Here is a 140,087-nt window from a genome sequence, read left to right as displayed (position 1 = left end):
GTGGGAAAAATCAAATTATATAAATAATACTGATAATCCTTAATAAGGTTTCATCCTCAACCTCAATTATAAATTTAGCTACTCATAATAATTAAAATAAAACACAAGAATAAAATACTAAACATTAAACTAGACAAATAAAATAGAGAAAGAATTAGTCACAATACTAGAGAAAAGCCACACAGAGGAAGCCACATGCGGCACTGCCTCTTGCTCCAATTTTCTATTTTGCACAAATCAATTTATTTAATTCCATTTTCCTACAAAAGACAAATTCACACAATAACATTCAATTAAGCATAAAATTCATTATTCAGCATTATTCCAAAACCAAATGTAAAATGCATGAATTAACTTAAAATAAGTATGATAATACTTTCTAATAATGATATAAATATGCAAAATTAAGTTATTATTAATTCACATTACAAGTAATTGAGCAAAAGCTCTCAGTACTCTCTCTCCAAAAAAATTCCATAGGTTCGTTCTAGTATTTATTAAAAAGTGTAGCATATATTTGTCAAATACTCCTATATGCTAGTGATTCTTGAGAGTTTGTTAAGTCTTTATATATGCTAGTGATTCTTGAGAGTTAATTAAATATTTTTTTTATCCCTTTTGTTATCTGGATGTTTTAACTTTTAATCCATTAATTAATTCTTTGGTTCTATAAATATTGGTTGAAGTTCTCAACAATGGCAATTGAGTTTGCAGTAAACAAAAAGTTCACAAAAGTAATTATTGAAGGGGATGCAACGAAGTTATGGACGAATCGAGTTGTGTAAGCTTCTAAATTATCAGTCGGCAAAGCAAACTAAACTAAAGAGCTAACAACTAAAACAAGATTAGGATATTTTGACCAAAGCCATAGTTTTTACTTTTTAGCATTGTTTTAATACTATGCATTTTGTCGGTCGAATCAATTTGCGAGGAACATATCTAATACTGCATAACTGTATGGTTCTTCAATGGACAGTGGACAGAACAAAATTTTTTCTCAATGAGCTGAGGTGTCATTCTTCCAAAGATCAAAATAAAATAAAATAAGATACTTAAACGGATCACAGACTCAAAATAAAAGTATTTCTGAAAAGAAAAAAGTTTTTAAAAAGAAACTCTTTCAACTTCTCATATATATTTTTATTAGGTGTGGGTTTTGAAAATCTATCGGTTGGATTACATGTTCTTTATATTCTTAACGTGTATGTCAAATTTCGTTCAAATCAGTTGTTATTCACTATTCATCAATAAACTTTTTTTTTATATATAATTTTAGCCCATAAAACTTGAAATTTAAATATTTGATTAATGATATAACAATTGATTTTTGATTTTTTTGAAATTTTACAAACATAAAGTATATAATAACAACATATAATTCAACAATTAAATTTTTAAAATTCATAATCAATAAAATGAAATAATAAGAGTTTAAAGTATTTTTATGTAAAATGAATTTTATATTGTACCTAACTTTCTCACTCAATAAGTAATGTATAGCGTTGCCTTTACGATATCACCATTGCCCAATATCAAGGACATTGTGCTTTAGATCACGTTGGGAATTAAATTTTCTTAGTAGGGCCATGAGAATCGAGAATATTCCATTCATATCCTACTAAATAGGGTAAAAATAATAGGAAACAATAATTTTCCATTTTTGGAGACTTCTGCCAACTAAACAAAGGTTGCTTCGCAGTCCGCACACTCTAATAAACTTTCCCAACAAAGAATAATAAGCCAAATGAGACCTTGACCCACAAGACTTGAAAATAAGATACAAAAATGCATTAGGTTAAAGAGTTGATGTCTGGGACGACAGCCTATATTTGATTGTTACTACCTACCTAAAATTTTATGGACTTAAGACTAGAATCTTCTAAGTTCTTAGGATAATTTTATATATTCATTTTAAAATTAGTAGATTAGATTATGTTATTGAAAGTTTAAAAACGTGTACAAAACACCTTTGAACGTTTAGACCCCCAAAAAACAACTTAACCAACTCAAGCAATATGTCAAACAACTAGTGTGCGGAAACTTAACACATGCTATAATATGAAATTGGTTATAAACTATCTAAGCCATAACAAAATAAAACCACAGCAGATAATGTAAAGGCAGAGATAGAGAGGAAGGAAGATGCAAACACACAGACAACACGCGATGTGTTATCGAAGAGGAAACCGAAGTCCTCGGCGAAAAACCTCTCCGCCGCCCTCCAAGCGGTAATCAATCCACTAGAAAATACAGTTGGGATACAAGGACAGCAATAGACCCTCCAAGCCTAATCTACCCAGTGCACCTAAGCCCTCCAAGCTTCTTGCTCCAACGAGGTTGCGCCGAACCTTTTTCTTTTCTAGCTTCCCGGATTCCGCTACTAGACCATAGCATCAACCAATGAAGATTGGCTCCTTCCTAACTGCTTCCCAGAACTCCAAACAACTGTCTCACAGAGATGATAATGATGAGAACCAGGTTTGGTATAATGCCTCTCAAGGTTTTGACAATGGAGAGGAAGAGAGTAAGGGAATTTGAAGAGACTCTAAGGTATAGATTGTGGGTGAAGCAATCTGGTTTTTCTTTAGGGTTTCTCTCTCAAAATTCTCTCTGGAAGCTCTCTTTCAATCGTGGGTTAAAGGGGTATTTATACTGGAGTGGGAGAGGAATGTGAAACGTCAGGTTTTGGCAAAACAGGGGTGGCTCGCGGCTTGACCTCGCGGCTTGACCAAGTCGCGAGATCCAGTCGCGAGATAACCGTATGGCCAGTTGTCCTGTAGTGCTCCAGCTAGCATGACTGTTCATCTTCCAGCATGCTTGGCACGTGTGCTGCTTCTGGCGGCTTGCAGCCGCGAGTCCACCCGCGAGTCCCAGCCGCGACACTCTGTTTTCTTGCACACTCTTGAGCAATCTTCACTCTATCTCACTCACTACCCTTACAACAAACCCACCTAAATACAGGGTTACTAAATGCTGAATTACAAGCAAATTTGGCACGGAATAAAGCCAATTAGATGGTTGAATAAATTCAACCTTACAATCTCCTCCTTTGGCTATTCCGTGACAAAATCCTAAAACAGACTCTAGACTTAACATGTGAGTTGGGAACAGTTGAACAAAACTCACTCACACCTAACTCTAGAAGCTGTGAAGCACTTGAATCATATGAGCATAAAACTCCTGAAACACAACAATACACCATGATCATTGTAAGCAGAAAATTATAAATGCATATGAAACAGGCAATATGTGATCAAGCAAAGATGGAGTTAATAAACAAACCATGGCTTGATCAACCAAGTGAACACCACAAGGTAGTGATCACAGTACTTATTCACACTTGGAATGAACACACGGACATACAAGTTAACAAGCACAAGGCAAGACACTTGTATGCTCAACACTCAACCAATGCATAGCACACAAGGCATATGCATCTAGGAACAATCCTACAAGGGCACAAGAGTGACAGTACAAAAACCAAAATGCAGAACATTTAGATTAAAGTACTGATTTCAACATAGCATAAAGGCTGCACTTAAGCAAGGTACATACCATAAAGCCTACAAACTATGCATAAAACATTAACCCTAAAAGCTTACAAAAGCACATGGGTACAAACCAGTAACTTCCTGAATAACATCATCAAAATATATTAAAGTTTAAACCAAGAGTATATGAAATGAGTTAGAAACAGCTATACACCAAAACACAGTGTATCAAAACCATAAAAACACTAAAAATACCCAACAAACATAAACCTAAAACCATAAGTTTAGAAGATAAGACTAAAACCAAAAGTATGACAAAAGTATGTGTGTACTCCCCCTATCACTATGCACACTTCCATTTGAACTTTTCTCCCCCTTACTGAATGCTCTCCCCCTTTTTGTCACGAATAGCTAAAGACTCTCGTCCAACTTCCGTTGAATCTCATCTAGCTGATTCTCCATAGTCTCGAGGCACATTTGGACATGGTTGTTTGTGGAGTAGAGAAGTGCCACAAGCTCATCAACGCGTTTCTGAATATGCTCAAGTACACTGCCGACTCTGTCAGTATGAGGAGCAGTTTGTGTTTGCGGAATACCAGCCGGTGAAGCTTCAGGAACACCACGTGATGCAGATGTGGTATGTGCAGGTGTCTCTGAGTTAGGGGCAGATGGAGTAACCGGAGAGATGTGAGCACTTCTTGGTGATTTAGAGGAGTGACTTCTGCTCGCTTGAAGAGTGAACAAGGAAATGGGACGTTGACGAGTCAACATTTTACCATCTGCAGGAGGAATAATGCCTGCACGAAGAATGAGTTTCATGACGAGACTGCAAAATGGAATAATTCCTCGAGCTGCAGATCGACACGCGGTCTTCCTCAAGTTGTAGTAGATGTGAGCACATATATCAATGGGGGCTCCTGTAATGAGGTCACATAGAAATAGAGCTCTCCCAAGATTGATGAATGTAGTGTTGGACAGTGGGTAGAGATTGGTGAACATGATCAACTTCAGTGTGGTCAGCTCAGGTACAAACTTTGCGGTGCTGATGGAAGTTCCTGCACTGGATACCTCATGATCGTGTCCTAGGATTTGTAAAATTTCTCCAACCTCTGGATTTCGTTCATCATAGGGAGTTAAATTCACATTCTGAGGTCTGGTGATGCTGAGAAGATCTGCGATGGAGTCTGGGGTAACACTAAACTCTGTTCCTCTGACCCAGAAAATGAGGTGAGGTCCAAGATCAGTTGCATTGGAGAAGCATTCTTTGACCAGCTCATCCATTGGATCATCAAAGTTCCCGAACAAGTTTGCCCAATCTCGATTCTCAAAGATTCGAGGGATAAAAGTGGTCCCTAAAGTGTTGAACTCTACCACCCGTTCCACTATAGTGGTTGACTTGTCAAACACATTTGAGTAGGCGTGTGAGTTAAGCGGAAGTCTGAACCTATCCTTATTGGGATCTTGAGATGCCTGAGATGATAGACGAGTCCTTTTAGCAACTGGTGTTGCTGGTTCGTCAGCAATAATGTCTTTACCCCTGGAAGATCGACGAGACATCTGCAAGAGAACAGGCCAACAGAAAAGAACCAAACAACAATACCCCACAAGATGATTGTCAACAAGGTTCAGTGTAAATAATATTTCAATATATAACCACAAACTGAAGATAGTGCAGACCCAACCAAAACTTCCAACAATACACAGAAGCACAAACGAATACGTGCATCAAACTTGGTGATAGTGCACCAAGACATAGGTAGACAACACAACAGACAAAACTGTCATTGAGACAGGTTAACATGACCATGATATGCAATAAGATATAGCATTTGAACATTTAGAGCAGATAACATAATTCACTCCATCAGAGACATGAACAAAGGGGAAAATATTTCAACATGAAGAAACCAAACATCCACACTGGAGCACGTGGTTGAGAGACATACATTATGTTATCATAACAACTCAGTGACCAAAACCAAACACCAACAACAATACTCAAGCAAGTGTAATGAGTAAGTCAAATAGACACCAAACCCATTTTAGAAAAGATTCTCAGATTCAATAATAGGCAAAAATCAGAACAATGAAAAACACATTGTGACTGCTCAGCATGAAAACAGGAGAGAACAATATCAAACACGACACTCCATACCCATTACACAAAGAGATAAGTATAACAAATACAATACCAGTCCAAACAGTAACAGAAATATGCAGGAAAAAGAAAATGAGATTGAGAAAGCAAAACCCATACCTTTTCTTGATGATTTGGATAAGAAATGAAGCACCAATGAGGTTCGAAAAATGGATTCACGAAGTGTTTGGAAGGAAAAACAGTTTAAAGAGAAGATGAACAGTTACAAAAGTTCGAGGGAAAACTGAAAAAGGTTTAAAAACTGCTCCTGTTTCTGCAAAACACGCGATTTTCGCGACTTGATTAAGTCGCCACACAGTCGCCAGCTCAAGCCGCCAAAGCACTCAAGAACAAAATTTTGAAAAAATTTTCTAAGTGTTTTTCGCGACTGGAAGGTCTACCCGCGAGTGAGTCGCGAGCTAAGCCGCGAAAATCTCTGAGTGAACCTCACGACTGGACCTTCCATTCGCGAACAAGTCGCCAAAAGTGACCAGCGAAGATGCGACTGAGGCTCGCGACTTGACATACCCGCGACTGAGCCGCCAAAACAAGGCAAAACTGTATTTTTGAAATTTTCAGATTTTTCAAACAAAATACTTTCCAAAAACACCTAAAACACTCAAAAATCTTTTTGTGCTTGAATTAACAAAGATTGAGCATGTGAAAACATATTTTAACAAGTACAATCACACAAATGAATATGGCATTTATTGAACATAAACTTGTGTGTTGTGTGTGGATATCAACAATGAGATAGTCCTTTGTCTAATGTGAAGCTTCAATGATCAATTCAACCAAGGCATACACAATTAGCACTAGATCATGTGACCCATCTCAATTATAGAAATATGTATATATGACCTCCCACACAATTTGATAATCATAACTTGGAGCTTTTCATTTGACTCTACTTTCAATCATACCATTTGATCTTTTTGATCTTTTGAGGCAATCATCTCTCATTGTGAGAGAGATATATAACATTTCTCTTTGAAGAACAGGCCTTTGGCCTTTTTGAATGAACATACACTTTTAATATAAGGTCGCTTACCCTTTTTCCTAGTCAAATACTAGAATGTGCGACAGGCTTTTGCAGCTCAATATCTCTTTTCATTTGGAGATTTACATTTAGTGAGCTCTTTTTAGCAAAACAAAAATAAAAAGTGGGAAGATATATAGACACAAGTCTATGCATGTCTCAAGATCAACATAACCATTCACTAATCATTCATGACAAGTTTGAAGATCTATTTACAACAATCACATAGATTTCAAGATTTTTCCCACAGTGATATGAGTGCATGAAAACAAGCAATGCTCGAAAATGCACAAAGCCATTAGCACAAAGGTACAAGGCAAAACAAGTTTTGAGACAAAACTCAACAAAGTCAATCAAGCTTTTTGATTTTCTAATTTTTATGTGATTTTTGGATTTTTGACACAAGAAACAAAAAGATTGATAAAACAAAATTAAGAAATATTCACAAGAAGACAAGCAAACAACCAACATCAAAAATAGCAAAACAAATCAAACAAGCATTGTCGCAAAGCATAGGACGTATTAATGCATGGACATGTTGTAATGCTTATGCATGAGTACCCTTATTCACCCGCACGTCACTTGCGTTTGGGGTGATTTCCTTATAGGATTGGGTACGGGCTTTCAAACCTTCGTGAGAAGCTTTCCAAGTAGTTGGTGAATGCACCAATCATCTTCATCACGTTCATCATTCCGGGATCTCCATTTTGACCTCTAAATTGATCACCTGCCCAAATTCTTCTATCATTTCTGGGTCCTCCTGACCTTTGAGGAGTTGCACTGTTCTTTGCTCTCAGCTTTTGGCAATTTGGTCGAGTGTGCCCTTCAAGTCCGCAATAGTGGCACACATACGTTCCTCTAGGACCTCTTTGTGGTCGTGGACGTGACTTGGCACGAGATTCAGACCTGCCCACAGACTGATTACGATGATTCAGCATCCGTTGGTCCACCACATTCTTCTTCTCCTCCTCCTCGAGCTTCACACCAGTAAGGTCAGCTACAACTGGATCTTTGGCCTTTACAAACTTCACTTCTTTAGTGACATTTCCAGATGAACTACTTCCTCCGGTATATCCCAGTCCGGATTTGTCTGAAAAGCTCTTTTGAGATAATATAACATCATCTAGCTTCTTGGTGGTGACCCTCTCTATTTTAGCATTTGCTTGCACAACCTCATTCTCAAGAAATCTCACTTTAGTGTAAGCTTCGGACAACTCACCATTCAGTGTTTCTATCTCACATTTGGCCTCCCTATATCGAATTAGGAGACTTTTGTAGTCCTCCTCAGCCTTCTTCATTTTTCTTACAGCAGCCTTGGCCACCCTTGTGTACTCACCCGACTTCTCCAAGAGTGAGTTATAATTCTCTTGAAGATTTGTTGTGCTTTCATTTTCTTCAGCATCTGATTCTTCAACAATTCCTAGTGATTCATCATCACTATGTACTCCAAGGTCTTGTACAAGCAGATTTAACTCATCCGAAGACTTAACATGAGCAATAGTCATAAAAGCTGAATAGTTCCCCTCTCCATCACAGCTCTCTTCAGATTCTGAGTCAGATGAATCTGAGTCACTCAAGGTCGTGGCATACACTTTACCTTTCGATTTCAAATAATTCGGACATTCCTTCTTAAAATGTCCATGCCCGTTGCATTCAAAACAAGTGACACCTTGTGTGGGTTGGGATTTTTTTCATCTTTCTTTTTGAAATCCCTCTTCTCCCTTCTAGAACTTTGAAATTTTCTCTTATCATCAAATTTGCCATTATTTTTGAATTTCAAAAACTTTCTGAAATTTTTAACAAGATAGGCTACATCTTTGTCAACCACATCTTCTCCCGATGAGTCTTGATCTTCCACCTTCTCATTAATGGTCTTTAGAGCAAGGGATTTACTCTTCCGTTGATTGGGCAGCGACATCTCATAAGTCTGCAGAGAACCAACCAGCTCCTGTACTTTGATGTCGTCAAGATCCTTGCTCTCTTCAATGGCTGTCACTTTAGCACGAAAACTTTCCGGCAATGATCGAAGGATCTTCCTTACAATCTTTGAGTCCTCCGTTTTCTCCCCCAAGTTAAACTTACTGACAACCACCTCATTTAGCTTCCCATAGAAAGAGTCAAAAGACTCATCCTCACTCATTTTAAGCTCCTCAAACTGAGTGGTCAGCATTTGTAACTTGGTGTCTTTCACTTTCTTCGTGCCTTCATACGTGGTTTCCAGAATCTCCCATGCTTCTTTGGCAATGGTAATGTGAGAAATCCTGTGAAATTCATCTGGAGACACACCACAGAAAATAGCATTGAGTGCTTTACTGTTAGCATTAGACGCAGCAAGTGCTGCCTTATCCCATGTGGATTTGGTTGCCTCAGGTTTTGTCCAACCAATCTCAACAGCATCCCAAACGGATTCATCAATAGAACATAGAAAAGCTCTCATACGAACCTTCCAAAAGGCATAATTACTACCATCAAAATATGGAGGTGCATTTAGGGATTGAGACCTATCCATCTCAAAAGGGAGTCAAGGATCACACAATGATAATGAAACCAACAGCAGTGTACCCGCTCTGATACCAATTGAAAGTTCAAAAACGTGTACAAAACACCTTTGAACGTTTAGACCCCCAAAAAACAACTTAACCAACTCAAGCAATATGTCAAACAACTAGTGTGCGGAAACTTAACACATGCTATAATATGAAATTGGTTATAAACTATCTAAGCCATAACAAAATAAAACCACAGCAGATAATGTAAAGGCAGAGATAGAGAGGAAGGAAGATGCAAACACACAGACAACACGCGATGTGTTATCGAAGAGGAAACCGAAGTCCTCGGCAAAAAACCTCTTCGCCGCCCTCCAAGCGGTAATCAATCCACTAGAAAATACAGTTGGGATACAAGGACAGCAATAGACCCTCCAAGCCTAATCTACCCAGTGCACCTAAGCCCTCCAAGCTTCTTGCTCCAACGAGGTTGCGCCGAACTTTTTTCTTTTCTAGCTTCCCGGATTCCGCTACTAGACCATAGCATCAACCAATGAAGATTGGCTCCTTCCTAACTGCTTCCCAGAACTCCAAACAACTGTCTCACAGAGATGATAATGATGAGAACCAGGTTTGGTATAATGCCTCTCAAGGTTTTGACAATGGAGAGGAAGAGAGTAAGGGAATTTGAAGAGACTCTAAGGTATAGATTGTGGGTGAAGCAATCTGGTTTTTCTTTAGGGTTTCTCTCTCAAAATTCTCTCTGGAAGCTCTCTTTCAATCGTGGGTTAAAGGGGTATTTACACTGGAGTGGGAGAGGAATGTGAAACGTCAGGTTTTGGCAAAACAGGGGTGGCTCGCGGCTTGACCAAGTCGCGAGATCCAGTCGCGAGATAACCGTATGGCCAGTTGTCCTGTAGTGCTCCAGCTAGCATGACTGTTCATCTTCCAGCATGCTTGGCACGTGTGCTGTTTCTGGCGGCTTGTAGCCGCGAGTCCACCCGCGAGTCCCAGCCGCGACACTCTGTTTTCTTGCACACTCTTGAGCAATCTTCACTCTATCTCACTCACTACTCTTACAACAAACCCACCTAAATACAGGGTTACTAAATGCTGAATTACAAGCAAATTTGGCACGGAATAAAGCCAATTAGATGGTTGAATAAATTCAACCTTACAGTTATTATTATGGGTAAATTTCATAAACCTATCCTGCGGTTTGTGATAATATCAACTAGGTCCAAAACATTTTAAAACCCATCAATTTGGTCCTCAAAAGACAACTTTGTCCCTAACAGCCAAATATCGTTACTTTCATTTTCTCTTCTTCCTCTCTCTTTTCTGTCTTGTTCCTTTCCCCTTATTCTCCCTGTTCTCTGAGCTCTCTTTCTCAAAAACTCTCTCTAACCTTAGGCTAATTGTTTAGCAAATCTTGCTAGAAACTAGAAATCAATTTTATTTTAGTGGTTATAATCCCTAGCAGCTAAACACTGTTACTTTTGATAGGCTAAAAATGTATTGACCCATTTGGTAAATTAATCAATTAATTATCCAATTTAATTAATTAAGTCAATTTAACATGTAATAGTGTGGTAGCATAAACAAATCACTAAATAACTAAGTGCAGCAGAAAATAAGTTTGACACAGGTGATTTGTTTACAAATGGGAAAAACCACCAAGGCAAAATCTCACCGGGTGAATTTAAGGTCACCACTTCTGAGAATCTACTATTATCAAAACAAGCGGTTACAAGTAAAAGGAATCCTAGTACCTAATATCAACTTATAGTTGAACTCTTACTCCAATACCTAATTGGACTTGTATTGTAGCGACAATCTCTCTTTTCAATGCACGAATCCCAATATGTGACTAACCAATGATGCACGAATCCCAGTACGTGACTAACACACTAACTTGAGGAAGATTATTGGTTGCAAAGTTCTTCAATTTATCAATAGTGAAGATCAAGAAGCTCCTTGGTCATAAAACCTTTGAAGTAAAGACGCAGTAGCTTCTAACAGAGAGTATGATGAACTATGGCAATTTCTGTCTCCGGTCACACAATGCATGTAACAACAGTTGCAACCCTTGCATCACTCGTGATAGCTTTTAAAATAGTCCTTATATATGTCTAGGGTTGTGAGAAAAAAAAAACCCTACACAAATACTCAAGGATATTCGTGTAATCAGATCTAGAATTTCTGATTTTGTAATTCTCAACAGATACAGCTTATGTTGAGCTTCAACAGTAATTATTGATAGAAAGGATTCTGTCGAGCTTCAATGAACAACACTTCCTTCACTTGTTTCTTGGTTAGACTTGCATGGCTTCAATACTAAATTTGAACACTTGTTTCTTGAAGTACTAAACCCATCTTAGATTTACCCAATTACAAGTAAAGTGCGTTTTGTCAAAGGATTAACCAATTACATCAAATATGTACCTCACAATCTCCCCTTTTGGTAATCCATGACAAAACCACAACAAACAAATGAATCATGAGAGAAGTCTTAAAACACTAGATTGATAACCACTTGTTGAATTACAAAAACAAATCTAACTTTAACACAAATTCTTAAAAAACTTTGCAAGAAAAGTGTTCATGGCATGGTATATTTTCACAACCTGTCTTTCTAAAACACTTAAACAAAACTTATCAAGGCATCATGTGTGAAACAGAAATAAAAATTGCATTCATAAAGAAACATGTGTATAAAAAGAGAAAAGAAACAACATATGGAGAGATAGGTGAAGAAACATATAAATGAGAAAAGATAAGTACAATGTATGTCAATAAATGGTCACAAGACCAGTATATAAGAGGCTAATGTAAAAGAAAAGAAAAGTACATAAGAACCTCACTACATCCCTCAAGATCTATAAACACTCCCCCTAAAAAAAAAGTCCTATACTAACTTCCCCCCTAAGTACAAGACTACTCTCATCCCAAAACTACTTCCATTTTTTGTCACGAATGACAAAGGGCAAGTCACTGAGAGGTCATCACCCCATCATCACTGGAAGAGTTAGCATCCTCATCATCATCACCATCATCATCTGCTGAAGCCTCTGGAGAAGGAGATGGAGAGGGAGTGAAACCACCAAGATGAGCCTGTCGTCATGCTATACAATTGACATAGGTGTTCACCTAACACATCTCATCGATGAGAGAGTCAAGGCAAGCATCCATATGCTGAAATTGCACCATGATGGCCTCCAAGGTCACATTAGCTATCAAAGAAGAAGGAGTAGAGGTGGAAGGAGCCGAAGAAGAAGGAGTTGCAGGATTTGCATGATCTGTCGTCTCCGTCCGTGGCCGCTTTGGTTAGAACTGGGCCTCGCTCAGCCGAACAGAACCGACGCTGATGGCACCCATGGTGGTGAAATAAGGAGAATTAGGAATGGGGATGGAAAAATGGCGAAGGATCCACGTGATAGCTAAAGGAAAGATGAGCTTATCACGGGTCATCGTATCCTAATATACATCGATGACAGATGTAATGAAGTGAGAGGGGAAGTCTATAGAGAGGTTCTCAAGAAGAGACAAAAGAAAACGAACACGAGGCTCTGTGATAGAGTTATAGTGAGGTAATGGAGTAAGAGTAAATGTCATCACCATATTTAGGAACCTCAGACCTTTTGCAAAGCCCGAGCATGGGGTATTTTGCTTCCCACCCCATATGGAAGGTGTCTCACAAAAGTGAGACAGAAGCTTGTCATTGGACACAGTTCGAAGACGCTCATAATTGGGGTAGTCATGATGCGCTACCCGTGAAACATGTAGTACCTCAGATATAAAATCTAGGGTAACTACGATATGTGTACCTTGAAATGTAGTGGCAAACCAAGGTACAGAGGTATCAATATCGTGTATATTTGAGTATAACTCTTGTATAAACACGATGGGACACCTTAAGGGACTCTCAAGTAGAGATTCCCAACCTTGAGTCCGAATGACGGCAGGGAAAGGAGTGTCGGAAAAGTCCGACAAAATAACATGGTGCTTCGGATGAACGCCACATTTCTGAAAGTTCTCCAAGAAGTCCTTTCAAACCTTCTTATCACAGAACTGAACAAGAGGGGGAATAGAATCAGAAGAAGAAGACCTGGAACCAAGAGGGTTCCGAGTCGGAGTGGATTTACGCACTTTGGTTGTTATGCGCAGTCTATCCGAGAGAGAGAGAGAGAGAGAGAGAGAGAGAGAGAGAGAGAGAGAGAACAGAACATAATCATAACACAGAAACAAAGAAATAAAATAGAAAGGAAAGATGTATGCATGAACATGTGATGTGCAAAATTTAAATCGCATCATGGGTAAAAACCCAATCCAAACCTACCGGTACACATTCAACAATAATCAAATATACATATAAATGCATGAAACATTGGTGAAATGCAATGAGAATGCAATGCATGAACGTATAACATTAAATCAACAACACCCAACCCAACAATTTCACAAAAATCTTTAAAAACCCCAAAAATTTTCAAAACCCCAAAACCTAGGTTAAAAATGCATGAATGCATGAAAAATGAGAGGATTAGAACACTTACGAAGTGTTTGAGGCTTGATCTATGCCAAAAAAAGAGTGGGTGAGGAGATTTGAGTGAGAAAAGAGTGTTTGGGGCGAGAGAGAGAGCAGTTTTTGTCGAGAGAGAGAAGTGAGAAATGATTTCTGATTCACGCTAAGCCTTTAAATAGAAATTGTAGCTCGATGGATCGAGATATCTGTTGAGCACTAAATCTCGACATAAATGAATCTATCGAGGTATTGTTGAGGATTTGTCAACGGCAAAAACACCTCGACGGATCAAGAATCTGTTGAGAATCTATCGGCCAGACAGAAGGTAGCTCAATGGATTGAAGAAGCTGTCGAGAATTTATCGAGAAGAAACCCAGAAATCTCGATGGATCGAGATTCCGTTAAGATTTTTCGAGACAAGGAGAAAGAAAGGCTCGATAAAAGGGAATATGTCGAGGATTTGTCGAGAAGCTATCGAGCTTGAAGAAAATGAGTTTTTCAAAGAAGGAAAAAACTCATAGAAATGAATGCAACAAGCAAACTATTCAAACATAGATCAAATCAACATATTAAGCTCCTAAAACATCTTTCAACATATATGCAAAGCATTCAAAGATCCAAAACACACACACACACACACTAAACAAGTCTAACCAATTTTATATTTCAAAAACAAGTTAAGACAGTTTAGTGAGCATATATTAACACATGTATTCCTTGTGATGGCCAAATCACATTGTACCTGCAAATGTATTAAAAGTAGTAAAGAATTTGCGTGTTGTGTGTAAAAATATAGCAAGAGTGCATAAGTGTCTCATATTATGACGATTTGAGATATGAGAAAATCAAATACACTCACACATAATCATAACTGCTTGATGGGGACTATTACCTTCGAGGTACATCCTATAACTCCCACATCTCCTAGAAACACGCTTGCAATCATATTTAAAAACATTTTGATTCTTTTTGCTTTTGTATTCTTTGCATATTTTTCTTTCGAGCATAGTATGTGTGGGGCTAGTGAATTCGTGGCCTAGGCCCATTCTACATGGGGGCCTAGGGCTTAGGGCCCGAGCCGAGGAGAGCCATTTCTGAGGACGTCCTCCTGCTCGGCACCTCACAAAATGCCTGAAGAAAGGGGGAAACTGAGTTCAGGGGCAGGGTAAAGGAAAAAGCTGCCAACATCATAATACCAAACCCTGTATCTGACAAGTCCATACTCTAAACCATACCCTTTAACTTTCCCAACGACCCCAAAACCATAGGGGTATGGGTTGACAGGACAGATCTGCACCCCAGAAAAATGAGACTGACACGTGAACTCGAAGAGAAAAAACAAAGACGAGTATAAAAAGAAAGACCCCTTAGAGAGGGGAGGGAGGGTCTCTCCCCCGGTAAAATGGAGAAAGAAAATGATATAAGGGTCCTAGGACAACGTCCGAGGACTGGAGTCCCATAATCCGTACCAATGGAGGGCTTAGCTAGTCAAGCCAGGCCCGCCCATATAAGAATTTCCATAGACGCCACGATCAAACCGTTCACCTGTGCCCAATGTTATGCCTTTCAAGCCCACTCTCTACAAATCATATTGTTGGGATCCTTTGCATACGAGCCCAACGTCACTCTTGGGCCGTTAAACAAATCGTGTCCCTACAGTATGCATGGGCATAAAAGAGAGAGAAGAAGAAGAACCCAATTATGTAAGCTTAAATATCACAATTTTGCTATGCCGAAGCACATAAATGTTCTACATGATTGGCAGGCTTTAGTGGTGAGATGGTTATTTATGCCTTTCTCTTAGGATTTTCTAGTCAATTCCGTCAAAAAGAGTGATATGAGTGTTAATATATAAAAGATTACATAATCGTACTTATCACAAACACGAGCCACAAAGCTCACTTGCTTAGTTTTGCATTGAGATGCTCATCTAAGTTACAAAAGATACAATGTTTAAAAAACTTTGTTTCAAAAGCCATCTAAGGTACACAAGTACCAATATACATATGCACACACTGTTTTTTTATTTTTCTTATTTTTCAATTTTTCAATTTTTTATTTTTTATTTTTATGAAAAGAAAAAATAAGTAAAAATTGAAAAACAACCAAACAAAACCATAAAGAAACACACAAAGTATAAAACTAGATTGACTCAAAACAAGAAAGCAAAACAAACAAGTAATGCATAACCATAAGGGGAGAGAGAGAAAAAATGACTAAATCACTTTGAGCCTTTTTCCTTCCACACTTTGGAAGAACATTTCTTTTGTGCGAACCTTTGATCTAGAGGTGAGGGAGAAGAATGGAAACCGTTCAAGTTTGAAAGGAACACAAGGGTCTTAAGAAGATCTCCAAGAGGAGTAAAAGAGGATGGAAACTGATTCTGGTTTTCGAATGAGACCATGTTGGTTGCTTTATTGAGTGGCTAACCTCTTGTAACAATTTGGACGAGTATGCCCTGAAACTCCATAGTGATGACAGAAATGCGACTTCTTTTGTTGAGACTTTTTGTTGTTTCCCATTTTAGTCCTAGGGTTTTTAGCCTCTTTCTTTTTAACCTTAGAGAGTGCTCCTAGAATAGATTTGTTATTGTCTAAGTTCTCACTAGCTATTTCAGTTTTAGCTTCATCATTTTTAGAATTAACATTATCAGCAGGTGAGATAAACATAGTTGTACTAGATGAGGCAATATTAGGAGAAGAGAAATCATACCCCAAACCGGTTTTATCAAGAAGGCTCACATAATAGGAGGGAGGAACCTCAAGTTAGTTATTTATGTAAAGAAAAATATTGGTTGAGTAATTGGTAGAATCCTAAGTAATTCAACTATCTAATTCTCTTACTCACTCAAATTGTTAGTTTTTTCAAGGGAACTAGTCCTCCAATGATTCTTCGAGGGAATCAACCTCCAAGTTAGTCTCAATGAGAACTAAGCAAATGCATTCTTATTTTTTAATTCTTCTTATTACAATCATCTCAATCTTATACTAGTTACTGTATTACTATTAGTAGTAACTAACTAACTAACCACAAAGTACACATATTACAACTCAACACTCCAACTAACAATGTACAATACTTTGATGCTTGTTCTAACTAACTTTGTACAAGTACCAACTGCACACAATTATAACAGCTGTGATGTCTTGTACTAAAGTCCTAACATTACTCTCCCCTTTTAAAGAACCTTGCCCACAAGGTGAGGGTAGTGTTGCTGTAGCTTGTGTAGTAGCTCCCAAGTAGCATCATCTTGTGAAGAGCCTTCCCAATGCACTAGAACTTTAGTAGCCTACCTGTGCTTCCTTAACTGAACTGGTCTTTGCTGCAAAATTGCAATTGGTTCAGGAGATAAGTGACCTTGGGAATCCACTGGTGGCAATGTAGGAATAGGATTGATGTGCTGACCAAGCTTGGCCTTTAAGCATGATATGTGAAAAACTGGGTGAATGCCTGAAGTTGGGGGTAAGTCAAACATATAAGCAACATGGCCAATCTTCTACAAAACTTGGAAAAGTCCAAAAAACTTAGGTGCCAATTTCCCAACCTTCCTTAATCGAATGAACTGTTGTTTGAAGGGCTACAGCCTTCGGAAAACCCAATCCCCCACCTCAAAGTGTCTCTCCACTCTATGATTATTAACCTGGAGTTTCATTCTGTCTTGAGCAGCAACCAAATTAGTCTTGAGAAGACTCAAAATCTGCTGTCTAGTTTGTAAATACTCCTCAACAACAGCTGCCTTCGTAAGACCAGGAATGTAATTCAAAAGTTTGGGTGGTTGAAACCCATAAAGAGCTTCAAAGGGAGTTAGTTTAGTAGCTGTATGATAGTTGGTATTAAGCCAAAACTCAGCTAGAGGTAACCACTCCACCCATTGCTTTGGTTTGTCTCTTGCAAAGGCTCTTAGACACTGCTCAAGGCTTTTATTGACCACCTTTGTCTGACCATCAGATTGAGGGTGATAGGCAGATGACATGGCCAATTCAACCCCTTGCAATCTAAATAATTCCTCCCAGAACTTAGAAGTAAAGATATGATCTCCATCACTATATAGAATAAAGAAGCAACCTTGGCTGCTATATAGGGATGGGACAAAGGTATGAAATGAACAAACTTAGTAAGTTTGTCTACCACTACAAGCACAACATCATGTTTTTGAGATTTAGGTAATCCCTCAACAAAATCCATACTGATAGAGGTCCAGGGTGTATAAGGAATAGCCAAGGGTTGTAAAAACCAGCTGGGTTACTGGTTTCATGCTTGATTCTCTGACATATATCACAACTTTTAATATAGTCCTTTAAATCATGTTTCATTCCCCACCAAAACCAATCCCTTTGGCTCTATGAAATGTTTTCAAATAGCTCGAGTGCCTTAAAGGACTATCATGCACCATGCTCAACACTTTAGACTTCAAACTGTAGTTTCTTCCCAGATAAATTCTGCCCTTGTAAAGCAACAAGCCATTCTGCAAACTAAACTTGCCAGTAGCTTCAAAACTACCAACAATGGACTGCAAAATCTGTTGTACCTCTGCATTTCCTTGATAACTAGCCTTAAGCTCTTCGATCCAAGTAGGATTAGGAAAGGAAATGAGAAATAAACTGCTGTTGGTATCACCCTGAAAGTCAATACAAAACAAATTGCTAACTGCCTCTGAAAGTTCTTGTTGTTCAGCAAGTTCCTCACTCCCAGTTTTTCTAGACAAGGCATCAACTACAACATTTTCCTTCCCTTTCTTATAGTCAATAGCAAAAGAGTAACCTAGTAACTTAGTGATCCATTTCTGTTGCATAGGCGTTCCAATTCTTTGCTCCAACAAATGTTTCAAACTCTGATGGTTGGTTTTAATCATAAATGGTTTTCCCAATAGGTATGGTCTCCACTTCTTCACTACTGTAGCCAAAGCAAGTAACTCATTTTCATAAGTGGACAAATGAATGCTCTTGCCTTTCAAGGCTTGACTATGGAAAGCAATTGGTCGACTCGCTTGTATTAACACAGCTCCAATACCATAGCTTGAGGCATCACATTCCACCAAGAAAGGTTGAGAAAAATCTAGTAAGGCAAGGACTGGAGGATAAGAAACAACCTCTTTAAGATTATGGAATGCCAAGTTAGCCTTTTCATTCCACTCAAATGCATCCTTCTTGAGTAAATCAGTAAGTGGGGCAGCAATAATACCATAATTTCTAATAAATCTATATATATCTAAAAGCTGAAGCGTAGCATTTATTGTTGCTACGCTCCAGTTGAGCCACATCATCGTCCACCTCATTATCATTTTCTTTCCAATTTTCCTATAATTGTTTTTAACATTTACTTTTTATTTTATTTTAATATTTACACTTTTTCCACACTTTCTCCACCCTTACCTTTTCATCTCCCCACTACCTTCTACTACCTTCTATATAAATATTATTCTTCTTCTTTTCATCTCCCCACTACCCTCCACATAAATATTTTCTTCTTCTTTCTCTTCATTTTCCTTTATTTTGTCTCTTCTTATTCACATTCTTTTACTATAAATTTGTAACTATCTATTCCATTCTATGCATGGTTTTCTCTCACAAAAAAGAGGTTCTCTCTTTCTCTCTCAATTTTTCGATGAATTTTTTTATACATTCTTCTATTTATGCCAAATTACTAATCTTTGGGAATGCTTTTTTTTTTTTTTTTTCTACACTAGAATCATTATGCTCATTTTCTCATTTAATTTAATCGGGTAGTTTTCCAGAATTCAAAAAAAGGTTCTCTCTCTTTCTCTCTCAATTTTTCGATGAATTTTTTATACATTCTTCTATTTATGCCAAATTACTAATCTTTGGGATTTTTTTTTTCTACACTAGAATCATTATTCTTATTTTCTCCTTAATTTGATTGGGTAGTTTGTTGGAATTCAAGTAAAACCAGATAATAAGGAATTTTATGGCATTGGAGAACGCCTGGATATATACTAGCCAAAAGTTGAAAGTCAGCAAATTAGTGGAGCTATGATTAAGCTTTAAACGGGATTGATGGTATTGCCAATGTTCTTTAATTAGCATCCTTATTTCTATTTCTCTATATATGTTTCCTAGAATTAGTATTAGTCTCATTTTTATTTTCTCTATTATATTCTAGGTAGACCAAAAGTTCATTAAAACTCCACATTGGTTAATGCCATTTAGATTTGTTTTTTAAATTGTTTTTTTCTCTTTAATTGTTAAATGTTATCCTATTTTTGTTCTTTCTTATAACTCAAATTAATGTTGATGGTTTTTTTTTTTGGTTAGTTAAGGTTGATGGTTCTTTCTTATAGAGGAAAGAAGAAATTGAAAACAATTGAATTCCATATAAACCTGTACCTAAAGGGGACAAGAGTCTTTGTTTATTTGATTAGAGACAATATATTAAAGGGGCATATCCTTTGGTCATTGCATTGCATTTCTTAGAGGTTAAAAGATAAAGCTTGTCATTATAGGAAAACATTTGGGGTGGATATCATTTTAATATATTTTTTTGTGTATTTCATTAATATTTTTTAAGGTGAACCATATTCTTCTAATTTTGTTGTAGTGTGTTACATTTGCTTAATATACAACTCATCTCTTATGGAATAAGGAAATTACCATAATAATAAAAAATCATCACAAAATTACAAGGTTAACTTAACTAAAATTAAAATAAAACTAAAGAAATAAAAAATAGATTTTATAATAATTTATTAGTCAAAAAATTGGTAGGCATATTCAAATTCCTATTTCCAAGAACAACTAAGTATTAATCCAAACCAAATTTCAATGAAAATTATAAAAGGGAAAGAAAAGACTTTCTAATGGGAAATTAAAAAAACACAATACTAAAACACATATTAAAAAAAAAAACCATCAATCTTAATTAGAGTTATAAGAAAGAATAAAAATATTGTATATGCAATTGTTCTCTTTATTGGTATTTATTGTTATATATTTTATTTTTACTTTTTTTTCTTCTCATCTTATGTTATTCAACAGTTAAATTCAGTCACATCTATATATATATATATATATATAATAATTAAACATGGAATATTTTATTTAAATTTAAATCAATAAAATTATCCTTAAAAAATTGTACTTTTTTTTTTTCATCTACACTTTGTCCAAGCTTTTTCCTTACCTTTAACTTTTCATTTCCCCACTAACTTCTACCTTAATATCACTATTCGTCTCCCCACATCTTCCATATCATTAAATTATTTATATTTTAATTTCTCTCCTTTTTTTATTTAAAAAAATTAAAATTTTACTTAAATTCAATAAATAAAAGTGTCCTCATAAAGTGGAGTAATACTAGGGACACACTCATTCTCAAACCCAATACATCAAAGAAAAAATATAATACAAAACAAATGCCAATTGGGAAACACTAAATTAAAAAAAAAAAATAATAATAATAACAAGGATATCAAACCAAATATAATATAAAGAAACGAATAGTTATGGATATGCTAACTTAAGGGTAGCAAAATTAAATGAAAAAAAAAAAAAAAAAACTACAATGCGTATTTAATGCAATAAAATAATCATCAAGTTTTGGAAAACAATAGGTTGCCTATAGAGAGAGAGAGAGAGAGATGGTAAAGAAAAAAAAAATCAAATGTCAATTAGTAACTATTAATTGGAAAACAAAGAGGTTGTAAGGAGAAGTAAAAATAAAAAATAAATATGACCAATATGAAGAATATTAAAAACTTTACAGTGCAATAAAATCAACTGTTACATTCACTTAAAAAATTGAATCAATAATCAATAATTAAACACAATCATAGCAATATATTTAAACTTAAAACTAATCAAACTCTAATTCATAACTAAAAGGAGATGTTCTCATGTAATAATAGAAATTACATAAGAAATGAAATTATGATAATAGTAAAAAAAGTTATAAATGAAATTATGAAAAAAAGTGATAAAACTAATTAGCTACTACCATTATGAAGTAGTAGTCTATGATTTTGCACATCTAAAGAAGTGGAATATATAGAGTTTACTTAAGATATATGTAAATATTGAAATTAAAAAAAAGATATGTAAAGATTAAGAAAATGTATATTCTATAAATAAATAAAAAGGTATATGTAAGGTTTTTATTAACTTAGAAGAAAATGAAAAATCAATTATTAACAACAACAACAACAACAACAACAACAACAACAACAATAATAATAATAATATAGAGGTAATTACATTCTTCTTTCTTGAGGTTTGAAGAAATGACACTCTACCTCAAACTTGATAGGAAAAAATATTTTCACCCTTTACATTTATTTGACCAAACTTTGTTAAATTAATATTAAAATATTGTGTACTAACTTGCATGTGCTTAAGGTAGGTTCCAAAATTAACCTTAATTTTAAAATTAAATTCTCTTATTTTAAAATTTTAAATTAAAGTGTATTTCAAAATATTAAGTAATGTCTTTTCCTTTTCTTTTCCCAATGAGTTATGGAGAGATTTGTCATTTCAAATGTTTTGGTATTTTATAAATTTGTATTTTAATTCTAAAATTATGAGTAATGTCTTTACTAACTGTGGAGCCCAATAATTTGTGGCCCTGACCCATTTATTCATTAGGGCCCAAGGCCCGAGCCGAGGAAGGTTATGGCCCAGGATCGGTAACTCAAGTACAAAATAATCTTGGGACACAGCCGAGGACGATTCAGTCCTCGGCATGTCCGAGGTCTCACTGGAAGGAAGGGCAAAAACGGTATAGAAACAGTTTGGAAAAAATCTAAAATATCTAGGTCAATAGAGAAGGATACGCTGGAAAGTATAACGACCAGGGAAAGCTGCCCTTACTGCCATTCAATACTTTGCACTTGACAGAGGCATACTCTTCAGCTTTTACAACCACCCCCAACCACTCTGGATATGGGCTGATGGGACAAGTATAAGTCTTGAAAAAGTCGATCCTACATGTGGACGAAGGATAAGGAACACAGGCGAGTATAAAAGGAAAAACAAGCAATCCAGAGAGGTGGCTGGGAAAAATGGCCAAAAACCAGAGCCTCCCAGCCCGCCTCCAAGAGAGAGATTCCTGGGGCGAACACGATTTAACTATGTATGAACACCACGACAAACCCGCCGTCTGGTGACTAAGGCCTAGCCTTTCAAATCCACGCTCTATAAATGATGTTGTTTGGGCCTTTTTACATGCGAACCTGACATTATTATGGGTCGTTACAAATCGTGTCCTCACACTAACCATGATTAAACATTTATAAACAGATTCTTAAATAAAGTTAAAATATTTTGTTATTAATATAAACAGAATGGGAGAGTGTTATTACTTATTACCCCAAATATATTTAATAAGATCACCCTAAAAAAAAAAATTATCTCGCGCAATGCGCGGGTCTGCGGCTAGTTTTCTATAATATCCAGTTAGACCAAGGAAACCCCTCGAGGACTTCACAGTCTTAGGAATTGGCCAATCTAACATAGCTGCTGTCTTCTTAGAATCTGCTTGCACCCTTTTTCCAGAAATAATATGCTCTAAGTACTCAACTTTAGAACATGCAAAAGCACATTTGCTTCTTTTGGCAAAAAGCTTATTGTCTAGTAAGGCTTGTAAGACAATTTTGAGATGCAATACACGGGAACTCAGATCAGGACTATATACTAGTATGTCATCAAAAAACACCAGTACAAATTTCCTAAGAAATGGTTTGAACACATCATTCATGAGAGATAAAAATGTGGAAGGAGCATTAATCAACCCAAAGGGCATAACTAAGAACTCATAATGGCCTTCATGGGTTCTAAAGGTTGTTTTCTCAATATCCTCTTCCTTTATTCGAATTTGATGATAACCAAATCTCAAGTCCAACTTAGAAAATACGCAAGCACCACTCAGTTCATCCAGTAGCTCATCCACCACAGGAAGTGGAAACTTATCCTTCACTGTATCTTTATGGAGAGCTCTATAGTCCACACACATTCGCCAACTACCATATGCTTTCCTTACTAATAAAACAGGAGATGCAAATGAACTTTGGCTATTTATAATAGAACCAAATTTAAGCAAGTCTCTAACAATATTCTCAATTTCTGAATTCTGATAAAAAGGGTACCTGTATGGCCTTTGACATATTGGTTGGGTTCCTGGCTTGAGAACAATCTGGTGCTCATGTCCTCTACATGGTGGAAAGCATTTTGGTTCCTCAAAAACTATAGCAAATTCCTCCAGCAAAGGCTGCACCTCTAGTGGAAAAAGTTGTTGTGCAGATGGTACTTATGGCTGTTGTGACACAATTTGCAGAAACAACCCTTTTTGATCTGATTGTTTAAGAAACTGCTCTCCATCTTGTATTACTGAACTTGTGGACTTGATACCTTGCAACCACACCTTCATACCTTGATACATGAATTCCATCTCCAATTCTTTGAAGTCCCAACTGATGAGACCAAGTGTACTTAGCCATTAGGTGCTTAAAACCACATCATAACCCCCCCCCCCCCCCCAATGTTAATACACACAGATCCACCAAGAAATCTTTGCCTTGCATTTTGATCAACAAATCCTTACATTCACCTTTAGTTCTAATCAAATCTCCATTAGCCACCCTAACCTCCAAAATCCTTGTAGTGTCCATAGCCAATTGCAAAGTTCTAACCAACACAAAATCAAGAAAATTATGAGAACTTCCAGTATCCAAAAGTATGACAACCCAATGCCCATTAATCTGACCCAAAACCCTCATAGTCCCTGGTGAAGGGTTGCCCAACAGAGCATATAAAGTGATATCAGCTTGATCTAATTGAAATTCTGTATTATCCTCCACTTCCACAACTTCAACTTCATGGACCTCTTGCACTTCTTATATCATGAACAATTTAAGACCTTTACAATTCTGCCTTGGCTGCCATTTCTCATCACAGTAGTAACAAATACCCTTTTTTCTTCTTTCTTCCATCTGACTTGGAGTAATCTTTTGACTAGGGACCCTTATTTTAGTCTCAACCTTATTGTTATACTTGTTTAGTGCTTGTTCTTGCCAATTAACCCTGCCAGACTCAAAAAATGGCTTATACATCTTACAAGTGGACAAATACTCTTCTTGAATTTTAGCTAACCCAAAAGCAGCACTTAAAGTTCTTGGATTTTGCATTCTCACTGCTAATCTAACCTCATCCTTAAACCACTCAAAAAACAATTGATCTTGTGAGACTCGGGTAGATTTTTGATTCTATAGCTTATTTCAAATTGGCTCTTGTAGGCAAACACAATTGTAGTGTGCCTCAATTTGGTCAAAGTTTCCATGGGATCATCATATGATGAAGGTCCAAATCTAACTTGAATGGCCCTAACAAAAGTCTCCCAAGAATCCAAAGATCTTTCACAATCTTGAAACCAAACTAATGCCTCATCATCAAGATGATAAGAAGCATTCAAGATTTTTTCTTCCTCAGGTATTTCATAGTAACGAAAAAATTGCACTGCTCTAAAGATCCAAGCAAAAGGATCACCTCCACTAAATCTAGGAAATTCTAACTTGATGGACCTAGGAATTAAAGCACCTACCTCAAGTCGTGGATGATGTATTGGCTGTTGCAGCACCTCATTTTCAAGAAGATGATTTTCTTGATGATAAACTGGACCTTCTTGTTGTTTAACTTGTTGCTGCATTGTTGGTAATCTTTCTTCAATCATAGCTTGCATTCCTCTAAAATTGTTATCTAGTTGTTCCAATCTTCCTCTGAAATTGCTATCCAGTTGTTCCAATCTTCTTGAAATAATTTCCATGGTAGAAGCATGATCATCCAATCTCTATTGTTCTAGCAAAATAGAGTCACTCAAAAGAGAATATTTAGTTTCCTGCACCATAGTTGAACTGGCTTTAATACCAAATGGTAGAATCCTTAGTAATTCAACTCTCTAATTCTCTTACTCACTCAATATGGTAGTTCTTCGAGGGAACTATTCCTCCAATGATTCTTCGAGGGAATCAACCTCCAAGCTAGTCTCAATAAGAATTAAGCAAATGCATTTTTTTTTTAATTCTTCTTATTACAATCATCTTAGTCTTATACTAGTTATTGTATTACTGTTAGTAGTAACTAACTAACTAACCACAAAGTACACATATTACAGCTCAACACTATAACAATGTACAATACTTTGATGCTTGTTCTAACTAACTTTGTACAAGTACCTACTGCACACAATTATAACAACTGTGATGTCTTGTACTGAAGTCCTAATAGTAAATTTTTTTGTGTTTAGCCCTTTAAGTTGCATACTTCAGTGGTGGGGAAGATTGGGTATTTATACCTGTGAATCCCCCCATGTTTCTTAGCTCAAGTGCATCATCGCTCAGTTTGCCAAACTGGGACGCGTGCTCATACGAGCTATGGGAATTGCCTCTGAGGGAGTAGGCCACATCCCATTCAATGCGAAGTGAAGTTGCTGGGGGTGCAATTAATACGAGTGACCGTACTTGACTATCTGGTCCACCTTTTGAGGAGAACTTCTAAAATCGATTTTTTTGGTGGCAAGTAGATGATGAATTGTAGGTGCGAGATCAATCATTCGATACAACAAGGTAGGTTTACATATAAACTTCTTGTTGTCATTCCGACCTATTGGCTTCATTAGAGCACTCACAGTAGTGGTGCTATATTGCTATATTTTAGCTCCTCAAACCCCAAAATCATACTCACAGCAGTGGAGCTAAATCTATAATTTTTAGCTCCATTGCTACAGTGCACATCTATCTATAGATGTGCACTGTTCATGAGAGCTAAAAAAAATATATATATATATATATATTATTTTATTGAATTTCTCTCTCCTCTTCCATTAAAAAAATATTTTCTCTTTCTTTCTTTTTCACTCTCTCTCCGGCTTCTCTTCTTTCTTCCTCTTTCCTTCTCTTTTTTTTTTCTTCCTCATCGACTCTTTGCTGCCCGTGCCTCTCTACTCAATCCGTTGCTCCTCTCTACTCAATCCTTCTCTACTCAGTCCTCACACTTCGTTTCTGCCCGTTGCCGCCGACCAAGCCCCAGCCCAGCGCCGACCACTCTTTGCGTTCTCCACAACTCCACCCCCTCTCTCTTTGCTATCTCATGCCCAGCATCGACGTGGGTCTCTATCTTGCATTTTCTCTCTCTAGATCTCCACCTCAAAGGCCGAACCTTCGAGCTCCACCCTCTCTCTGCTATCTCATGCCCAGCGCTGATGTGGGTTTGGGTTTGTGTTTGTGTTTTCCGATCTGTTGTCGGCAGTGGGCTTGTGTTTGTGTTTGTGGCAGTGGGCTTGTGTTTTCCGATGTGGTTGTTGTGGGGGCGGCGGTGAAGATAGAGTGAAAGAGAAAGAAAGACAAAGCTGAAGTAGAAAAATAAAAATGCAAGTGAAGATAGAGTGAAGATAAAGAGGAGTATACGTGTGTGGAGGAGAAAAAAAAATGTGTATTTGGATGAAAATAATGGGAAAAATAAAATAAAGAATAATAAGAAATTAAAATTAAGAAATGTTACCACAATATTTTTGCAATAAATTTTAAGTGATAGGTTATTATTATATTGGTGTGAAAAAAATAATTTTTTTGATGGTGGCGGTTGCGGTGGTGGTGGCGGTTGTGGTGGCGGTGGTGGTAGTGATAGTGGTGGTGGTAGTGGCTGTGATTGTTGTTTATTGTAGAAAATATATTATTCTATCATGTGGCAGCGGTGGGAGAGTTGGCGGCGGTGGAAGAGTCGGTGGCAGCGACGGTGGCGACGGTAGTGGCGGCGGTGGTAGCGGCGGTAGTGGCAGCGGTAGTGATTGCGGTGGCGGTGGAAGAGTCGATGGCAGCGGTGGCGGCGGTAGTGACAGCGGTAGCGGTTGCGGATGGTTATGATTGTTGTTTATTGTAGTAGATATATTATTTTATTGTAGGAGATATATTATTTTATTGTGTTGAAAGCTAAAATAGATCCACTGCTGCAGCATGTGTGTAGGTAAAATAGATAAAGTAACTTTTATCACCGGCTAGAATTTTATCACCCATTCTTGAAGGTTGGGAGGAAGCCACAGTTGACAAACTCATCAAGAAAGATTCAAGGACTTGGGATGATGATGTTATCGATGGCCTTTTTGTTCCGGAGGAAGCTGCCATCATTAAATCAATCCTGCTCTCAAGATTCCCTACTGAAGACAAACTGTTTTGGCCATGGACTCAAACAGGGAAGTACAGCTACAAATCTAGTTACAGATTTTTAAAGTATGAAGATGAAGTTTCAGGGGCGACGGATGCACTAGCAGAGGACAGAAATTTCTGGCGCAACATTTGGGATTTGCGTGTTCCAAATAAGATAAAAATTTTCTGTGGAGAGCATGTCGTGAGGTAGTCCCAACAAAAGCTAACTTGAAGCGACGCCACATTATGGAGAACGGCAGGTGCGAGCGTTGTATGATGGAGGATGAAACCGCATTACATGCATTGTGGTCTTGCAGCAAGAATAGGGCTGCCTGGACGTCATCAGAGTGGAATGGTTGCCAGAACATAAGCCCGATAAACTTTAAGGAGCTATTATCGTGGATATTTAAAAATCATGGCAATCCGGAGCTTTTTGCGATGGTGATGTGGAGCTTATGGAACCAAAGGAATCAAGTTCGGCTCAACAAGCCTTGCTGCCCATCGGACCTGATTGAAGCACAGGCGAAGGAAAAATTGGAGGAATTCATGGCTACAATCCCAGACAAACCAGCAACCTTACCTCAACAGAGAACGAACTGGAAACCACCTGATGCGAGAAGTTTCAAAATAAATTTTGACGGCGCAATCTTCAAGTAGGAAAATAAGAACGGGATTGGGGTGGTTATTCGTGATCACATAGGGGCTGTTATGGCCTCTCTTGCTCAAACCGTTGCACCTGCTATGCAGCCCATTGAGATTGAAGCAGTAGCAGCTGCTCAGGCGCAGGAGTTTGGAGAGGAAATTGGCATAACAGAGGTTGTACTTGAAGGTGACTCAGAGCTGATTATGAACTCACGTAAAGGAGGAGGACACTCTATAGCTTCAGTGGAGCCATTACTGCATGATGCCATGGTTTTCTCTAGTCGTTATGCAAAATTGCTATACTCTCATTGTAGAAGAGATGGCAATTGATTAGCACATAGTCTAGCAAGACATTCTATTAATGTCTCAAGCTATGTAGTTTGGATGGAGGGAGTCCCCGATCCACTATACACAGTTGTTCAACAAGATGTAGCCAATTTGGCAAGCTAATTTCAATAAAGTATCAATTTGTTTTCTCAAAAAAAAAAAAAAAAAAAAAAAAAAAAGTAACTTTTGGTGGAGCTAAAAAGCTAAATTTTTAGCTCCACTGCTATGGATGCTCTTATGCTCTTCAATGTCATTCTGACCCAATAAAAAAGCTTTTTAATAACTTTACGGTGAAATTGCCATAGAACTTAGAGGATCTTAATTCGACCCTAGGGGTTTGTTTGTTGTTTATGTGCTTATTTGAAGAGTGTTGAGAAAAAAATTAGGGTATTTATTTAGCTTATCAAATTTTATTATGTATCTCTTTTAAAGCTTAATTTTTTTAAATGTATAGCTATACTTCTACCCAACTTAATTATTAAGCCCAATAAACCAATGACAATAAATTATTCGAATGAGTTGATACTAGAGGATGAAATTAATCAACTGCCTCCTCTTTAGTCAAAGCAAATTAGCAAATCAATTATCTCATCAGTTAAGTGTGCATTTGAATGAGTTTATTTTCATCAATTTATTTTGACCATTATGTAAAAATATAGTTACATTTTGAAAAAAAAAAAAAAAAAAATTCTTTAAAAGATTATACATTCTTTTTTGAGGTGAAAATAAACATTCCCCAAGCTTGGAGTTATCAATAAATAGAACTCATCTTATGTTTATTCCACCAAACAATATTGTTCTAAAATTTTTATCTTTAAAAAAAAAAAAAAAAAAAAAAAAAAAAAAAAACACCAAACCCTAACCTGTTATGACTTACTCATGAGTGAAAAAAAAATTTTGAGTAGTTTTTCAAACATAAAAATCCATAACATTTTTCACAATAATTGAGTTGATAAGTTTTTTTTGGTTGTTCACCTTTGACATCATTTTTTTTATCTATCACAAACAATTTACCACATCAACACAACATATATAAAAAATAAAAAAAAAATAAAAAAAATTGTGTTTAGAGACTTTCTTGATTTTTTATTTCTTAATTTTATAAAGTTCTGATTGAAAATTCTCTCTAATATAAACATGTACATGCAAGCAGAAAGATAGATACGCCTGTTGAAAAAGGGTTGTCTAGCATACCATCCCATCAACACATAGGAATTGCCACGTAAAGAATGATGCAATATTATGTTTTGGATTATATTTATTCGAGTAATACACAATATTTTTCAAAAATATTTTTCATGACAAATGAGTTTGATAATTAAGTTTTTATTGTGTCCCATTATGGGTATTGGTAACATCATTTTATCACTTAGGGCATGTTTGGTAGACTATAATAGGCACTGTAATGTAATAGTTATTTCTATGATTTAGCTATTCAATAATTTGGTTATGTTTTTATTACAGGAAATAGTCATTCCTTATAAATAGTTTTTCTTTAAAATGAGGAATAACTATTTCTCTCTAAAAGGGTTGTAATAACTATTCCTTAGTAGATACAATAATTTATAATATTAATATATTTCCAAATAAATAAATTTTTCATATTCACCTAACAATTATGGAAATAAAAAATCATCAAAAAATAACTCATCTCTCTAAAATTTAAAATATATTATTTTCTAGGAAATATATTTGTATGAATGAGATATTTCCTAAAATAGATCATAAATTTTATTCTAATGTTACAACTTACAACCAAACTAATGAATAAGTTTAGTTATTCCATTATAACACATTTTATTACTGGTAATAAAGATTATCATTCTTGTTGTAATTCACATTCAGTGTACCAAACTTACCCTTATTATTAATTAACAATTTACGGTATTGGTAACTGTAAAATCTTTTGTAAATTTTTGCTGGCCGAAAGTTATTGTATTTATTCACATTATGGGCTGTTCCTGTGGGGGGCAGCCTGAAATGACTCATGTGGCTTGCATTAGATTGCACAAAGTTCACATTGTCATATCTGTTATCATTTCATGATGTATCCATTCTTGCAATCACAATCACAATGTCATACCATGTTAAAATCAGTAGCTTTACCCAATGAAGATGTATGGTCGATATTCAACTCAATTATAGAACATTCATATTATGTGAAATACGCGAATAAGAAAAAAGTGATATAAGAAACACACAAAATAAATAAATAAATAAATATATATATATATATATATATATAAAATGTACAATTGTAGATAGAATAGATTGTGATTAGTAACCTCATTTTCACATAGATTCACTATTAATATTAGTCACAATATAACAAATCAATTGTTATAAAAATAATTGTGAAATTAATAAAAGTACAATGGTGTTTTGAATATAACACATCAATTATGCAAAGAGAGCAAGGATAAAGGAATTGTGCAAATTTATATTGATACTATTTATTTTGCATTTAGATTTTTATTCTTTTTTTACGTATCACAATAATGAAGGAAGACAATTGTTGGTTGTTTTTGTGTGTGTGAAGAAAGAGAAACAATTTAAAAAATCAAGAAAATTTGATATTTTAATAAAATGTAGTGTAAAATAGATAATCTTATGTGAGGTGTTTTGAAAAGTGAGTATGTAACATAGAAAATGTAGGTTCTTATACTAAAATATTTTTCTTCTTCACCCAAATTGTTATTTAATTATATTGTCTTTGAATTTACCCTGCTCCTTGTGGTTCAACCTTAGTGCTCCGAGAATTATATTGCTACGATCTCCTGCACTTGGGAGTGAGCAAGCAGGTGCTTACCTGGTTCCACCTCAGCATCAACAGTCCCAAAACAGGCAGTAGCACCGTGGACTCCCCCAACTTTACATGGTTACAAGATCAATTTCGACGGAGCAATTTTTGAACAAGAAAACATAGCTGGTTTGGGAGTAGTTATACAAACCATGATGGAATGGTGATGGCTTCACTGTCTGAGATTATTTCGCTGCCATCAACAGTCATTGAAGTGGAAACTCTAGCAGCATGGCGGGCAGTGGAGTTCGCTCTAGAATTGGGATTTGATAACATCTTCCTCGAGGGTGATTTTGAAGTCTTAATCAAGCTCTTGAACAGTAGCAGCAGGTCTTTAGCGCCTTTTGGGCACATCAGAAACAATATTCTTTTTCTTGCTTCACGCTTCTCATGTTTTAATGTTGCACATGTCCAACGACAATATAATAAGGTTGCTCATTCGCTAGAAGAGCAATCTTTTCATCCCCTTTGCCCGTCTGGATGGAAGATGTTCCACCAAACCTTTTAACTGTAATTCAGGTTGATTTAAATAGTCCCTTAATAATAGGTAGCAATTTGTTTCTCAAAAAAAAAAAAAAAATAGTAATAGGTTAATAAATAATTACCAAAAATTTTAGGTAGACAGTCAATAGAAAGCATAATCACTGTTGGTCACTCAACTAAAAAAGAAAAGAAAATAGTTCTCAGACATCATCAATTTCCAAAAAACTGATGTCAAAGATATATGGTTCTAGATTATCGGAACCAGACGCTACCTTAAAGCCAAAAAGGTCTATATATATATCCTCGGATTCTGCACTTAGGATAGGATAACTGGAATTCAATGCCTTTTCTTTATCCAGTTGGAGCACAATAATGAGGCATATGCTGCTGCCTTCATCAATGTCACACGATTTACTGCATTCTCTACCTACGACTCATGAATGCAAAAATCATAATGCTCCGCGACATGACTAAACTGTGAGACCTAATTTTTGTTCCAACTAACCATAAAAAGGTTGGTCTCCATGAAGTTTGCCTACCAAGTAATAGAGGCTTACTTAACTTCTTATTCTTTTTCTTCTTCTTTTTTTATTTTTTTTTATTTTTTTATTTTTATTTTTTATTTTTTAGAGGTAGTTTCAACCTATGATGTCATGTCCATTTTTAATGATTATTCTTTATTATCAGAGAAAAACACTAATAATCATGACATTAATTGGTTTTTGGTTGTTTTCAGTATATGTAGAAATTGAACCGTAGATTTATTATTTGATAACAAAATTTTTTACCAATTGAGCTAATTGGAGTTCTTATAGACTTAACTTTTTTGTTGAGAAGAAGAGGCTTACTTAACTTGTACAATACAAACATAAGAAGTTTAGCAGTCAAAAGTTTTGGACAGCAATATCGGATATCTCCTTCTATATACTTATTCCTAGGTATATAATATAATTCAAACTTGGGAGACTTTTTAATTGAATACCTCCTGTTTGGTTGGAGTAAAATACATGAGCTCACATTCATCAAAATATGACACTAGAGCACATGTGCAAGCAATTTTTAGATAGATAAATTGTTAACCTCTAGATAATCAAAATATGACATAGTCTAGTGCACCATAATCTGCCCATATTTGGCTTCATTTATTTTACCATACATTAACGCAATTCACAGTGATGACCTGCATGGAGCGCAATGAGCAAAATAAAAAACTCAAAATGGGTCATTCCTAGGATAAACAGTGATACTCATATTGCCTAATGTGATAATTTGGCTCTTAGCTACAAATACAATAGCTGAAAATTTCCAATTAAAGATGAAATGATGCTGACAGACACAGTACACTGAGTCCGATGATAGTGACAATGGGATAAGTGTCGTACGAAAATTCTATCTCTATACTACCATAGAGAAAGCAAACCACTATTGACCATAAACATAGCATTATCTTTTTGAGCCGAACCTTATTCATGGGATTGTTGTCTCCATTTTCTGTGTATCCTGTGCAAGCACAGGCACTCAATAGTGGAAAAAAAGAAAGAAAATAAAGATCGATGTAATTATCAATTTGAAAGTTTGGATTGCCCAGTTCCAGTGCGCTTCCACGCGGATACTAAGCCGAAAAGAAATACCAAGAGATTTGCCGACGGTGCCTAGTTAGAACCGTATTTCATTTTCATTGGTCAACATTTGGATAAGCTATTGAGAGCCGACAACCTTTTCCACACCACATGGATGACTTTTTTTTTGATGGAATACATGGATGACTTATATCTAGGCATTATCGTATTTAATGTACAAAACCTTGAAGTGAATGATGGACATTAGGGCTGTTTGGATTTTCAGTTTCCATTACACATAATTCTGTTTTCATCGCCCATAACTCAAAATTGGTGGGTCCCACAGCTAAGTAGTGTGTTTGGATGTATTTTCAGTTTTTGTTTCTATCATTCAATTATCTAATTTTTAAGTGATGAGTTATGAAAACTGAAAACAAATTTTAGGTGTTTTCAATTTCCGAAACTCAATTTCCATGGCATTTTCGTAATTAAAGACACATGCATGAGACCCACTGTCAGTGCAAAGTCACACCATCCCACCTTTTGATACTACTTGCAATGGCTCTCTTCATCAATGGGAACCAGATCACTCCTCCATCTTCATACCACCATCTTTTTTTCTTTTTTTTTTGGTAAACTATACCACCATCTCCATACCACCACCAATCGGAGTTTAGACCCACCATCTTTTTTTTTTTCTTTTTTTCTTTTTTTGTGGTAAACTATACCACCATCTTCATACCACCACTGATCGGAGCTCAGACCCACCATCTTCTCCATCCTTCTTGACTCCACCATTGGCACCATCATCTCAGTCTCAGACCCATTAATCTCCAAAATCAAGAAACAAACTTTTCAATTCAAACAATCTCCAAAATCTCTGACCCACTACTCTGTTTTTCTCTCTCTTTCAATCTCATATTTCACATCAATGGCGTCACTCGTCGCTCGTCGATCCGGCTTTGTCGCTCATCAATGGCATTGCTCATCACTCGTTGGCTTTTTCAAATTTTTCATTCAAAATCTCAATTCGGCTTTGTTGCTCATTGATCCAAAGAGAGAGAGAGAGAGAGAGAGAGAGAGAGAGAGAGAGAGAGAGATCTATGAAAAATCACACTAGGCGCAACCTTCATCAAGCTCAGAATAGTCACACTAGGTGCAACCTTGGAGTTTTTTAGTAAAAAAAATAAAAAATACATTAATTTGATAATATACTCACATGGGTTTAGGTTTGCATTTTGGGAGAGTAACAGGGCTGAAGGGGTGAAGGGGAAATGAGAAGTGAAGAAAATGGTGGGGAATGAGGGTGAGGCGGGTAGTCCATGACCAAGTGCTCAAGTATGGGTCCCACAAAAAGTAGAAAAAATTGAGTGATGAGAAGCTGAAAAATATGTGCCAAACGGGTGGGGTATAGAAAATTGGGGTATTTTATGTGATGAGTGATGAGTGTCGAGTGATGAAAATTGAGTGAGGAGTGATGAGTAATTGTTTTCAAAAAACCAAATAGACCCTAGACAGTCTCAAACTCTCATCTCATGTTTTTTTTTTTTTTTGGATAGTTACAATCAGGGACTTGACACCTCATGATTCTTTAGAGAGGTTAATTCATTTGCAGCAATTCTAATTGCATAATTGTCCTCGAAAAATCTTTCACCCAATTTCCTTGAGAATCTTAAATTAGCTCACCAACTCTTGCTGGACCCAGGTTTTCAAGTGATGATCTATCTTTATTAACATTAAGCATGAACCATCTTTCATTCGGCCTTAATCACATAAATGAATATTGATAATTTGTTCTGCCATTCAAAGGTTTGATGAAATAATAATAGAACTATACTCTATTACCCTTCTGAAACAAATTTCAGGAAGATTGCAATGATTCCTGAATGGAAAATAAATTCCAAATTCCCATATAAAAAAATATTGGCCAGGGAAAAGAAAATGATGATTAAGTTTTGCAAGGACCGAATGGACCAAAATGGACCGAATAGACCAAAGTAGACTGAAATGACCGAAATGGATTGAAGTAGACCGAAATGGACCGAATTAGACCAAAATGGACTTTCATGAACAACTCTGCCACAGATAACTGCTTAACGTCTACAGGTTTTTCTCTTTAAATTATCTCTGTTTATGTTTTGATGAAATGGTTTTTTTTTTTTTTTTTTTTTTTTGGTTGGGTATTAATAATGTGTGTGCTGATGTCTGTGTAGAAGGACAATAAGTACATTGCTTCTATCATATGAACAAACACATAGGCCAGCTCAAGGCCTAGGCTTTAGGTCCCGTTACAATATAGTCCTACCACTTTTATAAAGAGGCTCCATCTCCATTATTATAAAAGAAAAATACCCAAATTGGGTGGAATGTACGCTTAGACAGGATCAGAAAAATCTTATAATACTGCACTCTTGAAGGACATGAACAATAGACTCCATGTAGTCAAAATACCTTCAACTTGAACTTCCCAAATGTCAGCTGAACCAATGTTAAATTTTTTTTTTTTTTGCTTTCTCCTCTCTCTTTGAATCATTCAACATCTTTAACAGAAACAAAGCCTAACTTAATTCTTTGGTAAACGTTGGCGTTTGACTAATACAGAAGGATTGGAAGAAGCAGACTAATCAACACTGTCCTTAGCGAAGGTTGACAGATTAAGGGAAATAACTTTCAAACGTTGTTCAACTCAGGGAAGCAGTCATAATATTACAGCTTCTATATCTTGATTAAGAACCTGGTCATTGAATAATGTTTTTTTGAGGGGTCCAAGGAAGACCAGTTGTCACCTCAGAAGTTAGCATGTAACATTACTGATTATCTAATAGAAGACAAGCTTTCCAGTTTTGCAAGCAGTCCATTGTTAATCATCTAGTGCGAATTAAGTTGATTAACACTTCCCTCTTTTTCTTTCGACTTTTACACCATCATCCCTCTCTCTGAATCCCACAAATAAGTTTTTTACTTCCAAACTGATAATCACATGAGCATGCACATACACAAAGGGCATTTAATCAGTTCTTCCTGTTTTTCTATGTAATAAGGTAATCGCATTGGAATACAAGCCTAGTGTTAATAGCTCTTGGTTCTTGTTCAACTTACCAAATTTGACTTAATTTTTGGCGTAAAAATTCTTGTTTGAAGTATAAGACCACACAGCCCATGAACACGAAGTTTTTGTTTGGCGATTTTCATCCCTCATATCTCAATTTCAATTACTCATTACTCAAAGATTGTATGCCCCACTGACACAAGTATTGTTTGGGTTGATTCTCTTCACTCAAAAATATTGTGAATAAGTATGCATTTGGCATAGCTTAATTTTGCCAGTTTATTTTATTATTTAACTTATTTTTGCTATTATTCATGAGTTTCACTATACTTTTTGTTATTATTTATGGGTTTTACTGTACTATTTTAACTAACTTTTACATTTTATATACCGTACTTTTAGTAAAAAGTTTTCAATTTTAACAGAATAAACGGATTCCAAACAAACCCTGAATGATGAGAAATGAGAACAAGTTTGTGATATTTTTTAGATTTTAAGTTACGAGCTAAGTGACATTTCGGTAATAACAAATGATCTTATGTGTAAGACTCGTTACAGAGATTTGTCACACTCAAAGTCAGACCAACTGCTCTTTCTTCTTTTCTCTTTCTTTTTTCTCCGGGCCATGTTTTCCCTTCAGCTTCTTCTTTCTTTCTTCTTCACGCCTATATCTTCTCCAGCTTCTTCTTCTTTCTTTTCTTTCTTTATTTTATTTAGCTATGATTTTCAGAATAAATAAGTTATAATTAATGGGTTTATAAAATTTATTGAGAATGGAGGAGCAGTGAGTTTTTCTGGATTCTTATAGTCTTTGATGGGTCTATTTGGCATGAGATTTTTAGTTTCACTAATAGTTGTAATTTATGGGCTTTTAAGGTTTATTGGTACTAGAACTGCAGTGGGTCATTCTGGGTTCTTGTAATCTTTTACGAATTTCTCTCTTATTTGGCCTGGGCTGTGAGTGTGTTTTTGGTAAAGTCAGCTTTGTGGATTTTGGCTAACTGTGAAGAAAGAATTTGCACAAAGACTTTGTAATGTAAGAAGCAGATAAAGTTTATTTTGATATTATGGCATAAGAAATTTGCATAACATTTGTTTCAAGAGAGAGAGAGTCACTATCATCTAAGGTCCATCCGAGCTTCTTCTGCCTCTGTCTTTCTTTCTTCAATTAAAGGAGCTTCTTCAGTGCCTGTCTTTTCTTACTTTCACAAGAGTTCTTAAGACTAGTGGGCTCCACTTTTTTGAGTTAAAGTTGCTTTTTTTAACTGAAAACTAGGCCAAGTTTTGATGCAAACACAAAGGGGAGTGAGAGTATCTCCAGCAGCCTCTCCAAATTTTTGTTTAATTTTTGCCTGTTTAAAGAATGAACAGTGATATTTAGCTTTTATCTATCTACTTTTTAAAATACACTTTCCAACAGACTCTCTATTCTTTCTCTATCTCATTTAAATATTATTTCTTTAATCTTTCTTTATTATTTTTTTATTCTTCCCCAATAACTATATTTTTCAAATTTCTAACAGCTATATTTTTAAACTTCCCAACGGTAACATTTTCAAAATTTTCAACAATTATATAGGCTTTTTTTTAAGGGTCATATTTTTCAAATGGTAATATTTCTCAATAGTCATATGTTTAAAAAAACTTGATAAATTTTAAGATTTACATAGTTTTGATAAATTTCAAATTACATAAAATTTTTAAAGTACTTGTACAAAACATATAGTCATGAAGATCAAGCTACAGTTAGAAGTATTCATGAAGATCGCATAGTCACTCATTTGTTGGCTAAAGCAATGTTGTTTCAGCTTAAGAATAAAATCTAGAACTGAGCTTAAGAATAAAATCTAGAACTGACACACAATTGTAAAAAACATTATGTATTAAATTAACCCCACTCCTCCTGTCAACAACCAGCAAATAAGCGATGATACCAATAGGGGCTAGTCATGGGAAGCATATATGAATCTCACCAGTACTATATTAAAGAATAAAAACATCAATACAAAAGAAGTTTGACATTTCACAGTTAACACTAAATACTAAACCTGCCTGTTTCATTGTAGCAAGCTACTGATACAAAAGAAGTTTTACATTTTAAAAGCTAATGAAAATTAGCTGTAAAGTTGAACATCATCTTGGATACATGTATATAGTACAGTAGGATCACATTGCAACAAAAAAAAGTGAGTGACCCAACATGTATCCTTAGTCAGTAGAATCATATTGTAACAAAAAAAAAAAAAGTTTTAAGCGCTCTCTTAATCATACAAAACAAGAGCATTGATGAATATAGTAGTCTAATGACTAGACCTTCGTTTTTCAAGGATCTCCATTTGGCGCTGATGAATATATTCTTGCTGCATTGAAGACAACGTACTTACATCCATCATCATAATCTCTGTTTCCTCCTTCACTTGTTTCATTCTAATTTTCTCCATTTCATTGTCCTCCTTCAATCTATTCAATCTCATTTTTTCCATTACATTTGCCTCTTTCAAATTTTTCATAGCCAATTCTATTTTCATTTTTTCCGTTTCAAGTTTTTTATCCTCAAGAAGAATTCGAGCCATCTCCTGCTCATGGTCTGCAAGACGTCCTTTCTCAATACAAGCCATTTTCATCTCATTCATTTTTCTTTTTTCTTCCATCATAACATTCAATACATCTTCTATGTGAGAAGTCGTACCTTCTTTGCATTTTTGTTTCTTCAATCTTTCTTTTTCAGCTTTCACCCCTGGTGGTCTCTCCAAGTTTACAATCGGAACTTGTAGAGCATCATCATCCTCTAAATGTTCAAACTCCAAATTAGAAGGTGAAGATGGCTCAAATCTCCTTTTTTTCATTTTTTTTGGTTGTTGATTGTTAACAATAACCAGCCATTTTGGTGAGTGCTTTAACAAATTCCAACAATGCTCATACTGAAATTTGGTGCCCTAGATTGCATTATAAAGGTTTCTTGCTGCAACAAGCTGAACAATTAACAAATAGATTATAGTTACTATCTTGAAACAATTGGAATAAATTAGCAAATTAACACAAATTTCTTTATAAGATTTACCTTGTCTTCTTTAGTCTTACCACTTTCATTCTTCGATTCAATTTGTGACAAAAACCCACAAAACTTATTGGTGGAAAGTTGAATCGTTGACCATCGGTTCATAAGAGAACCCGCCGTTCGCTCAGAAGTGAAGGTCTTCCACTTGTGGTAGTACTCCCAAATTCTCGTCCAATATGTTTCGCGTTTTTGGTTATTACTTTTCACTACATCTTGGTTGACATTAAGAAAGGCAGACACAAGAAGGATGTCTTCTTCTATGGAGAAGTTGATGCCACGTTGTGATTTCTTGGTTGTGGATTCAACTTGGGGTGGAGACATTTGGCTGAATGTTTGAGCTTGTGGAACACTGTCTTCATCACTAATATGTGAAGATCCAGACATATAATCATTAAAGCTATCTTCTATAAGATCAGTGAATGATGTGCCTCTTGGAATACCCGAATCCATCCCTAGTAACAAAAACAAAAAATAAAAACACATAATGCTAATGAATAAACATAGCAAGCTCTCTTCCATATGCATTTAGTTGATAGTTAACACTAATTACTTATTACAACTTATTCCATCACATGACATTATTAATAAGCATGTATGTCAAGACTGCCTTTAGCAGATAAAACTAGTGCAGCAACAAATGCAAAAATAAAGGCAATATTATGAGCATTTTTCATCCCTAAAAGCTACCTTATTACCCTCCAATTGTAACTCAATACCCTCTTATTAGCAATGTGGAATTACCATGATTATATAGGATGCTTGCACTGTGGAATTACCATTTCATCTCTTTGCAATCTATTGTATCACCCTTGCAACTGAAAATTATATCCAATCTCCAATCTTTTAGGTTTCGAAACATAAAGTATGATAAAGACATATAACAGAACATGGAAAAAAAGCTCACACACTCCCTGAACTTTGAGATGAATCAATTCAATTGGAGATGACAAGGGAGTATGAATCAGTTCAATTGAGATGGAGAGAGAAAGTTTTAGAGAGAGAGATAGACAAACTGTAGAAGGCGCCCACTGTAAAAACAAAATTGGTACCAATACCATAAAATGCAAAAAACAGACGAACATAAAAAAATCAAATCAATGAAAATCAAATCGAAACAATCAAAGAAAATACATCACATATTTATAGATTCTAAACATTAGCTCAAAACAACAGAATTGAATTGAGATTAAAACCAATACTTTGGTTGAAGGCACAAAGATAGACCCAAAAATCCCAGATGACGAAGAAGATTCTTTAATTGGACCTAAAAAGTTCAGAAGTCAAGGAAGAAGATGACGCCGTTTTCTTATTCCCGTCCATTGCTTCTCTCAGAAACCTCTCTGTTGGTGTGTCTCTATATATATATTTATATATATATATATATTCAACAACTACTGTCTAAGAAAAAATTTCCCAAGTTCCCCCTGCCTTCTCTATTTTCCTCAGAGCAAGATTTCAATCATATTACTGTAACACATGAATCAAAATGCATTGAAAAAAAATAAAAGAACGTTGGCATGCAAAAATAGAGATGAAGCCAAAAAATTTATTAAAAAATAAGAAACTAAAAGGAATCAGATTAGCTTATTAACTCTAAATAAGATTGATTAAATAGCTATAGATGAGATCAAGAAACAGAGTGAAAAAGAAAAACACAAATCAGAGATACATAGAAAAAACCCATAAATCCAAAACTAAATCCAGACAGTAGCAATAGCAAATCATGCAAAACCACCAATAAATTCAAACATTATTAAAAAAAAACCATGAAATCAAATTTTGGGTACCGATTTCCGTTGTTGACCGATATTCTCAGATTTCCATTGTTGACCGATGTTCTCAGATTTCCGTTCTTCCTCACTGGTGGTTGAGCCACGATTTGGGCTTCAAAATATCTGGGCAGATCGTTTTGTGAGAGAGAGCTTCGTCGATTTTAAGCTTCACCGTTGTTTTCTGATGAGAAGCAAAGAGAGAGTTTTTTTCTAAAGAGAAGCAAGAGAGAGACGGAGTGAAGACGAAAGAGAAAGGAAGGAAAGAGAAAAAAATATTTTTTTAATTCAACTGGTATTAGTTTAATGAGAAATAATATTTGCAAAATCTACAGTGATTGCTACAGTATTCTCCAGGCCTGGAGAGCTACTGTAGCAAATCTAAATTTTTTTTTGGAGATAGAGAGGCTGCTGGACGGCTGTTTTTGTGTGAACAGTGGCTTTTCTCTCCAAAATTTGGAGATGGCCAACCTTGTTGGAGATGCTCTGAGTTAAGAGAAAATAGGGAATTAGAATATGAGATTTAAGTTAGAGGTTTGAGAGCATCTCCAGCAACCTCTCTAAATTTTTGCCTAATTTTTGCCTGTTTGGAGAATGAACAGTGACATTTAGCTTTTAGCAACCCACTTTTTCAAATACACTTTCCAACAGATTCTCTATCCCATTCTCTATCTCATTTAAATATTATTTTTTCATTTATTGTTTATTCTGTTTTAATCATCATTTATTCTTTTTTTAACAACTATATTTTTCAATGAGAAGTGCTATGTTCATAACATTTTACGCAATACTTTCACAACAAAATTTATGTGGAAAGTTATTACTAGTTTTAATTTGAACCCACCACTGAAATTATTTTTTTACTCGCCAATATTAACTAATAACAATCTGTTACTTAAAATTTATTGTAAAAATATTGTAAAAATATTGTGATAGTATTTTTCAATTAGGATTTTTTATTTTTCCCTTATCTCTTTTTTTCCTCCACACGTTTCTTTTCTTTTCTTTTTTCCTCTTTTTTTCTCCTCCCCACCTTTCCCTTATCTCTATCTTCTCTAGCACTTTCTCTGGAGCACTTTTTTTTTTTGTTCTTTTCTTCTCTAGCAGCACTTCGGCTGGAGCTCTAGGAGCACTTTTCTTTTTTCTTTTCTTCTCTAGCAGCACTTCGGCTGGAGCTCTCTCTCACACATGAAGATCGTCCGCTTGTCCTTTTCCCACCACCTCATATCCTCCTCCCCACCAAGGCTCAGATGGGTCAGCTTTGCTTTTTTTTTTTTGTTCTAATTTGATTAGTTTTAAAATTGTGATTTGAGTTTGTATTTTGATTGAGACTGAGTTTAGAGATGTTTGAGAGAAAAGATCAAGAATAGTTTTGTTGTTACCGTTGTGATTATTGAGTGAAAATTAAAAATTTTAATCGGTTGTGATTATTGAGATTGAATTAATTCTTTTGCTCATGAACAGGTCTCTTTTTTTCTTTTTTCTTTTTTTTTTGATTTCATTTGGTTTATGAGAAAAATTGTTTTCGTGTTTGGATTGTATTCTGCGTTTTGTAGCCGTTGAGATATAGAAGAGAGAAAGAGAGTGAAGAAGAAAGAGAAAGGAAGGAAAAAGAAAAAAAATATTTTTTTAATTCAACCGGGATTAGTTTAAGGAGAAATAATGTTTGCATAAGCTACAGTGATTGCTACAATGCTCTCCAGGCCTGGAGAGTCACTGTAGCAAATCTAAAATTTTTTTTGGAGATAGAGAGGCTGTTGGAGGGCTGTTTTTGTGTGAACAGTGGCTTTTCTCTCCAAAATTTGGAGATGGCCAGCCCTGTTGGAGATGCTCTAAGCGATGAAAATTGAGATATAAGAACCGTGATATGAGTAAGTAGTGAACCAAGTGGATCACTTTAAAGCACAATATGCAAGTTTCTCATACTATTCATATAAGAACAGGTTGTAGATAACAGGAAAAAATAAATAAAAATACAGATTAATACCCAAACTGACTGCCTTATGAGCATTTTACAGGGGCATGCTTAAAAAAATTAAAGCCCCACTATACAAATGGTAACCCACACCCCCCCCCCCTCCCCCTCTCTTCAACTCTCTCCCTTCATAAACAAAACCCTACAATCAAGGAGTAAAACATTAAACTAGAAAAGCATGGAAACCCAATTTATCACACTACCTCCTCCAGCATCCTATCTCAAGTTTCTGGCAATCCCTTTTGCAGCAAACGAGGTATGAAAAGTGCTATCAGTAGAGGATTTTTTCTTAGACAGGTATTAAAATCATCCTTGCTGATCTCCCCATCACTATCAGAATCAAATAAATTAAACAGCTCACGGACCTGCAAGTAACCAGAATGACCAAGATTTGATCATGTTACAATTTATGAATGACATAGCCAGAACAATTTTTTTATGTAGACAATGACAACAGACTTCTCTTAAAAGATATTTACGAGACATGGGTACCATTACCCAAACAAAGGCCAATTATATGGATAGATGGAAGTATTACTCACCTCATCCTCATTCAAGTCTGGGATTGCAGGCAGTGGCGGAGCCAGAATTTGAGTTGAGGATGGGTAAAATATGTATATGATATATGCACATTGTGTGAATATATAATGTTGGAAACTTATTTTGAAATTTGAAAATTATTCATTTGGATACTAAGTGATATTTTAATGTAAGTATGTAAACACCTTCACAAAAAGAAAGCATATTCAATTATTCATCATATTCTATTTATCTAGTAAATTTATGTTACTTTTTATTATTTATACACAAATTTTTATAAAATTGAGTAAATTATTACAAAAAAATTGAGATCATATTATCATTTTTAGATTATCTTAAAGCAAACAATAATGTTTTGTTTCCCTAATATGTTGTATATATATTTAGTTTCTAAACCGTAATAGAAATTAACTATTTTTAAAATTTTAATATATAATTAACTATATGAACAAGAAACCTTCACAAAAGAAAAAGATTTAAAAAATTCAAATATTATAATAGCTAAGTATAGAGGGGCTCTAACAAGGTTCATGATGGATTGTGACTTTCCAAGCTGTGCACTTTGATTTCTGCGTTGGTATGCAAGAGTGCATTTTTTAAAGGATTGATCAGGGCCTTTTTGCTAAGGTAGGGTAAGGACTCACTACAACTTATGTGTAGGGCATGCTAGTGGAGGACTCATAGTTGCTTATTGGTTCATTTAGAAGGTAGAGTTATGCTCTATTTCAAGACCAAAGAAATAGAGTGGAGTTTTAGTTGGCTAAATTATCATTAAGTGTGAGTGAGTTGAACTTTTGGTTAGATGAAATTCCTCCCAGGTTAAGGAAGATAGTCCAAGCTAATGTATTACTTTGATCTAAATTGCTATTTCTATCTAAAGAAAAAGTATGCAAGGGTTTTTAATAAGTATTAGCTAAGTACTAAGTGTTTTTTTGGAGCTAGCCGTGGGGCAATTGCTCGCGCCCCCCCCCCCCCCCCCCGGCTCCGCCCCTGATTACAGGTCTGATCAAATTTTCCAACTGATCCAAAACCAGGTAAAATCAGTAACTTTACCCAATGAAGATGTTAGGTCGATATTCAACTCAATTATAGAACATTCATATTATGTGAAATACACAAATAAGAAAAAGTAATGTAAGAAACACACACAAAATAAATAAATATATTTATAATGTATAATTGTAGATAGAATAGGTTGTGGTTAGTAACCTCATTTTCACATAGTTTCACTATTAATATTAGTTTTATTTATATTAGTCACAATATAACAAATCAATTGTTATAAAAATAATTGTGAAAATTAATAAAAGTAAAATGGTGTTTGGAATATAACACATCAATTATGCAAAGAGAGTAGGGATAAAGGAATTGTGCAAATTTACACTGATACTATTTATTTTGCATTTAGATTTTTATTCTTTCTTTACATATCACAAGAATGAAGGAAGACAATTGTTGGTTGTTGTTGTGTGTGTGAAGAAAGAGAAACAATTTCAAAAATCAAGAAAATTTGATATTTTAATGAAATGTAGTGTAAAATAGATAATCTTATGTGAGGTGTTTTGAAAAGTGAGTATGTAAAATAGAAAATGTAGGTTCTTATACTAAAATAAATAGAAAATTTTGCATAAGCTGATGTAAATGCTCTAAAATCATGTAAATTTAAACTAACGCTATTTATTTTGCATTTTATTTTTTATTTATTTTTTCACATATCTCAAAGATGAAATAAGAGAGTGGATGGTAATTGTTATGTATAAAGAAAGGTAAATAATTAAAAAAAAAAGAAAAATTGATATTTTAATGAAAAGTTGTGTAAAATAAATAATTTAATGTGAGATGTTTTGAAAAGTGAGTATGTAATAGAAAAAATAGGTTTTTATATTAAAATAGATATTAATTTTTGCACGAACAAATATAAATGCTCCTATAAAAAAAATATTCCTAACACCAATTTTACCATAGTTATTATGTGTTTCTCACTTTCCACCATTTGCTATTACCCATTTGATTTGATTTGCAACACTTCTGCTTGAAACAAAGGAGTCAGATACATAGGAGAAGAATTATAAGAATTTCAATTACATCCTTCTCTTATCCTTTTATTTTTTATTTTTGAAAAAAAAAATCAAGAGAAAATAAACACAATTAAGGTAGAAAAGAAGGGCAACCTACTAATCTATTGTTTTTTTCCCACGTCAATTACTTTTACAGTCTCACCCATTTTCCCAATATACTATTGGTCCAAGATTTAGGCTCCGTTTGGGAGGAGGGAATGGAATGGAATAGAATGGAATCAAAGGAATATTTTTAGAATATTTTTCCCTCCCCTCGTTTGGGAGTTTTTACGGAGGGAATGGAATGTCCATTCCCTTGTTTGAGAGTTTAAGTGGGAGGGAATGGAATGGTTAGGAGGGAATGCTCATTCCTCCCTTTTCCCTCAAAATCTCAAATTTTTGTTCCCCTCAAAATTGGGAGGAATGAGATGGGATGGATTTAGGTTTAATGAAATTTTTGTTAAAATCCCTAAAATACCCTTTCAATATCAGCAGAGTGAAGCTGCTGCCGCTGGTCTTGCTTTTTCTTTTGTCTGCTACAATTTTCAGTTATTGCTCAAACCAAGTATGTGTATCTTTTTCTTTTTCTTTTCGGTTGTTTGCTAGGCTTTTTTTTTTTTTTTTTTTTTTTAATTTTATGAACTGTTTGCTATGAGAGTGATATATAGTGTTTTTGTTTGATCAGCCTCCCTCTATTGAACTTCTCCCTGTATTGTATTCGGATATGAATGGTTTGTCCTTTTGTAGGCTGATAAGCGTGTTTGTAAATAGTTAGTTGTTTTATAATATATATCCCTTTTAACCATATATATATATATATATATATATATATATATATATACATATAGTGTTTTTGTACACCTAAAAACCAAAACAAACTAGCATTCTATACACCTAAAAATCTTGAAAGTGAAAAGAAACGAAAATTGCCATTAGAGTTACCTGTACAACTAAGATTCGAACTTGTATTTAGAAATTTGAAAGTGAGAATTGCTAGAAAACTGCTATAGAACTACTGTAAATTTGAAAGTGAGAACTACCAGAGAACTCAACTGATTTGCTTTTTACTCTGTTTCCTCTCTGCTTCCTCTGTTATTTACGATCTCTGCATCCTCTATTAAGCAAGTGGTGTGTTGAACTTCCAGTTTTAATTCAACCATCCAATGCTACTAATATCTCCAAGGCTTCACCATGTGTATGGTTAAGAGGAAATATCTACAAAAGCTAGTGTACAAGTTTAGACAACAGACAAATGTGCGGTTAAGAAAAAAACAAGAATAAAAAAATTTTAAAATGAGAAGAAACTAAAATGAAAAGTATTTTAATTAAAATAATAGTAGTTTAGAACTTTAATGACAAATTATGGGCACAACGTGGAACAAACTTACTCTGGAAAACAGGCTGTTTGTTGATACCATTGGCACCTATACTGCTACTGCTTGGGTAATACACAGTGTCGTAGATGAGAATATCATAAACCCAAGGCTTGGACTCCAGAGCAACAACCATAAGGGAAACAAAGAGAGTTACTTTCCTTGCAGACAGAGGCACATGCAACTTATTAAAGCATGTGACCATAACCTTACAGAAGCAAGCATGGATGCCTTCTGATATAAAGCACTATTGAATACTTCCATAATTTGACGTCTGGTGGCATGTGGTAAATAATTATACTACCAAACTTCCATTAACAGAGTATCTCTCTCTCTCTCTCTCTCTCTCTCTCTCTCTCTCTCTGTGCTAATTAAACAAGTTCTATAGGCTTCAAAATAAAGCATAACATGAACTACAAAAACTCACACTCATATTTCAAATTGAAAAGGGCCCTTTTAAAGCAACCCCTTTCATTTTGAGCCAATATTTATCTAAAATCTATAAGATTTTTTTGACCATATAGCCTTATACCATACTTTAGTAGACACTATATATGTAACAATGCTTAATAGAGGTTAATTATGGCTAGGGATGGTTAATAATGAAATTGCCTTACAATTGCCATGGTTATTTTACTATTATTCTCTTACAATTGACTTGCTAAAATGCTAGGCATTGGGACCAATTTATACTGTATGAGAAAGCACAAGCAACTATTACAAATAAGGATTACCTGTGGTTTTGTCTAAAACCATGGTCAACTAGGATGTCGTTTTGTAAATAGGTGGTTTTACGATTATCACATTCTTAACAAAAAGAAGAAGAAGAAATTAAAGGATTACCATATTTATGTTATATTTTATATATTTATTTATCAATGTTGAGATACAATACTAAATAATAAAGATGTAAATGTATTTATGCATGTGTGTATATCTGCTTACAATGTGCCCATAATTTTCTAAGTTGGACTAATAACATAACTATTTTTTTTACTTAGATGGATTTGAATGATGAGGTACTTAAGACCATAATTTTTTCGGACTTTATGCGGAAACTAGCCTTGGTTCATGCTGCATGCCGTTATTTGTGTTACATTATCCATCAAAGGCAACGACTAAAAAGAAGACGTGTTCCCCACATCCCTATACAATCAACCATAGAAAGACAAAAAGTTCGTGATGAACTAATGTCTCGACTTAGGAATAGTAAAAAATGATATGATGTAATATGCATGGGTCCACAAGCTTTTCAAGGTTTGTGTGACATTTTGCGGAGAGATAGTGATCTTCAAGACACACAGCGTGCCACGGTTGAAGAGCAAGTTGGCAAGTTTCTTCACATGTTAGCACATAATCAGACGACTTGTACCATGTCCTTCTTTTTTTGTCGTTCCAGTGAGACCATTAGTTGCCATTTTCATAACGTGCTAAGATCAATAATTATGTTAGAGGATCAATTCCTTCGACAACCTGATGGAACCTAAGTGCCACTTGAAATACTACAAAGTAGTAGGTTCAACCCATATTTTAAGGTAAATATATCATGCATATAATTCATATTTGATAGTAGTTTAGTACAAATATATTTTAAGGTAAATGTTTTAAGAGATAATGTTAAATCTCAGGATTGTATTGGAGCACTTGATGGAACACATGTTCGTGTCAAAGTATCTAATGAGGATGCTCCAAGATATCGGGGTAGGAAGGGTTACACAACACAAAATGTGTTGGCAGCATGCTCATTTGATTTAAAATTCACATACGTATTACCAGGTTGGGAAGGAACTGCGTCAGATTCAAAAATAATAAAGAGTGCTTTAACTAGAAATGATAACTTGAAAATTCCACAAGGTAAATTTAATTCAAATACGTATTAGGGTGTATTCTTTATAATTAAAAAATTTGTAGAATATAATTAATGGTTGTTATTGTTTATTAGGTAAATATTATCTTGTTGATGTGGGATACATGAATAGAAGTCGTCTGATTGCACCTTATAGGGGAGTGTGTTATCATTTGAAAGAGTACTCTGTTCGTCCCCCTGAAAATGCTAAAAAATTGTTTAATTTGCAACATGCGTCATTGCGCACTGCTATTGAAAGAGCATTTGGTGTACTTAAAAAGAGATTTCCTATCATAGCAAGTACTACAGAGCCTAATTATTGTGTTGACACTCAAAATGAAATCATTTTAGCATGTTGCATACTTCATAATTATTTAATGGGTGTCGATCCTGTTGAAAGTCTTATTACTGAAGTTGATGAAGAGGTTTCGCATTCTCATTGTGAATGTGTGGCCCCTACTCCAAGAGAAGATGATGAGGATACTAGGTAAGGAGATATTATAAGAGATTCTATAGCATCAGCCATGTGGCAAAACTATGTCCAAATGTGATAGGTTTTGGGTTTATTGTTGTCATGTCGTTTAAGACTATGCTATATTTCAATTACTTAGATCTAAATGTTATGCAAATTTCTCTTTTCATTTTGATATTGCTCTCTATCTTTTGATAATTAATATTAATATTTACACAATATTTTATATATGTTTTTTGTCCTATTAATTATAGCATGGGTAAAATATTAAAGAAGAATGGTGGAGATCCAAGCAAAGAAGTACAATGGAGTAGTGTTATGGATGTTGCTTTAGTGAATGCTTTTTTACATCAGGTGATCATAGGTGGTAGAGTTAATGGAACTTTTATCTCTAAGGCATATGATGATATAGTGAAAGAGTTGGTTGAAAAATTTGACATAGAGATTAACAAGGATAAGGTGAAAAATCGACAGAAGACACTGAAGAAGAATTTTCATGAATGCTATGACATATTTAAAGATGGATTGAGTGGTTTTGGATGGAATGATTTTTTAAATATGTGGACAGCTGAACCAGAAGTTTGGGAGCCACTCATAGCGGTAAATTACCATTTTTTGTGAGTTTAATTTTGTGTTACATAATTATATCTGTTGTTTAACCATTTTTCTTGGTTTGTAACAGTCTAAACCTGCAACCAAGAAGTGAATAACAACACCTATACCCAACCACTCTAAGATGGCACAACTTTGGACTAAAGATAGAGCAAAAGGTGATCATGCTGAAACTGCAAAGGAGAAATGTGCTAGGTATGCTGCATCGACCACTATTGATGAGATTGATAATTTGATATCTCAAAATGAAGTTTTTTTTGGAGAACTTTGAAGTGGAAGATGATCAGAGGTCACCAGAAATTAATGTTGCACGTTCTCGAGTGTCATCACAAGATGCAATGTCTTCTAAAAGCAAGAAAAGACGACTGGTAGAAGATGATGAACTCGGGAATGTAATTTTCCAGTCATTTGATAATGTATCAAAGGCAATTGATAGGGCGACTGAGGTTATGGCAAAGTGCTTTTCAAAGTCATATGGAGCAGAAGTTCATGCAGCTTTGGGCATATTGGACTTAGATCCAATATCAAAGACTGAAGCCTACATATTTTTGATGGAAAATCCAACATATAAGGAGATGTTCTTTGGTTGCCCAGATCATGAGCGCAAATGTGTCTTACTGACACTGACGTCTAGGCCTAAAAATTAAAAAAGTGTGGGATTTTTTTGGCGAACCTTAGTTTTGGAATAGATTATGTTATTTTGTTTTGTTTTGGCAAGACTCATTACCGGAATTTTTTTTTTAAAAGATATTTGTTTGCATTGTTAGACAATATTTATTTTGTTAAGAATAAATATGTGATGCGTGAATTGCTTTACACATAGAAATATACATAACTTGTTTTTTAGCAATTATAAGTTTTCATTGATTATTTTTTATGTTCTTTAAAATGAGGGGTATAATAGTAATGTTATTATAAAATGATTCTATTCCATTCCTTCTAATGTCACTTCCAAACGGTGTTACTTACTTTCCATTCCTTTATTTTATAACATCCAAACAAGATTTTTAAATTCCATTCCATTCCATTCCTTTCCCTACTAAATCCATTCCATTCCATTCCTTTAATGATCATTCTATTCCATTCCATTCCATTCCTTTATAAACTCCCAAACGGACCCTTAAAGTTTTCCACAACTAACATTTTTACTTCAATAATTGTTGGTTCCAAGAAAAACCGAGAGAGATGAAAGTTAGGAAAGTTTTTTTTTGGTTGAATGGTGGATTCAAATTCATAATAAATAACTGTTTAAGTTACCATTTTTGTGATTAGTAATAGTGTAATACATCAGTTTGTAAAATACTATAATATGTCTAACATCACTATTTTTTTCCTGGCTACTTTCATTTTTACTTCAATAATTATTGGGTTCCAAGAAAAAAAAAAGAGAAATGAAAGTTAGAAACTAAGTAATATATATATATATATATATATATATATATTTCAATGCATATAAGTAATAGGTTAAACTAGGTTTCTTTGTCGCTAATGAAAGAAGGGTTCCCCCATCTTCTTCTATGCTGTAGAACGACTGTCCCTTTCAATAGGTGCTTCTGTCCCATAGGGTAACAAGGTTACTCTAAGGTTTGTTGGGTTTTTTTACAATTTTTTTTAGGATTCACCATGGATGACCTCACGAGTCACTGGACAAGTCTTTCCCTGTCTGATGATGAAGGGCTGAAGTTCGAATTGGTTCAGGAGTTGGCAACTCCAGAATATATCATAGCTGCAAGAATTCTGACTACAAGAGCCTTCAATATTGATGCGATTGCTTCGACTGTTAAGCCTTTGTGGGGATCAAAAAATGGATTCAAAGTAAAGAATCAAGGAAATCATATAGTTTTATTCACTTTTGATAACAAAGAAGACGTTGATACTATTTTGGCAAACCAACCTTGGAGCTTTGACAAACACCTTATGGTTTTGCAATGCTATGAAAAGGATATGGATGTGGAGGAACTACCTTTTAATCTCACGCCGTTTTGGGTCCAAGTGCATGGGATTCCAATAAGGCTTAGGAACTATAGAGTGGCTGAAGGAATATGTGAAACCATTGGTTTGGTCTGTAGTGCACCAGATGGAGTGGATTGCAAGGGTATTGGCTTTATGTGAATGAGGGTAATCATGGATATTACTCAACCTTTACAATGTGGAAGAATTATTTCCTTGGGCAAGAACAAGGAACAAAGGGTGTTTTTAAAATATGAGCGGCTCCCAAATCTCTATTATTGGTGTGGCTATTTGACACACAGCGACAAAAACTATGATGTATGGCTCGATAGTGAAGGAACATTAACGGTGGAGCAACAAACTTATGGTTCATGGATTTGGGAACCAGTTTTCAGTAAAGCTCAGAGGAATATGATTACAGTACCAGGTTTCTATGTGAGGAAAGGCCGCTCTCCTCAGGCAGTCGCTGAGACTCAAGCAACGGCGGCCAGCAAGGTGTTGAAACCAAATCTGCCAATGTTGGGAAATTTAGATCCCAGTTGATAGAATTAACAAGTTTTAAACCCAAGTTGTTAATTAGATTTATTATGAATAAAACTTGTAAAAACAAACAAACATCAATATCATGTCAAAATTATGCAGCGGAAAAATAAATAAAACAAGATATGATAACCCAGGAAAACCAATGAAACAAACTAGTTTCACAGTAAAAAAACTTGGGGGGAAACCTTCCCAAAAAGAAATCCACTATAGAAAAGAGAAGTTTCAAATCTAGTACAAAACCTTTGTCCCTAGACTCTACAGTCCCCGTAGATGAACTTACAACAGAAACCTTCTACCGCTTCAGAATCTCTGAACTCTTCAATATATGAATGCCACCCTTTTTGCACGGATCTCAGTATGTGACTAACCAATGATGCACGGCTCCCAGTACATGACTCACTCACCAACTTGAAAAAGATTGTTGGCTGCAAAGTTCTTCACTTCATCAACAATGAAGATCAAGATGCACTTGGTTACAAAACCCTAAGGCGCAAAAGACGCAATAGCTTCTTTCAGAAAGAATAAGGCATCGGTTACTTTTTGCATATGTTCTCCTTGTATTCTCTTATGTGACAGCCTCTAAAACAAGCCTTATATATGTCTAGGGTTATGAGAAAAGAAACCCTACACAAATACATAAGCTTGGGCCGAAAGTCAAATCTAGAAATCTGAATTTCCGTAACCTCGATAGATACCTCGATCGATCGAGAATCTGTCGAGCTTCATTCATTAAATCTCGATAGATAGCTATTTGTCAAGCAACTGTCGAGCTATCTGTCCGCAGGTGTTGAGCTATCTGTCCAGCTTTAATGAATAGCCTTTCTTTACTTGTTTTTTGGTCCAATCTTCATGGCTTTAATACTAGAATTGAACAATATGTTTCTTGAAGTATTAAACACATCCTAGATCTACCCAATTACAAGTAAAGTGCGTTTTGTCAAAGAATTAACCAACTACATAAATATTGACATATGTTCCTAACATAAATCACATATGTCTTAACAACCAACACACCCCGATATAGTAAGTGCAAAGTCTAGGGGATTTTATCTCCAAATAATACGTCCCATGTAGGAAGTCCACTATATCCGTTACAAGCGCAATTCCTGGATATTTTTCAAATTCAAATTTTACTTCCCAAGTTGAGAAGTCCATGACTGGCGTGAGCAATCCAAGTCCAGATTTGGAGCCTTTCCATAATGGGAACATCACGAAAGATCTCTGCTAGTGTATTGACGAAATAGACCAAGAACTGAAGAAATTTGATTTGCCTAAAACTCCTATGGTACACATGGGTAAGGACTCTCCTATCAAAGACTCATCACCTAAAATTCCTTTGATACACACGGATGGAGACACATCACACATTAATAATTACTCTCCCACACAACTTCCTCCCTCATCATCCCCACATATCTCTCCACCCGTAACTATAAGTGACCAATCCAAACTGGGCTGTACTCCTAACAACAATACTCAACCAACCTGGAAGAGAGTTACAAGGGCTGCCACGGGTTCATCCATTGAATAGATGCAAAATTTGGGAAGTCAGAAGAGAAGCTTGAATAATACAGAATTTCACCATGAATTACCAAACAAAAAGCAAGTGGTTTTCCATGGTGAAGATGAATTTACAACGATATTGGCAGAGGCTGTTAAACAGCCTTGCCTGAAGCAATGTGTCTATTAGTTTGGAACTGCCGTAGGCTTAAGAACCTATGTACAAAATATCAGCTTGCAGAATTGGTGTGGGCAAAAGATCCATTTGTTGTGTTTATAGTTGAAACATGGACAAATAAAGATAGGATAGTTCAAGTTCAAAGACGGATAGATTTCAAGAATATGCTTGAAGTTCCACGGAGAAACAAGGCAGGGGGATTGGTAATTTTTTGGAAGGAATATTTTGACCTATCAATTGAAACATTCTCTCCAAACCATATTGATTCCACGATCAATAAGAATAAAGAGAATGAATGGAGATTTATAGCTTTCTATGGGGAACTAGATACGTGGTTTAGGCATGAATCATAGCCAAAGCTTCATAATCTAAAAAATCGTAGTAACTCTCCTCAGATTTGTGCAGGTGATTTTAATGAAATTACACGCCAATCCGAGAAAACAGGCGGACGAGTCAGACCACATAATCAGATGCAAATCTTTAGAGATGTTCTCGATGAATGTGGATTCATGGATATGGGATTTGTAGGCTCACCTTTTACACGGCACAAACATTATGCGGATTATACAGTATGGGAGAGACTTGATAGAGCTGTAATTACTAATGATTGGTTTTCGATGTTCCCGGGGACAAAAATTCATCACTTGAATGTCACTACATCGGATCATAAGGATTGTACTAGAGGGTATGGAGTTTAGTTTTCAAAAACGTTTTCAGTTTGAGCAAATGTGGATGACGGATAAAGGTTGCACTAATACAATAGAAACTGTTTGGAGGAAAAATGTGGATGAGCCGTGGGATACTAAAATTATTACCAAGATTGATCACTGTGGTAAAGCACATACATGATGGAGTAGGCAGGCTTTTGGTAATGTGAAGCATGAGATTGAGAGGAAAAGAAAACAATTGACCAAGGCAGAGAATATAGCAATCGGTGGAGGTGACTCAAGGCTTACGAAATTGTTGAAAGAGGAAATAAATTTGCTGCTAGATAAGGAAGCTACTATGTGGCAGCAAAGATCCAAGATTATGTGGTTAAAAGATGGAGACAAAAATACAAAGTTTTTTCATAGTAAAGCTTCTCAAAAACTATGAAGAAACTACATAACTAGATTGCATGATGCTAACGGGAATTGGTGTACTCACCAACAACAAATAAATGACACTATTGTGGATTACTATACTGACTTTTTCACTACAAGCAGACCTGAGCACTTGGAAGAGGTAGTTGACGTTATTCCCGAGGTGGTCATAGCCGAGATGAATGCAAATCTAACTGGAGATTTTACTGCCATGGTGGTGGAGGTAGCTTAGAAACAAATGGCCCCATTAATGGCTCCCAGACCCGATGGTATGCCCCTCTTATTAAAAAATTTTGGACTTTACTTGGTAATGATGTTACACAATTTGTTTTGCACTATTTATATTCGGGTTCTTTACCTACTACCCTTGGTCACTCTTTTGTTACTTTAATCCCTAAAGTGAAGAACCCAGAGTTTGTGTCGCAATTTAGATCGATCAATCTAAGTAATGTACTATACAAGGTTTTTCTAAAGTCTTGGCAAATAGGATGAAGAAAATAACGCCTCAGCTTATCTTAGAACACCAAAGTGCATTCCATTCTGATTATTTGATCTCGAATAATATCATGGTAGCATTTGAAACTTTACACTACAAGAGAGATCGTTGTGCAGCTAAGACAGGGTAAATGGCTCTAAAGCTTGACATGAGTAAGGCATACGATAGGGTTGAATGGGAATTTATAAAGAAAGTGATGAGGAAGATGGGTTTTGATAACCGGTGGGTGAATCTTATGATGGATTGTATTACTTCTGCCTCTTATTCCTTTCTAATTAATGGAGAGCCTCATGGAGATATCAAGGCAAGCAGGGGCCTACGACAAGGCGATCCACTCTCCCCATACTTGTTCCTTGTGTATAGAGGGACTTCATAGTTTCATAAAAAAGGCAGTAAGCAATGGGATATTAAGGGAGTCTTTATATGCTGGAATGAGCCCAAACTAACATATAAGCACTCCCTACCTATACGATGTCTTGTTTTAAGTTACCAGTCAGTCTTTGTCACGAGATTAAAGCATTGATCCAAAAAAAAATTTGGGGACATCATGGGGATGCTAGGAAGATACACTGGGTGAAGTGGCAGGATTTGTGTAAGCCAAAGTCATATGGTGGTATAGGTTTTATGGACCTCTCATGGTTCAAAGATGCTTTTTTGGCAAAACACACTGGGAGACTCCTTCATGATCATCAATCATTATTTTATCGGGTCTTTAAAGCAAAATTTTTCCCGGATTGTAGTGTTATGGAAGCAAGGGAACCAAGTAACGATTCGTATGCATGGAAGAGTATCCTACAGGGTCGTGATGTAATTAAAAGAGGGGCTGCTTGGAGGATTGGAAATGGAAATTCAGTTCATATATGGGGCAATAAGTGGTTGCCAGGGAAGTTCAATAATAAAATCGTCTCACCTCCTATTGCTAGGGAGAGCACTGCAGTGGTTAGTTCCATAATTGACTAGACAAACTGGGTGTGGAAGGATGAGCTCATTGATTCATATTTCTTTGATTGGGAAGCTGAAATTATCAAAAACATACCTCTTTGTCGATCTATACATGATGATGTTTTAACCTGGCCTTTTAGCCCGAATGGAGAATACACGGTTCAAACCGGGTATAAATTTCTGTAGAATCTAAGCTTGGCTAGTAAACCTTGTTCCTCTAATGCCACCATCTTGTAGCCTCTGTGGAAGAAGATTTGGAGCTTAAAAGTCCTTGGAAAAGTAAAAATTTGATCTGGCGTGCTTGTAAGAATTCGCTCCCCACCAAGACAAATTTGGTTCAATGCCAAGTGGTTATTAGTGATTTGTGTGAGATGTGCAAGCTGTACCCTAAAGACACAGCTCATGCCTTTTATCGTTACCCAAACTTGGAGAATTTCTGGCGAAACATCCCTTTATGGAGTCACGACACCATCAAACAAAGCACCAGTTTTTTGGATATAATGTTTGTTGTTTGTGCAGAAAACAGGGACTCGAAGTTGTTCTCAACGGTGGCTTGGGCGCTGTGGAATCGACGAAACAATCTCAAACTAGGGAAACCTTCTATCCTGCTGGAGCAGTTGCTGGACAGAGCCCGAAACAAGCAGCAGCATCGTGGACTCCCCCACCTTTACATGGTTACAAGATCAATTTCGATGGAGAAATTTTAGAACAAGAAAATAGAGCTGGTTTTGGCGTAGTTATACGAAACCATGATGGAATGGTGATGGCTTCACTCTCTGAGATTATTCCGCTGCCATCCATAGTCATTGAAGTGGAAACTCTAGCAGCACAGCGGGTAGTGGAGTTCGCTCTAGAACTGGGATTTGATAACATCTTCCTCGAAGGTGATTCTGAAGTCTTAATCAAGCTCTTGAACAGTAGCAGCAGGTCTTTGGCGCCTTTTGGGCACATTTGAAAAGATTTTTTTTTTTCTTGCTTCACACTTCTCATGTTTTAATGTTGCACATATCCAACGACAATGTTGAAAGTTCAAAAACGTGTACAAAACACCTTTGAACGTTTAGACCCCCAAAATACAACTTAACCAGTTCAAGCAATATGTCAAACAACTAGTGTGCGGAAACTTAACACATGCTATAATATGAAATTGGTTATAAACTATCTAAGCCATAACAAAATAAAATCCACATCAGATAAATAAAAGGCAAAGATAGAGAGGAAGGAAGATGCAAACACAAAGACAACACGCGATGTGTTATCGAAGAGGAAACCGAAGTCCTCGGCGAAAAACCTCTCCGCCGCCCTCCAAGCGGTAATCAATCCACTAGAAAATACAGTTGGGATACAAGGACAGCAATAGACCCTCCAAGCCTAATCTACCCAGTGCACCTAAGCCCTCCAAGCTTCTTGCTCCAACGAGGTTGCGCCGAACCTTTTTCTTTTCTAGCTTCCCGGATTCCACTACTAGACCGTAGCATCAACCAATGAAGATTGGCTCCTTCCTAACTGCTTCCCAGAAACCCAAACAACTGTCTCACAGTGATAATGATGGTGAGAACCAGGTTTGGTATAATGCCTCTCAAGGATTTGACAATGGAGAGAAAGAGAGTAGGGGAATTTGAAGAGACTCTAAGGTAGAGATTGTGGGTGAAACAATCTGGTTTTTCTTTAGGGTTTCTCTCTCAAAATTCTCTCTGGAAGCTCTCTTTCAATCGTGGGTAAAAGGGGTATTTATACTGGAGTGGGAGAGGAATGTGAAACGTCAGGTTTTACAAAACAGGGGTGGCTCGCGGCTTGACCTCGCGGCTTGACCAAGTCGCGAGATCCAGTCGCGAGTTAACCGTATGGCCAGTTGTCCTGTTTTGTCCTGTAGTGCTCCAGCTAGCATGACTGTTCATCTTCCAGCATGCTTGGCACGTGTGCAGCTTCTGGCGGCTTGCAGCTGCGAGTCCACCCGCGAGTCCCAGCCGCAAGTCTCTGTTTTCTTGCACACTTTTGAGCATTCTTCACTCTATCTCACTCACTACCCTTACAACAAACCCACCTAAGTACAGGGTTACTAAATGCTGAATTACAAGCAAATTTGGTACGGAATAAAGCCAATTAGATGGTTGAATAAATTCAACCTTACAATCTCCCCCTTTGGTTATTCCGTGACAAAACCCTAAAACAGACTCTAGACTTAACATGTGAGTTGGGAACAGTTGAACAAAACTCACTCACACCTAACTCTAGAAGCTGTGAAGCACTTGAATCATATGAACAAAATACTCCTGAAACACAACAATACACCATGATCATTGTAAGCAGAAAATTATAAATGCATATGAGACAGGCAATATGTGATCAAGCAAAGATGGAGTTAATAAACAAACCATGGCTTGATCAACCAAGTGAACACCACAAGGTAGTGATCACAGTGCTCATTCACACTTGGAATGAACACAAGGACATACAAGTTAACAAGCACAAGGCAAGACACTTGTATGCTCAACACTCAACCAATGCATAACACACAAGGCATATGCATCTAGGAACAATCCTACAAGGGCACAAGAGTGACAGTACATAAACCAAAATGCAGAACATTTAGATTAAAGTACTGATTTCAACATAGCATAAAGGCTGCATTAAGCAAGGTACATATCATAAAGCCTACAAAACTATGCATAAAACATTAACCCTAAAAGCTTACAAAAGCACATAGGTACAAACAGAAAAACATCCTGAATAACAACATCAAAATATATTAAAGATTAAACCAAGAGTATAAGAAATGAGTTAGAAACAACTATACACAAAATACCCAAAAACATAAGCATATAAAAACAAAGTTTCTGAATTTGATAACTTTTACAACTCCCCCTCAACACATTACTCCCCTTAAGATTTGCTTTTCTGCTTTTCATCATCAATGACATTTTCTCCCCCTTTTTGACCAGAATGGCCAAAGGGTCACTGGTCATGCTGAGTTGTGAAGCTGTCAAGTTTTGCAGACAAGACATCAATCTGGTCTTGCATGGCTCTCATCCTGTCAGAGTGCTCAGTTTGGACTGCCCTGATCCCATCAAGTCTTTCCAGAATGATTTGAAAAGCATCTGGAGGTGTATCTGCAGAAGTTGAAGCTCTGGGTCTTTTGCCACTCCTCCTAGGTGTTGAGGTTGATGCATGCCCTGCTGCCTCTGCTTCAATCTCCATTGGGATACCCTCTCCTTCATCACCTTCATCTTCTTCTCTCGGAAGCCTAACACTTATTCTTTTGCAGGTAAGCTTGTTAATTGCAGAGGGTGTGGACATGGGACTGATGTCTTGAGGGATTGGAACACCCTTCCTTCTAAAAATCCTCATTAGCAAACTGGGAAAGATCAATTTAGGCCTAGAGGTTGTTCTTGTCTCATCCACAATGGTGTCATATATGTGGGAACTTATGTCTATGAAATTCTTTTCTTTGAGATCCATCAGAAAAACTGCTCTAGCACAATTGATTGTAGTCAATTTCTTAATGGGATAGAGGTTAAACATCATGATTATTGTAAGACACCTCATGTCCACTGGAAAGGCAGTGGTATTCAAACATTTCCCTTCTCTCTGCCCACCTATCCTTTGTTGAACTGTTTCAATAGAAACACTCCTATCTTTGTAATTGATAAATTCTTCATCATCTAATCCTTCAAGCCCTAATGCATCATCTATGACATGAGCATCCAAAACGAATTCTTTACCTCTCACCCAGCAACTTAATTCATTCTCCTTTATCACAGCATTTGAGTAAAATTCCCTAATCAGGGGTTCACACACAACAGGGAAACCACTCAGAAGCTTTTCCCATCCTCTTCCTTCAAAACAACTGGGAATAAAGGTTTGTCTTAAGTCCTCCAAATCTACAAATCTTTCTTGAATGATTCCTGCATTCAAGAAGTTATCCTTGTATCTCTCAAAGTGATGCACTGACCTAAACAGTTTAGAATCCATTTTTAATCTTTTGTCAGCCTTCTTTGCAGTAGATTTCTTCTTCTGAGGTGCTTCTTCTGAGGTGAAGGAGCCATCTGTGAACAATCAGAAAAGGCCACAACAACGTAGAACAATATATGTACAGAACCAGTCAGTACCATGTAATTAACAAAGAGATATCATCCATACAAATGAACTTTGTACATTTAAACAATAAGCTACTTAGAACAAACACATGGATAAACCAAGCCTAAGATAGGAAACACATGAGCAACATGGAGAAACTATCCTAAAGGCAGATATATGTCATTGAGACATATAATGAAAAGATGATATGACACACAATCAGTATTTTGAGGCTAACAGAATCTCCCAACAGATTAACACAATAGAACAATCACATTCAGCACAGTAAAAACACACACTATCCAATGGAACATTTTGAAACAACACAATAGCTCAAGATTAGATAAAATAAAAGACACACTAAGCTAAGCACAGGATGAAGATCAAAAAGGAAACGAATATCATCAACACAAACTTTAGCAACAGCAACCACAAGCTAAGCATGAACAAGGAGCTAAATCCGAAACACAAACCCATTTCAAAATCACAAACATATGCGAAAAATCAAAGGGAAAAGCACAAAATCAAGTAGAAACGAGTGCAAAACTGAAAACCCATACCTGTGACTTGAAGATTTTGAGCTACAAGAATGCAACAATGGAGATTGGAAATGGGAGCACGGAGTGTTTAGGAGGGAGATAGTTTAGAGAGAAGATGAACAGTCACAAAAGTTCGAGGGAAAACTGAAAAGAGGTTTAAAAACTGCTCCTGTTTCTGCAAAACACGCGTTTTTCGTGACTTGATTAAGTCGCCACATAGTCGCCAGCTCAAGCCGCCAAGGCACACAAGAACAAAAATTTGAAAAATTTTTCTAAGTGTTTTTCGCGACTGGAAGGTCTACCCGCGAGTGAGTCGCGAGCTGAGCCGCGAAAATCTCTGAGTGAACCTCGCGACTGGACCTTCCACTCGCGAACAAGTCGCCAAAAATGACCAGCGAAGATGCGACTGAGGCTCGCGACTTGATATACCCGCGACTGAGCCGCCAAAACAGGGCAATACTGTATTTTTGAAATTTTCATATTTTTCAAACAAAATACTTTCCAAAAACACCTAAAACACTCAAAAATCTTTTTGTGCTTGAATTAACAAAGATTGAGCATGTGAAAACACATTTCATCAAGTACAATCACACAAATGAATATGGCATTTATTGAACATAAACTTGTGTGTTGTGTGTGGATATCAACAATGAGATAGTCCTTTGTCTAATGTGAAGTTTCAATGATCAATTCAATCAAGGCATACACAATTAGCACTAGATCATGTGACCCATCTCAATTATAGAAATATGTATATATGACCTCCCACACAACTTGATAATCATAACTTGGAGCTAAACATTTGACTCCACTTTCAATCATAACATTTGATCTTTTTGATCTATTTGAGGCAATCACCTCTCATTGTGAGAGTGATATTTGACATTTAATGAACAAGCCTTTGGCTTTTTGAATAAACATTCACTTTAAATGTAAGGTCGCTTACCCTTTTTCCTAGTCAAATACTAGAATGTGCGACAGGCTTTTGTAGCTCAATATCTCTTTTCATTTAGAGATTTACATTTGGTGAGCTCTTTTTAGCAAAACAAAAATAAAGAGTGGGAAGAAATATAGACACAAGTCTATGCATGTCTCAAGATCAACATAACCATTCACTAATCATTCATGACAAGTTTGAAGATCTATTTACAACAATCACATAGATTTCAAGATTTTTCCCACAGTGATATAAGTGCATGAAAACAAGCAATGCTCGAAAATGCACAAAGCCATTAGCACAAAGGTACAAGGCAAAACAAGTTTTGAGACAAAACTCAACAAAGTCAATCAAGCTTTTTGATTTTCTAATTTTTTATGTGATTTTTGGATTTTTGACACAAGAAACAAAAAGATTGATAAAACAAAATTAAAAACATTCACAAGTAGACAAGCAAACAACCAACATCAAAAACAGCAAACAAATCAAACAAAAATTGTCGCAAAACATAGGAAGTATTAATGCATGGACATGTTGTAATGCTTATGCATGAGTACCCTTTTTCACCCACACGTCACTTGCGTTTGGGGTGATTTCCTTATAGGATTGGGTACGGGAGTTAGGGCTTTCAAACCTTCGTGAGAAACTTTCCAAGCAGTTGGTGAATGCACCAATCATCTTCATCACGTTCATCATTCCGGGATCTCCATTTTGATCTCTAGATTGATCACCTGCCCAAATTCTCCTATCATTTCTGGGTCCTCCTGACCTTTGAGGAGTTGCACTGTTCTTTGCTCTCAGCTTTTGGCAATTTGGTCTAGTATGCCCTTGAAGTCCGCAATAATGGCACACATAAGTTCCTCTAGGACCTCTTTGTGGTCGTGGACGTGACTTGGCACGAGATTCAGACCTGCCCACAGACTGATTACGGGGATTCAGCATCCGTTGGTTCACCACATTCTTCTTCTCCTCCACCTCGAGCTTCTCACCAGTAAGGTCAGCTACAACTGGATCTTTGGCCTTTACAAATTTCACCACTTTAGTGACATTTCCAGATGAACTACTTCCTCCGGTATATCCCAATCCGGATTTGTCTGAAAAGCTCTTTTGAGATGATATAACATCATCTAGCTTCTTGGTGGTGACCCTCTCTATTTTAGCATTCGCTTGCACAACCTCATTCTCAAGAAATCTCACTTTTGTGTAAGTTTCGGACAACTCACCATTCAGTGTTTCTATCTCACATTTGGCCTCCCTATATCGAATTAGGAGACTTTTGTAGTCCTCCTCAGCCTTCTTCATTTTTCTCACAGCAGCCTTGGCCACCCTTGTGTACTCACCCGACTTCTCCAAGAGTGAGTTATAATTCTCTTGAAGATTTGTTGTGCTTTCATCTTCTTCAGCATCTGATTCTTCAACAATTCCTAGTGATTCATCATCACTATGTTCTCCAAGGTCTCGTACAAGCAGATTCAACTCGTCCGAAGACTCAACATGAGCAATAGTCATAAAAGCTGAATAGTTCCCCTCTCCATCATAGCTCTCTTCAGATTCTGAGTCAGACGAATCCGAGTCACTCAAGGTCGTGGCATACACTTTGTCTTTCGATTTCAAATAATTCGGACATTCCTTCTTAAAGTGTCCATGCCCGTTACATTCAAAACAAGTGACACCTTGTGTGGGTTGGGATTCTTTTCCATCTTTCTTTTTGAAATCCCTCTGCTCCCTTCCAGAACTTTGGAATTTTCTTTTATCATCAAATTTGCCATTATTTTTGAATTTCAAAAACTTTCTGAAATTTTTGACAAGGTAGGCTACATCTTTGTCAACCACATCTTCTCCCGATGAGTCTTGATCTTTCACCTTCTCATTAATGGTCTTTAGAGCAAGGGATTTACTCTTCCGTTGATTGGGCAGCGACATCTCATAAGTCTGCAGAGAACCAACCAGCTCCTGTACTTTGATGTCGTCAAGATCCTTGCTCTCTTCAATGGCTGTCACTTTAGAACGAAAACTTTCCGGCAATGATCGAAGGATCTTCCTTACAATCTTTGAGTCCTCCGTTTTCTCCCCCAAGTTGAACTTACTGACAACCACCTCATTTAGCTTCCCATAGAAAGAGTCAAAAGACTCATCCTCACTCATTTTGAGCTCCTCAAACCGAGTGGTCAACATTTGTAACTTGGTGTCTTTCACTTTCTTCGTGCCTTCATAAGTGGTTTCCAGAATCTCCCATGCTTCTTTGGCAATGGTAATGTGAGAAATCCTGTGAAATTCATCTGGAGACACACCACAGAAAATAGCATTGAGTGCTTTACTGTTAGCATTAGATGCAGCAAGTGCTGCCTTATCCCATGTGGATTTGGCTGCCTCAGGTTTGGTCCAACCAATCTCAACAGCATCCCAAACGGATTCATCAATAGAATACAGAAAAGCTCTCATACGAACCTTCCAAAAAGCATAATTACTACCATCAAAATATGGAGGTGCATTTAGGGATTGAGACCTATCCATTTCAAAAGGGAGTCAAGGATCACACAATGGTAATGAAACCAATAGCAGTATACCCGCTCTGATACCAATTGAAAGTTCAAAAACGTGTACAAAACACCTTTGAACGTTTAGACCCCCAAAATACAACTTAACCAGTTCAAGCAATATGTCAAACAACTAGTGTGCGGAAACTTAACACATGCTATAATATGAAATTGGTTATAAACTATCTAAGCCATAACAAAATAAAATCCACATCAGATAAATAAAAGGCAAAGATAGAGAGGAAGGAAGATGCAAACACAAAGACAACACGTGATGTGTTATCGAAGAGGAAACCGAAGTCCTCAGCGAAAAACCTCTCCGCCGCCCTCCAAGCGGTAATCAATCCACTAGAAAATACAGTTGGGATACAAGGACAACAATAGACCCTCCAAGCCTAATCTACCCAGTGCACCTAAGCCCTCCAAGCTTCTTGCTCCAACGAGGTTGCGCCAAACCTTTTTCTTTTCTAGCTTCCCGGATTTCGCTACTAGACCGTAGCATCAACCAATGAAGATTGGCTCCTTCCTAACTGCTTCCCAGAAACCCAAACAACTGTCTCACAGTGATAATGATGGTGAGAACCAGGTTTGGTATAATGCCTCTCAAGGATTTGACAATGGAGAGGAAGAGAGTAGGGGAATTTGAAGAGACTCTAAGGTAGAGATTGTGGGTGAAACAATCTGGTTTTTCTTTAGGGTTTCTCTCTCAAAATTTTCTCTGGAAGCTCTCTTTCAATCGTGGGTAAAAGGGGTATTTATACTGGAGTGGGAGAGGAATGTGAAACGTCAGGTTTTACAAAACAGGGGTGGCTCGCGGCTTGACCTCGCGGCTTGACCAAGTCGCAAGATCCAGTCGCGAGTTAACCGTATGGCCAGTTGTCCTGTTTTGTCCTGTAGTGCTCCAGCTAGCATAACTGTTCATCTTCCAACATGCTTGGCACGTGTGCAGCTTTTGGCGGCTTGCACCCGCGAGTCCCAGCCGCGAGTCTCTGTTTTCTTACACACTCTTGAGCATTCTTCACTCTATCTCACTCACTACCCTTACAACAAACCCACCTAAGTATAGGGTTACTAAATGCTGAATTACAAGCAAATTTGGCACGGAATAAAGCCAATTAGATGGTTGAATAAATTCAACCTTACAAATGTAATAAGGTTGCTTATTCACTTGCTAAAAGAGTAATATTTTCATCCTCTTTGTCCGTTTGGATGGAAGATGTTTTACTAGACCTTTTAATGGTAATTTAGGCCAATTTAAATAGCCTCCCTTAATAATATGTACTAATTTGTTTTTCAAAAAAAAGAAAAAGAAAAAAGTAATAGGTTAATAAATATATTTACCAAAAATTTTAGGTAGATAGTCAATAGAATGCATAATCATGATTGGTCACTCAACTAAAAAAGAAAAGAAAATGGTTCTCCTCTTCAAAAAGAAAATGGTTCTCAGACATCATCAATTTCCAAAAAACTTATGTCAAAGACATATGGCACTAGATTATCGGAACCAGACGCTACCTTAAAGCCTAAAAGGTCTATTTATCCTCGGATTCTGCACTTAGGATAGGATAACTGGAATTCAATGCCTTTTCTTTATCCAGTTGGAGCACAATAATGAGGCATATGCTGCTGCCTTCATCAATGTCACACGATTTACTGCATTCTCTACCTACGACTCGTGAATGCAAAAGTCATGATGCTCCGCGACATGACTAAACTGTGAGACCTAATATTTTGTTCCAACTAACCATAAAAAGGTTGGTCTCCACGAAGTTTGCTTACCAAGTATAGAGGCTTACTTAACTCTTTCTTTCTTTTTTTTCTTTTTTTCTTTTTTTTTTAAGAGATTGTTTTAGTCTATGATGTCATGTCCGTTTCTAATTATTACTTTTTATTATCAAAACAAAACACTAAAAACCATGACACTATTTGATTTTTGGTTGTTTTCAATATATGCAAAAATTGAACCATATATTTCTTATTCGATAACAAAAGATTTTACTAATTGAACTAATTAGAGCCTATATGAACTTACTTAACTTTTTCGTTGAGAATAAGAGGCTTACTTTACTTGTACAATACAAACATAAAAAGTGTAGTAGTCAAAAGTTTTGGATAGCAATTGTTAGAGATATATATTAGACATATTAGCCCAATGTAATAGGCCCAAGCCCATTCCTGCTTGTACTAGTAGTCTAGGGTTTAGTCGCCTATATATACTCATGTTAGGGTTCATTGTAACATAGGAGGTTATTGTACTACACTCTCATACAATAAAGATGTAGCCCTTAAGGGATTCCTCCATGGATGTAGGCCGTAAGGCTGAACCACGTAACCCTCGTGTTCTCAGTGTTCCTCCTCTATGCTTCCTCTTCCGCATCTACTCTAGCATATTCAACATGGTATAACACATCTCTATGCTAATATTCAACATGGTATCAGAGCCAAACTTCATTCTTGGCATCAAACAAATATCTCTACACAACAAAGAAGATTCTCATGTGCACACCACCATCATAAGTCATACATGCTTGTCAGTTGGATCTAGATTCCACAGCATCTTGCAGCCGCCACGGCTCACTGCTGTGTCCAAGATCCACAAACTCAAGCAAACCGTGACTTAACTTATCAGATCTACGCAAATCCAAGCCTCGCCTGACGAAACCAACCACAGACGTGTTCCAAGATATCTCGCAACCAAAACCCAGAAATCCGGTCACCCAAAGCCTTGCCACGCGCCTCCACACGCCGCAGAAGCCTCCGAAAAATTCCCACACTCCGTCTCAGATTCATCACTTTCAGATCGTCTTCTTGGTACACGCGCCACCATGCAAGCCTCCTCGTCCACCGATCTACTTGGCCTGAGAATCTGGCGGTCATACAAAGCTGCACGCGCCACCACGCGCCACCAAGGTTTCTAGTTGTTCCTTCACGCGCCAGTGAACAGTGAACGCTTCTGCCACGCGCCGACAATTCTGCTGATGTCATCTGACGTCATATGATGACGTCATTAATCCACGTCAGCAGCCACGCAAGCACAGCCACGCAAGCACGTCCACGTCAGCCCTAGTCCACGTCAGCGACACGTCATCAGCCACGTCAGCAGTGTCGTCTCATCAGCACCACGTCACCTAGCTGACCGTTGACCGGACCGACCCGACCCGGACCACCCGGATCTGACCCGTGAGCACTTTGACTGTTGACTTTGACTCTGGACCAGTTGACTTTGACTTTTTGTGTTGACTTTTGACCAAAAGTCAAAATTTTCAAAAGGGCCTATCTTGCTCAGTTTTTCGCGTAGATTCCGATTTTGGCCTCCATTTCTTCATTTGAAGCTCCGAAATTGGACAATTGGCACATTCTTCATTGTGGTTTCTTCAAAGGCATTCTACAAGGCATCTCCAAGTGATCTTCTCATACTTATCCAACCTCAAGTCTTCATCGAGCTTCCGCCTTGAGTTTGAGGGAGGGTGTTAGAGATATATATTAGACATATTAGCCCAATGTAATAGGCCCAAGCCCATTCCTGCTTGTACTAGTAGTCTAGGGTTTAGTCGCCTATATATACTCATGTTAAGGTTCATTGTAACATAGGAGGTTATTGTACTACACTCTCATACAATAAAGATGTAGCCCTTAAGGGATTCCTCCGTGGATGTAGGCCGTAAGGCTGAACCACGTAACCCTCGTGTTCTCAGTGTTCCTCCTCTATGCTTCCTCTTCCGCATCTACTCTAGCATATTCAACATGGTATAACACATCTCTATGCTAATATTCAACAGCAATATTGGACATCTCCTTATATGAGTTGGTATCTCATGTGCCAGGCGCATGAGAGATTTTTCCCTCTTTCTATATACTTATTCTTGAGTATATAATATAATTCAAAATTGGGAGACTTTTTAATTGAATACGTCCTGTTTGGTTGGAGTAAAATACATGAGCTCACATTCATCAAAATATGACACTAGATCGCAAATGTGCAAGTAATTTTTAGATAGATAAATTGTTAACCTCTAGATAATCAAAATATGACATAGTCTTGTGCTAAGTGCACAATAATCTGCCCATATTTGGCTTCATTTGTTTTACCATACATTAACGCAATTCACAGTAATGACTTGCATGGAGCGCAATGAGCAAAAAAAAAAAAAAAAACTCAAAAAATGGGTCATTCTCAGGATAAACAGTGATACTCATATTGCCTAATGTGATAATTTGGCTCTTAGCTACAAATACAATTGCTGAAATTTTCCAATTAAAGATGAAATGATGCTGACAGACACAGTGGATTCTATTTCTATCAACTATCATAGAGAAAGCAAACCTCTATTGACCATAGACATAGCATTATCTTTTTGAGCCGAACCTTATTCATAGGATTGTTGTCTCCATTTTGTGTGTATCCTGTGCAAGCACAGACACTCAATAGTGGAAAAAAAGAAAGATAGATGTAATTATCAATTTGAAAGTTTGGATTGCCCAGGTCCAGTGCGCTACTCATAAAAACAAATTCCACGCGGATACCAAGCCAAAAAGAAATACAGAGAGATTTGCCGACGGTGAGTATTTCATTTTCATTGGTCAACATTTGGATAGGCCATTGAGAGCCGACAACCTTTTCCACACCACTTGGATGACTTATATCTAGGCATTATCGTATTTAATGTACAAAACTTTTTTTTTTTTTAATATATAGGTAATGTACAAAACTATTATTTCTATAAAATCTAAGAGAAGTGAACTATTTTTATTTTTATTTTTTTGATAGTTACAATCGGGGGACTTGACATCTAGTGATTTTTTTAGAGAAGTTGATTCTCAAACTTGAACACGCAACTTATTTGTTTTTTTGGCAAAATGCTTTGTATTTGTTGCAATTCTAATTGCACAGTTGTTCTAGAGAAATCTTTCACCCAATTTCCTTGAGAATCTTAAATTAGCTCACCAACTCTTGCTGGACCCAGGTTTTCAAGTGATGATCCATCTTTAATATCTTTAAGCATGAACCATCTTTCATTCGGCCTTAATCACTTATATGAATATCGATCATTTGTTCTGCCATTCAAAGGTTTGATGAAATAATAATAGAACTATACTCTATTACCCTTCTGAAACAAATTTCAGGTTGATTGCAATGATTCCTGAATGGAAAATAAATTCCAAATCCCCATATAAAAAATACTGGCCAGGGAAAAGAAAATGATGATTAAGTTTCGTGAAGACCGAATGGACTAAAATGGACCGAATAGGCCAAAGTAGACTGAAGTAGATTGAAGTGGACCGAATTAGACCGAAATGGACTGAAGTAGACCTAAATGGACCGAATTAGACCAAAATGGACTTTCATAAACAACTCTGCCACAGATAACTGCTTATAGCGTCTACAGGTTTTTCTCTTTGAATTATCTCTCTTTATGTTTTGATGGAATGGTTTTTTTTTTTTTTGGGTATTAATAATATGTGTGCTCATGTCAATGTACAAGGACAATAAGTACATTGCTTCTATCATATTAACAAACACATAGGCCAACTCAAGGCCTAGGCCTTTGGGCCCGTTACAATATAGTCCTACCACTTTTATAAAGAGGCTCCATCTCCATTATTATAAAAGAAAAGGACCCAAATTGGGTGGAATGTACGCTTAGACAGGATCAGAAAAATCTTATAATACTGCACTCTTGAAGGACATGAACAATGGACTCCATGTAGTCAAAATCCCTTCAACTTAGTACTTCCCAAATGACAGCTGAACCAATGTTAAATTCTTTTTTTTTGCTTTCTCTTCTCTCTCTTTGAATCATTCAACATCTTTAACAGAAACAAAGCCTAACCTAATTCTTTGGTAAACGTTGGCGTTTGACTAATACAGAAGGATTGGAAGAAGCAAACTAATCAACACTGTCCTTAGCGAAGGTTGACAGATTAAGGGAAAAAACTTTCAAATGTTGTTCAACTCAGGGAAGCAGTCATAATATTACAGCTTCTATATCTTGATTAAGAACTTGGTAGGACTAGGAGCTTGAGGTCATTAAATAATGTTTTTCTGAGGGGTCCAAGGAAGACCAGTTGTCACCTCAGAAGTTAACATGTAACATTGCTGATTATCTAATAGAAGACAAGCTTTCCAGTTTTGCAAGCAGTCCATTGTTAATCATCTACCGCGAATTAAGTTGATTATCACTTCCCTCTTTTTCTTTCGACTTTTACACCATCATCCCTCTCCCTGAATCCCACAAATAAGTTTTTTACTTCCTAACTGATAATCACATGGGCATGCACATACACAAAGGGCATTTAATCAGTTCTTCCTGTTTTTCTATGTAATAAGGTAATCGCATTGGAATACAAGCCTAGTGTTAATAGCTCTTGGTTCTTGTTCAACTTACCAAATTTGACCTAATTTTTGGCGTAAAAATTATTGTTTGAAGTATAAGACCACACAACCCATGAACAGGAAGTTTTTGTTTGGTGGTTTTCATCACTCATATCTCAATTTCAATTACTCATCACTCAAAGATTGTATGCCCCACCGATTGTATGCCCCACCAACGCAAGTATTGTTTGGGTTGATTCTCTTCACTCAAAAATATTGAGAATAAGTGTGTTTTTTGGCATGACTTAATTTTGCTAACTTATTTTACTATTTAGCTTATTTTTACTACTATTTATGGGTCTCACTGCATTTTTTAGTACTATTCATAAGTCCCATTGTACTATTTCAGCTAACTTTTACATTTTATCTACAGTACTTTCAACAAAAAACTTTCAGTTTCAACAAAATAATCGGATCTCAAACAGACCCTAAATAATGAGAAATGAGAACAATTTTTTGATGTTTTTTAGATTTTGAGTTATGAGTTAAGTGACATTTTGGTGATAACATATTATGTGATGTGTAGGACCTATTACACAGACTTGTTAAACTCAAAGTCAGACCAACTGATCTTTCTTCTTTTCTCTTTCTTTTTTCTCCGGGGCCATGTTTTCCCTTCAGCTTCTTCTTTCTTTCTTCTTCACACCTATATCCTCTCCAGCTTCTTCTTTCTTTATTTTATTTAGCTATGATTTTCAGAATAAATAAGTTATAATTAATGGGTTTATAAAAGTTATTGAGAATGGAAGAGCAGTGAGTTTTTCTGGATTCTTAGTCTTTGATGGGTTTATTTAGCATGGGATTTTTAGTTTCACTAATAGTTGTAATTTATGGGCTTTTATGGGTTATTGATACTAGAACTGCAGTGGGTTCTTTTACGAATTTGTCTCTTATTTGGCCTGGGCTGTGAGTGTGTTTTTGGTAAAGTCAGCTTTGTGGGTTTTGGCTTAACCGAAGAAAGAATTTGCACAAAGACTTTGTAATGTAAGAAGCAGTTAGTTTATTTTGATATTGTGGCATAAGAAATCTGCTTAACATTTGTTTCAAGAGAGAGAGTCACTATCACCTAAGGTCCATCCGAGCTTCTTCTGCCTCCGTCTTTCTTTCTTCTAAGGAGCTTCTTCAGTGCCTGTCTTTTCTTCTTACTTTCACAAGAGTTCTTAAGACTAGTGGGCTCCACTTTTTTGAGTTAAAGTCGCTTTTTTAACTGAAAACTAAGCCAAGTTTTGATGCTAAACACAAAAGGGGAGTGAGTTAAGAGAAAATAGGGAATTAGAATATGAGATATAAGTTAGAGGTTTGAGTGATGAAACTTGGGATATAAGAACTGAGATATGAGTAAGTAGTGAACCAAGCAGATCACTTTAAAACACAATATGCAAGTTCAGGTTGTAGATAACAGGAAAAAATAAATAAAAATACAGATTAATACCGAAACTGACTGCCTTATGAGCATTTTACAGGGGCATGCTTAAAAATATTAAAGCCCCACTATACTAATGGTAAACCCCCCGCCCTCCTCTTCAACTCTCTCTCTCTCTCCATAAACAAAACCCTACAATCAAGGAGTAAAACATTAAACTAGAAAAGCATGGAAACCCAATTTATCAAACTACCTCCTCCAGTATCCTATCACAAGTTTCTGGAAATCCCTTTTGCAGCAAACAAGGTATGAAAAGTGCTATCAGCAGAGGATTTTTTCTTAGACAGGTACTAAAATCATCCTTGCTGATCTCCCCATCACTATCAGAATCAAATAAATTAAACAGCTCACGGACCTGCAAGTAACCAGAATGACCAAGATTTGATCATGTTACAATTTACGAATGACATGGCCAGAACAATTTTTTTATGTAGACAATGACAACAGACTTCTCTTAAAAGATATTTACAAGACATGGGTACCATTACCCAAACAAAGGCCAATTATATGGATAGATGGAAGCATTACTCACCTCATCTGAATTCAAGTCTGGGATTGCAGGTCTGATCAAATTTTCCAACTGATCCAAAAACATTTAGAAATTGAGACTGTGCAAGTCAGAATACAACTAAGCATATGTACAAGGGAGAAAATGAGAAAGCAAAAGGAGGGAAAGAGAAATATACTTCATGTTCTAATATGTAATTATTTCCTCCAGACTTGCATTCGGCAAAGGCTAATTCACAAGCTTGCCTGAATAATGGCAGCTTCATGACATGTGCTGATCCAAATAAGAACTGCAAGGAACCGATAAGAGAATCACATAAAGTTGAACACCATGACAAGAAGCACAAGTGAGCAAAATTTTGAGATACAAGAGATTTTGAACCAAGAAATGAAATGAGGGGAAAAATATACATCTCATGTTTAAACTCAGGGACAGCTGTAGTAATTAATTATATATGCACTAGTGGGATAATAAGTAACTAAGTAATATATCTCAATCTTTTGAATCTAGCCCTGAAAATGAAAATAGGATCATTTTTATTTTTTTGTGCATGTGTGAACAAATTTTTAGAGAGAGAGAGAGAGTGCTGGGGAGAGTTGGTAGGATTACCTGCTTGAATGTGATTGTTCCACTCTTCTCCACATCAATGAATGAAAATATCTGTAATCCAATATAATTTTCTTAATTCAAGGGAGATGGAAAATAGAAATAATTTTATTAACGTAAGGATACATTTGTGGAAAAGGGTTCTTCTAGCTGACCCCAATCGGATGCTTGAAGGCTTGTGTTGAGTTGAGTTGTACATGGACCAGTATTGACAAAAGCACACACTTACACATGCTTAAAGCTCAAAGTCCCAAGGTCTAGACACTTGGCTTGCCAAAGCAAAGCTCATTTAATGAAGCATGTCTCAAGCATGGTTTTCTAATGCTTTTTGAAGAAGCACAAAGCACAGCTAGGCGCACTTTTTTATTTATTTGCTTTAAAATATATATGAATCATTAAATTTAACTGCTTAAACTTGAAGGAAATGACATGAACTGGTGATTTATTATACAAATGCTACTCTTAAGGTGCTGCACTACACAGACAATTTTTCGTTTACATATCAGATTGATCTGGTACTGAATGTTAAGCAACATGTTCATAAAATGAGTGTCACTGAAATGAGATGCTAAAATGGATAAATGGAAATACATAGACACGATTCGAAATGAGGAAATTAGCTTAAGATAGGGGTGGCCCCTATTGACGAAAAGATAAGGGAGAGTCGCTTGAGATGATTTGGTCATGTGCAGAGGAAAGTACTTATGTACCATTGAATAAGTGAGTCAATTTGAGTTGAGTGTACAAAAAAGGTAGAAGAAGACCTAAAATAACATTATTAGAATTAGTAAAAATGGACATGTCTATTAAGAAGGTAACAAAAAGTATGATTTCACATAGAATAGCATAGAGGAAAAGAATATGGCTGACCCTGATTAATATATTGAGGATCTATATATAACTCCAAAATTTTGGAACAAAGGCTTAGCTACTGTTGCATATCAAAATTTATTGATCCTCTCCTTTGAAAATTCTCTTATAAGTGACCAACAGAACAGTTGTGAAGTTTATTGACCCTCTCCATTGAAAGATTGACCAGTATTAGAAATCAAATTGTAAGAGATAAAGAAAATAAATTTGTAGTACAACATGAACTAAATGCATCAATCCACATAAAGGCATTCGTCTAGATCTAAACATTACTATGTTCTTATCCAAAAAAGAAACATTACTATGTTACAAAAATGAGAAAATCATTTGGGTAACTAACCTCTTCAGAAAGAGTACAAGCTTTGAGTCTTAGAACCTTCAAGAAGTCATGGAATTTGACACAACCACTGCAAACAGGATAAAATAATGAGAATCTAATGGGTTTTCTGAAAATAGAAAATCAGATTTTTCTTGCATTTGAAATGTCATGATTGGTGCTTAATTACAGCGGTAAGTACGCATCTTCTGAGTTGTAACATTTCATAACAGTTAACAATGCATGCTAATGAAAGAATTACCCTGTCAAATGCAAAGTCAGTAAATAAATTTCCTAACTTACCCAAGTTAATAACATTGTTTCGCTAGAATTTAAATTAATGAGGGTAGTTTTGGAAATTTGTACATTTTTAACTAAAAGACAATGCAAAAAATGATGTTCCCCTAAAAAGTTCAGACTTTCTAAACAAGGGCAACAATATCGGACAGAGGTAGTACCGTGTAGTATACCATAATAAGCAATGTAGATGTAAGATTAACTCCCAGTAGTTGGGATGATTACAAATGACTCTTGCTTTTGCAAACCATTACCAAACCTACCTATGGTTTGGAGTAAAGTGAAATTGTCATACTATCCACCCCATTAACGAATTCTCTGAGACTGACACGTACATGTTGCATGGAACACTAAATTTAACCTTAAGTTGGACCTGAATGGGGCTGAAAAATTCGTGAAAGTGGTAGCAGAATAGTTTTATTCCTGGATTTGGAAACAGAACAAGTTTGTTCCCACTTATTATAAGGATTTACTGAGGGCTAAATTTTATGTTTTATGGGTGTGCAAAGAATTCATCATAATAGCTTAAAGACACAAAAAATAAAAAATAAAAATCATAAGATTCAATATCTTAATGTGGTGTATTTGGAGGGAGCGAAATTGGCGGACGTTTGAGGACATGAAAGCACTGATGACCAGCTGCTTGCTTCTTTCAGTGGCTCCCTTTTCGACTGGTCTAGGGCTTGGGGACTTGCCTCTAGTGATTCTCTCCCCATGTTTCTTGGTTCTCTCTTTTGTAATTAGTATTCTCTTTGTTTTTTCTTTTCTCTTTCTGTAATATTTGATATGCCTTAAGCCGTTATGCATGAGGTAGTTTTTTTAATATACATCTTTATTACTTATCAAAAAAAAAAAAAAAAATCAATATCTTTCACCCAAAAAGAAAAACTATGCAAATTTATTATTATTATTTATATATATAAAAAAAAAATGCTTCAACAATACCTTGGGTTTGGATTCATTAACAAAAATTTATCCAGGAAGTCCACAGCTTCCAAGCTGCTTATATGGAACAACTGCAGAGAACAAGAGAAGAATGGACTTTAAATTTCCTTCAAATCATGCAGAAACTAGAAGTAAATAATGATGATACAATTGTCTATAACATTCGATGCAAAAAGAAAAAATGTAAAAGACTAGAGAGGCTGTCCATGCCATGAAGAAAATTATCAAAGAAGGGTTACGTTTCAAAGAAACTCACTCCTCTATACCATTTACTTCTTTAAAGTAACAGATGATCAGAGCTAATGTTCCATCAGCCACAATCATGAGAGCTAATGTTCCATAAGCCACAATCATGAGAGCTAATGTTCCATCAGCCACAATCATGAGAATTCACAGAAACAAAAAAGACGTCTTCCATGACATTAGTAATGGGGAGGAGAAGGAAGGGAGGTGACATTGACCAAGCATACAAAAGAGAAACTTTTAGGTACAAATGATCAGAACTGTAGGCAAACTTTTAGGTACTATCATGCACAATCATGAGGGTTCAAAGAAACCCAAAATTTGTCTTCAAGAGATTAGTAATTGGGAAGAGAAGAGGAAAAGAAATTTTTTTTGGACCATATAGACAAAAGGGAAACCTTTATAAAGAATAAACCATCCATGTACAAAGGATGAAGTGTAGATGAATATGGATCTAGAATACTAAATTTTATAACACAGGAAATTATTCAAAGTGAAGAATTTCAGTGTAAGGACTTACTGATTGCACCTTAGCCATTTCGACCATATAATTTGAGGGCTTCTCCTGCAAATAGCATGATAGCAACGTATCAGAGCCAAATACTAGTATTGTTGAGTTACATTAATAACTTCAATCAGAATAATCATAAAACCAGTAGATGTGAAACCCATTAAAAAATTAATATGCAATGCAGAACTATTCAACAACCATGTCAACAAACATGTGAATACTATAGATATCTATGGATATATAAAGAGAAAAAGTTGTAATTAATCCATTGATCTGTCCTATGAAACTACATAGAGTTCCAATGCAAGTTTTACATTGTCCCTCTACCCACCACAAACTTCATTTCACAAGGCTGGAGTGGGGACCAATATAAAATCAAATAAGGAGCAATTCAGGAAGCATCACAAGGCCAGTGGACAGGTCAAAAAGAATGTCACAGCAGTGAACAACATGATTGTCAACAAATTATAGGACATGGCTCCAGTAGAGCAGAATGAAAGAAGGATTTGGGCAGTCAAATCCCAGGGAGTAGGATTGAAACTTTCTGAGTCAATTTGAGTTTTTTACATTAGTGGTATGCCAATGTACAATGAACCTTTTGAACAAAAATTAATTATTAATTCTTTCATTGAAACATATTGACGCTACCTATTACAAATTAGGTATCGTGTTTTCTTGTTTCTCAGAATTTTACTGGGTTAGCAAATCTTGTCTTCTTAATCCCCTTAGTTTGACTTACATGGCTGCAATCTCATCACCTTAGGGAGCATGCCTCCACGTGAGCCACTGCAACTCTAAAACAAGTGCAATAAATCACGGAGGCTTAAAGTAGCTGTCAAACATGAAGTAAAGCATACCCAACACTAAACACATGTCATGCATTATTGACTATTTGTAGATAACAGAGTATGAATTTTATACTCATTACTTACATCTTGAGTTATTGAAATTATTCAAAATTTCCTTTCACAACTCAGATCAATACGAAGATCTCCGACGTATATTGTTTTAATGAATCACTTTCTATTAACATGTATACGATTGTCATTATGTATAATTGTATTCTCTGCACTTCATTTATAAACATCCCAAAAAATAAGTCAATTATTTTGGAGTTAACCCTACATTTCTAATTTAAAGTTCATTTGCAATAATATATTTAATATTTCATTGGAAATCAACAACTTTCCCAACATAATTGGGTAAAGAACAAGCACAAAGATAAAGATACCTATATACAAGATAGGTTAACATGAGCATAAATATTAAGCAAAAAAAATGCAAACCTGTTTCGATTCAATTGCTTTCATAAGAAGCATTAAGTCTCCATAGGAATGAGAGGTTTGTATAACATTAAGCCCAGTAGCAAGAGCATGACTAGTCTGTACAACCATATGTGTATTGTTAGTAATAATCTACAATTAATGGCATGATGGAAAAAAGAAAAACATACAGAGGAACTCATCCTATAAATCTGCACAAACTCCACAATTGATAGTGCTCTTAGAAAAGAAGTTACACACATTCATTTTAATGATTCATTTTGACATCCTAATTTAAGCCATCCATCGTACTTTATATACTTCATGTCTCTAGCTACATTTGGTAGCTCAGAGCTAACGAAAAATACTCAATAAATATCAAAGAGATGTCTAACTCTTGTATTATCACTTCAATTGTGAAAGCACAAAGCATAAAAAATGAATGAGCTAAGATATCCTTCTCCTAATAAGTTGGGAGCAATCAAACTGAGAAAATGAATTTGTGAAGTTAAGTTAAAAGGAACCAATATGAACAAGAATCAACCAAAAAAAAAAAAAAAACTTTAAAAATGCTAAATCACATAAAATCACAACATTTAACATGCTTTACAACACAGTGAGCGGTGAGCCCACTCATAAAGACACATATATTTATAGTATTGAAAAATTAACACATAAAAGTCAACCGATGGGCACACTCGCGCAAAAGTTCAAGGATTCAAAATTTCCAGTAAGACAGCACAATAGGTTAACTACCAAACTGAAAAACTACTAAGAATATATGAAAGTTCAAGAACATGACAGAAACAAATCAATTACAAGCAGAGACTCACCCTCTTAGCAAAATGAACAGCAGTTTCTTTTTGATTAGTGTGAGGGGAAACAACAGGAAGGTATTCTACCTGTTCAGTCCAAATAAAATTTCTCAGATTAATTCAAATCAATACAAGAGTTTGCAAAACCAGACAATGTAGTAACCCAGAGTTCAAACCCAGCAGGGACAACATACCTCCATAAAATTGTGAAATTGCGTGAACATCCTAAACATGAGCTTTGCCAAAGAGATATTCCCCCTATGCAAAATGGCATACCAAATTACACAAGGCTTATAAGGTACCATTAGAGACAGCACCAAAATGAAATTGCACACAAGAAAAGTGTCATACCATGATTGGTCAAAGTGCACGTGAGGATAACGGACAATTACAGGTTGGATTGGGTAACCAGGGATGAATGCACCAAGTTGGAATGACATAAGGATCCTTCCATTAGTTGTGGTTCCCTCAGGAAATAATAGTACTCGAGGAAATCTATCGCTAGAAGCCTTTCTCTGTATTCAGATCCTCGAAAGCACATTTCTGTATCAAATAGCTTATAAATTGATAAAAATCTTTTGATTTTGAGTTTCTAAAGTAAACCTAAAATGATTATGAAATCAGATTTGGTATGCAACTGCTTCTGTTGCTAAGTTTAAAATGATTTTTGAATAAAATTTTTCATATTTATGCAAAATTAGAATGAAAATGGGTGATAAATTTCACAACCATTTCATAAGGGAAGGCACGTGATCCTAGAGAGGAACTAAACAATCTTGGGACATAAAAATCAACATATAAAACATTGAAAGATATGGACAATCATTAATGTCATATAGATCAAAATAAAGATAAGACAGTTAAAATTATAGAAGTTTTCTACCTTTATTTCATTGACGGCATGCTTCCTTGATGGCGGTGAGAACCTATTGACATATATCACCTGAGAACATAAAATCCAACTCATTGGAACTAAATTGAAAACAACTCAAGCATTAAAAAACAATAGTTTCAGTGATTGCAGAAATGAAATTACCTGCATTGCTCTGATAATGGTCCCAACAAAAGGTATGGAATCATGGGACTCAGATGCCACAATGGTAGGGAATAACTCATAGAAATAAAAGATAGGTTCAATGTATGATACATGATTAGATACAACTATTGGAGCAGTCTCCCTGGGTGCAGGTTTTCCTTTCCTTCTTATCCAATGATACCTTCACACACATACACCCAAAAGAAAATTCACTTCTTAAGAACCCAAAAATATAAAAATCAACTTTCCAGTATTTTCCTTGAGTTTCTTAACGAAAACCCAAGAAGGCAAATAAAGAAAGAAAATTGAGAAACATAGTGACATACCCAAAAGAGAGAGAGAATACATAATCTCCACACACACACACACCAAAACCCGGTTAAAAAAGACAAAAACTTTCTTGTATTTCCCCTCAGTTTCTCATCAACCAAACAACAAAAAAGAGCTAAAAAACCAAAAATGACATACCCAAAAGTGAAGAGAATAAATCTGGCTGAAATTCTGGTGATCCACATGATTCTAGACCTCCAAACGGGCATGGGACTTTGCGTATCTTTCCAACCATAAAGAGCAACTTTGGTGGCCACAAAGCCAATCAACAAGCAAACCCCAAAGAGGACGAGCCTGACCGCCGCAACAGGCAAACAAACCACCACCTTCAACCACTCGTACAACCCTTCGATCCGACCCGTCTTGTTCAAGAATGGGTCAACTGTGGATGACCCACATACCTCCAGACCCTTAGACCCCAGAAACTCATATGGGTTTTTTGTGCTACTATTAATAATACTGTTGCCGTTGTTGTGGTGAGAGTTTTGACGGTTGCGATTTACACAACTCCCTCTGTTGTTGTTGTTGTTGTTGTGAGAGAGGGAGTCGTGGATGGTGAGGATTAGATGAGGAGGATCGGAGGGCTGGGAAGGGAGGAGAGGAGAGGAGAGATCAGGGTCCGCCATTGTTGAAGAGTTTCAGAGAGACAAAGAGTCCGAATATAGAGGCAGAAGACAACAACGCTAAATGGGGGGATATTGGAGTGACAGGTTAAAGCTAAAGGTGGACTGTGTCGCTCTGATTGATTTGTTTGTTTGAAGACTTGCTTTTTCTTTTTTTATTTATTTTTTTCGCTGTGTGTGGACTGTGTCACAGTTTCAGGGGTGTGGGATTTTCTTTTTTTATTTGTTTGCCACGTGCTGTAGATGGGGATTTCTGAATTCTCTCTCTTCTTTTTTTCCCACGATTTTCTGAATCTGCTTTTGTCATTTTAATATTTTATATTTAGCTTTTTGTCAACAATCTTTCACAGGTTGTTCCTAAAAAAAAGCTTTTACAGGTTTTTTTTTTTTTTTAATATTATAATATAATTGGTAAAGTGATAGATGATTGGTTTGTGTATAATAAATAATGTGAATGATAGAGTTATGTATATATATATATATATATATATAACGTCACATATTATGATAAAAATTCATAATTTTTTGTGTTTTTTAATATTTAGCAACATTATAAAAATGAGTTAAATAAAAATTATTTTTAGTCAATATAAAAAGTACTGTATGACTTATTTTTATAGATTATTTTTTTACTTTACTTTTTTTTTTAAAAAAAAACATTATCTTACATGAAGTTAGATAAAAGAAGTTAAGAGATTATTTTTCAACTAATTTAAAATTGATACTAGACATAAGAAAATGATATTTTTTTATAGTTTTTTTTTTAAATTACTTATTTTCTATAAAACATCATGGTTGAAACAAACATGAGCTTAATCTCACTTTTATCACACATGCAAAGATAAATGCTTTTTTTATAATAATAATAATAATAACTAGCCTCTGAGCACTCTTCTATTTTTTGGATAAAGATTAATAATTTTCGTTTATTATAATTTGGGATTTCTACTTTTTCTAATCCAAAAAAAAACTAAGGGTGTAATGAAATTTTTTTTAAAAAAAAATTGAAAAAAAAAAAGGAAGACAGAAGAAACAAATACATTGTGATAAAGTTAAAAATATATATATATATATATATATATATATGAATACGTGGAGTGCGTTTTGTAGATTGGAGGAGTTTTAAAACTAACAAAATAGTAATCCTATTTTGTAGGAAGTTAGAGAGTAGAAATAGAAATTTAAATCAACGTAAAAGTAAGAATTTATTAGAAACAGGAAGACATTTCAATGTAGAAGTAAGAATTTATTATTTTTGTTAATTTACTATTTTAACCTCATTTTTAAGTTTTAGGTAGGGGTATTTTTGACAGTAAAAAAAGTAATAACTAATTTTCTTTTTCCAATTTACTATTTTAACCCCATTTTTAAGTTGTTGGTTAATTAATTTAGGGGTATTTTTGACAGGAAAAAAAAACAATAACTAACTTTCTGAATCCTCTTAATATATACAAATAATAATAATATTATTATTAAATGCTTTTGGTGTAATGTATTGTAGTTTTCTTTCTCTTTAAAAGTAGTAAAGTTGTGTGGGTTCAACGAACTTGATTAGTAAAGTTGTTTTCTTTTTCTTTAAAAATAGTAAAGTTGTGTGGGTTCAATGAACTTGATTAGTAAAGTTTTTTTTTGTTAAATAAAGGATCCAAGATTGAATCCCACATACCAAAACAAAGAAATTATTAGTTTCTTGATTTGATGATAAAGAATAATCATCATATAGCGAACATCTTAAGTTCAAATTCTATTGTATCTAAAAAACATCTAATATAGTATTTTATCGTCGAACAAGAGACATAAGATCGAATCTCACATATATTAAAAATGGTGACCATAAGTTGCTTAGTACGGTCTATTTTAATGAACTTATTGGTATTTTGGGTCTTTTTACCCTATAGTAAAAAGTAGTTATCATGAAATGAAACAAATAACATACATTTGAGTCTTAGTGTCCATTTGGTTTGCGTTTACGTCAAATGCGTCTGCGTCTTTGGCATTTTTTTTTTTTTTTAGGACCAGCGCCTCTTGCACTTTCATGGGACATAAACAATGTAAGTAGGCAAATAAACAGTAACTCACATATGAACAGTAACTTTTTTATTATTTTTTTATTGTTTTCAATTTTCAGCAAAATAAGCGATATTCAAACGCACACTTATTTACTGTACTTTTTTATTTTTATTTTTAAATGATGTTTAGATGTCTTGTTGTGAATGTTGGAGTTTGCGTTTTGAATTGCATTTGTTTATTATGTGATTATAGAGATCAAGCATTAAAAAAACCAGATGAGTAGCACATAGTTGGAGAATGGAGTGGGTAGCTAATCTCTTCTGAGTTGTATTTGTTTATTCTATGATTAGAGAAGATGAGGCATAAAACTAGATAAAGTATGAAGTATCACATGGTTGGAATGTGCAAGTGCAACGTGTCTCATGTTGTGTACATCTTAAGGAGATTGGTGCGTGGAGAGCACCCAAACATTTTGTTAAAATATAATTAAATAAAAAAAAATCTCATACGATAAAATGAATAGAAGCTAGATTTTAAAAAAGCTCCCCAATATTGAATATAATTTTATTTTGGGATGATTGTATGTATATACATAAATGAATAGCCCTTTGGATGGGAAAGGGAAGGTAAATGTGTCTCTTTCTTTATTTTCAAAGTTCCAGCCTCTTCCTCCAAGCTTCTTTCATCGAATGGAATGTGATTCTAAAGGGTAAAAGATCAATTTTCCAACAACAATAACAGGGTAAGATGCCAAAATTAAACTAGGCTCCAAGACTTGAACCCTAAGTTTGAATTGTGGTGTAGAAGGTGATAGATTCAATAATGTTTAAATCCAAAAAGAGTTATTTTTAATCAACATTTTGCATCTACTTAAACAAAAGAGAATGATTAATATATCCATTTTTCCCTCCCAAAAACTAGAAGTTACTTCTACTTATTACATATTTTAAGTATATTTTATTAGGTTCTAAGGATTTAGGATTTAAATGTATTAGAATTTCAATATATAATGTTGGCATAAGGTCGGCTCAACAATTTTGAGGGCCTTAAACAAAAATTTTAAGTGAGCCTTCTTTATATTTAAATATTATTCAAATTATCTATTTTTTTTATATATATGTATTGAATTTTTTATTTAAAATCTATTTATCTTAATTTTTGAGATGCAAAATTACACATCAAATCATTACTTGGTATAATAATTTATAATAATAGATAAGGTAAGAAACCGTGTTCACACCAAAAAAAAAAAAAAACGTGTCGTCTTGTTGTTACTGTGGGCTGCACTGCACAGTTGTGCTGGGCTGCACTGCACAGTTGTGCACTGTGCAGCCTGTACTGCTGTGCGCCTGTGCAGTCCAGCCTGTACTCCTATTCCTGACTATCATCCGGCTAAGTTTTTTTTTATATATATATATATATTTTTTTTTTGGAGAAACCGTCCTATGACTAAGTTTTAAGGATTTTATTAATTTGTGTCTTAAGGGCAGATATTAATTTTCATTTTTTAAAATAATTTTCTTCAGAATTGAAAAAATAATGATAACTTTTTCAATTACCGAAAAAATGTTTCTAAAAATAGAAAGTTTAATGTGTGTTCTTAAGAGCATCTCCAGTAGCTTCTCTAAATTTTTGTATTGTTTGAATAATGAACAGTGACATTTAACTTTTACCTACCTACTTTTTTAAATACACTTTCCAACAGATTCTCTATCACATTTTTTATCTCATTTAAATATTATTTCTTCATTAATTGTTTATTCTTTTTTTAATTATCATTTATTCTTTTTTTAACAACTATATTTTTCAATGAGAAGTGTTATATTCACAACACTTTATGTAATAATTTCCCAACAAAATTTATGTGAAAAGTTGTTATTAGTTCTAATTTAAACCCACTACTGAAATTATTTTTTTACTTGCCAATATTATCTAATAACAATCTGTTACTTAAAATTTATTGTGAAAATATTATGGTAGCATTTCTTAATTACAATTTTTTATTTTTTATATTATTTTTCCCTTCACACCATCTGACACGTTTTTTTTTTTTTTTTCTCTCTCTCTCTCTCTCGGTTTTTTCTCCACCACCCACGTATCCCACTCCTTTCCTCTATCTACCTTATTTTACTTTTTCTTCTAGCTCATTCCAGATCATTTCTTCAGCTCTCTCTCTCTTTCTCTAGCTCTCTCTTTTTTTACTTTTTCTATTTCTACTTCTATTTTCTTTCCTCTTCAGCTCATTTCTCACACACACAGCCGACATGGCCTTCGTCTATCTTCTTCTTCTTTTTTTATAAATTTTTTTTATCTTGTTCTGAATCACTTTGTTGTTACAATGGAGCTTAGATAGGCTTTCATGCTCTTGATCTGTTGTTTTTGTTTTGATTTTAGATTTTTTGTTCTAATTAAATTTGTATTTTTTCCTGTTCTTGATCTGTTATTGTGTTTTGATCTGTTATTGTGTTCGTGTTTTGATTGTGTTACCGTTTGAGAGAGAGAGACAGATGATCAAGGACGAGAGGAGGAAAGAGAGAGAATATTTTTTTATTCAACCGGGTATTTTTTTAAGAGGAAATAATGGTTTGTGTGTTTAGAGAAGCTGTTGGGGCGTGAACAGTAGCTGTTAGTGGTCCAAAAATAGCTTTTTTGTAGCTTTACAGTGACTCTTGGAGATGCTCTAAGACACATTAACTGGACCCAAGTTTTAAAGCAAAAAACGTGTCCTATCAAACGTTTCCCATGATGGGACTCCCATCAAACAATTGTGCAATAAAATAAACTAAGTTAAATAAATAGAAGACTTTGAGTCTTCATTTTCGGAAAGACAGAGAGAGCTCAGAGGGGAAGAAGATTACCTCCGGTAGACCGGTACGCTTCCCCTTCTTAATTTTGAAATTGCTGTGAATTGAAGGACAAAGAAAAATTTCAAGCTGACTGACTGAGTTTACAGAAAAAGATCAAGAATCAAGATGAAGATGAAGAAAAGAAAGGCAAGAATATAGATGGAGAGGCAAAGAGATGAGAGATATTTTTTTGTTTTTGAAATTTATAATATCTATTTTAGTATATTTCAAGATAATTGCGTTGTATTATTAATGTATTTGTCTAGTATTAATTTTGATTTTAGCATATTTCAAGAATGAGTTGAGATGAAATTTGACTATTTTTGTTTTTGGTTTTTTTTTTTTTTTCTTTTTAATCTTTTGTATTTTAAGATACAATAAGACTTTTTTAATGCATTTTATTAACCAATAAAAGTTTTTAATTTTTTTAATTAAAATATATAGATAAATATATTATACATATAATTTTTTTTACAAGTGGAGGTTTTTTTTTATTTGGGGCATTAGGTGATTGCATCAATTGCATCAGCTATTGAGCCGATTCTGTGTTGGCAAATCATGATCAAAATTTAAAGTCTAGATTTAGATTGCTCAAAGTATATTTATTGTAAAGTTGGAATTGAATAATTGCAGAAAATTATTGTTCAATTTTCTGCAAGGTTTGATCAATCGAATCTCATGCAAAAAGTTTTTTTTACAGAATTTCCAACTCAACCTAAGCCCATATGACGTGTAGGGTTTTATGTTTTACCTTAAGTATAAAAGGAAAAATCTTAGTCACGTTTTCATGTTGTTGTTTATGCTGTGTGTGTGAGTCTCTTGTGAGATCTAGAGGTGTTTGTCTTTATACACACTTAGGTTATCAATATCAAGATTGATGTCGAGAGCTTGTTGATCGCTTCAGTTACTGCATAAAGAGCTTAAAGAAAAACACAAGTGGGAGTACTTGTGGTTGCTGTGAATTCAAGAAAGAAATAGTCTGTGAACTCGAAGCTGTCACGTGGTCATGGTAGTAAGTTTTCTACTCGAGGTAGTAATAGAATGTTAATGGTCTAAGTTGCTATTGTAAAACTTCAATTCATAGTAGATCTGTTTTACCTTGAGGATAGTTAGGTTAAATCATCCCTAGGTTTTTTACCGGTTTGATTTTCCTGAGTTATCATATCGTTGTGTTCTTTATTTTCCGTATTGTTTACATGATATGATTTACTTGTATTAACCTAAATTTGAATAATTTACCTAAGTAATTATTTAGCTAAATTACTAGGTTAAACAACTTGTGTTTTAAGGGGGTCTAAAAACGTACATATTTTTTTCTCAAATCTAAATTATGGTGATCATCATCGCATGAGAGATATACTCTTTTTTTTTTTGGTCAAGAATTAAACAGAAGTGAAAAATACTATCCTAAAACAACAATTTGGAGGGCACATGGATTGAGATAAGTAAGTAATTATTTTTCTATGGGTATAGATTATGAGATAGAATTTTAAACTAACTTCTCAATAAGAATAAATGATTTAGGATAAACTTCATTCTATAGGGAAAATAATAGGATAGATGCCTAGATGGCAAATCTAAATGCAGTAAAAATTATGTTTTCTTACCAATTTAGAGTGACTTTTTTGGTCAAAATTTTACTAGCCTTGAATTAGGCAAGGAAGGTGACTAGATATTCATATTGTGTGGACAGGGAATCATCTCTTTTACAGTTTAGTAGGGCGGAATTCAGAAGCTCCACTTGGCTTTTTTTCTGCCCACAAGTGTGTGTATTGGACCATTGGTCATGAATGATACATATATTTTTTCTTTTTTTCTTTTTTGATATGAGTCATTAATGATATTTATATTCAAAGAGGAACAAAGATTGAAAGCGAATTTAAGAAGGCCCATTATAAAAAGAAAGAAAATAAAAGAAAAAAAGAAGAAGAGGCCCATTACAAAAGGAATTTGAATTTACTAGCCTGTGTCGCATTCTTCGTCCCCCACACCGTTCTCCTACTTGTATTAACTACGCTTTTGGTACTTACTATTATTATTTTTTTTTTGGTATTTAATGATTCAAAAGTACATTGTCACCCTTAAATTATTTTGGGGTGTTTGGTAAGAGTGTTTAAATAATAGTTTTCAATCTTTAAACACTCCTACGTGTATTTTTATAACACTTTTTAACTTACACATATTTTCACAAAACTTAAACAAGGTTACTAGAAGTCTCTAACCAAACGGGTATAGGTCTTGATGTCATTTTTGTTAATAATCTCACTAATAAATACCAATGGGTGCTTAATCAATAAGACAAATCACTTTGTTTGATAGTGAAGAGAAAGGGAAAAATAAACCAACTCTACTAGTAATTGGTAAACCCATTTAACTTAAATATTTAATCAGGATTAAACCATTGAAATTAATGGTCAAGATTTGAGTGAAAAGCATACCCAAAAAAAAAGAAAAAGAAGTGAGTATTGTAGAATGGCCCTCATTTTTAAAACAAATTGATAATTTAGGGTCTGTTTGGATAGAACTTATTTTGCTGAAACTGAAAACTGAAAACTGAAAACACTGTAGCAAAATAATTTTTAAATGTGTGAATAGTATCATGGGACCCATTTTTAATGAAAAATTTACTGAAAAGTGAAGTTTGTGGGTCTGTGAACAGTAAATGGGACCCACTGGTGTGCATTCCACGGTTTATTTTGTTGTGAACAGTACCTGAGTTGATGAAAAGTGTACAGTAAACAGGTTGAAAAGTCAAAAACAACGGCAGAAAAAAAAAGAAAAAAAAAAGAGACACAAAAACGTAAACGCAGAATAAGTTGAATCCAAACTCTGCCTTAGAAAGTTTGACACTAAACTACTAATTTTACACGGACATAGTTCATCCTACAAGAGTAGCTAATCTTGACAAAAAAAACCTAGGGACGCATGTATTTATTGCACAGTTGGTTGGTCCATGTTCTTGACCATTTTAAGTTTTAATTGTCTTTAGTCTTATGCTAATTGTTTGATATCAAAATAAATCTTTAGGCACAAAAAATTTCAACGAAATTTTTACTTCATTTCGTTTGTGTTGTAATGGGCCAAATTAAAGTAGATCATAGATGACACCCTAGAGTAGTTGAAAATATTGAAGAAATCTTGTTGTCTCTCTTGATAATATGACACAATTTTTACCGCACTTTACCACAACTTGTGCATGTGTGAAGTGGTGATTGGATTAATTCTCACTAATTATCGATGGTGGTTTCATGTGTAAGTTATATAATCTAATTACAAATTGATAAATATAAAATTGTGACAAAGAGTGTGATTAGGTGCGTGTCCCTAGAAGAATTGTGAAATGTAAGATTCCCGAAGCTAATCCCAGTGCAACTATATTTGGAAATAGAAAAAGAAAAAAACATCTTTTGAGGAGCTCAGTTGGGTGAAAGCAACACTTGATAATAATGAACCTTTATATAGGGTCTCATGTGTTTCAAATGTCATACTGTAAACATAAATAGTTAATAGTATACGAATTTTTGTACACAGAGGTTACTAAGAAAACATAATGTCAAATTCTAAACAGATGCAGTCATCATCACCCTCTCACCAACCACAACCTGCCACACACATGAGTGAGTTGTAGACAAAATTGTGCACTAATTTATGGTACTAGAATTTTTCCATGTTAAATTAACTTTGTTTACACATGATGGGCTATAAGGATGCAAATCAAATATGATGTCTACACATCTACAAATTGAACAGAATCTTGAAAATATGTTTGTACTGGTTCTTAATTTCTTATCCAAGCCCACCATATACATCATTTTATTATCAACCATTAACAATTTGTCACCTTAATAATTATGAAAATTATCAAAGGTATGGAACATAATTATCATAGTTTACTGGCACTGCACATGACAGCTGCAAAGCAGAGTGCTAGTATGCATTTTATCAGGTTTCGCTATAATCCATTGATTGCATGTTTGACATATAGATGCAACATCTTCAACAGATGGCTTATGCATGAGAAGTTACCCTCTTGTAAGGGAGAAGTAACATACAACGAAAACAGGATAAAGTTTTTCCTTATGCACAGGGAATAAAATAAAATAAAGTTCGAAAAGATCCAGAGGAGATAAAAGCTATACAAGATATTCTGACCCAAAACTGGCAGGTAGCAGCAAACTAATCGAATTTGTATTTCAGGAGGGGAATAAAAATGATCATAAGATCTGCATCCACGCTTAGTGATAGTGCATGTGCTACACCAGGTATTCTGCTATCAAAATTGTGTGAATCCCATCTATATGGGATCTATACAATAAATAGCCTGACATGATTATTTGATTCAATACACAGTCCCCTCATTCCCAATCATTCTTTGGTTCTCTTCCTACACTAGGATTGGAGAGGGAAGAGCACCCAAAAGTGAGCATGAAAAGGTTCATTACAAGGGAGAATTATCTTATGCATCATTCACAGTTGGTGGGGACTACAAACCCGTGGACCCCACATGTTGATTGCTTCAACCATTACATAAGATACAACTTCCATCCAATTCTTATAGGGTCACACACTTTGCCACGATTTGCAAATTTGTCAACTTGTGATTGAATTACATCAATTACGCATAGGACCACTACTGGGATTTGGTGAAAAGTAATCCAATCATCACTTGACACATGTATAAGTTGTAACAAAGTGTGCGACAAAGTATGTGTCCCTAGACTTTTTTGACCTTCATTATAAGATCTATAGGCAACTAATGGGTGCATGACAATACCCTTTTTAGTATGATCCTACAAGTACCTATCGCTTTTGCTTGTACTTGATCTTCGAAGAATGGAGAACACAAACATAACAGTGATGAACAACATCCAATTGGTGCTAAAGGAACTACTCCTCATCATCACCAGAGTAGAAGTCCTGTTGGCCTTTGGTGTCATCCACACTGTCACGCCCCTCTTCACCACAAACCAAACTACCATCTGATGAACTATCATCTGGATCATCAAATGATTCACGGTCTGGAAGGAAGTACCCATCTTCTACAGGCTTGTAGTCCTTTCCTCTCCAAACCACAATCTGCTCCTTCTCAAATGTAACCAGGATACAAGGCACCATGTCCTGCATCAACATTGGAAAAAATCTGACAACTAAATAACTCAAGAGACTATAAAATTTAAAACGCCAACTAAGTTATGAAACACAAAAAGGAGAGTCCCATCTTGCCCATATTTTTCAGCTGCTGTATAACCATCACAAGACATTGTGAAAATAATTGCAGCAAGAAGAGAAACCATAGAAAGTAAAAAGAGCCCAAGTTTTTCTTAATGACAACCAACTAGGTGGATGCCCAACAGCAAGCTCCATATACAAAAAGGATATTGAGAAAATTAAGCATACATTTGAACTTTAAAAAAAGAAAAAGATATTGGTCATTTGGTCACTAGTTGTTACACAGAGAATGTAGATTTAGGGTTTGTTTGGATACCGCTTATTACTAAAAACTGAAAACACTATAGCAAAATAATTTTTAAATGTGTAAATAGTGCCATAGGACCAATTGTTAATGAAAATTTTGCTGAAAAAAGAGGTTTGTGGGTCCCATAAATAGTGCACGAGACCTAGGTTTGGACGCAAACGCTAGATGTGTTTGCCATCCAAACGCACACTTAACAGACAATCCAAGCTTATCTTCAGTAAGGAATTCAATGTTCATACAAAAAAAAAAAAAAAAATTATTTTCTCGCAATTAACAAATAGGGAAGCCTTTTTCCTAAGATCATTGTATCAGTGAGCCACTAGCTTAGGCAATCTACAATCTACTTCATTTTTAGGATTTTGTTGATTATTTAATCATTTGATTGCAATTCTATAAAGGAATGCAGCACATCCAGTTTGTGTATTCTATTCCTGTGCATCTAATAAACTTTTATTTACCTATAAAAAAAGATCAAATAAATATATTTGTCATATTAGTAAATATAGGAAACCTCATGCAGAAAAATTTAAAATTCCAGTCTTTTACCCTGAGTTTGCAGCCTATTTTCTTGTAATCACTCTTCTCAAGACCCTTGCAGTCTATCCGAACCAGTTCACAGGAGAGGAAAGCATCTCTGACCATGGGCACCAGACTACCATAATAACCATTCTTGGCTGCAGTTGGAGCTTCTGAGTTAGTGAACAACAAACATACACCTATTGTTGTAAACTACAAAACTAAAAAAAGTCTTAACTCCTAAGTAGCATATACCAAGTTTTGTTAAAGGGGGAACAGCTAGTCCTCTCTTTCTCATTTCCTTTGTCTCCTCAATGCTTAGGCCATCAATTGTAGTCTTGATCAGCCTGGGATATACAGGCTCGTGGGGTCTCCACAGCATCAATGGAATCACAGGCCTTTTCTTGGGATGATAGTACCTGCCTCTATATAATACAAGTAGGCCACCATGTCTGTGGATGATCTTTCCAAATGTTTTATCCTGAAAGTAGCACATCAAACTTGAATATAACACTTCTACCAAGATGAGATGAAAATTCAGGGCCATTTAGAGTTATAAAATTCCTTTTGTAATGAAAAGAAATGCAAGGAGATATCCTGATGTAAACGTTACTCCACCTACATGAGGTACTGCAAACTATAGTGCAACAGATTCATAAAAAGCTAAACTTCAACGTTATTACTTTTTTAGGCAAGATGCCTCATGCTAAAGAAAAGGAAGAGCTGCTACATTAGAAGAAATCACAATACCTCAAGCTGAGTGCACACATTTTTCATGTCCACAGTGGGAACACCTAAACATTTTATCCTCACTGCTTCAGCATGTTTCCAATTATTATGGATATCATTCAGCATGTTGTGGGTTAAACCATCTCTTCCTACAAAAAAGACACAGATACTAAGTCAAAAGCAATGAATAAGAAAAGGAAATATAGGGGAAAGAAACTGTTTCTTTTGTTTAGTAAAATGGTTCAGATTTGAAGCCTTTGTAATCCATTCATCCTAGAAATGCATTTCATTTTGACATCTAATGCAGGTTACCCAAAGAAAAACTTGGCAAGACGCAAGGGCAGAACTAGAGGAAGTCTGACTTGATGTTAGAAAATGAGGCATCTGAACGGCTGCCTTTCAATAAAAAATTTCGAGAAGTGATTTACAGTTCTAATTATTTTGGTAAAATGGTTATCTCTTTGATCTGTCATACTAGTATTTCAAATTAAAAAATGACCAAAGATCAATGATTTTTTTTATTTTTTATTTTTTATTTTTATATGCTACATGGTAGGCACTCACTCACTAGAGAAGCTATGTTTCAGTTTCAATGCACTAAAAGATTCCCCTGAGGATCCATTCCTACCTAGTGGCTTCTGTAAGACACTGCCATATCAATGGCAGAGAACACCAAAAGAATAGAGAAAGAAAATTTGACCAGAACTGCATCCTTGTCCTTCAATAAATTTGAAGGTAATTAGCCTCAAATAAATTATGTGTTTAGTCTTTTTCCCATAATCTTCTTTCAAGCTCTTTCAAGTTAAAATAAAATCTTGATAGATGCTTTTTTTTTTTGCTTACTCTTGATAGATGTACTTCCCTAAGCGTAAGAAGACAAAGAATAAAAACGAATAATGTTCTACTGAAATTAGGAAAATCACACTATTAGAATATGGATTTCACACTCATTTCTTTTATTGCTAACAAATTAAGAGAAACAATAATGTGGTTGGAAACCAGAAAAAGCTGATTGTAAAACATGAAAATCCTTTCAAAAGCAAGTTTTTGTTAGGCATATTACTCATTTAAATTAGAATACTCATTCCTGCAGTTTGATACAAAAATATAATTGTCCTAAACCTTAGTCTTTTTACTCTGCAAATAACTAGTTATTCTGGTTCCTTCTCTATTGAACCAGGACTTTCAATTTGGAAACAAAAATCTTCAAAAAGCTAATGCAAAATCCCACTCAGAATATCTAATTGTAACATAATCTAAATTTGTTCCATTTGGTATCAGCTTATTTGGGTTTTTGCGGAAAGTACTTGAAAATGCTCGGTTCTAAAAAGCTATACATCAACAAAATAAGCCTGAAAACCACTCAAACTCCCAAAATCCACAAAGCCAGATTAATTTTTTGATTAGTAAAACCACAAACCAAGATTAATGGAAACAAAAAAGACAAATACCCACATGCCCAAATAAACTAAAATCTTGAAAAACCAAATACCCAATACCCAATATGATCAAATCAATAAGAAAATCAATACTTTGTACCGAGATTGATTTGCCTCTTGGTCTTGTGCCTCTGACACTTATCAACCAGAATCTTCCTCTCAGACTCAGTGAGTGGCATTCCCTGAACTCTCTCTCTCATCATCTTCCTCTTCTCCTCCAGCTTCGGGTCCTCCGCGGCCTCTAGGGTAAGGGCCTTGGGGTCCACAGCCGGGGCGCACACGCCGGTCCATTGGCGGTCGAGGCGGCCCGGCCCGAAAGGCGAGTACTTGGGCTCCCGGAGCCCAATTGGCCTCACGTTTGGGCTGCTGTCCGTGTAACTGTACCGGAAATCGAATGGTAATTCGGAGCGTATCGGCTTCAGCCCGGTCCGATCGAGAGAGGAAGGCGGACGGTACTGGGGTTTCTGCTTTTTCTTGGGGATAGGGTTAGGGTTTGGGGTTTGGGGTTTTGGGGAAAGGGAAGTTGGGGGTTTGAAGGAGTAGCGGCTGTGGAGTTTTGAGGAAGAGGAGGCGGTGGTGGTGGTGGTGGAGAGGAGGCGCGTGAGGAGCGTGAGGTGGAGTGAGATTGGTGGTGGTGGTGGTCGTGGTTGTTTTTGGCGGGAGAGGCGGACTATTAGGGACATTTCTTTTAGGGTTTTAACAGGGTTTTACACTTCCAACACTATTACACCTCGTCTGGGTTTTTGAGTTGTCTTTTGCTGTTGTGAGTTTGTGAAGAACGTTTGTTTTTTTTTTTTTTGAAACTTTGGGCTCTTATAATACAAAATTCAGCAACTGACGTGGCATCATTTTGTAATAGGGTTCATTTTTAGGCTTTCAAAGTTTGTCTGGAATTCAGTTTTGAAAAAATTATCTACAAAATCTTGACTCAAATTGCCAATTTTAGGACAATTGTTAATAAATTATAATAGGAAAGTTTTGACACCACTTTTATAGGAACTATAAAAACTATTAATAACATTTATTGTTTTTATCGTTTTCCCAATAAACCGTTTCTAAAAAAAGTTTCTAAACTAAGGATATTGGTTAACATTTTCCTTTTATTGAAAGGTGTTTAAGTAAGAAAGAAGCATGCATGGATACATTAAAACCTTTAATGTGTCCTCAATGTGTTGGAAGGAAAGGGAGGAGGAGAGGTAAGGTCACGTGTTTAAAATTGATTGGTGTGTATAATTTATCAAAAAAAAAAAAAAAAATTTAATTAAAAGTTCCATTTTTGAAAAAAATTCTAATCATTATTATATATTTTGAAAGAAATAAAATAAACACAAAATGTTCCTATAAAAAAAAATATCTACTAATTTTAACTAATTAATTAATTGTCAAATTCCTACCATGTCCTGTCCTAATTTTTTAAGCATTGTTGTGTAGCTCTAGGTTGTGTTGTATCATGTCTCTGTACATATATTTCTTAAGTATTTAAATTTTATTAAGTCTATAGAAAAAGAGAAATTTCACATATTCCAATTTTTCTTATGTTGGGGTGGATTCAAATGAGGTGAATGATATAACTTTATGTGATAGAATTTTTGAAATCTTATCATGTGAAATTTTGGGTGTATATGGCTGAACTGTTTAGACTCTTTCAATTTAAATGGGAGGAATCTATCCTACTTAAACATTGTCATAAAGATAATTTTATATAGAAAAATATAATTTCTTATAAAATACTCTAAAATAAATTTATAGACATCGGCTAGTTTTAAAATAAAACTCAACTATTCTCCTTGTGTTGTGGTTTCTTCTTTCTTCTCAAGCAAGTCCTCCTTTGAATTTGAAACTAATATTTTGAGGTTGTTTAAAAGTTCAGATCTGTAAAATTTTATAATTAAATCAAAGAACATTAGGTAAATTGTTTAAAATACCGCCATACCAAATTACCAATGCCAATCATCTCACAGATCACAAATTAGTAGGCTCCACTCAAAAGAAGCTGAATATCATTTCGATTAGAGTCTTTATTTAAAAAATAAAATTTGGCAATGCAACAAATGGGGGAATATATGGTTACAATATATTTATGATATCTAAAATCTCAACTGTAAGTGGTTATGAGCCACCTTAACCTTCTTATATCAATTGCTATATATATTATGACATCGACTACAGCACAGGAAAACCTGTTATCTTTCCTTTTTAGGTTTCCTAACTAAAACCCTGAGCAATCGGAGCTGAAAATGTCAAATTCAAGTTCCTTTGTCAAAACACTACAGAGGATATGCAATACTATTAATACACTGACTGTTCTAAAATCATGCTCTTTAGCACACCATTTTTTATAACTGTTCTCTGGAAATAGATTGTGATCGGTTATCTGTTTATTTTTATATGGAACCATAACTATTTCTCAATTACTCATAGCATACTACGTTAAAGTTGTGATAAAGTTGTAGCATAGAAGAGTATGATCTTAGATTTTTTCTTAATACACAGTATCCTGAATGAGATTATACAAAGCTAATATTGTAAACATGTACAAAGAAAAAGGTTTCCACGTTAGCGCTCTTTGTTTTCTCTTATTCTTGATAGGTCTTGTTGGTGTAATTGGAGATGAGCAACAGGTGTGAATTCTTTGTCTGTATCCATATTATCTAACAACTCTTTCTCTCTCTCTCTCTCTCTCTCTCATATTTCAATGATCATGTTAAGTTGTACAGAAATTTTACATCGTTTACTTGGGAGATCATCCAGTGGACAAAGACCATGCGACTCAAACACACAATCTTCTCCTCTCCTCCGTAAAAGGAAGGTAGGTTGACTCTTTTGTAAATAAACAACTTTTTCTATAACATTTTTCTTAACTAGTAAGTTACCTTGCAATGTATGGATAACGTTGTAATGTTTTATTTAAAATGATTTTGGAGAATGTTGTATCTGTATTATAACATAATTGTTATAGAACTTTATTAGTAATGAGTTCATTATAAAAAACAACAATTATAAATTGCACACATATATTCATTATAAATATTCAATTGTAGTAATGAGAAATAAAATTTGAAAAAAAAAAAAAAACAATTTTGGAGGAATATTATAGAATAAAAGTTGATATAGAATGTCTTTTTCTTTCTCCTTAATTCTAAAACAAATTAATACACACCTCAAACACCCACAGTCAATCACATCATTTACAAAACCCACAAATCCACAACGTCCGACCTTAACATTAAAATCGTGATTGCCGTTGTCACTCAATATAAAATGCAAACCCCCTTCTTTGGTTGTAGCCAACTCATATAAGTTAGGATTAGACGAAACAACAATATTAGAAATAGGTAGGTGTCATTAAAAGATTGAAAGTAAATGATATCATTTTTGGTTTGTGTGTATTTGACATGAAAGACTATGGTTGGGTATATATAAAGGAGTAGAAGTGTAAGAGGTGAAAATGGTGAATTAAAATGCAAAGAGTTTTGTGTGTATGTGTAAGGAAAAAAAAGTCTTAAAACATTGAACCATAGGATACAAAGAATATTTATTTTTTAATTAGAAAAATCTTGAAATATTAAATCAAATAAAATAAAAAGTCAATATTTAATTTATTTTTATCTTTAATGTGATACTTGAATATATTTCAATTATCTTTGCATAGAATGTACCACTTGGCAGAACTTTATACTTTCTCACATGAGATCTCTACTTTTATATATATATATATATATATATATATATAATTATTTCTTAAGATGATAACTTGCAATTGCAACAATATTACGTTCGCATTATTCCATTTGCAACTGATCCTTATTCCCACTTTTACTACACACCAATTACAAAACGTTAGTTATTATGAAAAAGGTAATGAAACTTTTTTATGTTGTTGGACTAAGAATTAATGAACATACACACATGTACTTCTTAGGCATATATATGCAGTTTGAACAACCAAAAGGTTTCTTGACTTGATAACATATATGCATGGAACAGCGAAGATGATGTTAAGGAGTCCAAGGTCCATAGCTATCATTACAACTTCAATGCATTTGCCGCAAAATTATCTGGAGATGAAGCCCAAAAGTTGGCAAGTACGTGAAGCTATTGTTATATATATGTTCCCCAATTATTTGGATTCAATTATTTATATGATATATTGATTTATAGTAACTTAGTTTTGTTGTTGTGAATTATACAGGTATGGACCAGGTTTTATCTGTTATCCCGAATCAGTATCACAAGCTGGATACTACAAGATCATGGGACTTCGTTGGGTTACCTCAAATTGCAAAAAGAAATTTAGTAACAGAAAGAGACATAATTGTCGGTCTACTTGATACAGGTTCTTGGATTTTGTTTTTAATTCAATTTTATGGTTTTAGTTTTGTATTTAATTTTTTTTTAAAAGGAAAAAGTTTATCTCAAAACCGGTTTGTAATTATCTTCTTCTATTCTATTACGTGGCGATCAAAGAAATCATTTATGTATAATTTAATTACACATGAATAATTTTATAAATCGTCACATAGAGGATTAGAGAAAATAACTCTAAACTGATTTGAAGCTAAATTTTATCATAAAAAATAAAATATAAAACTGATGCAATTGGTCTACCACAAACAGGAATTACTCCACAGTCTAAAAGTTTTAAGGATGATGGGTTTGGTCCTCCACCCAAAAAATGGAAAGGATCTTGTGGCCACTTTGCTAATTTCTCCGGATGCAACAAGTAATATCCTGTCCTTATTCTTTTGATGCACCTTTTTTTTTTTTTTTTTTATTATTATTATTATTATTATTTTTTTTTATGCACCTAGCAATATGAAGCTCACTCTCTTCATTTCCCCCCCCCTAAAACATAGTTCCTTCATAATAAATTAAAAATAAAAAGATCCTTAGAAAATAGAACATATGTCCCACATATACTTTCTAGAATATTTGTAGAATGCAAATAATCTTATGACTTAATGACATCTGTCTCTCTTTCTTGTGAGGTTTAGTTTTGGAGGTCGAAATGTCGAATCCCTCATTTACACAGACATTGAAATTTTTTTGGTAATGTTAATAATAGAATCCAATTCCAAAACAAATTCTTAGAAATTTGAGAACTCCTTTTCAAGTAAATTTCAATGATGCAATACGGCCTTGGTCTCTTAAAATGCAAGAAAAACAAGATTTAAATTTCGTATGGCAATGACTGTTTTGCGAAATTAATCTATATAATATTTAAGAGTTGAAGCGTAACATTTATTACTGTTACGCTTTTGTTGAGCTACATCAGCATAGCATTTTGGTCAATTTTTGTCAATTTCAACTGTAAGATTTATTAGTAAATAACTAAATGAGTTAATTTTATTATTTTGTCCAAATTATTAGTACATGAAGACATTTAAGCATTTTTCAAAATTAATATTAATCAAACAATAAGATCTTTTAAATAATGCATCTTATGAATATTTTCATTTAAAATTTTAATGTAAAAGAACATTTAAACAATATCCTTTACTAACTAAAAAGTTTACAAAGTGACATGATTGATTAGTTTCACATCAACAATATAATAAACAAATTCATAATTATTTTTTAGTGATATTGTAGTTAGTACAAATTGTATTACATATAAGTCTTATAAATCTATATAATACCTAAAAGCTGAAGTGTAATATTTTTTATTGCTATTCTCATTTTTGAACCATATCAACGTAACATTTTGATTAACTTCTGTTTATTCTATCGAATTGGTTTGCTTCAATATAATTTGGTCTAATTCGGTTCGTTTCGGTCTATTCGGCCTAATTCGATACATATGGTCTAATTCTGTCCATTATGGTTCTATTTAGTACACTTTGGTCCATACGGTTCACTTCAGTCTATTTCTATCCCATTCTGTTCATTTAAGTCCACTTCAGTCCATTCGGCCCACTTCAATCCATTTGGTGTATTTCGGACTAATTGGACCCTAAATCAATTCTTTTTGTAGGTTGCCTTTTCTGTTTTTGGTTCAAATTCTTTTTTTTTTTTCTTTAATTTTTGGGTTGAAAAGTATGAAATTTTTTCCTATTTGGGCCGAGCTCTTTAGCTTTAGGCTAAAAAATATAAACAAAATAGACATTAGAAATTAAAGATATGAGTTCTAAAAGAGTAATAAAAACAAAGATTACCTTAAAATGATAAATACGTTTTTTATATACACATATATTTATATATCACTAAAAATAGAAAATACTTTATAACACATATATTATTTAAACTACAAATTTTATATTATATACTTATAAAATAATTATATTATATTTTCTCACGCATTTCGTGAATTTGCAACTAATCGAGAATAACTTGTGACAACATCCTATGTCACACGTTTTAAGCATCATCAATTTCAATTTTAAGTATCTCAGGTGAAGGTGTGTGTGTATATATATATAATTTTATCACTATTTCATCGAGCCTTAAACTTACTTTTAGTGTGAGTTTGGCAATGATTATTTTTACTAACTTATTTTACTATTCAGCTTATTTTTGCTATTATTTATGGGTTCCACTATACTTTTTGGTATTATTCATGGACCACACTGTACTATTTCAGCTAACTTTTACATTTATCTACAGTACTTTCAGCAAAAAGTTTTCAGTTTCAACAAAATAAGCGGATCTCAAACGGCATCAAAAATCAAAATTTTGTCCCCCCAGTATACATATTTTGGTAGCAGTTAACAATTTGGTTTTTATAGCAAGGTTCCATGGCGTAGTGGTTAGCACTCTAGACTTTGAATCCAACGACCTGCGTTCGACTCCTAGTGGGACCTTCAAGCGATTTTGAATTTTTATATATAAAAAAAAAACAATTAGGTTTTTATGAAAATCGGTTCAGAAATGATTTTATCCTTCTCCCTCTTTCTTAGGCCAACATCTAGAATTTCTAAAATGAATTTGGATCAACGGGGAAACTTTCTTTTGTTGCTAAACAAACATGGAAACCTGATGAAGCATTAAATCTTGCCATTCGGGTCATTCTCAATTGTTAATGTCCATCTATTTTTTTAAACATGGAAAACGATATCACATTTCCTGAAAGCATTTCTTTTTCAATAATAACAAATCAATAGAAATTTTTGCAAGTGCATGCCAAACCATGAACCATTTTTTCCTCGTATGTTCAAGATGGAAAATGATTAGTGAAAAAAAAAAAAAAACCAAATTTAGCCTTCTTCAATATTGATAAATCACCTTTATTATGAATGTGCGGTAAATTGTGTCAAGTTTTAGTGAATCTAAAATAAATAAATAAAAATAGAGACATAGGGTAGAATTATAATCTTAATACATCAAAAAATAAAGTGTAATAAGTTGTAGTTAGGGATCGGATATAGACATTAGTGTTTATTTTTTGGTAACTTTGTCCCCAAAAAGACTCCAACTTAAGATATCTTTAAGTTGAAGCGATAATTAGTCTAGTGCTAGTAATATATTTTGTTATGTCTCATATCAAAATATTGTCTCTTAATTTCTTCTCCCACTATCTATACCAATTCACCTCTTATTGAATGTTGTTGTGATTTCTAAAAACTACAATAAGTAAAATTTTGTAATTCCTATAAATTAAAGTTCAAGGAAGCTATCTTTAACTAGACCCCAGTAAATATCAAACTCAAAAATATATGTTACATATTAGTTACTCTGTTTTTCTAATTCTTAGTCGTTTACCACAAACTTAACAGTAATTTTCATGACCTGTGTTCTTTCTCTGGCAACCTTGAAGCAAGCTCATAGGAGCCAAATACTTCAAGCTTGATGGACTCCCCGATCCGGCTGACATCTTATCTCCGGTGGATGTCAAAGGCCATGGGACCCACACATCATCAACCTTAGCCGGAAACGTTGTTCCAAATGCAAGCCTCTATGGGCTGGCCAATGGTACAGCACGTGGTGCAGTGCCTTCGGCAAGGGTAGCCGTGTACAAGGTCTGTTGGGTCAGCTTTGGGTGCTCGGATATGGATATACTTGCTGCTTTTGATGCTGCTGTGTCCGATGGTGTGGATGTTATATCAATTTCTATAGCTGGAGGGTCTGCAAATTACACGACTGGCTCTGTATCAATCGGTGCATTTCATGCCATGAAGAAGGGTATTATCACTGTGGCATCTGCTGGAAATAATGGACCATCTGAATCATCTGTGTCGAATCATGCACCTTGGATCCTAACCGTGGCGGCTAGTGGCATTGATAGGGATTTTAGGGGCGATGTACATTTGGGAAATGGAAGGAACATCACAGTAAGTAATTACTATTTTTTCATAAAGCTGTTAATAATAATATTTTGTTTCTTTAATTTACACATTATCTTAAATTAATGCATAGACAAACTATTGGTAAGTAATGTATTTAGAATATGAGAAAGTTTTGCTCCAAATTAGTTTTTGGAGAAACTTTCAAACTCTCATTAAAAAATTAACATAATTACATATTTTGAAAATTTAGCTATTAGATTATATGTTTTTTTTTTTTTTAATTTTATATTTTAACATGAATGTCAAATTTTATTCAAAGAGATGTCAATTACTATTTGATTTGTAAACATATATATATATTTTTTATGCATAATTTAAAACTACAAAAATTTCAAATTTAAACATTTAATTGATGATATTACAATTGAAATTTTGTAAGTATAGAGGATAAATAAGAAAATGCAATCTAACAATAAATTTGTCAAAATTCACATCCAATAAAAATATATAAAAGGGAGTTTGCAAGATTTCTTTCCAAATTAACTTGAAGATGAACTTTGTCCTAATAAACCTACCATTACAACAACAAAACCTTAGTTTCAAAATTTTAGGGTTTGCTATAGATCCTTAAAATATTAGATAGGGTCGGCTATATATATTATTTTCATCCATTTTATTATATTTGAAGTTATACTGTATGTCACTTTTTTAATTGACATGTCATTTTTTATTACTTATATTAATGTTATTTGTGGTCTTCTCCTATCTTGTTTTTGTTCCCTTAACTTGAAAAATAAAAGTTCCATTGTTGAACAAAATTAAATATAATTCATATCTTAAAAATAAGTCCTTATCTAATAATCTTAATTAGATTATTAAGATTATCTCTCTCTCTCTCTCTCTCTCTTATATTTATTATATATCTCACTTAATTCTAAATAACTGTATTTATTCTTGAAATAGCGAGATTTGTTTTTATTTTTTTATTTTTTTTAATTCAATAGTTATTATGGAGGATAGAAGATTTGAACCTTAGACATCTTCGTTAGAAATAGAGACAAACCCAGATAAGAGTTAGGGGACATGAAATACCATGATTTTCATTAAATTTTTTAGTTTATGCTTTGGCCAATTGGCCCCCTAAGTTAGAATCCTAGTTCCATATCTGTACTATTTTATCATCCAACTCCATGCAGGGGTATGGGGTCAGCACATTCAATCCAGGAAAGGTATTATACCCACTTATCAGTGGGGCTGATGCGGCCGGAAGCAATTCAACCAGGGAAGATGCAGCGTAAGTACTTTTCATTTGCTCAAAGAGCAGAAGTGTATAATAAGTGGAAAATTTCACAAAAAGAATTATATACTTAAAACCTTTTGGTAATGCAACAGGTACTGTGCGGAAGGCTCGTTAGACCCTGCCAAGGTTAAGGGAAGGCTTGTTTACTGCAAATTAGATGAGGCTTCGGCTGGTTCTGAATCTGTTGTTAAAGGAATTGGTGGGGTTGGCGCTATAATTGAAAGTGATCAATTTCTTGATTTTGAAGTTTCCAAAATTTTCATGGCACCCGGAACCATTGTGAATGATACCATAGGCGAATTCGTCAATAAGTATACAGAGTCCACAAAGTAATAATTCTTGGTTGGTTTTTTTTTTGAAAATTATATATATATATATATATATATATATAATGCCTTTACCATATGTTGCTGATGACAAGTTCAAAATCCTTGACAAAAGAAAAAATGAAAATGATAATCATAGGGAAAAAGTTTTGTTACACTTAGAACATAATCCCTGATGAAATTCCTGATATGTTTGGTTATTTATTTAACAGAGTAGTAATTAAGTAATTGACTTAATTTCTTGTTCAATGTAGAACACCCTCAGCAGTGATATACAGGACCCATGAAACAAAAAGAGCACCTGCTCCATTTGTGCCTTTATTTTCATCTCGTGGTCCAAATCCAGGATCATTGCACATTCTCAAGGTATAGGTTTTATTGTTTCATCCAAAAGTATAAATCAGAGACCCTTTATCCTTTCTTCTTGGCTTTGACATAAATGTTTCTGTTTCCTATGTGCCATGGTACAGCCTGATATTGCAGCACCCGGTGTTAACATCTTAGCAGCTTTTACACCTCTGACGTCGCTCACTGGATTGAAAGGTGACACCCAATTTTCAGATTTTACTCTCATGTCTGGGACTTCCATGGCATGTCCTCACATTGCTGGAGTGGCTGCCTATGTAAAGTCATTCCACCCAGCTTGGAGTCCAGCCGCAATCAAATCCGCCATCTTGACCACAGGTAATAATTCAAAAGAATAGGACAGAAATTTTCACAATCCCACTCCCCGGTCCAACCTCACCTCCTACTCCCGGGTATCTACCTATTTCCAAAAAATAAAATAGGACAGAAATTTTCACAATCTTTTTCATAATTATTGAGATGATATGTTGTGATTGGTATTACTAAAAGTAAAATCAATGGTGAGTTTATGTGAAAATAATGTTGCTCCAACCATAGTTTGTCATGTTAACATTGTGTGAAAGTGATGTTGACTCAATCGCAATTTATCATGGCAACAATTATGAAAAAATTATAAACTGTTGTGTTGTGTCCTTAGTAAATCTGTTTTATTTTAAGCATAATCCATTGATTTTGTACCATCGATTAAAAAAAAAAAAAACCCATACAAATCGACCTAATAATGTGATTGGTCATGTCACATCAACAACATAATACATAAATTTTTTAATTACTTTTTTGAATTGCATTTAAAAATCAATACAACTGCTTATGTTGTAAAATTTGTATACCCGTAACATCACTCTCAAAAAAATTGGCTTCTATCAATCTTAAGAATTCTTCAATAATTGCTCATTAATTACTTTCCTTAATGCTTAACATCTTCATGGCTGACACTTCCTTGCAATCTTGACCAAGCAAAACCTATGAGCCGGAGGGTGAGCAAAGATGGAGAATTTGCCTTTGGTGCTGGTCAAGTGAACCCAACTGGAGCTGTGGACCCTGGCTTAGTCTATGACATGGATGAAATGAGTTACCTCCAATTCTTATGCAGAGAGGGCTACAATGGATCCAATTTAACAGTCCTCGTTGGTCCAAAACCCATAAACTGTTCCAAAATCGTTCACGGACTTGGCTCTGATGCTCTCAACTATCCCACAATGCAACTTAGCTTGAAAAACAAGCGAGGGCCAACAATAGGTGTTTTCCAAAGAAGCGTTACCAATGTTGGTCAAGCCATATCCATCTACAATGCTACCATTATAGCTCCCAAAGGAGTTGAAGTCACTGTTGAGCCCATGACTCTCTCCTTCACTAGCGTCTTGCAGAAGCGTAGCTTCAAGGTTGTTGTGAAGGCACAACCAACTACATTAATGGTCTCTGCAGGTTCACTTGTATGGAAGAGCTCCCGTCACACTGTAAGGAGCCCTATTGTCATTTATAGTCCACAAGATTGATGCTCGTATACTAAATAGTTTGAATTACAAGTGTTTATGAGTACAAACCAGATTTTGAGTAAATCACTCAAGAACATTTATTCGACTTTGATAAAGAGAATATGGGTTCGGTACGGCCTAACTTAATATGATTTTTTTGAGAAATGCACAAGTTAACTATAAAAATGAGAAGAATGAAGTGCACACATGATCAAGCAATAAATATAAATTATTTCAACTTACAAGTACAATGTCACTTGATTACCTAAGAACACAAGTACAAACTTAAACTAATAAGCCTAATTAATAATTAGATTACAAGAGCCTGCTCCTAAATTACAGGAGAGTATGGACATCTCTACAAGTGTGAATTGATTTGCCTACATCCATGCTCGTATGGACATCCCTAGCTACAAGCATACACTGATCTCTCTTGATAGAGGTTTGCATTGTTGGATGATGTTGGAGAGCTTTCTTCTAAAACCAAATCTTCAATTTGTGGTAATAGATAGTAGTTATTTCCAGTAAACCAAGGAGGGGTGGTTATTTGTAGTAAATAACTACAATTTACAAATGTTATCCTTCTGCCAGTATTTTCCACATGACATAAGTAACTATTAAAATTTATTTTCATGTAAACAAGAAGAAAAAATGAAAGAGTTAAAGACTCTGAATATATAACATATAAAAGGTGAAGGTGGTCTAGTGTGCTCTTTACTAGTCTCGTGTACATGTGTGCTTATGTAAGATTAGCAATTTTTAACTATGTCCTAAGCTTCACTGAAGCTTAGAAGACAGTTAAAAATTGCTTGCTTATGTAAGAATGAAAGCATTTTACGTTGCTTGCTTTGTCGCTATAATTATCCTGGCTTTTGTATACTGCATGTCTGGCTTAAGACAAATCTTCATACTCGAGATCAAACCTGAGGAAAAATAAGAACCCATGGCTGCAAATTAGGCCTTCATCATGAATTTTTGTTAGTAAGATCATGATTTGCATGATATATCATGATATACGCCTTTAAAAAAGAAAAAAAAAAGAAAAGAAAAAGAAAAGGCAAGGAAATAAAATGATGGGGTTTCATATTGGGGATGAGTTTCAAACAAGCAAACATTGAACATTTTTATTTATTTTTTTAATTAAATAATTGCAATGGAGGGATTTCAACCAGTTGAGTTATAAGAAAGGTTAATTTAACTATAGTTGTGGATTGAGATATGCATAATATGTATGAATTCTGCTACCCATTGATTGTGCGTTTGGTTCCACTTTAAGGAGCCAAAGTGCACTTTTTGAAGCTAAAATTTCAAAATGAGTGTTGGGTAACATAATGCAAAAGTGTTTTGAAAGAAAGTTACGTTTTCAAATACAAAGGGCTTGCGCATTAACGTGTAGATAGCCAATACCAGCAATTGCAAAAAGCCACAGCCCTTTATTAAATATTACTGTTGGAATGGTAGGATCAATTCCCAAATTGCCCACATATTTCTTAAAAACCCAATTGTACCCTTTGATAAATCAACAAATAACAACATTTGTTATCCATTCCGTAACACATATTTTATTATCTTTTTACATTATCATTTCGTGCTCCATGATGATGAAATTTTTTTAGATTTAATTAATATTAATAAGAAGTCATTAGTAGTAATAACAAATAATTATGACACTAAAAAAAACTAAACACAAACATTATTAAAATAATACCAATAATAATAATAATAATAATAATAATAATAATAATAATAACAATAATAATATTATTATTATTATTATTATTATGTAGTTGATACCACCGCACATCCTTGGAGTGTGGGGGGCAAGGGTTAGGGTTTAAGTTTCTAAGAGAGAGTTTCACATACATATACACTTAGATTAGATTAGAGTAGAATTTCTATCTTGTATTAAAAAAAAAAAAGTAGTTGATTACTCCCTTATATATACATTGTCCTTTTTGATAATTTACAACTCAAACCGCTAACCAAATACTCAACTTTTTCAAAAAGCAATTTTTAATAGTTTTTATCAAACACTCAATTTTTTTAAAAAAAATCCAGTTTCATACTGCACTTTTTGAAATTTCCACTTTTTTCAAAAAGCACAATATCAAAAAGTTGAACCAAACTCACCTTGAATAGCTTTGTGTTGGGGGAGTGAAACATGTTAGGGAGACTTTAATTAAAGGTTAATATAATATATAGGGACACCACTTAAGCCTATGAGCAAATTCTTACGCATTTTTTTAAAAGAAAAGGCAAGGAAAGAAAATGATGAGATTTCATATTGGGGATGAGTTTCAAACTACTAAACATTTAATTACAATGGAGCAAGGAGGGTTTGAAACTTAGTCAAGTCCATGACCGGGGCGCACATGCTAGTCCATTGGTGGTCTAGGTAACCTAGCTTGAAAGGCAAGTACTTGGGCTCCTGGAGCCTAATTGACCTCAAATTTAGGTTGTTCTTCGAGTAACTGAAATGGAAATCGAATGGAAATTGGGAGCATATTGGCTTCAACCCAATTCGATCGAGGGATAAAGGCGGGTTATACTGGATTTTCTACTTTTTCTTAGGGATAAAGTTAGGGCTTTGGGGAGAGAGAAGGTATGTGAGGAGCATGAGGGAGACAAAGAGTGGAGGTGGTTTTTGGCTGGAGAGACGAATTTTAGGAACATTTCTTTAGGGTTTAAACAAGGTTTTACACTTCAATACTTTTTATAGCTCGTTTGGGTTTTTGAATGTCTTCAATTGTGAATTGTGACAACATTTGTTTTTGAAAATCTGGGCCTTTTATAGTAGTTTAGAGCGAATTAAAGAAAATTGGCCTGGCTTCCAAATTCAGCAATTGAGGTAGCATCATTGAACAGAATTGAGAAATGCTACCAACACAATATTACATCCGTTAGTTTGATTTGCTTTTACTAATTTTTATCCAAGCTCAACACAATATGATGTCTACACACTGCACAGCTACAAATTGAATAGAATTGAGAAATGCTACCAACACAATATTACATCTGTTAGGTTGATTTGTTTTTACTAATTTTTATCCAAGCTCACCACAGACATCACTTTCTTATCTACCATTAACAACTTGTCATCTTAACAATTATGAAATCTTTTGTAAAAATTTATGACTCAAGAGGTATGGAACATAATTATCATAGTTCACTGGCATTGCATATCGGCAGCTGCTAAGTAGAGTGCTAGTACGCATTTTATCAGGTTTCACCGTAATCCATGGATTGCTTGTTTGACATATAGATGCAACATCTTCAACAGATGGCTTAGGCCATGTGCACAGGGAATAAAATAAAATAAAGTTGGAAAAGATCCAGAGGGGGGGGGGGGGTGGGGGAGAATAAAAAAGATTATTAGATCTGCATCCACGCTTAGTGATAGTGCATGTATAGCACTAGGTATTCTGCTGTCAAAATTGTGTGAATCCCATCTAAGGGATCTATACAATAAATAGCCTGACATGATTATCGGATTCAATACAGTCTCCTCATTCTCAATCATTCTTTGGTTCTTTTCCTACACTAGTATTGGATTGGATTGGATTGGATTGGATAGGGAAGAGCACCAAAGTGGGCACGAAGAGGCTTACAAGGGAGAATTATCTAGCATCATTCACAGTTGGTGGAGACTACAAACCAGTGGACCCCACACATGTTGATTGCTTCAACCATTACATAAGATATAACTTCCATCCAATTCTTCTAGGGTCACACACTTCGCCACAATTTGCAAATTTGTCAACTTGTGATTGAATTACATCACTTACACATGAGACCACTACTGGTACTTGGTGAAAAGTGATCCAATCATCACTTGACACATATATAAGTTGTAACAAAGTATATGTCCCTAGACTTTTTGACCTCCATTATGGATCTACAGGCAAATAATGGGTGCATGACAATACCCTTTTTAGTATGATACTACAAGAACCTATCGCTTTTGCTTGTACTTGATCTTCGAAGAATAGAGAATACAAACATAACAGTAACGAACAACATCCAATTGGTGCTAAAGGAACTACTCCTCATCATCGTGGAAGTCCTGTTGGCCCCTGGTGCCATCCACACTGTCACAACCCTCTTCACCACAAACCAAACTACCATCTGTTGAACTACCATCCATATCATCAAAAGATTCACGGTCTGGAAGGAAGCATCCATCTTCTACAGGCTTGTAGTCCTTTCCTCTCCAAACCACAATTTGCGCCTTCTCAAATGTAACCAGGATACGAGGCACCATGTCCTGCATCAACATTGGAAAATATCTGACAACTAAATAACTCAAGAGACTAAAATTTAAAACGCCAACTAAGTTATGAAACACACAAAAGGAGAGTCCCATCTTGCCCATATTTTTCAGCTGCTGTATAACCATCACTAGACATTGCGAAAATAATTGCTGCAAGAAGGGAAACCATAGGAAGTAAAAAGTGCCCAAGTTTTTCTTAATGACAACCAACTAGGTGGATGTCCAACAGCAAGCTCCATATACAAAAAGGATATTGAGAAAATTAAGCATACATTTCAACACAATTTAAAAAAAGAAAAAGATATTGGTCATTTGGTCACTAGTTGTTTCACAGAGAATGTAGATTTAACAGACAATACGAACTTATCTTCAGTAAGAAATTCAATGTTATTCTTGAAAAAAAAAAAAAAAAAAAAAGAGAAAAAGAAAAAAAGAGATGAATATTCAGATATTCAACAGTGTGGAGACAGCTGTTATTGAGTTGAAATCGGTTTCCTAAGATCATTGTGAGCCACTGGCTTAGGCAATCTGCAATCTACTTCATTTTTAGGATTTTGTTGATTATTTAATCATTTGATTGCAATTCTATAAAGGAATGCTGCACATACGGTTTGTGTATACTATTCCTGTGCATCTAATAAACTTTAATTTACCTATAAAAAAAGAACAAATAAATGTATTTATCATATTAGTAAATATAGGAAACCTCATGCAGACAAATTTGAATTCAAGTATTTTACCCTGAGTTTGCAGCCTATTTTCTTGTAATCACTCTTCTCAAGACACTTGCAGTCTATCCGAACCAGTTCACAGGAGAGGAAAGCATCTCTGACCTTGGGCACCAGACTACCATAATAACCATTCTTGGCTGCAGTTGGAGCTTCTGAGTTAGTGGACAACAAACATACACCTATTGTTGTAAATTACAAAACTAAAAAAAAGTCTTTTTAAGTAGCATATACCAAGTTTTGTTAAAGGGGGAACAGCTAGTCCTCTCTTTCTCATTTCCTTTGTCTCCTCAATGCTTAGGCCATCAATTGTAGTCTTGAAGACTTGATCAGCCTGGGATATACAGGCTCGTGGGATCTCCACAGCCTCAATGGAATCACAGGCCTTTTCTTGGGATGATAGTACCTGCCTCTATATGATACAAGTAGGCCACCATGTCTGTGGATGATCTTTCCAAATGTTTTATCCTGAAAGTAACACATCAAACTTGAATATAACACTTCTACCAAGGTAAGATGAAAATTCAGGGCCATTTAGAGATATAAAATTCCTTTTGTAATGGGTTCTCAAAAAAAAAAAAAAAAAAAAAATCCTTTTGTAATGAAAAGAAATGCAAGGAGATATCCTGATGTAAACGCTACTCCACCTACATGAGGCACTGCAAACTATAGTACAACAGATTCATAAAAAGCTAAACTTCAATGTTATTACTTTTTTAGGCAAGATACCTCATGCTAAAGAAAAGGAAGAGCTGCTACATTAGAAGAAATCACAATACCTCGAGCTGAGTGCACACATTTTTCATGTCCACAGTGGGAACACCTAAACATTCTCCTCACTGCTTCGGCATGTTTCCAATTATTGTGGATATCATTCAGCATGTTGTGGGTTAAACCATCTCTTCCTACAAAAAAGACACAGATACTAAGTCAAAAGCAGTGATAAGAAAAGGAAATATAGGGGAAAGAAAATGTTTCTTTTGTTTAGTAAAATGGTTCAGACTTTAAGCCTTTGTAATCCATTAATCCTAGAAGTGCATTTCATTTTGACATCTAACGCAGGTTACTCCAAGAGAAACATGGCAAGATGCGAGGGCAAAACTAGAGGAAGTCTGACTTGGTATTCGTTTGGATTGGGCGTCTGCGTTTACAAGTTTGCGTTTTCTGGCTTTTTTTTTTTTGTTTGTTTTGTTTTCACGCGTTTCAGGGAGTAATGTGGCTATTGTTCATGAATAGTAGCCGCAAAGGTTGACTTTTCCATGGTGAACAGTGCACCCATGCACTGTTTACGGACCCACAAATTCCACTTTTTAGTAACTTTTTCATTAAATATGAGTCCTATGATACTATTCACACATTTAAAAAATTTTTTGCTACAGTGTTTTCAGTTTCAGCAAAAATAAGTTCAATCCAAACAGACCCTTGATGTTAGAAAAATGAGGCATTTGAACGGCTGCCTTTCAATAAAAAATTTCGCGAAGTGATTTACAGTTCTAATTATTCTGGTAAAATGGTCATCTCTTTGATCTGTCATAGTATTTCAAATAAAAAAATGACCAAAGATCAATGATTTTTTTTTTTTTTTTATTGGGTGCAAGAATTATGGAGGATTGTGAGAAGAATCTTGGTTTGCCAATGGTTGGAAGAAAATCTAAGATCAATTCATTTAAGGAGCTGCGGGAAAAGATTACTAATAGAGTGTTGGGATGGAAGGAAAAATATATTTTTAAGGCAAGGAGAGAGATCCTAATTAAAACTGTTGCTCAAGCTATTCCCACTTACTCTATGAGTATTTTTAAAATCCCAAGGGCCTTATGTGATGCTATTAATTCTATAGTAGCTAAATATTGGTGGGTTCAGTCAAAAGATGAAAAAAAAATCCATTGGATCAATTGGAAAAAACTTTGTACTAGAAAAGAGAGGGGTGGTATGGGGTTTAGAGATATTCAAGCTTTTTATTTAGCTATGTTAGCTAAACAAGCTTAGCGATTGATTCATAATATTCACTCTTTGTTCTATCGGGTGTACAAGTCAATATATTTTCCAAATTGCTCATTTATGGATGCGGAGACTAGCAGCAATCCTTCATACGTTTGGAGAAGTCTTTTGGCAGCTAGAGATGTCATCAAGGAAGGTTCAAAATGGCAGGTAGGGGATGGAAGCAACATTGAAGTTTCAAAACATAAATGGTTGAGACATAAACCAGTTTTTTCTGGGAGATACTCGGCCTAATTTATTGGTGAAGGATCTGATTGATAGTACCACAAGACAATGGGATAGAGAGAAAATATTTGACCTGTTTGCTCATAAGACACGTATGGAAATTTTGCAGTTACCACTGACACGGTTGTATTCACGAGATAGGCTGGTTTGGAAGGAAAACAGGTCTCAAAAATTCTCTGTTAAATCTGCATACCAGGTTGCACAAAGGATGAGAGAGTTGGATCAGGTTGAACATTCAGGGATGGTGGCTGACAGAGGTGTTTGGAGACAGTTGTGGAGTCTGAATGTACCTTCAAAAGTTCGGATGTTTGTATGGAGAGCATGCTCAAACATTTTGCCTACTAGAGATAAGATAACTTGCATTGCGAAAGATTAATGTTGATCCATGGTGTGAGTTCTGCTGCCAGCAATTGGAGTCTGCTGCTCATTTACTTTGGGAGTGTCCGTTTGCAAGGAATGTATGGGCACTTTGCAGAGGAAAAATTCCGAAATGTTCAAATCATGTTCAAGACATTTTCATGTTATTTCGCTGTTTGATTGATAGAGTTTCACAGCAGGAGTTGGAGCAATGGGCAATGACTACTTGGGCAATTTGGAATGCTCAAAACAAATATTATTTTGAACATATACAAACTCATCCCAAGTCTATTCTTGATGGCGCAATTGGTTTTCTACAGGAGTATCAAAGGCTGGTGGCTGCTCAATCACATAGCTAAAGGCTTTAATTGAGTATTTATTTGTTTTGTTGCTGCTGTTATGTATGGTCACGATCTGTATTTCGCTGCATACTTGTTAGTCTGTATTTCTCTGCATACCTGTTATGGTCTGTTTTCAGTTTCTTGCTCACTCTGTATTCAGTTTTCTCGTTTCCCCTGTATTTGGATTTCAGGGCAGTCTTATATGTATTTGTAATAATTTTAACATTTTTTAAGAACTAACAATGGTTATTTTGTAAGCTTCTATTTTTATTTTTGGGTTTACAACTTTAATAAAATAGATAGATTAAACATTTTTTTAAAATCAAATAAGAAATATATTAAAAGTTTGATTGGAATACATTTCTAAAAGTGTTTTTTCTTTTTTTTTAACACAACAGAACTTTCAAGCAAAGCCATTGTATATCGTGTTTGACTTTTGATGCCTAAAGCCAACCATTTTCATTAGGAATGTTACTTTTTAACAAGCTGTATCTTTAATCAAGCCGTACTAAACAAGCCGATATATACCTGTTCCGTTACAAACGTTTATTATACTTTCAGCCTCAAATTAACGCGTATAGTTCCGTATCATTGCCAATATGACTGGAGACGTGAGTCTTTTTATAGATTACGGACGTACGTGATCAATATGCGTATCTTACGCGTAAAAACTAACTAGGCTTAAAACTGTCAACTTTAGATTATTATCTTGATTTATTGAAAGGTGTTTGGGTAAAGAAAGAAGCAAAAATACTTTAAAAACCTTTAACGTGTTCAAAACTGATTGGTGTGTGTAATTTAAAAATAAAATTATCTACAAAACCTTGACTTAAACTGCCAATTTTTTAATTGTCGTAGTGTTATCATGTTATGCCTTAATTTTTTAAGCATTGTTGTGTACATCTATGCTATGTTGTGTTGTGTCATATGTGTCTGTCCATATTTCTTAAGTATTTAAATTTTATGAAGTCCATAGATAAAGAAAAATTTCACATATTCCTTTTTTTCTTTTTTCTTTTTGGTGTTGTGGTGGATTCAAATGAGATGAATGATATAACTTTATGTGATAGAATTTTTGAAATCTTATGTGAAATTTTTGGTGTACATAGCTGAACTGTTTAGACTCTTTCAATTTACATGAGAGGAATCTATCCTACTTAAACATTGTCATAAAGATAATTTCATATAGAAAAAAAATATAGTTTCTTATAAAATACTAGTATAAAATAAATTTATAGACATCGGCTAGTTTTAAAATAAAACTCAACTATTCTCCTTAAGAAGCTTTTAAGCTACCTTATTTTTACTATTGGATACTGATAGGTTGACTAGCTTGAATTGGAATTCAAGAAAAATAGGTTCCTTGTGCTGTGGTTTCTTCTTTCTTCTCAAGCAAGAATATTTTGAGGTTGTTTAAAAGTTCAGATCTGTAAAATTTTATAATTAAATCAAAGAACATGAGGTAAATTGTTTAAAATTCCGCCATACCAAATTACCAATGCCAGTCATCTCACAGATCGCAAATTGGTAGGTTCCACTCAAAAGAAGCTGAATTATGAATTTCATTTAAATTAGAGTCTTTATTTAAAAGTAAAATTTGGCAATGCAACAAATTGGGGAATATATGGTACAATATATTTATGATGTCTAAAATCCCAACTGAGTGGTTTATGCATGGGCCACCTCAACCTTCTCATATCAATTGCCAAATATTTATGACATTGACTGCTACAGCACAGGAGAACCTGTTATCTTCCTTTTAAGGTTTCCTAACCAAAACCCTGTGCAATCGGAGCTGAAAAATTCAAATTCAAGTTCCTTTGTCAAAACACTACAGAGGAAATGCAATACTATTAATACACCAACTATTCTAAAACGACCCCTCTATAGCACCATTTTTCATAACTATTCTATGTGATAGATATTGTGACTGGTTTCTTGTTTACTTTCATAGGGATCTATAATTTTTTCTCAATTACTCACAACATGCCACGTCAAAGTTATTGTGGCAAAGTTGTATCATAGAAGGGTATGATCTTTGATTTTTTTTCTTAATACACAGCACCCTGAATGAGATTATACAAAGCTAATATTGTAAACATGTTCAGAGGAAAAGGTTTCCACGCTAGCACTCTTTGTTTTCTCTTATTCGTGATAGGTCTTGTTGGTGTAATTGGAGATGAGCAAAAGGTGTGAATTCTTTGTCTGGATCCATATTATCTAATAAATTTCTCTCTCTCTCTCTCTCATTTCAATGATCATGTTAAGTTGTACAGAAATTTTACATCATTTACTTGGGAGATCATCCAGTGGACAAAGACCATGCAACTCAAACACACAATCATCTCCTCTCTTCTGTGAAAGGAAGGTAGGTTGACTCAAATAAATAACTTTTTCTATTACATTTTTCATAATTTCTTAAGGTGATAACTTGAAATTGCAACAATGTTACGTTCACATTATTCCACCTGATCCCACTTTTACTATACACCAATTACAAAAAGGATAGTAATTATGAAAAAAGTTAAGAAACTTTTTTATGTTTTTGGACTTAGAATTAATGAACATATATACATGTACTTTTTAGGCATATATATGCAGTTTGAACAACCAAAAGGTTTCTTGACTTGATAACATGTATGCATGGAACAGCGAAAATGATGTTAAAGAGTCCATGGTCCATAGCTATCATTACAGCTTCAATGCATTTGCCGCAAAATTATCTGGAGATGAAGCCCAAAAGTTGGCAAGTACGTGAAGCTATTGTTATATGTTCCCCAATTATTTGGATTCAGTTATTTATATGATATATTGATTTATAGTAACTGAGTTTTTGTTGTGAATTATACAGGTATGGACCAGGTTTTATCTGTTATCCCGAATCAGTATCACAAGCTGCATACTACAAGATCATGGGACTTTGTCGGATTACCTCAAATTGCAAAAAGAAAATTAAAAACAGAAAGAGACATAGTTGTTGGTCTACTTGATACAGGTTCTTGGATTTTCTTTTTAATTCAACTTTATGGTATTAGTTTTGTATTTAAAATTTTAAAAAAGGAAAAAATTTAGCTCAAAACCGGTTTGTAACAATTTAATTTCCTCACATCTACGATGTGGCGATCGAAAAAATTATCTGTGTAGTTTAAAATTACGCGATTTTTTTAATGAATTATGTGACTTGTTTAAATAATACACATGAATAATTTTATAAATTATCGCGTAATGAATTAGAGGAGATAACTCTAAACTAGTTAGAAGCTAAACTTTATCCTAAAAAATAAAATACAAAACTGATGCAATTGGTCTACCGCTAACAGGAATTACTCCACAATCTAAAAGCTTTAAGGATGATGGGTTTGGTCCTCCACCCAAAAAATGGAAAGGATCTTGTGGCCACTTTGCTAATTTCTCCGGATGCAACAAGTAAAATCCTGTCCTTATTCTTTTGATAGGTTTGGCATACCTCTAGTACTTTTTTAACTGAACATGTCATTTTATTTTAATTATACAATGGCAAGTAGTAGTGGATTTTAATCTCCACATTTTATTTAGTTAGTGGATGATGTGACAATTTCTCATTAAAATAAAAGGAGATTCCAATTTAAAAAATACTGGAGGTAAGCCTGATCCTCTTTTGATGCACTTTTTTTTTTTAGTATATTTTTTTACGCACCTAGCAATATGAAGCTCACTCTCTTCATTTTTTCCTAAAACATAGTTCCTTCATAAATGATCTCATCTCTCTCTCTCTCTCTCTCTCTCTCTCTCTCTCTCTCTCTCTCTCTCTCTCTCTCTCTCTCTCTCTCTCTCTCTCTCTCTTAGGTGAACATCTAGAATTTCTAAACTAAATTTGGATCAACAGAGACACTTTCTTTTGTGCTAAACAAACAAGGAAACCCGAGGAAGCATTAAACCCTGCAATTCGGGTCATTCTCGATTGTCAATGCCCATCTATTTTTTGAAATATGGAAAACGATATCACATTTCCTGAAAGCATTTCATTTTCAATAATAATATATCAATGGCAATTTTGGAAGTACATGACAAACCATGAACCATTTTTTCCCCATATGTTCAAGATGGAAAATGATTTGAGAAAAAAAAAAAACCAAATTAGGCCTTCTTCAATATTGATAAATCACCTTTATTTATTTATTTTTAATTTTTTTTATAGAACAAATCACCTTTATTATGAATGTGAATGTTGACTCTCAACCCAAAAAAAAAAAAAAAACTTTATTAAGAATGTGCCATAAATTGTGTCAAGTTTTAGTGAAACTCAAATAAAAAAAATAGAGACATAAGGGTAAAATTATAATTCTAATTCATCAAAAAATAAAGTGTAATAAGTTGTAGTCTGGGACATAGACATTAGTGTTTATTCTTTGGTAACTTTCTTCCAAAGAAGAACTTCAACTTAAGATATCTTTAAGTTCATGTGATAGTTAGTCTAGTGCTAATGATATATTTTGTTATGTCTCATATAAGTGATTCGTATATTATCTTCCCCTCTCCCAGTATTTATACCAATTCACCTCTTATTGAATGTTGTTGTAATTTTTAAAACTACAATAAGTAAAAATTTGTAATTCCTATAAATAAAAGCTCAAGGAAGCTATCTTTAACTCAAAATTTTGTAAATACCAAACTCAAAAATATTTTACCACAAACTTATAGTAATTTTCATGACCTGTGTTCGTTCTCTCTGGCAACCTTTCTTTTGGGTACATGAAGCAAGCTCATAGGAGCCAAATACTTCAAGCTTGATGGCCACCCTGATCCGGCTGACATCTTATCTCCAGTGGATGTCGAAGGCCATGGGACCCACACATCATCAACCTTAGCCGGAAACGTTGTTCCAAATGCAAGCCTCTATGGGCTGGCCAATGGTACAGCACGTGGTGCAGTGCCTTCGGCAAGGGTAGCCGTGTACAAGGTCTGTTGGGTCAGCTTTGGGTGCTCGGATATGGATATACTTGCTGCTTTTGATGCTGCTGTGTACGATGGTGTGGATGTTATATCAATTTCTATCGCTGGAGGGTCTGCTAATTACACGACTGGCTCTGTATCAATTGGTGCATTTCATGCCATGAAGAAGGGTATTATCACTGTGGCATCTGCTGGAAATAATGGACCATCTCTATTATCTGTGTCGAATCATGCACCTTGGATCCTAACCGTGGCAGCTAGTGGCATTGATAGGGATTTTAGGAGCAAAGTTCATTTTGGAAATGGAAGGAACATCACAGTAAGTGATTACTATTTTTTCATAAAGCTGTTAAAAATAATATTTTTATTCTTTATTTTACTTTAATCCATGTATTGCATATACAAACCATCGGTAAGTAATATATTTAAAATAAGACAAAATTTCTCTCCAAAATGGTTTAAAGAGAAACCCTTTAAAATTCCCACTAAAAAATTGACATAGCTATATATTTTGAAAGTTTAGTTATTAGATTGTATGTTTTTTATATTTTTAATATGCATGTCAAATTTTGTTTAAATGGGATGTTAATTACTATTAGATCTAGAAACTTATTTTTTATGTATAATTTAAGACTACAAAAATTTAAATTTAAACATCTGATTGATGATATAGCATGATAAAAATAATAATAAAAAATGTAATTTAACGATGGATATGTCAAAATTCACATCCAATAACAAGACATAAAGGAAGTTTGCATGATTTCTTTCCAAATTAACTTGGAGAGAAATTTTGTCCTAATAAAACCTAGCACTATAACAACAAATCCTTAGTCTCAAAATTTTGAGGTCGACTATAGATTCTCAAAATATTAGCTAGAGTCGGCCACATATATTTTTTCCTCCATTTTATTATATTTGAAGTCATACTTTATGTCACTTATTTAATTGACATGTTATTTTTTATTGTTTCTATTAATGTTATTTTTGGTCTTCTTCTATCATTTTTTCCCTTAACCTAAAAAATAAAAAGTACCATTGTTGAACAAAATTAAATGTAATTCATATCTTCAAAAATAAGTCTTTATCTAATAATATTAATTAAATTAGCATATATAAAATAAAACTATACAAAGGTAGGCCCTTTTAATTTTTTTTTTAATCAACTAAACTTGTATGGCAACATTCTCTCTCTCTCATATTTATTTATCTCATTTAATTCTAAATAACTGTATTTCATTCTTGAAATAGCAAGTTTTGCTTCTTCTTATTTTTTTTTTTTTTTTCCTTTTGTTTTTAAAATTTTTATAATTCAATAATTACAAGGGACGATGGAAGATTTGAACTTTAAAAAACTCCGTTAGAAATAAGGGTAGACCTAGATAAGGGTTTGGGGGCATATATGGTACCCCTCCCTTTTTAAAAAAAAAAAAAAGGCTAGTAAATATACCTAGAGAATTAAAAAATTTCCCCCAAAATGTATATTCTTGCCTCTTCTAAAAAATTTACAAATTGATCCATGAAACTCCAAAGAAAAACACAAAAAATTCTGGTTCAATTCTTTTGCCCCAACAATAACAAGGAAAAACCCTTGGACAAATAAAAAATACCATGATTTTCATTAACTTTGTTAGTTTATGCTTCCCCCCTCTAAGTAAGAATCCTAGTTCCATATCCGTACTATTTTATCATCCAACTTCATGCAGGGGCATGGGATCAGCACATTCAATCCAGGAAAGGAATTATACCCGCTTATCAGTGGGGCTGATGCGGCCCGTAGCGCTTCAACCAAGGAAGATGCAGTGTAAGTTATTTTCATTTGCTCATCGAGCAGAAGTGTATAAGCGGAAAATTTCACAAAAAGAGTTATATACTTAGAACCTTTTTGTAATGTAACAGGTACTGTATGGAAGGCTCGTTAGACCTTGTCAAGGTTAAGGGAAGGCTTGTTTACTGCAAATTAGCTGAGGCTGGTTCTGAATCTGTTGTTAAAGGAATTGGTGGGGTTGGCGCTATAATTGAAAGTGATCAATTTATTGATTTTGATGTTGCCAAAATTTTCATGGCACCTGGAACCATTGTGAATGGTACCATAGGCGAATTCATCAATGAGTACACAAAGTCCACAAAGTAATAATTCTTGGTTTTTATTTTATTTTTTATTTTATTTATATAATAACGCCTTTACCGTATGTTGCTGATGACAAATTCAAAATTCTTGACAAAAGAAAAAAAAAATGAAAATGATAGTCAATAGGGAAAAGTTGTGTTACACTTAGAACATAATCCCTGATGAAATTCCTGATATGTTTGGTTATTTGACAGAGTCGTAATTAAGTAATTGACTTAATTTCTTGTTCAATGTAGAACACCATCAGCAGTGATATACAGGACCCGTGCAACAAAAAAAGCACCAGCACCATTTGTGCCTTTATTTTCATCTCGTGGTCCAAATCCTGGATCATTGCACATTCTCAAGGTATAGATTTTGTTGTTTCATCCAAAAGTATAAATCAAAGACCCTTTATCCTTTCTGCTTGGCTTGGACATAAATGTTTCTGTTTCCTATGTGCCATGGTACAGCCCGATATTGCAGCACCCGGTGTTAACATCTTGGCAGCTTTTACACCTCTGAGGTCGCTCACTGGATTGAAAGGTGACACCCAATTTTCAGAATTTTCAATCTTGTCTGGGACTTCCATGGCATGTCCTCACATTGCTGGAGTGGCTGCCTATGTAAAGTCATTCCACCCAGCTTGGAGTCCAGCTGCAATCAAATCTGCCATCTTAACCACAGGTAATAATTCAAAAGAATAGACCAAGGTAATGACATTTGTTATCATGCTTCATGTCTATGGCTCCAACCTCACCTCCTACTCCCAGGTATATACCTATTTCCAAAAAAAGAAAATATGACAAAAATTTTCACAATCTTTTTCATAATTATTGAGATGATATGTTATAATTGGTATCACTAAAAGTAAAATCAATAGTGAGCTTATGTGAAAAACAATGTTGCTCTAATCATAGTTTACCATATTAACATTGTGTGAAAGTGATGTTGACCCAATCATAATTTGTCATGGTAACAATTACGAAAAAAATTATAAATTGTTGTGTTGTATCCTTTGCAATCTTTTTTGTTTTAAGCATAATCTATGGATTTTGTACTATCAATTTAAAAATTAAAAAAAAAAAAAAAAAAACCCTTACAAATTGACTTAATAATGTGATTGGTCATGTCACATCAACAACATAATTCATAAATTTATTAATTACTTTTTTGTATTGCATTTAAAAATCGATACAATGCTTAACTTGTAAAATTTGTATACTCCTAATATCACTCGTAGGAAAATTGACTTCTATTAATTTGAAGAATTCTTCATTAATTACTCACTAATTACTTTCCTTAATGCTTAACATCTTTATGGCTGACACTTGCAATCTTGACCAAGCAAAACCTATGAGCCGGAGGGTGAACGAAGATGGAGAATTTGCCTTTGGTGCTGGTCAAGTGAACCCAACTAGAGCTGTGACCCCTGGCTTAGTCTATGACATGGATGAAATGAGTTACATCCAATTCTTATGCAGAGAGGGCTACAGTGGATCCAAATTACGAGTCCTTGTTGGTCCACAACCCATAAATTGTTCCAAAATCGTTCCTGGACTTGGCTCTGATGCTCTCAACTATCCCACATTGCAACTTAGCTTGAAAAACAAGCAAGAGCCAACAATAGGTGTTTTCCGAAGAAGAGTTACCAATGTTGGTCAAGCCATATCCATCTACAATGCTACCATTATAGCTCCCAAAGGAGTTGAAATCACTGTTAAGCCCATGAAACTCTCCTTCACTAGAGTCCTGCAGAAGCGTAGCTTCAAGGTGGTTGTGAAGGCACAACCAACTATGTCAATGGTCTCTGCAGGTTCACTTGTATGGAAGAGCTCCCGTCACATTGTAAGGAGCCCTATTGTCATTTATAGTCCACAAAGTTGATTCTCATACTAAATACTTTGAATTACAAGTGTTTAGTACAAACCATATTTTGTGTTCTTCTTGATTGGAAATCACTCAAGAACAACTATTTGACATTGATAAAGAAAATATGGGTTCGGTACAGCCTAACTTAATGTGATTTTTTTTAAGAAATGCACAAATTAATGATAAAAATGAGAAAAATCAAGTGCACAAATGATCAAGCAAGAAATATAAATTATTACAACTTACTTAATAATTTAAGAACACAAGTACAAACTTAAATTAACAAGCCTAATAATTAGATTACAAGAGCTTGCTCCTAAATTACTGGAGAGTATGGACATCCCTACAAGTGTGAATTGATTTGCCTACATCCATGCTCGTATATATGGACATCCCTAAAAGCATAGATTGATCTCTCTTGATAGAGGTTGGAAAGCTTTCTTCTAAAACCAAATCTTCTATTTGTGGTAATAGATAGTAGTTATTTCCAGTAAACCAAGGAGGGGTAGTTATTTGTAGTAAATAACTACAATTTACAGATGTTATCCTTTTGTCAAATATTTTCCACATGATATAAGTAACTATTAAAATTTATTTTCATATAAACAACAAGAAAAAATGAAAGAGTTAAAGACTCTGAATATATAACATATAAAAGGTGAAGGTGGTCTAGTGTGCTCTTTACTAGTCTTGTGTGCATGTGTGCTTATGTAAGATAGCAATTTTTAACCATGTCCTAAGCTTCACCGAAGCTTAGAAGATAGTTAAAAATTGCTTGCTTATGTAAGAATGAAAGCATTTTACATTGCTTGCTTTGTCGCTATAATTATCCCGGCTTTTGTATACTGGATGTCTGGCTTAAGAAAAATCTTGCATACTCAAGATCAAACCTGAGGACGAAGAAGAACCCACAGCTACAAATTAGGCCATCATCGTGAATTTTTGTTAGTAAGATCATGATTTGCATGATAAAATCATGATATACACCTTTTTTTTATAAGAAAAAAAAAGAAAAGAAAGAAAACGCAAGGAAATAAAATGATGGGATTTCATATTGGGGATGAGTTTCAAACCAATAAACATTGAACATTTTTATTTATTTTTTATAATTAAATAATTACAATGGAGAGATTTGAACCTCAAATAAGAAAGGTTAATTTAACGATAGTTGTGAATTGGGATATGCATAATATGTATGAATCTGCTACCCACTTAATAGCATTGTGTTGGGGGAGTGAAACACGTTAGGGAGACATTAATTAAAAGGTTAATATTATAGGGACATCACTTAAGTCAAAAAAACTTAAGCCTGTGAGCATATTCTTATAGATTTTTTTTTAAGAAAAGGCAAGGAAAGAATGATGAGATTTCATATTGGGGATGAGTTTCAAACTATTAAACATTTAATTACAATGGATGAAGGAGGGTTCGAACCTCAGTTGAGTCCTTGACCGGGGTGCACACACCAATCTATTGGCGGTCCGGCAACCTAGCATGAAAGGTAAGTACTTGGGCTCCCGGAGTCCAATTGACCTCAAATTTAGGTTGTTCTTCGAGTAACTATAATGGAAATCGAATGGCAATTGAGAGCGTATTGGCTTCAGCTTGGTCCAATTAAGGGATAAAGGTGGGTAGTACTGGAGTTTCTGCTTTTTCTTAGGGATAAGGTTAGGGCTTTGGGGAGAGAGAAGGTGGATGAGGAGCATGAGGGAGATTGAGAGTGGTGGTGGTTTTTGGCGGGATGAATGAATTTTAGGGACATTTCTTTAGGGTTTGAATAGGGCTTTACACTTCAATACTTTTACAGGTCGATTGGGTTTTTGAAAGTCTTCTTTTGTGAATTGTGACAACATTTGTTTTTGAAACTTTGGGCCTTTTTATAGTAGTTTGGATCGAATTACAGAAAATTGGCCTTGCTTCCAAATTTAGCAACTAAGTTAGCATATTTTGTAATAGTGTCCATTTTAGGCTTTCAAAGTTGTATGGATTTAAATTTTGAAAATTTTTCTACTAAATCTTGCCTTAAACTACCAATTTTAGATTATTATCTTGATTTATTGAAAAGGTGTTTACGTAAGAAGCATGCATACTTTAAATCCTTTAACATGCCTGTGTATCAGACACATTAGGGATAGTTTTACATGCATGTCCTCAATGAGTTAGAAGGAAAGGGTTAAAAAAAGAAAACTTCTAACTTAACTAACGCCTCCTCTCCTAATAAGTTCTAGATCAAAGAGTATGGTCATGTGTTCAAAATTCATTGGTGTGTGTAACTTACTAATAAAAAATTATTTAATTCAAAATTTCATTTAAAAATAAAATTCTTATAGTTATATATTTTGAAAAAAATAAAATGAACACATAGTATGCCTATAAATAAATAAAATATATATACTGCTTATAACTAATTAATTAATTGTGGTATTCTTACCACGTTGTGTCCTAATTTGTTAAGCATTGTCGTGTCACTCTGTCCTATGTCGTACTGTATCATGTTCATGTCTATATTTCCTATAGGTATTTAGATTTTAATAAGTCTATAGAAAATGAGAAATTTAGAGAATTTTTACGTATTCCAATTTTTCTTTGAGTTGTGGTGGATGAAAATGAGGTGAATGATATAACTTTATGTGAGAGAATTTGTGAAAATCTTATGTGAAATTTTTGGTGTATGTAGTTGAACTGTTACTCTTTCTATTTACTTTTGAAAATGAGAGGACTCTATCCTACAAAACATAGCATATTATTATTGTGTACTTTATCTTGATGTCTCTCTCACATTTAACATCGTGACGAATGAAAACAAGTAAATAGATTAAACTCTGATTTTTTCCCCTTCATCTTCTCTTTGGTTTATATTAGGTGTGAGGAAGGTAATTAATTAGATTTTGAAGAGAATGCTTATAAATGCTGACACAATCTATATATCGATATCAGTCACTTACTTCTTTTCTTCTTATTAGCTGGGTAAAATTTAAAATAAAACTCAACTATTCTCCTCCAAGAAGCTTTTAAGCTACCTTATTTTTACTATTGGATACTGATAGGTTGACTTGCTTGAATTGGAATTCAAGAAAAATGGGTTCCTTTATGTTGTGGTTTCTTCTTTGTTCACAAACAAATCCTCCTTTGAATTTGACACTGATATTTTGAGGTTATTTAAAAGTTTCAGATCTGTAAAATTTTATAATTTCACATTAAGCCTGAATCAAAGAAACATTATGTAAATTGTTTCAAAATACCGCTATACCAATGCCAATCATCTTACGGATCATAAATTGGTGGGTTCCACTCAAGAGAAGTTGAAGATCATTTCTATTTTGAGTATATTTAAGAAATAAACTTTGGCAAGGCAAAAACTTGGGGAATGTTACAATATATTTATGGACAACCTCAACCTGCTCATATCAATTTGTTATATACTGTTGGTTAATTAATATGAATAATTTCAGAATTGCTATAGGCTTAAATATGTCATGGCCCACATATGATAGACCAACCATAAATCCTTCCATGGATCATTCTTGTAACAAATTTATGAAACAGACTGAAACAGAAGTGCAATGTTCAGCAAAGTTTCTCCAAAAGAAGCAAGCTAGCCTAGGCCATATTATGACATTGACAACAGCACAAGAGAACCAGAAATTCCTGTTATCTTTCTTTTAAGGTTTCCTAACCAAAACGCTGAGCAATAGGAGCTGAAAAAGTCAAGTTCAAGTCTCGTACTCTTATCCACAAACTGCTTTTTTTTTTTTTTCTTTTTTTTGTTTCTTCTAAGATAGAGGATGCACTACTATTAATACACAGCTAGCGCAGGAGATCTAGCTAGATACAAAGCTAAAATTGTAAACATGTTGAGACAAAAAGGTTTCCACACTCTTCCTTTTCTCATATTCTTGATAGGTCTTGTTGGTGTAATTGGAGATGAGCAAAAGGTGTGTATTCTTTGTCTGGATCCATATTATCTAATAACTCTCTCTCTCTCTCTCTCTCATGGCAATGATCATGTAAGTTGTGCAGAAATTTTATATTGTTTACTTGGGAGATCGTCCGGTGGACAAAGACAATGCAACTAAAACACACGTCCATCTCCTCTCTTCCGTGAAAGGAAGGTAGGTCGATTTTGTCTGTAAATATCATTTTTCGCAATTTCTTATGGTAACAACTTGTAATTGCAACAATATCATGTTCACATTATTCTACTACTATCTTACTTTTATTATATACCAATTATAAAAGGTCACATTAGTCATTATGAAAAAGGTTATTAAATTTTTTATGTTCCTAAATCCGGTTTAAAAACATAAACCCGATTTAAAACACTAGTATTACTATTTTCGTGTGTGTTCTAATAAGTATTACTATTTACTCAAAAATAATATAAACACATGTACTATTAGGCATATTTATGCAAGTTGAACAACCAAAATTTTTTTTTTTTTTTTTTTTTTGTTGACTTTATAACTTATATGCATGGAACAGCCAAATTGATGCTAAGGACTCCATGGTCTATAGCTATTGTAACAGCTTCAATGCATTTGCCGCAAAATTATATGAAGATGAAGCCCAAAAGTTGGCAAGTACGTGAAGCTATTGTTATATGTGTTCCCCACTTATTTGGATTCAATTATTCATATGATATATTGATTTATAGTAATTGAGTTTTTGTTGTGAATTATATATATAGGTATGGACCAAGTGTTTTCTGTGATCCCGAATCGGTATCACAAGCTACATACTACAAGATCATGGGATTTTTCCGGGTTAACTCAAACTGCAAAAAGAAAATTAGAAACAGAAAGAGACATAATTGTCGGTCTTCTTGATACAGGTTATTGGATTTTGTTTTTAATTCAACTTAATGGATTTAGTTTTGTAATTAAAATTTAGAAATAGGAAAAAAAAAATTAGCTCAAAACCGGTTTGTAACTATCTTCCTCTCTAACATATTATGTGACGATTGAAAAGATTATCTATGTGTTGATTTAATCACACGAATTTTTTAATTAGTTATGTGACTTGTTTAAATAATATTAACACACATATAAGGATAGTGCATAAGAAAAATCACAGATTTTTAAAATAAATTATATGACTTATTTAAATAATACACATGAATAGTTTTATAAATTGTTACATGTTAGGTTAAAGAAGATTGCACAAAACTAGTTTGAAGTTAAACTTTGTACTAAAAAATAAAATATAAAACTGATGCAACTCGTCTACAGGGATTAGTCCACAATCTAAAAGCTTTAAGGATGATGGGCTTGGTCCTCCACCCACAAAATGGAAAGGATCTTGTGGCCAGTTTGCTAATTTTTCCGGATGCAACAAGTAAAATTCTGTCCTTATTCTTTTGATGCAATTTTTTTTCCCTGAATATTTTTTTTATGCACCTAGCAATATGAAGCTAACCCTCTTCTTCCTCTTTTTTCCTAAAAATTAGTTCCTTCATAAAAAAAATTAAAAAGAAAAAGAGCCTTAGGAGTAGAACATATGTGTCCCACATTTTGTGGGGGAGGGCTTTGCATATGATCTTCTCAGAAGATACTTTCAAGAGTATTTGTAGAATGCTAAATGATCTTATGACCTAATGACATCTGTCTCTTTCATGTGGGGTTTAGTTTTTTTTTTTTTTTGCTAATGTTATTAATAGAATCCAATTCCAAAACTCATTCTTAGAAATTTGAGAAGTCCTTTTCAAGGAAATTTCAATGATTAAATAGGGCCGCATTTCTTGAAATGCAAGAAAAACAAGATTTTATCTTTTTATGGCAATGACTGTTTCGAGAAATTAATTGAGAATAATTTGTGATCCTTTGAGACAAGTTTTATGCATCAATTTAGATTTATGTGTCTCAAGTGAAGGTGCATTTTTTTTTTTCTGTCACTACTGCATCAACTCTTAAAATTACTTTTAGTATCAAAATTATCCTTTTATGAAAATGCGTTGTAATTAGCATCCATATTTTGGTAGCAGTTAACAATTAGCTTTTGTTGAAAATCGTTTCAGAAAGGATCTTATCGCTCTTTCTCTAAGACCAGCATCTAGAATTTTTAAAAATGAATTTGGCTCAACAGAGACACTTTCTTTTTGTGTGCTAAACAAACAATAAAACCTGAGGAAGCATTAAATCTTACCATTTGGGTCATTCTCAATTGTTAATGTCCATGTATGTTTTGAAACATAGAAAACGATATCACATTTCCTGAAAGCATGTCATTTTCAATAATAATAATAATAAAAATAAAATCAATGACAATTTTGGAAGTGCATGCCAAACCATGAACCATTTTTTTCCCTGTATGTTCAAGATGGAAAATGATTATTGAAAATAATACCAATTTAGGCCTTCTTCAACATTTATAAATCACCTTTAATATGAATGTGCCGTAAATGGTGTCAAGTTTTAGTGAAACTCAAATAAATAAATAAATAAATAGAGCCACAAGGGTGGAGTTATAATCCTAAACATCAAAAAGTAAAGTGTAATAAGTTGTTGTTTGAGATATAGACATTAGTGTTTAATGTTTATATTTTGGTAATTTTGTCCCAAAAAAAGGACTTCAACTTAAGATATCCTCAAGTTTAAGTGGTGGTTAATCTAATAGTAATGATATTTTTTGTGATGTCTTATGTTAGTAATTCAAACATTGACTTCCTCTCTTCTATTCTCTACACCAATTCACGTGGTTCTGATTTCTAAAAACTACAATGATAATAAATTAAAAGTTGTAATTCGTATAAATTAAAGCTCAAAGAGAAGCTATCTTTATTTAAACCCAGTAAATACCAAACTCAAAAATATTTCCAATGTCCAACTTTCTTTCCCCCCAACGAGTTAAATTGATGTCTCTCTTAAACCAAAACATATGTTACATATTAATTATTCAGTTTTTCTAATTCTTAGACATTTATGGTAATTTTTATGATGTGGGAGTTGCATTGCATGGCCTAACCTAGGTGTTCTTTCTCTCTGTCCACCTTTCTTTTGGGTACTTGAAGCAAGCTCATAGGAGCCAAATACTTCAAGCTCGATCGTGTCCCAGATCCGGCTGACATCTTCTCTCCAGTGGATGTCGATGGCCATGGGACCCACACATCGTCAACCTTAGCCGGAAACGTTGTTCCAAATGCAAGCCTCTATGGGCTGGCCAATGGTACAGCACGTGGTGCAGTGCCTTCGGCAAGGGTAGCCGTGTACAAGGTCTGTTGGGTCAGCTTTGGGTGCTCGGATATGGATATACTTGCTGCTTTTGATGCTGCTGTGTACGATGGTGTGGATGTTATATCAATTTCTATTGGTGGAGGGAATGTAAATTACACGACTGACTCTATATCAATCGGTGCATTTCATGCCATGAAGAAAGGTATTATCACTGTGGCATCGGCTGGAAATGATGGACCAAATCCAGCTTCTGTGTCGAATAGTGCACCTTGGATCCTAACCGTGGCAGCTAGTGGCATTGATAGGGATTTTAGGAGCGAAGTTCATTTGGGAAATGGAAGGAACATCACAGTAAGTAATTACTATTTTTCTCATAAAGCTGTTAAAAATAAGAACTATTTTTATTTATTTTACATATTATCGCATAGACAAACTACAGACAAACAATATATTTAAAAATTTTAGCCTCAAAAATTTGGGGTAAGCTATAGATCTTCAACAAAGTTTGAAAATGTTTTTGGTTGGAACATTAGCGGATTCCAACCAATTAAGCTACAAAGCTATTAGCGCTTATATTTTCAAAGAATTCAACATTTATTTTTGTACTAATTTATTATCCAACTCTATGCAGGGGCTTGGGGTCAGCACATTCAATCCAAAAAAGGAATTATACCCACTTATTAGAGGGGCTGATGCGGCCCTTAACTCTGAAAGCAAGGAGAGTGCATTGTAAGTACTTTTCATTTGTTCATCAATCGAAAGTATATAAGTGGAAAATTTCACAAAAAGAATTATATACTTAGAACCTTTTGGTAATGTAACAGGTTCTGTACGGAAGACTCGTTAGACCCTGCCATGGTTAAGGGAAAGCTTGTTTACTGCAAATTAGGAAGAAGGGGTTCTGATTCTGTTGTTAAAGGAATTGGTGGGGTTGGCACTATAATTGAAAGTGATCGAATTTATGATGCTGCCGAAATTTTCATGGCACCCGGAACCATGGTGGATGGTACCATAGGCGAAGTCATTGATGACTACTTGAAGTCCACAAAGTAATTATTCATGATATATTTAATTGACATAGATAAATTAATTGACTTAATTTCTTGTTCAATGTAGAACACCATCAGCAGTGATATACAGGACCCATGCAACAAAAAGAGCACCTGCTCCATTTGTGGCTGCATTTTCATCTCGGGGTCCAAATCCAGGATCATTGCACATTCTCAAGGTATAGAATTTATTGTTTCATCCAAAAAGTATAAATCAAAGACCCTCTATCAATTCCTTTCTGCTTGGCTTTGACATAAATGTTTCTGTTTCCTATGTGCTGTGGTACAGCCTGATATTGCAGCACCCGGTGTAAACATCTTGGCAGCTTTTACACCTATGAGGTCTCTCACCGGATTGAAAGGTGACACCCAATTTTCAGACTTTACAATTATGTCAGGGACTTCCATGGCATGTCCACACATTGCTGGAGTGGCTGCCTATGTTAAGTCATTCCACCCAGATTGGAGCCCAGCTGCAATCAAATCTGCCATCTTGACCACAGGTAATAACTAAAAAGAATAGACCAAGGTATTTTGGGATAATGTTTACTATTTTTGTGTGTTTTAGTCAAAGAATACAGTAGCATTCAAGTGATAACTTAATGGTAATAACATCTTTTATCGTGTCACATATCTGTGATTCGAACCCTTTCTACCCCTCCCCAACCATCTACTCATCTTTGAAGAAAATTATAACGATGTAAAAAATTTCAATCTTTTTCATAATTATTGAACTAACATGTTGTGATTTGTACTTATAAAAGTAACATCAATGATGAGCTCATGGTAAATTAATAATGTTGCTCCAATAACAAATTTTCACGTTTACAAATGTATGAAAGTGATGTCTCAATCACAATTTATCATGTCAACAATTATGAAAAGATTATGAATTATTGTTTCTCCAACAAAAGTACAAAACGGTTTATTTTTAAGCATGCTCCATGAATTTTGTGCCATCGAATTTTATTACCAATAAAAAAAAAAAAAAAAAAAACCCTTACAAACTCATATCAACAACATAATAAATAAATAAAATTAATTATTTTTTGTGTATTGCATTTAAAAATCGATACAAATACTTATGTTGTAAAATTTGTATACCCCTAACGTCACTCCTGGGACGATTGACATCTATTAATCCGAAGAATTCTTTTGTAATTACTTTCCTTAATGCTTAACTTCTTCATGGCTGACACTTCCTTGCAATCTTGGTCAAGCAAAACCTATAAGCCGGAGGGTGAATGAGGATGGAGAATTTGCCTTTGGTGCTGGTCAAATGAACCCAACTAAAGCTGTGAACCCTGGCTTAATCTATGACATGGATGAAATGAGTTACATCCAATTCTTATGCAGAGAGGGCTACAGTGGATCCACTTTGCCAACCTTAGTTGCTCCGCAACACATAAACTGTTCCAAAATCATTCCTGGACTTGGCTATGATGCCCTCAACTATCCCACAATGCAACTTAGCTTGAAAAACAAGCAAGAGCCAACAACAGGTGTTTTCCGAAGAAGAGTTACCAATGTTGGTCAAGCCATATCCATATACAATGCCACCATTATAGCTCCCAAAGGAGTTGAAATCACTGTTAAGCCCATGATTCTCTCCTTCACTCGCGTCTTGCAGAAGCGAAGCTTCAAGGTTGTTGTGAGGGCAAATCCAAAAATGTCAAGCATAATGGTCTCAGGTTCACTTGTATGGAAAAGCTCCCGTCACACTGTGAAGAGCCCTATTGTCATTTATAGTCCACAAGGTTGATATTCATACTAAATACTGTAAATTACAGGAAAGAATGAAAGAGTTAAAGAGTCCGAATGATAAAAGGTGAAGATGGTCTAATGTGCTCCTTACCAGTCTCTACATGTAATATATGCATAGCAATTTGAACTATGTTCTAAACTTCACTTGATGATTAATTTCTCTGAATTAATTAAGTTATTTTGTTTTATTTTCTTAATTATTTGTTGATCAATTTTATACATTAGTGCAACTATATGGAGATAAAGTATAAATCTCATGACTATAATAATTGATATTGATAAACTTCAATTGAGTAGTTAATATAACATTTAAGACACCACTTGACCCAAAAGATTTAAGTTTATGAGTTTGAGTACAACTATTTTATATTAATCATTCACCATTCTCATTAGTACTCAACGTGGGACTTCACTCTTTAACTAACCACACTACTCATACATAAATATCACAATAGGAACGAAAATCAAAATTTTCGATAAAAGCTTCATATATTGTATATATTATGTAACATCATTAATTATTGATGTTAGACACAGTCTTGCTTGATGTAAAAATGTTAAAAACTATATTCAAAACATTCTTTTTGTAGCCTTTGGAGGTTTATGTTTTTCAAAGGTAAAGTAGTACTTTCTGTTTTTTGTTAGTTGGCATTGTAATTTGTAATTGTTATCTCACGCTCATTAATTATCCATAATTTTACAGGTGATGTCCATTTTTTTATTATTAATATCCAGATTTAAAACATGAAATAAATAATGTGTACAAACAACAAGTGTAAGAGAATTAATGCTCGATTATAAATTGGTAATGTTTTTTTTTTTTTTTTTGAGAAACCAGACCAAAGGCCTGGGAATGTTGGGAGGTATAAATTGTTAATGTTGAGAGGTCTATTTCAACAAGCTTAAGTTGTTGTGCTTTGTAATGTTTTGTTTTGTTTGTTTTTGATAAAAAATTTCTCATTCATCAAAAAAGAAAATCCAAGTTTTGTAAAATTTATAGGGCACAGTTTGGATGATTCCTCATGATATAAGTCTAGTGTTAAAATAAATAAATAAAATCGATCTAATGTTTTTGAGAGTTCATAAAAAAATGAATGCAATTTGAAGAAATATGTAATTGTATTAGTATCATTCACCTTCTATTAATCTCTTTTAAAATATGGACAACATTGGTATTCCACTCCAATTTCATTAAAAGAATGAGTGTTCCTCTCACAATGGCAAATCAAAAAATGCTAATCTTTCCATTCCTTCTTACTAAACTCTCAAATAAGGTAATAGTTGGAAAATATGAACGACATAATCTATATATCTATATATATAATAATATGTGAAGTTGAGAGAGAGTCAAATTAGAATTCTAAATTAGAGTTCCAATTTTGCGTCATATGTCCTAAATTATTTATTCTTAAAGAGTTTTATTTCTTAATTTTAAAATCAAACTAGCTTGTAACCCCATGCATATACATGGATATTGTAAGGACCAGAGAAACTAGCAGCCCAAGCCCACTTAGAATAGTGGCTGGATCCGTCCAACCGTGGCCCAAACAATGAATTTATAAGAGAGGGAAACAAACAACAAAAAGGTGACTTTGCCTGAGGACAAAAATAAGGAAATGAAGGCAGATCCTCTTAAATGGATGAACCACTTTTTCAATACAACTTGGCCTGAGGAGGCCACATTTACATAGGATATGTTACTGTTCACTCTCTTTTTCTCTCGATGTTCTTCTCGTTTTTCACTCTCTCTTTTTTCCCTTTTTTTCTTCCCCTAAAACATCTCAGAGTCCTATGACTCATCCCTTCCTCTTCTCGGGTGACCTTCCTCCTCGGGCCCATGGCTCGTGGCATCCCAACACCAACACTGCAACTCTTTAACTTCATCCTCGATCCTCGAGTGCCCACAAATATATTTAAAAGATACACATTAAGATGCATAGTATAATAATCTTACATATATAATTTAAATATTATTGATAGTCATTCTTTTTTTAAAACTCTTTAAAAAGTCTTGTAAGAATGTTATTAGGTAGAAAATGTAAATTGTCCATTTTTTAAAATATTTTTATGTTTATTAATTCTAGACTCTTTGGTTTTTGTACACAATAACTCACTTGAATGAATATTTATGATACGGTCCCAAATTTGATTCAAAAATTAAGAAATAAAACTCTCTAAAAATAAATAATGTAGGACACATCACACATGGCACAAAATTGGACTTTAATTGTATAATCTAATTGGATTTTCTCTAAACTTTACCTATTAATATATATATATATATATATATATATATAATTTTTGTGCCAAATGAATTGTTTTTAGTTATAAAAAAAAGGTTCATAAATATAAAATTGTTCAAACTCTCTCTTCCTCTAATTTTATATATAGTGTTAGATATATGATTATGTTTTTTATGATTTGTTTATATTGGACTCGTTGTTTTCTACTCTAAATTAACTCATTTGGCACAAAAATTAAAAAATTTCGATTAGATGGAACATGTGCCGTAAAATTAAACTTTAATTGAAATCTAATTTTTACACTGAACTAACTAACTTGGTTCAAAAATTTAAAAGTTTTGATTAGATGAGACACGTGGTGTAAAATTAGACTCTAATTGAATTTCAATTTAAAATCTAATTGGATTTTCTATATATATATATATATATATATATATATTGTAAGGGCACGTTTTGATTCCTAAACTCGAAAGATGAATGAATTAAGGCACAAAGAGCCCAATATAATAAATTTGTAGAGAGTGGGCTTAAAAACTAGGATTCAATTGATCAAACAACACGTATAGTGAATCAAAGATAGTAAGAAAGTAAAGAAAAACAAGCTTTGTGCAAAAAAAAACCTTCCTCGGCAAAATTCGAGAAGAGTGGTACTTATGTATATTTCTTTTAAACTGGGATGCAATTTCAGTTCTTGTTGCTACAATGTTTTCTCTAACGATTTTCCAATCCCTTTTCCCTGAAGGGTCTCTTACATTATATAACTCCATTTAGATGATTTTGGCCCTTCATTTGTTGATCGTCCAGGCCACTATTTGAGTGCTTATCCTATCAGATACCTTCCCAAACCCCTTGTGAGTTGCGGCAGCCAAGGCAACACTGTTCAAGGGTTTTCTCCATATAAATGCGGCCAGGAGGTTTGGTGGGATACATTAAATGTGATGGTAGCCACCATCCCTTCAGTCATGTCAGGGCTAACCCCTTCTCCGAAACTCTTTCTCTACAGTATGACTTATAAACTTGAATTGTTTTTAGTTCTACAAAGAAAAATGCTCATAAATATAAAATCATTCAAAATTTATGTTTTATATGGTTTACTTATATTGGACTCCTCATTTTTTACACTAAATTAATTCATTTGGTACAAAAATTAAAAAATTTAAATTAGATGGGACACATGTCGCAAAATTAAACTTTAATTGAAATCCAATTTTTACATTGAATTAAATCACTTGGCTCAAAAATTTAAAACTTAGATTAGATGGGACACAACGTAAAATTAGACTCTAACTGAATTCCAATTTGAAATCTAATTGGATTTTTTCTTAGTTTTACCTATTATTATATACATAGATGTGGGACCACATCATATATATTCTTCCAAGTGAGTTATTAAGCACAAAAACCAAAGAGTCTAGAATAAATTAATCGTAAAAATAAATAAATAAATAAAAAGTGCTTCACAATAATTAAAAAAAAAAAAAAAAAAAAAAAAAACATTGACAATTTACATTTTATACCTAATAATATCCTTACAAATTTTTTTAAAGAGTTAAAAAAAATATAAAAATGACTATTGTAGGGACTCGATTTTTAACGACCCATAGACAACGTTGGGCTCGCATGTAAAAGACCCCAACAATATGATTTGTAGAGAGTGGGTCTGAAAGGCATGACCTTGGGCACAGGTGAGCGGTTTAGTCGTAGTTCCTACGGGAGTTTATGTATGGACGGGCTTGGCTTGACTAGCTAAACCCTTCATTAGCAAGGGTTGTAAGATTTAGGCTTCCCCTTCTTCTTTTTAGTTTTGTTTTCTTCTCCTTTTATACTAGTGTTTCATTCCCCTTTTTGTGTCCACGTGTTAGTTTTACTTTTTGGGGTGCAGGTCTGTCCAGTCAACCCATACCTAGAGTGGTTGGGGGTTGCTGGAAAAGCACAAGGGCATGAGTTTGAGTATGGGCTTGTCAGATGCAAGATTCTGTATTACTGTGTTGGCGGCTTTTTCCCTTGCCCCGCCCCTGTACCGAATTTACTTCTTTTATCCAGGTGTTTTGGGAGGTGCTGAGCATAAGATCGTCCTCGGCCATGTCCTCGTGCCCTTCTTGGGCTTTCATTAGGCGTCCTCGGAGACAGCTCTCCTCGGCTTAGGCCTTGGGCCCAAACGAGGAGTGGGCTTGGGCCACCAATTATCAGGCCCCACAATAGCCCCTCAAAATCCTGCTGCCCGACTTTAGTTGGGGAGGAGGGTTTTGATTATGTTGGGTTCTCATCATGACTCGCTCAGATTCTGCACTTCATCGATGTCTGTGCCTTTCCATTTGCATAGAAGATGCACCAAATTATAAGAGGCGCCCCTTTAACTTTTAGTCACGCGGCGTTCTTTGATGTTACAGTGCTCGAGACGCGCTTTCACGAGGATCTTTTAATTTTATGGTTGCAGATGGCGTTGGAGACTGAGCCAAGTCCTCCTTGTCCGTAGCATTCCTTGGAACTCTGCATAAATCAAATATCTCCTCCTTTCCCTTTAAATAAGCCGGATAGGAGGTTACTCCTCTTACATACAAACCCTTCGGTTTTCTTCACAACCGTAATCCTTCAGCCATAATTAGAGTCTCCATATCTAGTGCTTCCCACCCTTAGTGCAATATGCCTAAGGCACGTGTAGGGGTGAAGGAACTACACCCGCCACAGAGGCACTGGGTCCCTCCGAAACTCAAGGTGAGGTGGTCTGGACAGGGTAGACACACACTCAAGATGATCTTCCATCTTGGTAAGGTGGGGATGGTATCTCTACCTCTTTTAGCCAAAATCCGAAGCAAGTACTGGTCGCGTCAGATTCTTGACGCGTCAGAAGTAAGGTTCTCCGCCATCAACGCCGTCTGCTCTATCGCGGGCGCGGTTATACGGAGGCTCCTCAACTTCCGGCTCTCGGCACCTTTTCTTCAACGGTGCTAGCCTGAAGTCAGGTTCCCTGCACCTTTTCTTCAACGGTGCAGGCCCCAAGTTGGGCTCTTTGGCTGCCTGAGTTATAGGCATGTAAAAGTGTTGAGGAATGGTTTCCTTGAACAACGTCTTGGAACAGCAGCCAACCTCTCCTCTGCACTTCTTCCTCGGCTTTCTCTTTATTCTCTTGTATCTTTCTTTTCGCTTATGTAGTTAGCTTTAGTATAAGCTTATTCCAGCTTTTCATTGTACGCTGTACTATTTCTTTGTCTTAATAAAAGATGAATTTATTTCTTTGCAAATACTTTTCCTTTCGGCAGCAATTACTTTGTGAACGGGTGCGCTATGTATGTATCTTCCTTTAGTGATACTTAAAGCAGGAAACCTTGAAACAGAACCTTACCAATTGAGATAACGGCTTACTGCCCCATAATGCATGCGCGGCGACCGTCCGAGAATGATAAATACTAAATATTCCCTCCGAGGGGGTTGCCGAGCAGTGAGGGGCTTTGGCCGTGTTTTGATAACACCTGACCCTATAACAATTGCACCCATTCCCTTGGTATCGAGGATCCGAAGGTAGGCTGCGGATTTCAGTCAGTCTAGGAATTAACCCAACCATCAATGGGTAACTCTCATCTGGGGTAAACTCTTAGGGCCATATAACGTCCCGGCTGTGTCCAAACCCTGCACTTTTCCTCTTAAGTAGTTGGTTTCCCCAAAGGCTTGAGTCCGAGGACCATACAAGGCCTTGGTTTTGTCCAAAACTTGTGGTTTTTCTTCTAAGTAGTTGGTTTCCCCAGAGGCTTGAGTCCGAGGACCATACAAGGCCTTGGTTCTGTCCAAAACTTGTGGTTTTTCGTCTAAGTAGTTGGTTTCCCCAGAGGCTTGAGTCCGAGGACCATACAAGGCCTTGGTTCCGTCTAAAACTTGTGGTTTTTCTTCTAAGTAGTTGGTTTCCCCAGAGGCTTGAGTCCGAGGACCATACAAGGCCTTGGTTCTGTCCAAAACTTGTGGTTTTTCTTCTAAGTAGTTGGTTTCCCTAGAGGCTTGAGTCCGAGGACCATACAAGGCCTTGGTTTTGTCCAAAACTTGTGGTTTTTCGTCTAAGTAGTTGGTTTCCCTAGAGGCTTGAGTCCGAGGACCATACAAGGCCTTGGTTCTGTCCAAAACTTGTGGTTTTTCTTCTAAGTAGTTGGTTTCCCCAGAGGCTTGAGTCCGAGGACCATACAAGGCCTTGATTCCATCCAAAACTTGTGGTTTTTCTTCTATGGGACCTTGGCTTTAGGGGAGTTAACTCCTCGGCCGAGCCCCTATAACCATCTGCGCGGCTGACGCTATAAAGCGTAGCCCCTAGTCAAGGATCGTAGCCCCTAACGTAACTTTACGCTAGAACACCATAACCGGCTGGTAGAAATGACAAGGGAACTGTCTCGAACTATCGCCTATGCCAAGACACAAGCCCTTTCCCCACAGACGGCGCCAATTATAGGGACTCGATTTTTAACGACCCATAGACGACGTTGGGCTCGCATGTAAAAGGCCCCAACAATATGATTTGTAGAGAGTGGGTCTGAAAGGCATGACCTTGGGCACAGGTGAGCGGTTTAGTCGTAGTTCCTACGGGAGTTTATGTATGGACGGGCTTGGCTTGACTAGCTAAACCCTTCATTAGCAAGGGTTGTAAGACTTAGGCTTCCCCTTCTTCTTTTTAGCTTTGTTTTCTTCTCCTTTTATATTAGTGTTTCATTCCCCTTTTTGTATCCACGTGTTAGTTTTACTTTTTGGGGTGCAAGTCTATCCAGTCAACCCATACCTAGAGTGGTTGGGGGTTGCTGGAAAAGCACAAGGGCATGAGTTTGAGTATGAGCCTGTCAGATGCAGGATTCTGTATTACTGTGTTGGCGGCTTTTTCCCTTGCCCCGCCCCTGTACCGAGTTTGCTTCTTTTATCCAGGTGTTTTGGGAGGTGCTGAGCATAAGATCGTCCTCGGCCATGTCCTCATGCCCTTCTTGGGCTTTCATTAGGCGTCCTCGGAGACAGCTCTCCTCGACTTAGGCCTTGG

At 34.9% G+C, this 140,087-nt stretch overlaps 6 protein-coding genes and 1 long non-coding RNA gene across 10 annotated transcripts; 2 read left to right on the top strand and 5 right to left on the bottom strand.

Annotated features, from left to right (window-relative positions):
• Window positions 1-12,144: 12,144 nt before the first annotated feature.
• On the bottom strand, window positions 12,145-17,651 carry LOC126696484 (uncharacterized). The gene is made up of 4 exons (XM_050393219.1): window positions 17,319-17,651; window positions 16,972-17,174; window positions 13,210-13,261; window positions 12,145-12,267 (listed from the first exon to the last, which is right to left on the bottom strand). The coding sequence occupies exons 1-4, from the start codon at window positions 17,649-17,651 to the stop codon at window positions 12,145-12,147; spliced, it is 711 nt and encodes a 236-aa protein (XP_050249176.1).
• A 21,041-nt stretch (window positions 17,652-38,692) lies between these two features.
• On the bottom strand, window positions 38,693-41,975 carry LOC126697042 (glutathione S-transferase T3-like). Its single transcript, XM_050393851.1, has 3 exons — window positions 41,524-41,975; window positions 39,740-40,188; window positions 38,693-39,650 (listed from the first exon to the last, which is right to left on the bottom strand). The coding sequence occupies exons 2-3, from the start codon at window positions 40,184-40,186 to the stop codon at window positions 39,615-39,617; spliced, it is 483 nt and encodes a 160-aa protein (XP_050249808.1). The 5' UTR covers window positions 40,187-40,188; window positions 41,524-41,975; the 3' UTR covers window positions 38,693-39,614.
• A 1,711-nt stretch (window positions 41,976-43,686) lies between these two features.
• Window positions 43,687-81,448, bottom strand: LOC126697041 (lysophospholipid acyltransferase LPEAT2). 2 transcript variants are annotated; one of them, XM_050393850.1, is made up of 14 exons: window positions 80,835-81,448; window positions 80,367-80,547; window positions 80,214-80,273; window positions 79,682-79,845; window positions 79,525-79,588; window positions 79,349-79,417; window positions 78,540-78,635; window positions 77,263-77,307; window positions 76,500-76,570; window positions 75,282-75,348; window positions 74,075-74,125; window positions 73,644-73,754; window positions 73,490-73,537; window positions 43,687-43,845 (listed from the first exon to the last, which is right to left on the bottom strand). In XM_050393850.1, exons 1-14 carry the CDS (start codon window positions 81,320-81,322, stop codon window positions 43,702-43,704), a joined length of 1,659 nt encoding a protein of 552 aa, XP_050249807.1. In that variant the 5' UTR covers window positions 81,323-81,448; the 3' UTR covers window positions 43,687-43,701. The 2 variants fall into 2 exon arrangements, with proteins under 2 accessions (XP_050249807.1, XP_050249806.1); XM_050393849.1 differs by lacking the exon at window positions 43,687-43,845 and adding an exon at window positions 72,870-73,312 and having other exon boundaries at window positions 80,835-81,446.
• Window positions 81,449-90,341: 8,893 nt separating this feature from the next.
• On the bottom strand, window positions 90,342-95,110 carry LOC126697038 (CRS2-associated factor 1, mitochondrial). The gene is made up of 5 exons (XM_050393848.1): window positions 94,436-95,110; window positions 92,918-93,045; window positions 92,423-92,648; window positions 92,198-92,325; window positions 90,342-91,293 (listed from the first exon to the last, which is right to left on the bottom strand). The coding sequence occupies exons 1-5, from the start codon at window positions 95,016-95,018 to the stop codon at window positions 91,063-91,065; spliced, it is 1,296 nt and encodes a 431-aa protein (XP_050249805.1). The 5' UTR covers window positions 95,019-95,110; the 3' UTR covers window positions 90,342-91,062.
• A 1,756-nt stretch (window positions 95,111-96,866) lies between these two features.
• Window positions 96,867-106,045, top strand: LOC126696483 (subtilisin-like protease SBT4.14). The gene is made up of 11 exons (XM_050393218.1): window positions 96,867-96,956; window positions 97,053-97,144; window positions 98,323-98,420; window positions 98,528-98,671; window positions 98,953-99,058; window positions 102,089-102,602; window positions 103,754-103,851; window positions 103,950-104,186; window positions 104,438-104,549; window positions 104,654-104,867; window positions 105,507-106,045. The coding sequence occupies exons 1-11, from the start codon at window positions 96,867-96,869 to the stop codon at window positions 106,043-106,045; spliced, it is 2,244 nt and encodes a 747-aa protein (XP_050249175.1).
• A 4,248-nt stretch (window positions 106,046-110,293) lies between these two features.
• On the bottom strand, window positions 110,294-111,343 carry LOC126697040 (uncharacterized). Its single transcript, XR_007646136.1, has 3 exons — window positions 111,257-111,343; window positions 111,035-111,162; window positions 110,294-110,444 (listed from the first exon to the last, which is right to left on the bottom strand). It is a non-coding gene; the product is annotated as an uncharacterized LOC126697040 (long non-coding RNA).
• Window positions 111,344-115,806: 4,463 nt separating this feature from the next.
• On the top strand, window positions 115,807-133,036 carry LOC126697037 (subtilisin-like protease SBT4.14). Of its 3 annotated transcripts, none has more exons than XM_050393845.1 (11): window positions 115,807-116,133; window positions 116,220-116,311; window positions 116,596-116,693; window positions 116,795-116,938; window positions 117,264-117,369; window positions 118,681-119,194; window positions 120,582-120,679; window positions 120,775-121,005; window positions 121,243-121,354; window positions 121,459-121,672; window positions 122,334-123,001. In XM_050393845.1, exons 1-11 carry the CDS (start codon window positions 116,014-116,016, stop codon window positions 122,870-122,872), a joined length of 2,268 nt encoding a protein of 755 aa, XP_050249802.1. In that variant the 5' UTR covers window positions 115,807-116,013; the 3' UTR covers window positions 122,873-123,001. The 3 variants fall into 3 exon arrangements, with proteins under 3 accessions (XP_050249802.1, XP_050249803.1, XP_050249804.1); XM_050393846.1 differs by lacking the exons at window positions 116,220-116,311; window positions 116,596-116,693; window positions 116,795-116,938; ... (5 more) ...; window positions 121,459-121,672; window positions 122,334-123,001 and adding exons at window positions 126,878-126,969; window positions 127,340-127,437; window positions 127,545-127,688; ... (5 more) ...; window positions 131,365-131,578; window positions 132,296-133,036 and having other exon boundaries at window positions 115,858-116,133; XM_050393847.1 differs by lacking the exons at window positions 115,807-116,133; window positions 116,220-116,311; window positions 116,596-116,693; ... (6 more) ...; window positions 121,459-121,672; window positions 122,334-123,001 and adding exons at window positions 126,652-126,792; window positions 126,878-126,969; window positions 127,340-127,437; ... (6 more) ...; window positions 131,365-131,578; window positions 132,296-133,036.
• Window positions 133,037-140,087: the final 7,051 nt, after the last annotated feature.

This window comes from Quercus robur, chromosome 8 (assembly GCF_932294415.1).
Source record: "Quercus robur chromosome 8, dhQueRobu3.1, whole genome shotgun sequence".
Classification (NCBI taxonomy): domain Eukaryota; kingdom Viridiplantae; phylum Streptophyta; class Magnoliopsida; order Fagales; family Fagaceae; genus Quercus; species Quercus robur.
Note: the sequence above shows the minus strand (reverse complement) of the source record. Positions and strands in the feature narration are given on the sequence as shown.

Bases quoted from the DNA above. Each gene is read 5' to 3' on its own strand.
- LOC126697037 (XM_050393845.1), top strand. From the start codon at position 116,014: ATGAGATTATACAAAGCTAATATTGTAAACATGTTCAGAGGAAAAGGT. The intron at 121,355-121,458 runs GTATAGATTTTG...GCCATGGTACAG, and splicing joins GATCATTGCACATTCTCAAG to CCCGATATTGCAGCACCCGG. The intron at 121,673-122,333 runs GTAATAATTCAA...ATCTTGACCAAG, and splicing joins ATCTGCCATCTTAACCACAG to CAAAACCTATGAGCCGGAGG.
- LOC126697038 (XM_050393848.1), bottom strand. From the start codon at position 95,018: ATGTCCCTAATAGTCCGCCTCTCCCGCCAAAAACAACCACGACCACCA. The intron at 93,046-94,435 runs GTACAAAGTATT...TCTTTTTTGTAG, and splicing joins CAAGAGGCAAATCAATCTCG to GAAGAGATGGTTTAACCCAC. The intron at 92,649-92,917 runs GTATTGTGATTT...TGCTACTTTCAG, and splicing joins ATGTGTGCACTCAGCTTGAG to GATAAAACATTTGGAAAGAT.
- LOC126696483 (XM_050393218.1), top strand. From the start codon at position 96,867: ATGTACAAAGAAAAAGGTTTCCACGTTAGCGCTCTTTGTTTTCTCTTA. The intron at 96,957-97,052 runs GTGTGAATTCTT...TAAGTTGTACAG, and splicing joins TAATTGGAGATGAGCAACAG to AAATTTTACATCGTTTACTT. The intron at 104,868-105,506 runs GTAATAATTCAA...ATCTTGACCAAG, and splicing joins ATCCGCCATCTTGACCACAG to CAAAACCTATGAGCCGGAGG.
- LOC126697041 (XM_050393849.1), bottom strand. From the start codon at position 81,322: ATGGCGGACCCTGATCTCTCCTCTCCTCTCCTCCCTTCCCAGCCCTCC. The intron at 80,274-80,366 runs GTAATTTCATTT...TTATGTTCTCAG, and splicing joins CCATTATCAGAGCAATGCAG to GTGATATATGTCAATAGGTT. The intron at 77,308-78,539 runs GTTTGCATTTTT...TGCTATTTGCAG, and splicing joins AAGCAATTGAATCGAAACAG to GAGAAGCCCTCAAATTATAT.
- LOC126697042 (XM_050393851.1), bottom strand. From the start codon at position 40,186: ATGGATTCGGGTATTCCAAGAGGCACATCATTCACTGATCTTATAGAA. The intron at 39,651-39,739 runs GTAAATCTTATA...TTAATTGTTCAG, and splicing joins GTAAGACTAAAGAAGACAAG to CTTGTTGCAGCAAGAAACCT.
- LOC126696484 (XM_050393219.1), bottom strand. From the start codon at position 17,651: ATGTCATCTGCCTATCACCCTCAATCTGATGGTCAGACAAAGGTGGTC. The intron at 13,262-16,971 runs GTAGGCTACTAA...TCTTGGTTCCAG, and splicing joins GTTCAGTTAAGGAAGCACAG to GTCTTCTTCTTCTGATTCTA. The intron at 12,268-13,209 runs GTTTGAAAGGAC...GCATGACGACAG, and splicing joins TTCAGTTCTGTGATAAGAAG to GCTCATCTTGGTGGTTTCAC.